Raw genomic sequence first — 124,765 nt, 5'->3', positions numbered from 1 at the left:
GGATGAGCAATGGCAGACATTTAAGCAGATATTTCATAATACTCAGCAAAACTTTATCCTGGTCAAAAAGAAGGACTCGATGAGAAGGATGAACCACCCTTGGCTAACAAGATGGTCAAGGAGAGTATCCATTCAAAAACTAAGGCATATAAAGCAGCGAAAACTAGTGGTAGGCCAGAAGATTGGGATTTTTTTAGGAACCAGCGGTGGATGACTAAAAAGCTAATAAAGAGGGAGAAAATTGATTATGAAAGTAAATTGGCAAGAAATATAAAAACAATCAGAAAGAGCTTCTAGGGGTATATTTATATTTTTAAATTCATTCTCGGGATGTGGGGTTTACTGGCTGGGCCAGCATTTATTGCCTATCCCTAGTTGCCCTCGAGAAGGTGGTGGTGAGCTGCCTTCTTGAACCGCTGCAGTCCATGTGGCGTAGTTACAGCCACAGTGCTGTTAGGGAGGGAGCTCCAGGATTTTGACCCAGCAACAGTGAAGGAACGGCGATATATTTCCAAGTCAGGTGAATGACTTGGAGGGGAACTACCAGCTGGTAATGTTCCTGTCTATCTGTTGCCCTTGTCTTTCTAGATGGTAGTGGTTGTGGGTTTGGAAGGTTCTGTCGAAGGAGCCTTGGTGAATTCCAGCAGTGCACCTTGTAGATGGTACACACATCTGCTACTGCGCATCGGTGGTGGAGGGAGTGAATGTTTGTGGATGTGGTGCCAATCAAGTGGGCTGCTTTGTCCTGGATGGTGTCAAGCTTCTTGACTGTTGTTGGAGCTGCATTCGTTCAGTCAAGTGGAGAGTATTCCATCACACTCCTGACTTGTGCCTTGTAGATGGTGGACAGGCTCTGGGGAGTCAGAGGTGAGTTACTCGTTGCACGATTCCTAGCCTCTGACCTGCTTTTGTAGCCACAGTTTCTGGTCAATGGAAACACCCAGGATGTTGATAGTGGGGGATTCAGTGATGGTAATGCCATTGAACATCAAGGGGCGATGTTTGGATTCTCTCTTGTTGGAGACGGTCATTGCCTGACACTTGTGTGGCGCGAATGTTACTTGCCACTTGTCAGCCCAAGCCTGGATATTGTCCAGGTCTTGCTGCATTTGTACATGGACTGCTTCAGTATCTGAGGAGTTGCAAATGGTGCTGAACATTGTGCAAACGTCAGCGAACATCCCCACTTCTGACCTTATGATGGAAGGAAGGTCATTGATGAAGCAGCTGAAGATGGTTGGGCTTAGGACACTACCCTGAGGAACTCTTGCAGTGATGTCCTGGAGCTGAAATGACTGACCTCCAAAAACCACAACCATTTTCTTTTATGCTAGGTATGACTCCAACCCACGGAGAGTTTTCCCCTTGATTCTCATTGACTCCAGTTTTGCTAGGGCTCCTTGATGCCACTCTCTGTCAAATGCTGTCTTGACGTCGAGGGAAGTCACTCTTGCCTCATCTCGGGAGTTCAGCTCTTTTGTCCATGTTTGAACCAAGGCTGTAACGAGGTCAGGAGCTGAGTGGCCCTGGAGGAACCCAAACTGGGCGTCACTGAGCAGGTTAATGCTAAGCAAGTGCCACTTGATAGCACTGTTGATGACCCCTTCCATTGCTTTACTGATAATCGTGAGTAGACTGATGGGGCGGTAATTGGTAGGGTTGGATTTGTCCTGCATTTTGTGTACAGGACATGTTGGGAAATGTTCCATGTAGCCGGGTAGATGTCAGTGTTGTAGCTGTACTGGAACAGCTTGGCTAGGGGCTCGGCAAGTTCTGGAGCACATGTCTTCAGTACTATTGCCGAAATATTGTCAGGGCCCATAGCCTTTGCAGTATCCAGTGTCTTCAGCCGTTTCTTGGTATCATGTGGAGTGAATCGAATTGGCTGAAGACAGGCATCTGTGATGCTGGGAACCTCTGGAAGAGGCCAAGATGGATCATCCACTCGGCACTTCTGGCTGAAGATTGTTGCAAATGCTTCAGCCTTATCTTTTGCACTGCTGTGCTGGGCTCCTCCATCATTGAGGATGGAAATATTTGTGGAGCCTCCTCCTTCAGTGAGTTGTTCAATTGTCCACCATCAGTCACGACTGGATGTGGCAGGACTGCAAAGGTTAGATATGTACCGTTTGTTTGGGATCGCTTAGCTCTGTCTATCACTTGCTGCTTATGCTGTTTGGCACGCACGTAGTCCTGTGTTATAGCTTCACCAGGTTGAACCTCATTTTTAGGTATGCCTGGTGCTGCTCCTGGCATGCCCTCCTGCTCTCTTTATTGAACCAGGGTTGATCCCCTGGCTTGATGGTAATGGTAGAGTGGGGGATATGCTGGGCCATGAGGTTACAGATTGTGTTCGAGTACAATTCTGCTGCTGCTGATGGCCCACAGCGCCTCATGGATGCCGTCTTGAGTTGCTAGATCTGTTCGAAATCTATCCCATTTAGCACGGTGATAGTGCCACACAACACGATGGAGGGCATTCTCAATGTGAAGACAGGACTTTGCCTCACAACGATTGTGCGAATGTCACTCCTATCCATATTGTCATGGACAGATGCATCTGTGGCAGGCAGGTTGGTGAGGATGAGGTCAAGTATGTTTTTCCCTCTTGTTGGTTCCCGCACCACCTGCCACAGACCCAGTCTAGCAGCTGCGTCCTTTAGGACTCGGCCAGCTCGGTCAATAGTGGTGCTACCGAGCCACTCTTGGTGATGGACATTGAAGTCCCCCACCCAGAATACATTCTGCACCCTTGCCACCTTCGGTACTTCCCCCAAGTGATGTTCAACATGGAGCAGCACTGATTCATCAGCTGAGGGAGGGCGATATGTGGTAATCAGCAGGAGGTTTCCTTGACCATGTTTGACCTGATGCCATGAGACTTCATGGGGTCCGGAGTCGATGTTGAGGACTCCCAGGACAACTCCCTCCTGACTGTATACCACTGTGCCGCCAGCTCTGCTGGGCCTGAACTGCTGGTGGGACAGGACAGGGATGGTGATGGTGGTGTCTGGGACATTATCTGTAAGGTATGTTTCTGTGAGGATGACTGTGTCAGGCTGACTAGCCTATGAGACAGCTCTCCCAATTTTGGCACCAGCCCCCAGATGTTAGTAAGGAGGCCTTTGCCAACAAGGCTGTGATTGCCGTTGTCGTTTCCGGTGCCCAGGTCGATGCCGGGTGGCCCGTCCGGCTTCATTCATTTTTTATGATTTTGTAGCAGTTTGACACAACTGAGTGGCTTGCTTGGCCATTTCAGAGGTCACTTAAGAGTCAACCACATTGCTGTGGGTCTGGAGTCACTTGTAGGCCAGGCCAGGTAAGGATGACAGATGACAGATTTCTTTGTGTCCTTAAGGAAACCAGATGGGTTTTTACAACAATTGACAATGATTCCATGGTCATCATTAGACTTTTAATTCCAAACTTTTATTGAATTCAAATTCCACCATTTGCCGTGGTGGGATTCATTACCCTAGGTCTCTGTATTACTAGTCCAGCGACAATACCACTACACCATCGCATCCCCATGAGAAAGAGAGTAGCTAAAGTGAACGTGGGACCCCCTTGGAGGATGCGACTGGAGAATTGATAACGAGGAGCAGGGAAATGGCAGATAATTTAAACCAATATTTTGCATTGGTCTTCACGGTGGAGGACACTATAAACATTCCAAAGATATCAGATAAGTAAGGAGCTAATGGGAGGAAATCTCTTCTAACAGTCTCTATCACGAGGGACAAAGTATTTGAGAAACTAATGGGACTGAAGGCAGACAAGTCGGCAGGACCTGATGGCCTGTATCCAAGGGTTTTAAAGGAAGTGGCTGCAGAGATAGTGGAGGCATTGTCAAAATATTCTAGAACTCACTGGATTCCAGGAGGGTCCCAGTGGATTTGAAAACCGTTAATGTGACACCCCTGTTCAAGAAGGGAGGGAGACAAAAAGCAGTAAACTATAGGCTAGTCAGCTTAACATCCCTCATTGGGAAAATGCTAGAATCCATTATTAAGGAAGAAATAGCAGGACATTTAGAAAAGCTTAAAGCAATCAAACAGAATCAACATGGTTTTGTGAAAGGGAAATCATGTTTGACAAATTTGCTGGAGTTCTTTAAGGATATAACAAGCAGAGTTGATAAAGGAGAACTGGTAGATGTTGTGTATTTGGATTTCCAGAAGGCATTCGATAAGGTGCCACATAAAAAGTTATTGTACTATATAAGAGCTCACGGAATTGGGGTAATGTATTAGCATGGATTGAGGATTGGTTAACACACAGAAGACAGAGTCCGGATTAATGGGTCTTTCTCAGGTTGGAAAGATGTAACTAGTGAAGTGCCACAAGGATCAGTCTTCGGGCCTCAATTATTTACTACCTATATTAATGACTTGGAGGAGGGGGCAGAGTGTAATGTATCCAAATTTGCTGACGATACAAAAATAGGTGGGAGGGCATGTTGTGATGAGGACATAAGGAATCTGCAAAGGGATATAGACAGGTTGAGTGAGTGGGCAAAAAACTTGGCAGATGGAGTTTAATGTAGGAAAGTGTGAGGTCATGCACTTTGGTAGGAAAAATAAAAAGTCAAACTGTTATTTAAATGAAGAGAGACTCCAAAAAAGTGCAGCGCAGAGGTGATCTGGGTGTTCTTGTGCATGAAACACGAAAAGTTAGCATGCAGGTGCAGCAAGTAATTAAGACAACAAATGGGATTTTGGCCTGTATTACTAGGAGGTTGGGAATAGGGAAGTCTTGTTACAACTGTACAGGGTGTTGGTGAGGTCACACCTGGAGTACTGTGTACAGTTTTGGTCCCCATATTTAAGAAAGGATATACTGGCATTGGAGGCAGTTCAAAAGAGATTCACTAGGCTGATTCCTCGGATGAAGGGGTTGACTTATCAAGAAGGACTAAACAGGTTAGGCCTTTATTCATTAGAGTTTAGAAGAATGAGGGGTGATCTTATTGAAATGTACAAGATTCTGAGGGGGCTTGACAGGGTAGATGTTGAGAAGATGTTTCCACTAGTGGGGGATTCTCGAACTAGGGGACATAGTTACAGAATAAGGGGACACTTATTTAAAACTGAGATGCAAAGGAATTTCTTCTCAGAGGGTAGAGAATGTTTGGAATTCTCTACCTCAGAGTGGAGGCTAGATCACTGAACGTATTCAAAGAGGAGGTAGATAGATTTTTAAAATATCGGGTAGTTGAGGGCTATGAGGAGCTGGCATGAAAGAAGAGTTGAGGCCTGGGGCAGATCAGCCATGATCTTATTGAATGGCAGGTCAGGCTTGAGGGGCTGAATGGCCTGCTCCTACTTCTTATGCTTCCTGTCCCAGGATTACTTAAGCACTAGTTAGACCACACCTAGAATACTGTGAACAATTTTGGTCCCCTTATTTAAGGAAAGATATACTGGCATTGGAGGCAGTCCAGAGAAGGTTCACTAGGTTGATCCTGGGTACGGAGGGATTTTCCTATGAGGAGAGGCTGAAAAGGTTTACTCATTGGAGTTTAGAAGAATGAGAGGCGACCTTATTGAAACATATAGGATTCTTAGGGGGCTTGACAGGGTCAATGCTGAGAGGTTGTTTCCTTTTGTGGGAGAGTCTTGGAACAGAGGACATAATCTCAGAGTAAGGGGGCTCCCATTTATAACCGAGATGATGAGGAATTTCTTCTCAGAGGGTAGTCAATCTGTGGAATTCATTATCGCAGAGGGCTGTGGAAGCTGGGTTGTTAAGTATGTTCATGACTGAGATAAACAGATTTTTAATCAGTAAGGAAATCAAGGGTTATGGGGAAAAGGCTGGAAAGTAGAGTTGAGGTTTAACAGATCAGCCATGATCTCACCGAGTGGCAGAGCAGACCCGATGGGCTGAATGGCCTATTTCTGCTCCTACTTCTTATGGTGTTTCTCCTGCTGTTTCAGCCCCACTGCATGAGGCTGAACCTGGATCTCTCTTTCCCACTCCCCTCTTCATTAGAAAAGTCAAACTCAGAGCATGCCACCATTGAGAATTGGAGCCATCAAGGCTCAAAGCCTCGCAACCCCCTAGTGCTGCCTGCACTAGATGAAGTGGATCTATGCTATAGCCTTCCAATAAATGCTCTCTGAAATGGGCTCACCCTGTGAAACCCCTCCAACTTTTCAATCCTTTGCTTATCTGAACCGTAGCCTGCCTGTTTCACAGTGCAGCTGTACTCAATGGCTGCCACTTCCAGTCAACACTTACCTGCTGCTGAGCCCTCATCTTTTAGCAGGCTAGCTGCTGACACACTGTGAAACCTGTGTGCTCCAGGGAAAATTTAAAGTCCACTTCAACATCACCATCAATTGGTTGCTTAAGATCCCCAGTTGCCTGCCCACTGCCATCCTGAATGTTCCTGAGCCTGCTACCTAACTGCCCTTGAGAATTTTGCCCACCAGTGGGAAAATGTCAGGGTTCTGCTCTGACATGCTCCCCTGCCATTTTATGGTGGCAGCCCCACCCAATCCATAGGGCCAGTAAAATTCCACCCATAGAGTACAAAAGCAAGAAAGTTATACTGAATCTATATAAAACACTAATATTAACATGGTGTTCAATTCTGGACAACCCACTTTAGGAGGGACACGAGGCTTTGGAAAAGGTACATAAGAGATTTATTAAAATAGTCCAGGGATGAGAGGTTCCGGTTATATGAATAAGCTGGTGAAACTGGGCTTGTTCTCCTTAGCGCAGAGAAGGCTAAAATGAGATTTGATGGATCGAGGTGTTTAAAATCATGAACAGCTTCGGTGGAGTCAATACTGTAGAAATAAATTATTTCCACTTAGTGAAGGGTCCTTAACAAAAGGGCACAGATTTAAAGTGATTGACAAAAGAGCCAGAGGTGACATGAGGAAGAACTTCTTTATGCACTGAGTGGTTAGAATTTTAAGTACACTGCTGATAGATTGGAAAATAGTGAATGTAACTTCTTTATTCAAAAAGTGAGGGAGACAGAAAACAGGAAACTATGGGGAAAATGTTAGAAGCCATTTTTAAAGATGTTACAGCAGGGCATTTCGATAAATTCAAGGTAATCAAGCAGAGTCCAACATGCTTTTGTGGGAGGGAAATCACATTTAGCCAATTCATTGGAGTTCTATGAAGAAGCAATATGTGTTGTGGATAAAGGGGAACTAGTGGATGTACTGTACTTAGATTTCTAAAAGGCATTTGATAAGGTACCACATCAAAGGTTATTGCGGAAAATAAAAGCTCATGGTGTAGCAGGTAACATATTGGTACGGATAGAAGATTGGCTGGCTAACAGGAAATTGAAGGTAGGCATAAATGGGTTGTTTTCTGGTTAGCAAGATGGAACGAGTGGTGTGCCACTGGGATTAATGCTGGGGCCTTAACTTTTTACAATTTGTATAAATGACTTGGATGAAGAAACTAAAGGCACGGTTGCTAAAATTCGCTGATGATACAAAGATAGGTAAGATAATATGATGTGAATAGGACAAAAGGAGGCTACAAAGGGATAAAGAAAGGTTAAGTGAGTAGGCAAAGATCTGGCAAATGGAGTATAATGTGGGAAAATGTGAAATTGTCCATTTTTGCAGGAAGAATAAAAAAGCATATATCCTAAATAATGAGAGATTGCAAAGCTCTGAGATGCAGAGGGATCTGGGTGTCCTAGTGCTTGAATCACAAAAGATTAGAATGCAGGTACAGCAAGTAGTTAGGAAAACTAATAGAATCTTATCCTTTATTACAAGAGGAATTGAATACAAAAGTAGAGAGGATATGCTTCAGTTATACAGGGCATTGGTGAGACTACATCTGAAATACTGTGTACAGTATTGGTCTCTTTATTTAAGGAAGGATATAAATGCGTTGAAAGCAGTTCAGAGAATGTTTACTAGACTAATACCTGGAATGGAACTATTGTCTTATGAGGAAAGGTTGGACTGGCTAGGCTTGTATCTGCTGGAGTTTAGAAGAGTAAGAGGTGACTTGATTGAAACATATCCTGAGGAGTCTTGACAAGGAGGATGTGAAAGGATGTTTCCTCTTCTGGGAGAATCAAGAACTAGGAGTCACTGTTTCAAAATAAGGGGTCGTCCATTTAAGACAGGGATGAGGAGAAATTTTTTCTCTGAGGCTCATGAGTCTTTGGCACTCTCTTCCCAAAAGGCGTTGAAAGCAGAGTCTTTGAATATTTTTAAGGCAGAGCTAGATAGATTCTTGATAAGCAAGGGGGTGAAAGGTTACCGGGGTAGGTGGGAATGTGGAGTTGAGGTTACAATCAGATCAGCCATGATCTTATTGAATGGCAAAGCAGGCTTGAGGGGCTGAGTGGCCTACTCCTGCTCCTAATTTGTGTATAAATTCAACAGGAGCATTTGAAAGGGAATTGGACATATGCATGAAAAAAACATTTCTGGGGCATGGGGAGAGAGTAGGGGAGTGGGACTAACTAGATTGCTCTTCGAAAGAGCCAGCATGAACTCAAAGAGCCAAATGACCTCCTTTTGTGCTGTACCCTTCAATGATTCTATGTATCAGTGATAGCTAGGATGTTAAGTAGGATTCAAAAGGCAAGTATAACTATGGTTGACTAGTCTAGTCTTGTGAGATAGCTCTCCCAGCTTTGGTATCATCACCAGATGTTAGTGATGAAGCCTTTGCAAGTTTGACTGAATTGGGTACGTGTTTGTCCTTATGATTGTGATTCTTAAGTCATAGGAGAAGTCCATCCAGTTGTATTCATGGGCTGAACTTTCCCCCATCGGAGGCGCGGTGCCATTTTACGTGGGCAGGCCAATTAAAGCCCACCCAGCGTGATGTCCGCAGTCCCTGTGCGGGCCGGGGGTGGGGGGGGATGCCTAAAATCGAGAGTGCACTCTTTCGCGCATGCGCACGAAAGAGAGCACTCATCTCCCTGAGGCTAAGTGCAGCCTCAGGGAGATCGGCTCTACGTGCAAAAGTATTAAAAATAGAAAAAATAATTTCCCTTACATGACCCCTCATGTGACAATGTCACATGAGTTGGGACATGTTCATTATTTTCAAAAAAACTTTATTAAAATTTTAAAAACCCTACATGAAACCTCTTCCTGCTTGTGGATGAGGTTTCATGTTTTTTCTACTTCCTGCTGGGGCTCCTGGCCTGCCCGCCAACCTTAAGGTTGGACCGGCAGGTCCACTAATTACTTTAATTGATCTGTTAATGGCCTCAATTGGCCATTGACAGGTTGGCAGGCATGCAGCTGATTTTGCTGAGCCCCCGCCTTCCTGAAAATTTAAATGGAGTGGGGTGCCATCGGGAGTTCTGCCCGACATCATCATGCGTCATTTTACGTGTCGGCGAGCGGGCCCCACCCCCGCTCGCTGACGGTAACATCCTGCCCCATGTTTTTCTTACTAGCAATTTAAAACAACTTAGAGGCTTAGGTAGGCTGCTTTAAAAGGACTGTTAAGAGTGATGCACGTTTGTGTGGAACTTGAATCATAGGCCCAGCTGGGTAAAGAATGTTTCCTTCCCTAAAGAACATTAATGTCCAACAGTTCTTGGTCACTTTTGCCAGCTTTTTATTTCCAGATTTTTAAACTGAATTCAAATTCTCAAACTGTTATGATGGCATTTGAACTCATGTTCCCAGAGTTATTCGTCCAGACCTTTGGATCACTATTCCAGTAACATAACCATTACACACCTTTGTGTAATACTGTACCGGGTCTTTGCTCTTTGCGTGCATGTATTAAAAGTGGTAGGTGGTTCATTTCAAGATTTATTGAAAGCACCTGTCTCAAATTCTTAACAGTAATTATTCATGGGGTCATAACTTCCGACTAGTGTTGGAGGTCGGGGGGGCGCAGGGGATGGGAGGATTGGTTGGGGGTGTCAGAGGTTGCTGGAGGGGGGGGGAGAAAGAGTCCCATGGGGGGGGAGCCCCCTGGGGTCAGTCTGGATCTTTACAATAGTACTCAGAAGTTAGAAGAGGTGTTAATTCTTCTAACTTTTTCTGGGTAACTATTGGTGTAACCCTTTTGGAACCACCTGAAGTTTGTGATTTAAACCACATTTTTGGATAGTTCCTAGCACAGCACAATTGTCCAGAGAAAGTGTGCATTTCTGGGCAATTGCTATGCAAACCCTTACCTGGGAACTTCCCAGAGGGATTCCCCAGTGCATCTTTGGGGTACCCCCCAAATCTGGGCCATTATATTTAACTGCAGTTACAACTACAAGTGTGTTTTGAATATTAAAGTAATTAAATGCAGGAAACGGTCTCCTGGAATTTGTGGCTCAATTGTTGTGTGTCAGTCTCCAAATCAGAAGGTTGTGGGTTTAAATCATGTTGGGGTTGTGGTTTCTCTGCAAATGTAAACCCATAGTCATTTGGTAGTACAGAACATGAGTACTACTGAAAAAAAGAGACATGAAAAGATTTGATAGCGTCTTGCAATCATCAGGATAGCTTGCAAGAAATCACCAATAGTAATGGGGGAATAACAATTTATACTGCATGAGAAGAGAACTGTAATTGGTGGAGGCATTGCCATGGAGAATGCAGCATGGAACAGTTAACTGTCCAGCTTTGTTCAAATTCAAACCGGGCAGGTTGACTCTGGTTGGTCAAGGCCTTGCCCTGGGGAATGAACCAGGGAATGACTGTACCCTAAGCTTTTATTTAGTTGGAGAATACTATTGCTTCAATACTATTAATTATCATAAGCTGGAACAGGTACGTAATTGTCCGGAAGTGTCAACACTTAACTCTGCACAATGAATATCAAAACACCAGCGAGCATTAGTAAGCAGAAGAAATATTTATGTCCAAACTCAAAGCAATTAACTGCAAATTGGAAACAAGGAGACAATTCTGGAAAAGCTCAAGATCAGTCAGCATCTGATGAGAGACTGGATAATTGGATATTTCAGTTCTGACAAGGTGCTATATCTGAACAGTTAACTTATCTGTGTTCTTTCCACAGATGCTGGTGTCCTGCTGAATATTTCCAGAATTTTCTATTTCAATTATGTGTCTCTTATGCACTGGTGCATTCAAAACTATGGAGCAAAGCACAGGTTAAAGATTACATGAGTAGGAAGTTTACTTTCTTTTATTGATAGTGTTTTTAATGCAACGATACATTGTTATGAGATCAACACTTCATCAGTTGCTTCACAGAATATTACTGTTTACAAAGCAAATTGACATGTTCCTGTTGTAGACATTGACAACGTGATCCAACTCAGAAAGTAAAATATCAATAGCAATCTCTAGAGCTCAAACAAGGATTCTGCACCAACAGTAATTTTCCAGAGTAATACTGAATACAAAATTTAAAATATGTTTTATGCCTTTAAGCATACTCAACATTATCAGTAGGTACGTGAAGTAACAGATCCAAACACCCTTAGTGAATGTAAATATGCTGATATTCCTTTTAATGTTAATAAGCTTAAATACTTCTATAGTCATAATGCAAATGAACATGGAAATTTTCAGAAAGGTATATGGTGTCAATACATTCTCGAACAGATAGGAGCTAATTTAAATATATAAATCTTCCTTTACTAACACTTAATAACCATGCAGTTTCATTCAAATGCTTGTGAAACAAAAGTGCTACCTGCATACAAAATGCATGTCAAGTTATTTAAGTTAATGCGATAAAAAATCACTTCAGACTTCATCAGCATGTCCTGTACTGAAATATCTCCCTGTCATCTGTTAGACCCTCCAAAGACACATTATGATACTGAAATAAAATTCCATCATTTAGGAATTGAGTTTAAGATTTAGGAGACAAGTTTGTTATAATTTCTGCATTAAAAAGGCAGTTGCTCAATTATAATAAATGTACTGAAATACTGAATATTGCCTGCTACATGAATTATCATTTCAGTCAGTTTGTTATGATTAAGGAACTACCTTTTTTAGTGCAATTTTAACATTGAATTATGCACTACTGTAGTTAATATATGTAGGTATTTTAAAGCCTAATTCCCCCTTTCACAATAATGCATAAGAACATTTTCAGTAAATTTTATACAGTCATGATTAGTGTTTAATAAAGAATTAATGTACATATTACCACATTCATCACAAAATAACCTAACAGTTAGATTTATGCTAGTCAAAATGAGTATCTTCATTTTATTTCTATTTTGGGAATATCAAGATCAAAGTTAAGGAACTTGCAGACTATCATGTGTGAGTACATCAGTGCTATCTGCATTTCTAGTGTTAAATAATTTTGATTTTCTACAGTACCTTGCACTGTTTTGTAAAATAAATGTCCTGCTCTACTCAAATTAGTGGGATTCAGGTGTATAAAATTAAAAGCACATTTTCGGAAGAGTGCTATGCCTTAATTCTCTGCCTTTCTAGATTGCATTCCGTATCCTAAATTTGTTTTATGTGGATCGTATTTACTGAAGAATTTCCATAAGTATTCCAAAATCTGTATTTGTGTTTCTAATTAAACAATTCAACAAGGATGTTTCTTGAGAAAGGTAGAGTATTTCATAAAATCTTGTTTTCATTTGCCTTTGGTGTTCTATATGCTCAATTTTCCCTCTCCGAACTGGTGCATGTTAATATCCCTTTTTCCTCATACACTTGAGTAAAAAGTAAATTAGCATGTGTTTTTTACATTTTTATTTTATGCTGAATAAAACAACATGCTAGACATTAAGTGAAATGATGTTGTAATGCAGGCTAAAGTTTTCGACATGACTGACCCAAAGAAATTAAAAAATATAGGAGCAACTCTTTTACTATAAAGTTACAGCTCAGTTTAGCTCACAGAATAGACATGTTGTGAAAATGCCTGACCAGTGTAATTAATGGCATTATCTTGCAGTCTAATTAATTGGTTTCGTTGAAAAATCAAAGTCTCCATTGGCAGTCAAGAACAGGATGAATTATTCCATCTGTTTAGTATTTTGTAATCCCATATAACCTTCCAAATCAGGACAATGAACAGCAAAGAAAAACACTACCTAATATTAAAGTTGATTCAGGAAAGGAAATAATGCAGTTCATATCATTTCAACAAGTGACATTCATTATCTGAAGCAATGAGATTTTTCATGAAGAGACTGCTAATGAATGAGAGGAAAGTTCACAATTTCCCATCTTCAACTTGTCTCTTGATGCCCATGATCTGGATTTAGTAATGACTGCAACCTTTCAAACTATTATTAAATCAAAAAGATGATGATTAATTTTTAGTCCATGGAAGTACAAGGGGTTGCAGTTCTTGACTGACTCAATAACCAAGATGGATATAAGAGTAACTTTAACAATCTTGGTCTAGTATACACTTTACTGATAATTCAAAATAGTTTCAATACACAAAAAATGAATCATCCAAAATTTGAATTAATCAATGGAAATTGCACAACAAAGTGCAAACAATATAAGTTAATGTTGTGATAATTTGAATTAAGCAATTTTGAATTCATCGTAGACTTTATATTCTGAATGGTAAATATAAGTAGATCAGCAGAGATTTTATATTATTCTGGAATATGGTAACCATTTTCATTACAAGAGATGGTTAAGTTATGAATTGTAGTAGTTTACTTTGGAAAAAAGAAAGCTTCCTTTGGAAACACCATAAAGCTCAATAATTTTTCAACATCTATGAACCCGTCCACAAAACTTTACCACAAAACAAACATCAACATAGATCTCCCATACCTCAGAAATTGTGATTAAATATTTCACACCAAGATGCTGCTAGATGTTAAGATAGAGCCAAAAAGCTGTATTTTTTAAAAGAATACTACCAATCTATATAGCTACAAGTACAAAATTGCAAGTATGTTGCATCAAAATTTTTCTAACCTGAAATTCTTCCATCATATGAAGTAACAAGTCACAGTATCATGCATTTGCATCCTTAATTGAACGCACTGTTAGGTGTACATGTAAGTTAGTTAAAAGGCAGTGTCAGAAGAACTAACTGCTTTTTAGCTTTGGCCTGCTTAGGTGAGTATCTATTTTTCTATATACAAATAATATGAAGCCAGCATTAAATGTCAAGTTCTTCCACAAGGAGCTTTTACAGGATTTAACAACGGACATTTTGTGAAAATTGCACCAGACACACGTAAAACGGTGCCTGATCCCTTGTTACTGTTCAGACTACATTATTTTTTAGTGAGATTGAGCAATACTAGAGAAATACTCTAATATGTCCTGAATGGTGAACTCCATAGTAATTCCAGAGCCAGGATAACAGCGAGCTATCAGACCCTCAAAGTGCTTATACTGACGTATGAACTCATCCTGCATGGAATGCCACATAACCTGAGAAAAGAAATGTCAGAATTAACAATCAGAAAAAAAATTGCACAAGCTGAAATCCAATGTATCACCAATATATTACTGGCAAAACTATTCTCCATATTCTAAAATACAATTTTTATAAATATTGTATTTGGTTTATAGTTTTATAATATAAAGAAAGCTCCTTTGGTTATTTTCTCTTCATCCACTCACCCCCATCTCCCCATATACACTAGACTGAGGGAAGAATAAAACACAAAAATAATCTCTCCAAGATGCCAATACCCCATGAATCAAAAATCCACACCACTCTTTCATTTATGCATTCAACTCTGTGAACTGTTTGACCCAATTCCAATTTTCGTGTGGCCCAGGTAGCAATCCAGACATCATCTTTGAGAATCTGCTTATTAATAGTCGCTTGGTAGTACAGAACTTGAATATTGCTGAAAAAAGAGACAAGCTGCCAAAGCTTTTTGTATTGCACTCATCAGGACAGACATAAGAATGCCAAATTTCAAAGGAAATAACAACTGAGGAAAGGTATGCTGATTGGTTGGCAGATTGACTCTGATGGGTCAAGATGTTGCGATAGCAAATGCATGAAAGAACTATTCTCCCCCATGCTTTTGTTTATTCAAAAAAGGTGCAATGTCCGGACATATTTCTTTTTCCTGCACAGGACAGTTCCCTGCATATGTAACTTCTGGCAAGCGTAAGTGAGCCACATTGCGAGCTCGACTGATAATCTTAAATTGGGTGTTAGTGTAATTCTTAGCACACTGGGGATTGTTCAGCATGTGCTATCCAATCGTGGAATCACATCTAATGTTAGACATTATTGTTAGACTTCACCTCGTTGGCTTGACACCAAAATAGGGTGCAAAAAGCTATCCTGCGGGCTAATGGCTACCTCAATCAGCTCATTGCTCACTGATGTGGTGTAGGAAGTAAAGGGTTACTAGAACTCATATGTTGTAAAGGGTTACTCGAGAAGGGTTACGCAAGTTCATTATGCTAAAATTGTTTTTCCCTTCTGGATGTGATCAAGTAAAGAGACAAGAGTGTGGTTAGATAAAGAGGCACACATTTGTTAATTGGGAGTGTTGAGACGAACGTGATTATTCAAAGAGACATCAAATATGGGTATTCAAAGGGGCACAAATGTGTTGGCTGGGAGAAATGAGATAAATGTGATAACACAAAAGACGCAAATGTGACTTTACAAAGACACAAAGGGGGCACTGTCTCCTAAAACTGTTATATTCTGGATACTTCTGTAACTAGAATTTCTAAGAGTCTTCTGTTCATTGAGGGCTTTGCCCTGCATTAGGCTTGTAATACTTGTAATAAAGACTTTCTGACTTCAGTTCACTCTGGACTCCTAGTAGCTCCTGACCCACAACACATGTATACTCCCAAATTGGCCGAAAGCTGCCACCTTCAGACCTGAAAAGTGCCAAGTCTACCTCAAATTACCCTGGAGGGGTAAAGTATCTCAAAAATTTGAGCAACAGGTGAAGCAAGCCATTACATGCTGCTATAAAGTAGTGGCAACACGAGTGACGTTTTCAACGAACAGGATGCTGCCATCAAGCCAAAAAGATGTTCTGTCTACCCGACAAATAAGTAATGCGGTATATGAATTTCAATGGCAGTGCGATGCCTGGTACGTAGGCTGTACATCCCAATGACTGGCAGATCACATCAAACAACACGTTCCTTCGGCTGTTCACAATAGGCAGAGTACCGACCGTAATCAACCAACCCATGCTTGCAAAACTCAGAACATAATGTCTCACATGAGATGTAGTTCTGCGATTGGCAGCACTGGGGGACTATAGCTCCCTGGAGCATTTGCCATTGTTTGGACCAATCAAAGCTGATCTGCCAGCCAAACAGCACCCTTTTTCTCATGCAATAAAAATTGTTGTTCCCTTCAAAATTTGGCATTCTTGCATTCCTGATAAGTGCAGGATGAATATCTTCAATACCATGTATCTTTTTTCAGTAATAATCTGCTTATTAATTTGGACCCTAGTTCCACAGACTCCATCAGAAGATCCTCATTCTACTTATGCCATTGGTTCCTATGTGGACTACAACAACTGGATCATCCTCATCCAAGTTCTTCTCCAGCTGTGAGGAACTGGGCAGGCAACACAACCTTTGTAACTCCTGGTCTTGGTTGCAGATAATAGTATTTATCCCCGACTATACTGTCCTCCATCATTAACGCATTCTTTTTCACTCCCCCCACTTGAATAGCCATGATCAGTTTGCTCATCCATCCAGCACACAATCCAAATTGCAGCAAGAACCTTGTTAACTCTTGGATAAAGATGAAGACTGAGGATCCTACAGCAATGCCCTTATATGTCTAACTTACACTATCTTGTCCATGATCGTAACAGTAGTGCGGATGTATCTACACCAGATGGACTGCAATGGTTCAAGGCGGCAGCTCATCAACACCTTCTCAAGGGTAATTAGGGGTGGGCAACAAATTCTGGCCTTGCCAGCGATGCTCACATTCCATAATAGAATTTTTAAAAATTAACTGGACCTGTACCAATTTCTAACTTAAGGCGTCAAATGTCCAGGTAACTCTTCCCCTCCCTGATGCCCTACAATGTTTTCACCTCTGATTGCAGCTCAACAACTCTGAGCTAAAGTTCCTCGAGATGCAGACACTGCAGATGTGTTTCTCTGGGATCACAATGCACTCCACAAACACCCACATGGTGTAGCTGCAGCACACCACCTATCCTAGCTGTGACACAGACATCCCTTATCTAACCTTGTTTATTTAATTAAAGTTTACTTAAGTAATCAAATTAGCTCATGTTTTAAAATAATTAATTGATCTAAGTTATAGGTAAATGGCATGAAATATTTACCTGTAATACGAACCCCAAGTACTGAAGATAAAAAGCAAAATCTCCTTCCCCTGCTTTGAAATCCCATTTTCACCAAATTCCCAGCTTTTACACCGTTTCTTACCACTCTGTGCCTCAGCAAATACTACGCCTTTTCAAGCCATGTTTAAACTACAAGTACTCACTCAATTCCCTGCTCACAGTAATTAACCCCTATTAAAGCTATCACTTGCAGCTGATTGACTGTTAACAGTTAAGTGACAACTAACTTGCAGTTACTTTTACAGGTTTTTAAAGTTCTAAGTTAAATTCAAAAAGTTTAACGAAATTTCAGTTTGAGACTACTCACCCACGACTTACTAGAGAGTTTCATTCTCACCATATTTCCAACTTTTACATAGTTTATGACCACTTTGTGCATCAACAAATACTTTTACTTTTCTGTTGGTAAGTGGTAAATAACTTTCATGCCACAAGTGCCAGGCAATCACCAGCTCCAAAAAGAGAAAGTCTAACCTCTTCTCTTTGACAGCCAACTGCATTACCATCATGGAATCCCCCATGACCAACATATCACCATTGAGTAGGAACTTAACTGGGCCAGACACATAAATATTGTGGAGACAAAAGCGGGGTATTCTGTGATGAGTGACTCAACACCTTACTCTCCAAAGCCTTTCCACCATCTGTAAACCACAAACCTGGAGTCCAATGGATACTCTCCACTTGCCTCAGTCAGTGCAGCTCTGATAACACAAGAAGGTTAACACCATTCAGGACAAAAAAGCCCATTTGATAGGCACCCCGTCCTTAAACTCTCTCCACTACTGTAGCTGCAGTGTATACCATCTACAAGATGCACAACAGCAACTTGAAAAGGCTTCTTTGACAGCACTTCCTAAATCCATGACCTTCACTATCTAGAAGGCCAAGGACAGCAGCCACATGAGAACACCACCATCTTAAATAACCCCTCCAAGTCCTTGGAAGCATATAGTCACTTGTTGCTAGGTCAAGTCTTGGAACTCCCTAACTAAAATTACTATGAAAGTACCTTCATCACATGGATGGCAGAGTTTCAAGGGGGCGGCTGACTGTCACCTTCAAAGGCGTTTAGAAATTACCAGTAAATGCCAGCCTAGTCAGCAACGCCTACATCCGTGAATTAATTTTAAAAATGTTAAGTTGAACCAGAATTTAATTTTAGACATTCCATTGACACCCACCTGCAGCAAGTTTTCCTCCTCACAGAGATGTTTGTCGACTTTTTTGTACAGGTTGTCCAGTCCTTTTTTCACTTCCTTTCCAGGATATTCTTTAATTACCTTTCGCAGTTCTTGCTTGTTAAAGGCTAGTTGATAGCTCACTTCCTCTTCCCTGATACCCTGAGCCACACGAGCTTCAATTCCTTCAAAGAAATGCTGCATTCACAATAAACTAATTAACAATAACACCACCACAGATTAAAAAGCTTTAGTTTACTCAATGTTCCAAAGGACTTTTCATGACAAATTTAATCCACAGTAAATGCGATTTCAGTAAGCACATCTCAGCAAACTAGCATTATCATCAGACTAGTAGCTCACTCTAGTTTTTCTGGGCTAGCATTTTTGTTGTGATTTGCTCTCCTAGAACATGTTCACAAAAATATGACTGATTGCCCACAATTTCTTTTAATTCCAGTCAGATTTCAAACATGTCTATGTAAAATACTATTTATATTTTAGACTTTACCTACACTAAATTTTCCACTGAATGCAAATTTCATTAATATTCCAACATATTGTCATATTAGGAGTTCCAACTATATAAATATGAAAAATTTAGAAGAACTCAACTTTAGTTTTGTTCATCATTTCCAATGATATAACTTTTTTCAATCTCTTCAAAAAATATATATTCCCAGTGGTGTTATTTGTATTCTTACCTGGTCTGAACAGTTATGCCATGGCAAACAATAACAATGGAAATTGAAATTACTTTGCATAATGAAGTCACTTACGCAATGTTTTACTTTAAAAATCAGCTGGAGGTTATAAAGCTTTGCACTGTTTCTTTAGAGAGAAATATTTCAAAGAGTCATTTTGCCTTTATATATTTTTTGAAAAAGCATGGTGCTCCATGTTTGTAGTTATCACTAATAGTTTTCTAACGTTCCGGTTTAACATTAATTTACTTTTAACTGAATAGCAAGCTTCTTCATGAGCCAAAGAATCATGTGGTTCCTTATAACTGTGAAAGTCCCATATTATCGACATTTCCAGCAATCCTTTAAGTAATGCCAGGAACAGGAAAAAAAAACATCAACATAGATGATTTAACATTATTGTATCCAGCCCAAGGTTAATGTTTGAGCAAAACATTACTCATCTTTTGTTCTACCGAAAACTACACTATCTGAAGAACTCTTGGAAACCTCAGATTAAGGGCAATCTTGAAATTTTCTATTTAAGTGGAATAAAGAAAACTCACATTAAGTTTCTCAAGAGGTTGTCCCAGAGAGTATATTACATACGATTGCAGGTGCTCTGTATATTTATGCTTGGCTTCTCTTCTTTCTGTTTCAAGGCATGCAATTTTAAGACGAGAGAGTGTTGAAAAAATGTGGTGAAAATTTTCCATCATCACAACATCTCGTGGAGTCTTCTGACTTTCATTAGCCACTTTTTCCACTGAGGATGGAATATATGATAAATTATCATATAAGGAGCACTGTCACAAATACAGATATTAGATTGTGTAATCACTTCACATTTGAACAGCCTCTCACCATTGTTGTAAACAGCCCGAATTAGTTTAGTGTAGGCTTTGTCCAAGTCCCCCCTGCGCTCAGCATTTCTGAAGATGGACTCTGCCAGTTCTGCAAATTCTTCAAACCCACTAACAAATGGTAGAATTCCAACTTTACTCTTCTTTGATATCTTCACTTCTTCCATCTGCTTAACTTGATTCAACTGAAAGAACATACAATTGGCAAACTATTTCAGCTTTGTGTCTTTATATATCTGAAATTTGGGCATCAGACTGAAGTCTACAACCTTTAACCATTGCTAATGTATATTATAAATACTGTACAATCATCTAAGTCCCCTTATCCATCGCAATGACCAGACCAGATCAGACATTTTGAGGTAAAACAAAATTTCATAAGAAACTCACAGAAACTTGAGTAATGTATATTATGTGCAATTTAATAAGCTCTGTAACTTGCCCCTAATTCATCAGCCACAAAATCAATTTTAAATAATCATTTGGTAGTACAGAACTCAAGTATTGCTAAAAAAAGGGACATACTATTGAAGCTTTTCATCTTGTACTCATCAGGACAGCTCACAAGATAAACCAACAATAAAGGGAACAACGATTTATACTGCACATCTCTTTTTTCAACGATACTCAAAATCAACTTTGTTAGTCGGGGAGTGGAAGGGGGGGGGGGGGGGGGGGGGTGGTGGTGGTGGTGGTGGTAGTTTTTCCTCCAAAATCCATAGGATGAGTGCATGGCATTATGATGTGAGCAAAAGCCCACCAGCTTGTCAAAAACAACACCAGCAACTCTTCATTGCATTCATCGACCTGACCATAGAATTTGACTCAGGAAATTGCGAGGCTTTGTGGATTGTGCTCCAAAGATTTTGATGTCCAACAGACTTCATCACAATACTGCAAACTGCTTCATGATGATATGACTGCAACTGTCTTGAGTGGGAGATCTGAAACACGCACCTTCAAAATCCAGATCAATGTGAGATAACCCCCATGCTATTAACGAGTTACCTGACAGTGTTTATTCACCTCACCAAAGATTAACAGCCCTCTGGTTTGTGTATTAAATACCACCTAGATGGAAAACTCTTTAAGCTCAGTCATCTTCATACCAAAACTAAACTGACCACCATAGACGTACATGATCTACAGCTTGCGGATGACTGCAGTATCAATGCCTACTCTGCACCAGATTTGCAAGCCACTCTCAATCTCTTCAATTCTGCACACAAGAGACTCAGCTTGTCCTTGAACATTGCTGAAACAAAGCTCATATCAACCCACACCTTGTCAGCCAAATATTCCACCTCCCAAATAGGTTGTAGGAGAGACTGGAATATGTTGAGCACCTTCCATACCTTGGCAGCCACCTCTCTCAAAAGGCCACCGTTGATGAGGACATCCAACACTGAATCAACTACATTAACTTAGCCTTCTACAGTCTACGGCGGTGAGTGTTTGACAACAAAGACTCCCGCAAGTCAACAAAGTACAGTGCAGGGGTTGTTACTACACTCCTGTACTGCAGTGAGATCTGGGCTGTTTGTCAGTGACATATAACAGCTCTAGAGAAATTCCATCAGCTATGCCTCTGCCGCATCCTCCGATTTCAATGGGAGGACCATCGAACTAATGCTGGTCAAAAGTCTCCTCCCCATCAGGTCTGGTTTTCTCAACTCTCAAATAGCCAGCATTCCAGGGAAGGACAAAGAAATGCTTCAAAGTCACTTGGAAGCTCACCTTGAAACATGGTACATGAAATATTGACATTAATGGCCAGGAGGAGCTACCAATTGTTAAAAAGGGCGACAGCTTGTCCATCAAGTTGAATCATGCTTTGAGTCCGAAAGCCTTAGTGATGAGGCAGAGCGGCGACAGAGAAGGAAAGAAAAGGAAGCAAACCCTCACTCTGGATCCTATTATCTCATGGGACGTCCTGCCCCATGTGCCCAAAGATCAGAGAATCAGCCTGTTCAGTCACATGAAGACCCATGGCAGAAACTCAGGACCCTGAGTATACGTTATCCTCCTATCAAGGGATAACTGCTGCCAACAACGGCGACTATTTAAAATGTAACAGTTGCTTTCCTTCACCCAGGGCTATGGAAATTTGATTTAAAGAAAAGATTTTTAAATAGCCACATGACCAAAAAGTAAACAATCTAAACCAATTAAACTGGACTGAGGCTCCCCAATTGCTCAGCTACTTGTTACATTCACCAGCTGAATCCCACAGTCAAGTAAGGCTCAGGTTAATTCCCAGTATATGCTCAGTTAACTAAGATCAGTTGACATGTCGGTGCCAAAATTAACCTCAATATCCCTGGATTAAGGGTGGAAAATTGCACAGAGCTCCCACTCTTAATCGCTATCCAGTGGCTCTAAATGGAAGTGCATATAGGTGGAGGGTTGGTGAGGACAGGATCAGCTTGGCTGTGATGCCCCATGCATCGAAATAGCCTTCCAAAACTCATACATGAAAGATGGGTCAGATGCTAAAGGATGCCTTGCACCCTGGAAATGTACCCAATAAGAAGCTAACATTTTCAGTAGAGAAAACTGGCAGTAAAAAAAGTAAAAAACTGAAAATTATATATGAAATAGCAACAGTCCATGACAATGACAGAATAACCAGCATTTTTTTTCTCATTACCTTGAGAAGATTCTGCCTATCATACAACTTTAAAAAAAAAAAATCTTTCATGGGATGTTGGTGTTGCTGGCAAGGCCAGCATTCATTGCCCATCCCTATTGTCCTTGGGACGAGTGACTTGCCGCACCATTTCAGGGCCGTTAGGAGTCAACCACATTTCTGTGGGTCTGGAGTCACATGTAGGCCAGACCAGGTAAGGATGGCAGATTTCTTTCCCACAGGACATTAGTGAACCAGATGGGTTTTTACAACAATTGACAATGGTTTCACGGTCAACATTACTGAAACATGCTTTCAATTCCAGATTTATTAATTTATTAATTGAATTTAAGTTCCACCAGCTGCCGTGGTGGGATTTGAACCCTTGTTCATAGAGGATTAGCCTGGGCTTCTGGATTACTCGTCCTGTGACATTACCATTACACCACCGTCTCCCCCTAACCTGCTTCATATTATCCATTTCAAGGCTCTCAGTTTTGCTCCTATTCTTCTATAAGTTCCAAACTGGGAAATAATTTCTGTGCACACCTCTGGTTATGGATGGAACCTGCTGGATACAATACTTATGAAATAAGTACAATCAACACCATGAGGCATAACTTGAATTAATAAATTATTTGTTTCAGGTAAAATTGTCTTTAAAAAAATACTTACAATGCATTTATCAAAATTCCTCTTGACTGTTACAAGGACATTCCCTAATGTGGTACTGAGAAAAGAAGCAGGATCCACATTCTCTGCTGTCCAAACGTGATGGCTCATCTTCACCAACATATACAATGAGTTAAAGCTGTCAATCTTGTCTCCAAGTGAAATGAGGTTGTTTAGCTCCGGCTCAATACAGCGGAAAACTTTTATCATCATTGATCGAATAACGCCTGTCTCCTCTTTTCTGAAATTATATACAACATGGCTTTTGAACATACAAACATTGAAAAATTCCTACACACTGAACTCAGTTTTCAGCCCTTTTGACATAGAAAACCATTAATATTAGTCTACGGTCCAAAAGGACACAAATAAAAAGGATAGTGCAGCCATTAGACAATTCATTGATCTTTTGAAAACCTATTACAATGAGTGTACTTGGAATATAAACTGTAAAAAAAATGACTGAATAACTTTCTTCAAGGTAAAGTATGAATCAAATCCAAAGGATGTCATCTTTCAGAACAAAGCTAATTTACCTTTATAGCTCACACACATTATGCTTTCGAATGAAAAAGTACAATGACAAACAGGGAGTTTCAGTTTCAATTCTAATCAGAAAGTCAAACATTTGATTATGTCAATCACTGACAATCGCTTTATATTTTGCTGATTGACAATCAATGTTCAGTTTGATATAGAAAAGTCACTGCAGATGATTTTCCAAGGCTTTGTATTTAATTAAATAGGCTGTCTCTTGGAAGGCTTACTCTTGACATGTTTTGTAAACTAATGTCTTTCAGCTAAGTTTTTTTGGCACGCTGACTTGCTTTGTTGTGCAAGTGATCAACTAATCCAGATATGGTTTTAGAACCAAGTGACATAAGATTTGTGTCATCCATTATATGGATCCAGGGAATGGTACCTAGAACTACTGAGATCTGCCATGTGTGTAAGTATTTGTTTTATTGGAAGCGTTATTTAATCTTGAGATTTTTAATTTCCTTTAGTCCCAGTCAAATCTCAAAAGGGTATCAACAAGGTGTTATAAGTCAAGAGGCCCAGATGGAGGCTGGATTTTGCTTGGGTCCAACAAAACTCCACTTATAAGTTAGGTGCACATAAGTTAGCCAAGTGTTGCATTCTTTTGTCATTGTGTATCTGAGGAGCAAATGTGAATTAAAAGTTCTACAAAGATGATGCAAACTGCTGTGTTGTCTTTGTTTCCGCTTATCTGATACTCTTCATAATATTGGTTCATAATTCAAAGCCAAAGTGATCTCAATGATTATACTACCACTGTCTAAGATCAAAAGAAAGATCTTGATGTATTCAGAAAGTGAGATACGATGACAAGGGCTTCCATCAACCACTGGTTCACAATATCACAGAATTGTTATGGTGCAGGAGGACGCCATTTGGCACGTCATGTCTGCCCCAGCTCTCTCTGAGGATTTTAACTTAGTGTCAATCTCCTGCCTTTTCCCTGTAACCCTGCACATTATTTCTATTTAAATAATCATCCAATGGCCTCTTGAACCTGCCTCCACCACACTTCCAGGCAGTGCATCCCAAACCGTGTGAAAAAGTTTTTTCTCACCTCACATTTGCTTCTTTTGCAAAACACTTTAAAACTGTGCCCTCTGGTTCTCGATCCATTTACAAACGGGAAGTTTTTCCCTATCTATTCTGTCCAGACCCCTCATGATTTTGAAAATTTCTACCAAATCTCCTCTTAGCCTCCCCCTCTCCAAGGAAACCAGTCCCAACTTCTCCAATCTTTCCTCATAACTGAAGTGTCTCATCCCTGGAACCATTCTCGTAAACCTCTTCTGCACTCTCTCCAATGTGTTCACATCCTTCCTATAGTGTGGCGCCCAGAGCTGTACACAATACTCCAGCTGAGGTCCAACCAGTGTCTTATATAAGTTCCTCAAAACCTCCCTGCTCTTACACTTTATACCCCTATTAATGAAGCCTTGACTACTGTATGCTTTAGAAACAGCTCTGTACTGTCCTGCCACCTTTAATGGCTTATATACATATACAACCAGATCTCTCTGCCCCTGCACACCCTTTAGAATGGTATCCTTTATTTTATACTGTCTCTCCATGTTCTTTGTACCAAAGTGCATCACCTCACACTTCTCCGCAATGAACTTCAGCTGCCACCTACCGCCCACTCCACCAATGTGTCAATGTCCTTTTGAAGTTCTACATTGTCCTCCTCAGAGTTTACAATTCTCCCGAGTTTTGTGTCGTCCGCAAACTTTGAAATTGTCCCCTGCACACCAAGATCTAGATCATTTATATATATCAGGAAAAGCAAGAGTTCCAATGCCAACCCCTGGGGAAATCCACTACAAACCTTCTTCCAGTCCGAAAAACACCCATTAACCATTACTCTCTGTTTCTTATCCCTCAGCCAATTTTGTATCCACGTTGCTACTGTCCCTTTTATTCCATGGCCTATAACTTTCCTCACAAGTCTGTTGTGTGGCGCTGTATCGAATGCCTTTTGGAAGTCCAGATACACATCTACGGCCTTTCCCTCATCAAACATCTCTGTTACCTCTTCAAAAAAACTCTAGCAAGTTACTTAGACACGATTTTCCTTTAACAAATCCACGCTGACTCTTCCGAATTAATCCACATTTTTCCATGTGACTAGAAATTCTATCCTGAATAATTGTTTCTAGAAGTTTCCCCACCACCGAAGTTAAATGGATTAGTCTGTAATTGCAGGGCAGATCTTTATAACCTTTTTTGAACAAGGGCGTAATGTTTTCAATTCTCCTGTCCTCCGGCACCTCCCCCAAATCCAGGGAACATTGAAAGATTATTGCCAGTGCCATTGCAATTTCCACTGGCACTTCCTTCAACATTCTTGGATGCATCTCATCCGGTCCCGGTGCCTCTTCAACTTTAAGTACTGACAGCTTATCCAATACCTCCTCCTTATAAGTTTTAAACAATTTTAGTGACTGAGGTTCCTCACCTGTCACCATGGCCTGGGCAGCATCTACCTCGTAGGTAAAGACAGATGCAAAGTATTAATTTAACACCTCAGCCATGTCTCTTGCCTCTATGTGTAAATCCCCTTTTTGGTCCCTAATCGACTCTACTCTTCCTTCTACCACCCTTTTACTTTTGATGTGCTTATAGAATACTTTGGGACTTCCTTTTATGTTAGCTGCCAGTCTTGTTTCATAATCCCTCTTTGCTTCTCATATTTGCTTTTTCAGCTTGATTCTCAATTGCATTTGCTACCTGACACCTGTCGTAAGCACAATTTTCTTCTTTAATTTAATTTCTATCTCCTTTGTCATCCAGGGAGCTCTGGATTTGTTTGTCTTACCCTTCCCTTTTGAAGGAGCATACCTTGACTGTGCCTAAACCATCTCCTCTTTGAAGGGAGCCCATTGTTCAGCTACTGTTTTTCCCGCCAACCTTTGGTTCCAGTCTATTCCGCCCAGTTCTGTTTTTGCACATTGAAGTCCACTCTGTGCCAGTTGATTATTCTTACTCTATATTGACCAATATCCTTTTCCACCGTCATCCTAAACCTAATGATACAATTATCACTGTCCCCTAAATGTTCCCTCACTGTCACTTGACCCACTTGGCCCACCTCATTCCCAAGAACCAGGTCTAGTAGTGCCTCCTTTCTTGTTGGACTGGATACATACTGCTGTTGGAAATTCTCCTGAACACAATCTAGGAACGCTTGTCCCTCACTGTCCCTTACACTATCACTGTCCCAGTCTATATACAGGTAATTAAAATCCCCCTCTGTAACTACTCTACGGTGTTTACACCTCTCTATAATTTCCTTGCAGATTTGTTCTTCTATATCCTTCCCAGTAGCAGGTGGTCTATATATTACACAGATCAATGTAATTTCACCCTTCTTATTCCTTAGCTCTAGCCAAATCGATTCTGTCCTTGAATCCTCTGACACATCCTCCTTCTCCAGTACTGCAATATTCTCCTTGACCAAAAATGCCACCACTCCTTTTTTCCCTTTCCTATCTTTTCTGAACACTGTCACCAGGAATATTTAGCACCCAGAACTGCCCTTCCTTAAGCCAGGTCTCTGTTATCGCCACAACATCATAACCCCACAAGGCAATCTGTGCCTGTAACTCCCCAATTTTATTAACTATACTCCATGCATTATATACATGCAGTGTAATCCTGATTTAGACTTCATACTTGCTCCTTTACTCCGACTCCATCTATTAACTTACTATTCTATATTTTAGTGCTATCTACCTCTCCCAACATTCTGTGCCCTCTGGTATTACTTTCCAATATACTCTCCTGGTTCCCACACCCTTGCTGAGTTAGTTTAAACACTCTCCAACATCACTAGCAAAGCGACTTGCAAGGAACTCAGTCCCAGCTCTGTTCAGGTGAAATCCGTTCGGCTTGTACAGGTGCCATCTCCCCCAGAGCCAGTCCCAGTGTCCCAGGAATCTAAAGCCCTCCCTCCTGCACTATCTTTCCAGCCACGCATTCATCTGTCTTATCTTCCTATTTCTGCACTCACTTGCACATGGCACTGGGAGTAATCTGGAGATTACTACTTTAGAGGTCCTGCTTGCTAATTTTCTACCTAGCTCCCTAAACTCCGATTGCAGGACCACATCCCCCTTCCTACCTATGTCGTAAGTACCAATGTGGACTATGACCTTTGGCTGTTCGCCCTCCCCCACAAGAATGGCCTGCAGCCGTTCTGTGACATCCTTGACCCTAGCATCAGGGAGGCAACAAGCCATCCTGGAGTCACATTGACGGCCGCAGAAACGCCTGTCTGCTCTCCTAACTAAAGAATCCCCTATCAGTACTGCCATTCTGCTCTTCTTCCTCCCCTCCTGTACAGTTGGGCCACCTGTGGTGACATGGCTTGGTTCTTGCTGCATTCCTCCAAGAGTCCATCGCCCTCACCGATATCCAGAATGGAAAACTGGTTAGTGAGCGGGACCTCTGGGGACTCCTGCACTACCTCACCAGATATCAGGCTGGGGGGGGGAAATGAGGGCTTGCATATGGGAAAGAATCTTTGGTGCTGAGAAGGGGAAAATAGTATTAAAAATGAAAGGCAAAAGCACTTTCTACATCCACATGCTTGGATGAGATAAATTGCAGACTACTTAAGTTAGTTGCTAGGGAGATTTTGTTAAGCTTTGTGCAATGTATGATTTACTCTAAGCAGTGAATCTCTAGAAATGACAAAGATCGCAAAGTTAAAATAAAATGGTTTTTTAATTCTTGATTTGTCTGTGTTCGACTACATTTCAATAATTATTTGCACTGTAATAGCAGATTTGCAGTACAGTGTTCTGTTGATTCCTAGTTGCACAAATGGATTTTACACAAGGTTTTTAGCTTCAGTAACTGTCAGGTGAAGCCTTAAACTGGAGTTTAAAAACCTGATCTTATCAATTCATGCTGACTGAAAAAATAACTAGCGCTGCATCATTTTGCTAGTTATTCTATTATACAAGTACATTAACGGCTGCTAAAATTTGAGCGCTTTGTGTAAGCTTCCTGTTAGGATGTGACAGGTAAATAAAGCAAAAATTGTTATGGCGCAGTGGTGCAATGTGCTCTGCCACAGAGTGTTTGATACAGGATTATAAAAGCTGGTTCTTTACATAGTAGATTTCCAAATTATAAAATCAGCCATTAACACTCTTACACACTCCCTTTTCAAAGGTTTGGGAAACCGTTAAAATTGCGAGCATATGAATAGTGAAATGGGTAAATAACTACAAGATGATCAAATCTTACAAAAACTAAAATATTCTAGTACGTCCCATTTCTTCATGCTCATTCTTCATGGCCATTTAGTAAGGTTCTCACATCATCATTATCATGCAATCTTAAATTTGATCAGAGCCCACAAAATTAAGTCCTAGAGGCTGGCTGAAAGTTTCCCTCAATAATTCACAAGCCACAGAAAATTTTCATTAATGTTGTTGCCAAGCACATTGATAATTCTAACTGCATTACTTACTCAGATGGCACTGAATGCCTGTCTCCCAAAAGGTTATGTTGTCGAGACAGAGGTCCCCCATCTATATCAGTGGAGTCGGCCTGTTATTATGAATAAAAAACAAAGTAGCTTTAATATACTACATGGCATTCTATTTAAGATAACTGTAACATGCTACATTTAATTCTTTTTAATAAACATGTCAGGAAAGAAGAATAAAACACAGATTTTAAAAGAAACCCAACTGTGTTTGTAGTTTCTCGATTTAATGAATTATTTACCCATATTTAGTCCACTGCAACTAAGGGCAAACTAAAGGGGGGGTTGCGGATGGCCCTCCGATCAGCCCCCAATTGGTGGGGGCGCTGCCACTTTTAGTGGGCGGGCCAATTAAGGCCCGCCCAGCATGACGTCCGCAGAGAAGCCCTATGCGCTTCCTGTGCTTGGGGCGGAAGGGGGGGGGGGGGCGGGGGGGAAATTCCTAAATTTGGAAGTGCACTCCTTCATGCATGCGCGCAAAGGAGCGCTCCGATCTCCCTGAGACTAAGTGCTGCCTCAGGGAGATCGGTTCCCAAAGTAAGAAAGTTACTGCAGAAAATTTCATTCACCATCCATGTTCCCTCACGTGACACTGTCACGTGAGTTGGGACATCGACATAACGTTAATTAAAAGTGTCTTTAATTTTTTGATTCAGCAATGAAACCACATCCCGCCCGTGGATGAGGTTTCATGCTTTTTCATGTGGCTGCCAGCGCTCCTGACCTGCCCACCAACCTTAAGGTTGGACGGGCAGGTCCACTAATGAGCTTAATTGTTTTTTGAATGGCCTAAATAGGCCGTTGACAGGTCAGCGGGCGCACAGCTGACTCAGCTCGCCTACCTGAAAATTCAAGTAACACGGGATAACATCAGGAGTTCCGCCCGATGTCATTCCTCGTCATTTTACGCGTCGAATTTCTTGCCTAAGTCTAGTTTATATTGCTGCATCTTCAATTTCAATTCTACAAACAATTTAACCTGAAAAGGAAGTGGGCCAAAATTTCAATGAACTAAGAAAATGTTGCAACGGTCCATATTAACTAAAAATCTCAGATTTGAGGGTTGATAGTGTTTTAAATCTTGTTTTCATTGCAATTGGCAACATTTTCCCTGCAGGCTTCAGAACCCTGCCATTAGACTGAAATGTGGGTCAGAAACTTGCACTAGGTGGGAAAGAGTCATTCATTGTGATTCTCCTCAGGGTGACCAATTAATGGCAGAGGGTGGGCTTGTCATCCTGAATGGGCTCTTGAGGCTCGAGGGCCAATTTGAGGCCTTCCATATTTAAAGGAGCAGCAGGCTGCAATAAAAGGTAAGTAGGGGAGAGGGCGCATCAAAATGGAAACATCCTCACTCCAACTGTTTTACACTATAATTTAAAAATGAGTTTTGCAGCCAGGTCATCACTGTGGGGTGGGGGTTAGAACAATCCCTCTAATGCTGCAGCACCCAGACAGAAAGGATGTGCCTCTAGGCCTGTCAGGAATGCTGGCTCCCCCGGTTTTAAGCACCTAAACTGGCCTCCGCTACCTGCAGAAACCAGGTGGCCAACTGGAAAGCTGGGTCGGCCACTCGCCATCTATGAGTAGCTGGCTGTGCCTCCTTCCTCACGTTGCTGCCGTGAAAATAACCTGGGGGTGGAATCGTGCCAGGGAACCTGCATGCAGGCCACCAGGAAAATCCCAGTGGAACGCTCCTAGTCCCCCTAATTTTCCTCAATGGCTTATTATTGCCCACCTACCGCTGTTGGAGATGGGTAGCCACTTCCATTGCTCATGCACCTCTGGTGGGATTGCCTGCAGGCAGGAATGTGTTGGGCCACTGACCCAACGTTGACCTTTCCTATTTCCTTCTTAGGCATGCCTCAAAACCTTACCTCCCCACGTCTAAAATTCTGCCTACAATGACAATGCTTATTGGGTAAGCGCTGAGAAGGTATAACTTCTTAATTATATTTGTCTACTTTCTTTTGGCCCTTGCAGTGTTGCACACTGAAGAGAGAAATGGAAAACCTGTCTTCAAGCAACTGACAATGCTGCTATCAAGTAAGGAGATTCATACCCTCAGAGTTTGTCACATTCTGAATGAAGTGCTTTCTTCCTAATTTGTTCCACCCTTTATGAGCTAGATTCCCATTGACTCAGTTTAGAAAGGAACACCTTCAGCAGATGTAGCTGAAAGGACTGGGCCAAGTGGCAGAGAGGGGAGTTTAAAGAGCAAATTGAAACAAAAAATTGCAGATGTTGGTTTTAAAGCTAAAGTTGGTAGTAGACGAAAGGAGCCTGGGGCTTTGCCATCCAGGAATATCCCACAGTATATTGGCAGAGGACAGCAAGGATAGCAGAGATTAATGTGTTTAAGCCAGGCCCCACAATGGATGGTTAAGCGAGTCGTGTACCACGTACATTAAAGTTTTCCTGCTTGGATATGTGGAAGTGAAGACTGAGGCCCTACCAGGTGAAAATGACCAGGATTGCGGAGAGAGAAGGTTCTGTTGAGCATTGAAGGTTGGGAAGGTTGCTAGCATGGACCTTGATAGTGATCGACAATAACGGGAGCTGGTGCGGATGAAGAGCATACTGTAAACATGGCTAGTAGAATTTATATGAAGGAGAATGGGGAGCAGAAATAAGATTGAAATGACAAAGGATGAGTAGTTATTCAGTGCAGTGCCAGGCATTTTGCATTTAATACCCTGATAAAATTAAGATGCACAGTCACAAAATATTTGACAATTTGTATGACTTGTACCACCAGTTAATCAAAGAACAGATCAAGTCTATATTTAATAACATGGTTTAAGTGTTTTGGGCATAAATTTTACGACACTACATGTTGAAACTGACATGAGTATAAAGTTGCTAACACATTGTATTCCTCCCTTGCCAATTCTTTGTAACTAGTAATGTATAATCAGTTTTCATGTCTTTGCTGAACTTCCAGTAAAGCTTTGTTATTCAGGAGAATGATTGCATGGCGCTATCTTTATTGATGAGCAATACAATTTTAATGGTTTCAGACAACTTGCATAATACAAAGGAAATGCATTAAGTTCATAAACGACTAAACCACTAAATTCTATTTTAATCTCAAATAGAAAGTATTAAAATGTTAGTACATTCTTTGTGGCATTAATAATTTTAAATGCCTTTTCTGAAAATCTCAGATGTAACGAAAGAGAAAACTGTTTACAGCAGTTATCTACTGCAGCTATACTGGTAGTTGCAATTTTTAAAAAGCCACAGTCTTCAAAGGGATTAAGCAATTTTAGTTTTTAGCCGATTATTCAATGGATAACAGTCTCACAAACCATCATGATAAAAATAACGCATGACTATTTGGCTTCTTCAGACATAAAGATAGCGTCTCTTTCCACAGATATAGATTTACTTATGTAATATGAAAAAGCCATACCGTTACAGATCCTGGTAAAGCTGGGTTCTGTTGTAACTTGAAGAATTTGCTAATGAAGTCTTGTTCAGCCAAACACAGGGGCTCTAGTTCACTTAGGACCTGCTCAAAAATCTGCAAAGAAGAAACAATGTTTAGTATCAGACCATCAAGTTTTATCTTACCTATAATGGGATCCAATGCTAAACCAATAAAAAGATTAAAAAACACATATATTGTTAAGTTATTGCATGAAGATGCTCAAGACTTGCCTGTGTTTAGTGAGCTTTTGTGTATTGTTAAGCCAGAATCTAAAGGAAATTTATAACTACCGGTAGCAAAATTCCCAAATAGGAAGTGGTTTCATTATCCAAACACTTCAAACATCTCACTGATATAATTATAGCTGTTACCCTTGCATATTACATGCATTTTGTTTATTCTTTCATGGGATGTTGGCATCGATGGCAAAGCCAACATTTGTTGCCCATCCCCAATTGCCCTTGAGATGGTGGCAAGCTGCTTTCTTGAACCATTGCAGTCACAGAATCACAGTGCAGAAGAGGTCCTTCGGCCCATCGAGTCTGCACCGACATTTGCACCGTCCGTCTGCTTTAGGTACACCCACACTGCTGTTAGGGAGGGAACTCCAGGACTTTGATCTAGCAAAAATAGAATGTTAGTGTGTTTCCAAATCAGGGTGGTGTGTGACCTGAAGGGGAACTTGTAGGTGGTGGTCCCATGCAGCCACTACCCTTGTCTTTCTAGGTGGTAGAGGACGAAGTTTGGCAGGTGCTGCCGAAGGAGCCTTGGCAAGTTGCTGCAACGCATCTTGTAGATGGTACACACTGCTGCCACTGTGCGTTGATGGTGGAGGGAGTAAACGTTTAAGTTGGTGGATGAGGTGCTGGTCAAGTGAACTGCTTCATCCTGGATGGTGTTGAGCTTCTTGAGTGTTGTTGGAGCCACATTCATCCAGGCAAGTGGAGAGTATTCCATCACACTCCTGACTTGTGCTTTGTAGATAGTGGACAGGCTTTAGGCAGTCAGGAGGTGAGTTACTCGCCGCAGAATCCCCAGTCTTTAACCTGCTCTTGTAGTCACAGTATTTATATGGCTCACAGCCTTCGTGTCATTTTAAAGTTCCAACGTGCCCTCCTTGGAACAGATTGGTCACGCACTCACTTTCTGACCTCAGTCAAAGCTGGAAATGAGTGGTTTGTAAGTGTGTTTGGGTCAAAAAAAAGACTTCAGCCTCCATGCGACCCAAATCTGCCTTTTTTAAGGTTAAAATACCCCCCAATGTTTTAAATCATTGATCTTTCAACATGTTAACTCTATTTCTCTCCCTACAGATGCTGCATTTCCACCATTTCCTGTCTTCAAATCAGATTTCCAGTATTCACAGTATTTTGCTTTTCATAAAATCAAGGATTTTATGTAACAGGTTTTGTTATAAATAATCTAAGTTGTTTACTTTATTTCACTTATTCATAGAAACCTTGTGCACTTTATATCAGATATTAACTCGAGAATCTTTTCTCCGTTGTTAATCAGGTTCACACTATGAAGTTGGAAGAAAATCTGAAATGAGGACCAAATGTAAAAACTAGAAAGAAATATGGAATGCTTTTTATCAACATTATAGTGCACACACAGCTCCCCCTGCCACACCCCCAAACAAACCTCAACAACATTGTAATGACTCATCGATTTTCATTTTCCAATAATAAAAACACATTGATGCTTGTGTCTTAGTGGAAGCATTTCACAATGTGAAAAGGAATTGCCCAAAAGCTGCATGTGAACATGTGAATTAGAAGCAGGGGTGGACCTCTTGGCCCCTTGAGCCTGCTGTGCCATTCAATAAGATCATGGCTGTTCTGATTGTAATCTCCCGCCTACCCCGATAACCTTTCACCCCTTGTTTATCAAGAATCTATCTACCTCTGCCTTAAAAACATTCAATGACCCTGCTTCCACTGCCTTTTGAGGAAGCGAGTTCCAAAGATTCACTACCCTCAGAAAAAATTTCTCCTCGTCTGTGTCTTAAATGGGTGACTCCTAGTTCTAGATTCTCCCACAAGAGGAAACATCCTCTGCACGTGCACCGTCAAGAACTCGCAGGGTCTTATATATTTCAATCAAGTCACCTCATGCTCTTCTAAAATCCAGCAGATGTACTCATGCACATTTGCACCCTTTTATTACTTAATTAAGGTATTTACCTTATCAAACTTAGTTCTATCAGCCACATCAAGGTCTGATGCAGACATGTTTCCCATGTCCAGCAGTGAAGATGACTGAGATCGACGATTCCCTGATCCCTGAACAGACAGTTTGTTTAGGCTGGAGGTGGAACCAGTAAGTTTTCCAGAACTTCCATGGAGACCTGCAGTTCGATAAATCTAAATCAATGACAGCAGCTTCCAATCACATTATTGAGATTCCAAAGTGTACAGCTTTAAACGTCAGTGATATGGTTAGGGAATAATATCTTCAATAAAAATCAAAACATTTTAACGAGTCTTTAAGGAGAATTCTATTTATTAACTGGTAGTGCATGACTGTTCATCATGAATATCTGTTCATTACCATCTAATTAAAACTAGCACAACTACATGCTTGAATGTATGCTTCTGAGGGATAATCTTAAATATAATAATTTCCCCATTGAATTGTAAGAAATTGAATAGTTCAAAACAATATTACTTTCAGTAAGGGAAAGTTTACTTACACAGGTTTATGTGTTTTAATAGTGTCACTGAACCCAAATTAATGGCATAAGATAGATCAGGGTTGAGAGAAGGCCATTCAGCGTACTGAAACTTACCTTTACAGTATAACATCTGTCCTATTGTAACATCTAATTATATTTTAAATGGTTAAACGCTTTTAATTTATTTACCTGGTTGATAAGAATATTCTTAATAATTATCACTGAGTTCAGGATATTTTCTTGATTTCTATTCTAAATTTACTTTGCAATAATTTATACTTATGCCCTCTGGTTCTACTTTCTTTTGCCTACTCTGAAGTAATAATTTTGATTTATTTTATGACATGGATTACTTTGCCATTAGATTTGACCTTAAATAATAATTTTTGTCCATGACTTCTTTCTACACCCATTGTATAAAAAAAGCAGTTAAAACATTGAATTCATTTAAAACAAAATTACACACACTCATCTACAATCTACTCATGACACAAATATGCTTAATTCAAATGAAAGATCATTGGAGTTTTTAATTCCTCCTTGCTGTTACTTCCTTTGTTAATACAAATAATTGCAGAAATCAATTTTTGAGTGCAAAACAGATTTTGAATAAATTGTACATGGCCATCAGGGATTATGTCCAGGGGCCATTTGGTTTCAACCTAAGCTTTTGTTACCATTGATGCCCAGCTTTCCTTCATAGACATAAGGGCAACTCAATTCCCTGAAATTGTACTTGACAACTTGTTTAAATAAAATTAAGTTAGTGAGAGACATCACCTTGAAAACTTTCCAGTCACACAGTTTTCATTTGATAAGTATTTGCTTTGAATAGAAAGTTTCACTGCCTCATTCCACTGAACTCTTTTAAAAATAAAATTTGTATCATGTGAAACTGCACATTAACTAAAGGATGCTAAAATCTATTTATAATGTTGCCTTATTTGTATAAGCAAAGAAAGTAAAGGAATGCATGGCTTACTATCATTCTGGATAGAGTTCCAGATGCTGTAAATAACCTGAGAACATTTGTAACATTATAAATCTATATAAAGTTTTGTTGAATGACAATAGCATAACAAAGCAAAGGTCTCCTGGACTTTTAGACCTCAGTAAAGACGGTTCCAATGAAAACCACTCAAAGATTCACACACGTTATTCTTTGTGTAAAAGAGCCATTCCTTTACTTAAGTATGAAATCAGTATCTAGATCACATGCTTTTCTCCTAATGTAGTTTAAATTTTACATCCAAACAAGACAAACATCACAGTATAGTGTTCTTTTTCAAGTCTAACACCACACATTGGAGCCATAGCAAAGTGGATGATTCAAGTCTCTGCTGTATACAAGACCCTATCCCAGGAAACGCCCTCAGTGTTTTGAAAAGAAGAACAATAAAGCCAAACTAATATATACAAATATGAATCACAAAATGAAGGGGGAATTGAAAGGCTGGTAGGAAGCAGCTATACACATCGAGGTTGAGGCATTATCGAAGGAAGAATACAATATCAAAGACAAAGAGGAACGGCACAATGGATTAACACTGATCATTCTTCTTAGTTTGAGAATGCAACCCACATTAATGGGGTAACTATCACTTCCCACTGACATTAACAGTTCTATATGCTTGGGTAGTCTCAACCCAGTTCTTCATGGATGCATGGGCAAAACACTAAAAGATTCTGTAAAATCTAAGAATTGTTATTATGCTTCAAAGTTATCTATAGCTAATTTTAAAAATAGTTCTTTAAATGGTATAATGCAACTTTAATAGTATTGTGGTACATGATCAAAAATGCAAACAATTTGCAAATTGATTTGTCGCAAGTGTCCGCAGGATTGAAATACATTAGACACATGGTTCCTAAACAATGCTTACTTTATAATGGGTGAGTTCTACATTAGTGCATACTTTTGTGACCACAGTATGATCTATCTGACCTCAACTCATTAACTGCAAGACAATTTACGATTTTTTTGTTAGATTATGACTTCAGTGTTACATAACATTAGTTATCAGAAGAACTAATGTAGAAGCCCACTCTAATACTTCACTTTTATCCAGACCAAATATTGATTGTTATACCAAAAGCAAAATAGAAACATCTACTGTATTTATATTTGATTTAAAAGAAATAACTTGCATTTATATAGCATCTTTCATGATTTCAGGATGTCCCAAAGTGCCTCAAATCCAATAAAGTTCATTTAAAGTGAAAGCAGTGTAGCAATATAGAAAACGGGACAGCCAATTGCACAGAAAGATGCCACAAATAATAATGAGGCAAATGGGAAGATAATTGTTTTAGTTCGATATCTAATATCTACTTATGTGGCTCGGTATCATACCTAGTTTTATAATGCTCCTGTGAAGTGTCTTGGGATGTCTTTGCATGCTCTTCTTTGAATAAAGCCATCAGATCTTTTATATCCATCCAAAAAGATAGATGGGACCTTGGCTTAATGTCTCATCTGAAAGACAGCATCTCCAACAGCGCAGCATTCCTTCAGCACTGCCCTGGAGTGTCAGCATAGATTGCGTGGCTCAAGTCTCTAGAGTGGGATTTGAACCACTAACCTTCTGACTCAGGGATCAGAGTATAACCACTAAGCCAAGACTGACACTTCTAGAAGAGTGAAACTTGAACTTAAGGAACTTGGTTCTCATGGCAGGCGTTATGCCACAGGATTGGCAGCTCCTTGTGGAGGAAGAGATATATATTCTGTAGCCATTGTCAGTTCACGTCCTTCTGGCTCTACCCCTGTGAAACCCTCTGCCGGGTGGACACAACCTCAAGTATATGTTTTAAATTACGGACACTGGTTCCATTTGCTGCAAAGAGGAGATTTTTATCCTAGGAGTTTGGGTAGGATTAAAACCAAGTTCAAAGGCGTAAAAGCAGTGTTTTAATCACTGCAGTTTAAGTATGTTTTTGAAATGTTTTCTTTTTCTGGCATTTAAAGTTTGGATCATTATAGTTCAACAATTCACAGTTATCCCAAACAATTTTACAACTCTTTAACTCTTACAATTTTTAGAAGAAAAACTGTGTTTGAAAGATCCAGAAAAACTTGACTTTCATAATGAAGCAACTCATGAGATATTCAAAATACATACAAAAGTTAATAAAAAGTTTATTAATAAAGTAATCAAGCAAAACTGTTAAATTTTGTGTATAATTGAGGACATTGTGATCCAAACTGCACTTATATCTCTAAATGTAAACCCGCACAAAGCTTAAAATTCAATATTTATCAGTGAACTGTACCATAACCAATATTATTTTATTTTGAAAATAGAAAGATTTAAACTATTATTGGTCTTTTTTTCTCTCATTAATGTGATATATTTAGTGTTGGGAAATATAATTCTTTCCTATTTTGGACACTGAACGTCACCACAAAATTAACCAACTAATGTATAGCACAGAATAAACAGAAAGAAAAGCATCATTGCCTCTGCCCCAGGAACATACCTAAACTATAAGAGGAGGAGAAAGGCCACTGGACCAGAAACTGCAGCGATTGCACCTGCTTCCAGGCAGTCCTGATGAGTACAGAGCAGAGATCTGGCTCTGAATTCCAGGTTGGCATCCAGTGTGATACTCACATTCAGTGGGGGTGGGTGCTCCCCCGTATCACATGGGTTGTGTGAGCCCATAAAATCCTTCAGCTTGCAGGGCTATTGGCTGGGATAAAGATGGCTATGGTCTGTCAGTGTTAATCAGACTGAAAATCTTTCCATTATTCGACACTATTCCAAGGGAAGAGTGTGAAGATATGGAAACAACAATCTTCAAAAGAAAATCCATGTATGCAACATTGTAACATTATTCTTTCCCATAGCATCTTGCACCATTTAGGGCCCATGTTTACTGGGATCTGCAGTGAAACTGCTCATTTCAGATAGGAATGCTGTAAGAAAGAAAGGAAGGAAACATTCATCATCAACCTGTTCCAGATTGAAATGGAGATCCCTATAATGAAAGGAAAACGTGATATTTTCATATTTCCTTAAGATCTTAATAATGTGGAACTTATTTCTCAGTGTTCCATTTCCTACAAGCCACAAGCTTTTAAATCAAATTTTGCATCATGTATTCTTAATGATCTGATTTAACTAGCACACCTCACAATGGACCTCGAAAAGCCTGTCGCCAATCTGCCGCTGTTGGAATTTTACCAGTGGTGGGGAAGCTAGCATACTCACCTCCTGCCCTTAGGCTATTTGAGGCCTTTAAGGACCACTTGAGGGCCTCTTCTTGCTGCTGCTGGTATTTAACCTGCAGCAGGTGGGACTTCGCTATGTGGGGAGATAGTCAGGTTTACCCTGGTGGCCTTGCTGCAAGCTTGGGAAGGGGTGGGGAGTTCCTCTTGATCGGCATCCTGTGGGAAGCGCCACCCTCCACCCCACTCCCCCAACCTCACCCCGGCAGCAAGGGCCATATCAGTTGAAAGAATCTTCATTCCAGGGCCTACTCCATCTTCGCTGCTCTTGGCCAGCAGCTCCCGGTGGCGCAGGTAGGACTGAAGAGTTGCTGGCCATTCGACTGGACGGCAGCTCTTGGAGGTCGGGCTTTGTCCCTTAAAGGATCAGGTGCCCTGACTGCAGGCAATTAATTATCTGAGGGAGTTAAAAATTCAATCAGGGCCACAGCCAGCCTGTAAAATTCTGGCCATTATTTTTAAACAAAGCATTATTTTACCCTTTCAATAACTGAATACATCTTACTGTCAGTAAGTAAACTCCAATTTGAGTATCATACTTCATATATTTCTATGCTATCAGTTTGAGAAAAATGATATTGCAGAAATATATTAATTTACTATCAATACAACATTAACAACATCTCACTGCCCTTCTAACTCCTCTCTCCTCATCGTCCAAGGCCCAAAACACTCTCCAGACGAAGTAGTGATTTACTTGCACTTTACATTTAGTAAACTGAATTCGTTGCTCAGTCTCCTCTACACTGGGGAGATCAAACGCAGTGGGTGACCACTTTCCAGAACATCTCTGTTCAGTCTGCAAGCATGACCTTGAGATTTCGGTTGCTTGTCACTTTAATTCACCACCTTACTCTCATGCTCACATTTCTGTCCTCGGCCTGCTGCAGTGTTCCAGTAAAGCTCTACGCAAGTCATAGAGTTTTACAGCACGGCAAGAGGCCCTTCGGCCCATCGTGTCTGCGCCAGTCATCAAGCCCCTATTTATTCCAATCCCATTTTCCAACACTTAGCCCATAGTCTTGTATGCTTTGGCATTTTAACTGTTCATCTAAATACTTCTTAAATGTTGCGAAGGTTTCCGCCTCAACCACCCTTTCAGGCAGAAAGTTCCAGATACCCCCTGCCCTCTGGGTGAAAACGTTTTTCCTCAAATCCTCTCCAAACCTCCTGCCCCTCACCTTAAATCTGCGTCCCTTGGTTATTGACCCCTCCACTAAGGGGAAAAGTGTCTTCCTATCTACCCTATCTATGCCCCTCAACTTCGTACACCTCAATCAGGTCCCTCCTCAGCCTTCTCTGCTCTAAGGAAAACAACCCCAGCCTATCTAGTCTCTCTTCATAGCTGAAATGTTCCAGCCCAGGCAACATCCTGGTGAATCCCCTCTGCACCCTTTCCAGTGCAATCACATCCTTCCTTTTGTGCGATGAACAGAGTTTCACACAGTACTCCAGATGTGGCCTGACTAACACTTTATACAGCTCCATCATAACCTCCCTGCTCTTGTATTCAATGCCTCGACTTATAAAGGCAAGTATCCCATATGCCTTCTTAACCACCTCATCTACCTGTCCTGCTGCCTTCCAAGGATCTATGGACATGCACATCAAGGTCCCTCTGTACTTCCTAGGGTCCTACCATTCATTGTGTACTCCTTTTCCTTGTTAATCCTGCCAAAACGCATCACCTCACACTTTTCAGGATTAAATTCCAGATGGTTCTGCCCATCTGACCAGCCAGTCTGTATCGTCCCGTAGTCTAAGGTTTTCCTCCTCACTATTTATCACACCACCAATTTTCGTGTCATCTGCAAACTTACTGATCGTAACTCCTACATGCATGTCCAGATCATCAATGTACACTACAAACAGCAAGTGACCCAGCACCGAACCATGCAGTACGCCACTGGACACAGGCTTCCAGTCACAAAAACAACCTTTGACCATCACCCTCTGCCTCTTGCCACTAAACCAATTTTGGATCCAATTTGCCAAAATTCCCTGGATCCCATGGGCTCTTAACTTCTTGACCAGTCTCCCATGCAAGACCTTGTCAAAAGCCTCACTTAAGTCCATGTAGACTACATCAACTGCACTACTCTCATCTACACACCTAGTGTCCTCCTCAAAAAATTCAATCAAATTTCAATCAATCAATCAATGATCTCCCCCTGACAAAGTCATGCTGACTATCCTTGATTAATCCTTGCCTCTCCAAATGGAATTTAATTCTGTCCCTCAATTTTTTCCAAAATTTTCCCTACCATTGATGTTAGACTCACTGGCCTATAGTTCCCTGGTTTATCCCTACCACTCTTCTTGAATAATGGTACCATTAGCTGTCCTCCAGTCCTCTGGCACCTCTCCTGTGGCCAGAGAGGATTTGAAAATTAATGTCAGGGCCCCTGCAATCTCCTCCCTGGCCTCCCATAGCGTGGGATACATCTCATCTGGGCCTGGGGATTTATCCACTTTTAAGCCTGCTAAAACTGCTAATACCTCCTCCCTCTCAATGCTAATTTGTTCAAGTATATCACAGTTCCCCTTCCTGAGTTCTATACCTACATTGTCCTTCTATACAGTGAATACAGACGCAAAGTACTCGAGGAATAGCACTTCATCTTCCGATTAGGCGCTTTACAGCCTTCTGGACTCAACATTGAGCTCAACAATTTCAGACCATGAATTCTGCCCCCCATTTTGATTCTGTGCACTTCACAGCAGGTGAACCTCAGAAGCTAATTTACTAACTCAGGAGAGAAAAGGAAAGGTTAGATTTAAAATATATATCATTTGTGTTTAAATGCTAATGTCTTCATCCATGCAAATAAGTAAGTCACATTACTTAATGTACCTTCTTCGAAGGAAGGAACTTTCATCCCTAATTAAAAAATCATCAATTTTCACTAACCTGCTCGAAATGATATAATTAAACATTCAGGTCAGTAAGCCATTATCCAACATATTACAGATAATTGAAAACATTGTTAACATTTTAATTTTTTTGGAAGGCTTTAATATTAGATAGCAGCTTGACAAAGGAGACAATACTCACTCTCTAGATCTTGTTTGACAGCACTCTCTTTTCGAGGAAGTGTAGCTGTGTGAGATTAGGTTGCAGGCATCGAAACACAAATATAGGTTAGATTATAGGCCTGTAGCACAAACCGTGTAGATGAATGACATTTGTTAGATACTAAGCAGACAGTTAAGCACATGCATGCAAGGCACAGCTATGGTGATGTTATTATGTATATCAGCCAAGCTTGTTATTATGTAAATATATATTTTTCTTTCCTGGTTCCCTTCGGCAGGCATTATCCTGACAGTATCAGGGATGGCACAAGTTACTATTGCTATAATTAAAGCTATCAGAGATTATCTGGAACACTAAGCATGAAGGTTAAGAAAGAGGTTTAACTGAGGCTTTTTAAAAAAAAAAATGGTTTTGATGGAGTGAATTGAGTGGGTTTGGAAAGGTAGTCTGCCTCAGGAGGCAGTGGAAGCAGGGTCATTGAATGTTTTTAGGTTTTTTTAGGCAAGGAAATTAAAGGTTATCTAGGGTAGATGGGAATGTGGAACTCAAAACACAAACAGATCAGCCATGATCCTATTGAATAGTGGAGCAGGCTCGAGGGGCCGAATGCCCTACTTCTGCTCCTGTTTCGTATGCATGTAGTGGCCGTAATAATCTTGTACAATAATATACACTGTATCCCCTGTCCCATGAGGAAATTATTTAATTTTAAAAAATATCATGGTTATCTAAGCCACCGTTCCTTTTGGTATTCTGTTCACATTCTATCACTCCTCACTTATGTTTAAAAAAAAGTTGCCTAGATTTCCTTCAACAGCCCTACCTTTCTTCTAGTCCTTTGCCTGACAGAAGAACTTTCTTTCTCCAACCCTGAAAATCTTAAACACCTCCACCAATTTCCCTTATTATCAAACAGCAAAATCCCAGTAGACATTTCCTCCTTCAGCTCTCTTAGTTTAGTAACCAGCCCCAATACTCTTCCCCTTGGACTTTCTCCAATAAGTCTACTTCAATCCTGTAATGGAGATAAAAATTAACAAAGCAGTCCAGAAGCAGCATCATACAAAGTCAGGTACAACATTAACATCACCTCCCAAGACTTGCAACTCAACACTTTGATTTTTTTTGACCAGTTGTAAATACTGATGTGATAGTTTTATAACCTATCGATCAAAACCCTTAAACTTCCTTCCTGCTGTTACTTCAGGCAGGTTGCCATATATGTACTTTACAGCCTCACTTGTTCCCGTTAGTTTCATAGGAAATTCTAGGTTGTTGGTTCACCAGGATGATGCCAGGAATAAAAAAATTGTTATGAGAGTACACTTGAGACACTGAGACTAGTGCCCCTGGAACAGACAGGATTTTAGGGAGGTTTTTAACACTATGCAGGGGTTTGACAAAATGAATTGGGATAGAATATTTATTCTGGGAGTCTACGATGAGTGGAGGTGGGGTTATCAATTTAAGGTTAAGAGAATGATGAGAGGGGTTAAGAGAATGCTTATGCTGTTCTAAGAGCATGGAATGCTTTGTTACAGCTTAAGGGATGAACAGATAATCATTTAAAGCAGAGGAAGGCACATAGCTATGGGAAGCAAGTTGGGAAGAAGGATTAGTTTTAAATCGGTCCAGCATAGGCAGAAAGGGCCAACTAGTCCCATTCTGTGCTGTAAAAATCAATGTATGGTTCATGACTTACATTCCATTCAGTATCTCTCTGCCCATTTACCTAATCTATTCAGATCCCTTTGGATTATTCACATTGTTTTGCGTCTACATCCATTCTATCTAACTTGATATCATCTTAGACAAAATTTTGCTCTCCAACTCGTTTATAAAATTATAATGAACATCATTTCAATCCTGATATCTGTGCAACTTCACTACCAACAGCTTTCACTGACAACTTCCCATTGGCAACTTCCTCCACTCCGAAACCTCCCCACACACCACTACCCTTGCTGACTATCCTGCTGCCGATTCCCAGTTTCTCTCTTTTAGCAGGAAATAAACCTTCCCTGAGGAACAGTGCTACTCCACCTTTATCTTTCCTGAAACACACGACTCAGTCATCTTTTTTTAGTCAAGTTTCAGTAAGTCCTAGGATGTTTATTAGTCTTATTTATACTCACTTTTAACTTACATATTCTGCTTCTTGCATTTACGCATGTACATATTTAATCATTTCCATCTTGCTTTCTGCAATTACTTGAATCCTTCCTACTGGTCCATACAGTTATCTTCTTTTTGTTTTCAGATATTTTTCTTCCTTATATATGATGTACAGTTACTACAGGTCCAGCTATTGATTTTGGTGGAACTCAATTACAAATTTCATGCAAATGTATTCCTCCTAGATAGTTCGAGCATCCAGGATAGGTCATATCTTGTATGTCACACAGGCCAATTTTTTAGCATTCCCAATTGCCACCTCAATTTGTATGTGGGTAATTTTCAAATTTTAATAGATTTATGTCCCCCCGCCATAACCACTCCCTCACTTCCAACTCCCTTAAAAATACATCTTGTTCTGCCAAAATGTCTCTCTACTCAACTACACTTTTTTTCAAAACTCCTTTTCCTATATGGATCTGAAACGTACAAATTACTACTTCTGATTAGCAGCCAATTAACTTGTGGAGTTCTCCCACTGAAATACCAACCAACTGTAACACTCTTTAAACCACTTAATTATACAAATATCAATTTCATGCAACAACTTAAGCTAGAAAACCAGTTGGTCCTAACCCTTTTGCAAATAATAACAATGCGTCTTGTTCTTCCAAAAAGCTGCTCTATTATTTAGAACCATCTAAATAGAATTTATATACCATGAGAACAGAGTTTCCAGCAAATTCAGTGTGGCTTAATTTCAGATTGCTGAATTCGGCTAAATGAAATGAAAAAATTGACTCAGGAAGCCATTTTAAACATGACCAAGGATAGCAACCCCCAAACACTATATCTTATTGCTTGAGTTTAGTGAAAAGACAAAAATGTAATTGTGCCAATAATGCAACATAAATCATTTAAGCAGCGCCAGAGTTACAATGCAATTACAAGGTGATTCATAATCTATTTAGAATACATAATCAGAGAAAGTTTGTAATTGCTTAAAACTAATGAAACTATTTCACAAATGGAGTTTCAAAAGTCGGAAATGATTAAAAAGAACATTCAAATTCAAATATGCATTAACTCAATTGCCATGAAAGTCTAGTGCGTCAAATTTTCAAGTTATGTATTTATTCAATTGCTCATAAGAGTTACTTCTATCTTTTCTTAATATACTGGCATATTTTCCATCAATCCAATCAGATTAGGAAATAAGCAAAAGATGGACTGATTTTCATGCAACATCTAGTTATATAAAACACTTAAAATTTAGTCTGATGATATATTTAATCATGATCAATTTATTGAATGCAAAGATGAAAAACTATTCTAAAATTAATAGACTATATCTGCATTTGGTAAACTTCACAACATGGCTCATTAATTGACCATCCAGCTGAATTAATTTCTATGTTTACCTTTGATCATAATTAAGATGCCACTTCTCAGCCAATCTATTGCAAATATGCTAAGTGCAAATCAAAAGGTGAAGCAAGTTTCCCTAAATTTGAGTAAAAGTAAAATCATATTATGCAACTTCTGGAGGAAGAAAATACCAATTATTAGGATAATACCCAAGACACACTAGCCTTCCTGCAAATTTCTTTGCATTTCTAAAGACTGGGAGCTAGGCACTGTTTATAAAGAGCCTTATTGAGTAGGATGGACTCCTGCTAATGTAAGGATAGACTTACCAAACTTTTTTCCTTCTTTTGATGTGCCAGTCATCTTGATCTTTGCAACCTCAAAGAATTCCTTAATTTCCCTTTCATATAACCTGGAAATATAGTCTACATAGTTCTGCAAAGAAAAAAGGCTACATATTCATATATTTAATATACTCTATTCTACTGAGCAATTCAACTGTGTGTGTGTGTGTGTGTGTGTGTGTGTGTATATATATATATATATATACATATATATAAAAATAAATGTATGAAGGCACACAATCTTTAACAGATAAAAAATGAGTCAGCAATATTCAGCTGCTAGAGTTTGAGTCAAAAATCTAACTTCTCAGTAATCCAGTTTCTGTTTAGTTGTCATAGAGTGCATGCTGTCTTTCTGTAAAAATACATCCCACTGAACTATGTACAGAGAAATAAAAGGCAGTTTGTCAAGTTTAGAAACTCCAAGTAGAATAAGAGTATATGGAGTTAATCAACCAGGACCAGGCAGACCCACAGCACTGAACACTGATATCTCACTGCTGCTTGTCCAGCCAGAACTATTTTACCTGTTAGGGCATTGGTTTGCCTGGAGCTGTGTGGGAAGAATTCCAACCATCAGTTTCAAGGCTAACAACAAACAGCCAAAAAAAAGCCAGATGGTTAGTCAATCAATGGCCTGGATTTTTGCAGACCTATTTGGTTGAATTAGCAGATTCCGAAACCTGCCACGGATGGTTTACTCACTACAAATTACATCATCAAATATATTACCTTGGAGTTATCTCAACTCCAGAAATACTTGCTTACTTCCCCTACCTGCCCCTTCTTCTCCCGCCATCTCTCCAGTCTCAAAAAGAAGTCAAGATGTTCCATATATACATAACAGCCACTTAGTATGTTGAACTAGTAATGTAGACTGTATCACAAAGTAGTAGGACACAAGCTGAAACTCATCACTATTCACGCATCAACCCTGTGTTTGTTAACCTATATTGGTTCCTGGTCTGGTAACACCTCAATTTTAAAATTTTCATCTTTGATTTCAAATTCATCCATGGCCTCACCCCTCCCTATCTCTGTACCCTTCTCCAGCCCTACAGCCCTCTTGAGAATTCTGCGCTCCTCCAATTTTAGCTTCTTGCACATCCCCATTTCAATCACGTCACCGCTACCATCTGTGCTTTCAATTGCCTAAATCTTAAAGTCTGGAATTCCCTCCCTAAATCCCCCTGCCTCTCTCTCCTCTTTAAGGTGTCCCTTAAAACCTATCTCTTTGAGTAAACTTTTGGTCATCTGTCTGTATATCTCCTTATATCGCTCGGTGTCAAATTTTATTTGGCACTGCTCCTGTGAAGCACCTTGGGATGTTTAACAATGTTAAAAGTACTATATAAATGCAAATTGTTATTGCTTAGTTCAAAGGACGATTGCAACGTTCCCAATACACCACCCAACCCATAAAAGGGAAAAACCAATACTACTTTCTCTTATGAACTGTTTTTACCCACAATAATCATTCTAATAGATTTCACAAATAATATAAACATACTGAGAAATATCCTTGGTAACTTAGTAGAGGTACATGTTGTCTCCTTTCTAATACAGATATTAATTCCATTCCAATCCTGCATGGCTGTTCTGTCCATAGATGTAAATTATTCACCATTACACTAGTATAGCTGTTGATATTTAATCAAAGTGCTAAAAGAATGTCCTCAGCCCTCTGAAATTATGAGTTTACATTTTACAGTGCATTATCTTAATCCTCAGTTAACTACAGCTCGGTTATTCAATACCATCCATTAACCTAAACTGTTTCTTCCGATCAAGGCTATTACAAACTTTAGGACAAAAGGTTTAAGAGAAGAAGAAAAACAGAAGTTTAGAATTGCATATTTATTTTAAAGAAAAAACATTATTGCCCTTGCAGAAGTGGAAATATCGTCAGCAAGACACAGCAGTTGATGCACTCATGATTTAAGGGCTACACAAAATTTCTATTAAAAAACACCTGACGTAATTATGTGGACAGTTGTACTTCTAATCGAGTTGAATGCCAAAGGCCTATTTAGAAATGTTTTATTTGTCATAATATTGCAACAACAATTTTAGTAAGGCAATAAGTATATCATACAAATTCAGTTCATGCTAATGAGGACAATAAAGTGGGCTCCAGGGGTGCAGTGAAATGTTTTTCAGATTTGGAATTCAATCCCATATACTAGCATAGTTTCAGGACTCCATTTACAATAGTGAATGCTAATGAAATCAATAGTGTAGATTGGTGGGACAGAAGCTAGAAATCACAGGGAAACTGGAATGGCTTTGAACCTCACAGAAAAGTTTCATAAGATCGAAACCTTTATTAAGGGCACTTAACTTTACTCTAAATAAAAGTGGAATTTCTTCAAAGCCAGAAAGGAACTGATTCATTAATGTCAAAACCTTTATGTTAAGTAAAGAAAAAGGGCATGGCATGTCAAATGCTACATGTGAGGACCCCAAAAAGGGAAAGGAGGAATTTATGGCTTCAAAGAAATAACTGATTTGCAATTAAGCAATTGGAGGAGTATTTAGGTGCACAAATTTAACATTTTCAAACTTTCTGCAAACATCTAGCATTCTAAGCCTGGAAAATCAGAGGCCCTACAACTTCAACATGTTTAGATAACCACATTAAAGGTTAGAATCATAGGTTTACAGAACAGATGGAAGCCACTTCGCCCATCGTGTCTGCAATGGCCGATAAAAATGAGCCACCTAGCTTAATCCCACTTTCCGGCATTTGGTCTGTAGCTCTGCAGGTTACAGCACTTCAGGTGCACATCCAGGCACCTTCTAAATGAGGTGAGGCTTTCTGCCTTCTAGGCAGTGTGTTCGAGACCTCTACCACCCTCTGGGTGAGAAAAAATTTGCCTCATCTCCCCTCTAATCCTTCTACCAGCCACAAAATCTATGCCCTCCAGTCACTGACCTCTCTGCTAAGGTAAACAAGATCTTCCCATCCACCATATCCAGGCCCCTCACAATTTTGTACGTCTCAATCAAATTTCCCCTCACCTTTCTCTGTTCTAATGAGAACAACGCCAGTCTATACAATCTTTCCTGATAGCTGTTATTTTTCAGTCCTGGCAACATCCTCACAAATCTCCTCTGTACCCTCTGCAGTGCAATTACATTCTTTCTGTAATGAGCTGACCAGAACAGCACACAGTACTCAAGTTGTGGTCTAACTGATGCTTTAAATAGTTCCAGCATAACCTCCCTGCTCTTATATTCTATGCCTTGGCTAATAAAGAAAAGGATTCCATATGCCTTCGGATGACTTATCAACCTGCCCTGCTGTCTTCAGGGATTTGTGGGCATTCACTCCAAGGTCCCTTCCTCTACATCACTCAGTATCCTCCCATTTATTGTCTATTCCTTTGCTTTGTTTGTCCCCAAGCTTCTCCGGGTTGAATGCCATTTGCCACTTCTTTGCCCATCTGACTAATCTATTAACATCTTCCTGCAGTCTACAGCTATCCACTACACTATCAACCACGAGGTCAATTTTTGTGTCGTTTGCAAACTTCTTGATCATTCCCCCTTACATTTAATCTAAATCGTTAATATATACTACAAAAAGCAGGAAACATAGTACTGGGCCCTGCAGAACCCCACTGGAAACAGCCTTCCGGTCGCAAAAACACCCGTCAACGATTATCCATTGTTTCCTGTCATTGAACCAATTTTGTATCCAGCTTTCTTTCTTTTTTATTCATTCATAGGATGTGGGCATCGCTGGCTAGGCCAGCATTTATTGCCCATCCCAAATTGCCCTCAAGAAGGTGGTGGTGAGCTGCCTTCTTGAGCTGCTGCAGTCCAGTTCACCTGGATCCCATGGGCATTTATTTTTTTTAAACCAGTCTGCCATGTGGGACCTTGCCAAAAGCCTTGCAAAAATCCATGTAGACCACATCAACTGCACTACCTGCTGTGATTGTATATGCATGCCAATGCAGACAATGACATGTACCTTTAAAAAGCTGCGTAGTGACAACACTATGACATCACCGTGTGTAAGGCTGGAGGATAACAGGTACAGCCTCCATGTTAGATGTTCACTATTGCCTATGATCTATACTGCAGGTGTTCACTACTGTCTATGACTCTGCATCATTAAGACCTTACGTATACTTATGAGTCAGGCATATAATCAAGTAATTAGCCTATGTAACTGTTAGGACCCAGGCTAGATCAAGACCTGTGCAGAGCTGTATATAGTTGCTGCTAGTAATAAACTTCATGTAATTGTGTTTGACTGGAACCTTCGTCAGTGTCAATATCTTGCTTAGCATAGAGACAGATCGAGACCCTCAACATGTATGGTGGCAGCAGATTGTAAGAGACCACGGCACTACCCTCATCAATTAATTGTTACTTCCTCAAAAAATTCAATCAAGTTAATCAGACACAATCTTCCCTTAACAAATCCATGCTGACTATCCTTGATTAATCTGTGCCTAAGTGACAGTTTATCCTGTCTCTCAGAATTGATTCCAATAATTTGCCCACTACCAAGATTAGACTGACTGGCCTGGAATTATTCAGTCTACCCCTCGCTCCCTTTTTAAACAAAGGTATAATGTTAGCAGACCTCCAATCCTCTGGCACCACACCTGTATCCAGTTAGGATTGAAAAATAATGGTCAGATATTGTTATTTCCTGCCTGACTTCTTTTAACAGCCTTAGGTACATTTCATCTGGCCATGGTGATTTATCCACTATCAAGGGTGTCAATTCCCTGAATACTTCCTCTCTCCCCATGTTTATCACATCCAATACTTCACACTCCTCCTTCTTAACTACAATGACTGCATCATCCCCTACTTTTGTGAAGACATATGCTAAGTATTCATGAAAAACCATACCCACATTTTCCAACCTCCACATATGAGTTACCTTTTTGGTCTTTTATGGGCCCTACTCTTTCCTTGGTTATCCCCTTACTCTTAATGTATTGATAAAACATCTTTGAGTTCACCTTGATTTTGCTTGCCAATGTTCTTTCATGACCTCTCTTTGCTTTCCTAATTTCCTTTTAGATTTCACCCCTCCAGTTTCTATGGTCTTCTTGGCTTTCTGTAGTATTGTGTTCTTGGTGTCTAAGGTAAGATTTCCTTTTCTGTTTCATCTTACCCTGTACGATCCTTGACATCCAGGGGGCTCTATATTTGGCTGTGCCACCCTTTCTCTTTGTGGGAGCATGTTTACTCTGAACCCCTTGAAACTTCCCTTTGAATGCCTCCCACTGCTTGATACTGATTCACCTTCAAGTAGCTGTTTCCTGATCTCTTTTGCTAAATCACTTCTCAGCTTAGTAAAATTGGCCTTACCCCAACTTAGAACATTGACTCCCGTTCAATCTTTGTCCTTTTCCATAATTATGTTAAAACTAACTAAATTATGATCACCATCACCAAAATGCTCCCCAACCACCACTCCTTCCGTCTGTCCAGCTTCGCTACCTAAAACTAAGGGCGGAATCATCCAAGATTTGTACTAAATGTGGTAGCGAGTGAGAAAAAGGATGTTTTACCCACTGGCCGCAATGGCGGCTTTCCATGCTGTATCGTCCTAATCCCACCTTATTAATCATGCGTTGCTGGGAAACACGCCGGGATGCTGGCGAGGCGTCCTCTGATTTGCCCGCTCCGCTGTCACCTCAGGCCTTCAGTAAACCGGACGCCATATTTAAAGGCAGCCCCTGCAAAGAGCTAGCACAATTCAAGGGATAGGAGACTGTTGTGAACTGATGGCTGCCAAAGGCAGGAAACATGCTGCCCCCAGATTTAGCGACACCTCCCTTGAGCACCTACTGGATGCAGTGGAGGCTCACCGCAAAGTCCTCTACCCCTGCTCTGGACGAAGGCCAGTAAGCAAGATGACCAATCCAGCATGGGAGGCTGTGACAGCCGTTGTCAGCACTAACGCCCTGCAAAAAAAGGACAACCACCCAGTGCCGAAAGAGGATGAATGATCTCCCCCGTTCTGCCAGGGTAAGTCACTCTTCTCATCACTCTCAATTCACACACTCACAAACTCATCACACATCCACAGGGATCTCACACCTCGAGGACAACACCACTAGCTCTCCACCCTCACATCTCCATCAGGCTCACATCCTCTGGAGCTCGTGTCCTCATCCTGTCCATGGCTCTGCTCACCACACAAACATTCTACACAATGCCATGTGTCCTGCTCACATCAGCAGGAAGAGGTTCCAGACCGGGGGTGAGGTGGCCCACATTAGGCCCCTCACTCACTTTGAGGAGCGTGTCATCGTGCTAACTGGTGTAGACATGGACTGTGCCTGCGACGACGGCAAGGTCGGTGGCGAACAACCATGTGAGGGTCCTGCACCACATCATCCCTCTCTCAATGCAACTGTGAGTACTCTCTCTTCTACTTTTGACTTTGCTGCCATGCACTGATCATCTCTACTTTGGTTCACAGGGAGCTCTGCCAAGTGACCAATACCCTCAGCCAGCTCCATCTAGGTCCTTACCTCCAGTGAAGAAGGATACCTCCTCCATTGAAGAGCTAGAAATAATCAGCCTGGAAGATCCAACACAGTGCTTACCCACACCCTCCACCAGCACAGAGACACACCTCAGTGTGATCTAGATCTAGAGCAGGCTTGGGTTCGCAATCTGGTGGTCACCGCATAGACACATGTCCGCAGCAGGAGGAGGCAGGTTCAGCCGAGCTCCCCGGCACTTGGAGGACTGTTGGGGAAGAGGCATCTGTGAGGCCTAAGTCAGATAATGAGTCTCTGGATTTCGGCCTTCCAACTCATTGTGGGGTCAGCAGAAGGCGGGGGAACATCACGCAGCGCTTTGGAAGCCCTCAACAGTGGCACGTGAGTCAGCAGAGTGCATCCGCCTGCTCTCTGATGAAGTGCAGCCCACACGTGCATGTATGGAGGTCTCCATGGGAAGGATGGTGTACACCATGGAGACCCTGGTCAGCAGGATGCAGAGACGTGCACAGACCTGAACTCCATTGCGGTAGCCATGGGTGAGTTCCTGCAGTGGCAATGCGAGAGGGAAATGGGGCAACTCAACATCCCTCCAGGTACTCCTTCCCCTCAAGAAGTCAGGCCAGGGCCCTCAGGCACCCAAAGGGAGGAGCAGCAGCTGGACACCACTGGGTCATCCATTCAGTAATCTCAGAGGCTGTCCTCGTTCCACATCCCACTGCAAAAGGAGCAGCTGGCCCACAGGAGGACAGCTAAAGCAAGCTGGGGCCCTCAAAGCCTCGGCTCTCCAGAGGACTCATGCTGAAATCATCAGAGGCAACACGGCCAGCCATTACACAGGCTGTCTCCATTCTTGCTGTGGATGTCAGGGCAGCACCTAAGTGTTAGGCCTAGAAAAGTTAAAAATTTCTGATCACAAGTGGTTGTCACTTTATAACCTGAAAATACATGTAATGGTGTCTTTCAGTTTCATTGTCAGGCTTCGCGAGTCCTCCCCCTGCATCTTCCAACACTAGCAGTTCAGCTGCATGTAGCTAGCCCACACATGATTCTGGAGGGAGAATTGTGTATGTGGCAGGGCTTTTTGGAGCCTCATACAATCACTCTCCATCACACTCATCTCAAAGTCCTGAGCATTTTCAATGTTGCCTGCTGAGGCTCTTTTTCAGTTATCCATCTGCATCTCCGCCCACCCACTGATCACACCCCCATATCACACCTGTTCCCTTTCACTTTCGACTACAGAAGCATGTTACTGATAAAGTTTGTCTTCAGCTCGCCTATCCTTTCCCCTCCTTCAGTCACCCCATGTCCTTTCCCCCATCACTGTTAACCCCCCTGGCATCACCTTCCACGTCCCCACCTACCAGCCAGAACCCTTTTCTTCCGGGATGTCCAGGTGAATGTGCATGTTCTCTACTGCTAACTATCATTTTAAACTGCCCTCCCTTGTCCCCTCCGTCCTCAGCTCCAATAATATGTGTGAAGAGCTCATGGACTTTGTCACTAAGATTGAGACCATCCAATCATCTGCCTCTGCCAAGTTCCACCCTCTCACTAAGTCAAAATTCCTCTAAAACTCCTCCCTGCCCCAGCTTTCAACTTGCATCTTTCTGTAGTTTCTCTCCTATCATACCCATTTCTAATTCAACTTGTCCAAGAGATTCAGCTCCTGCTCGCTTGATCCTATTTTCACAAAACTGCTGACCACCCAACTTCCCCTCTTGGTCCCCATATTAGCTGGCATTGTTAACGTTTCTCTCTCTTCATGTGTTATCTCACTTTCCTTTAAATCTGCCATCACCATAATTCTCTTCAAAGAAATCTGTTACCCCATTGCCCTTACAAACTAATGCCCCATCTCAAATTTCTTTCCTCTCCAAAGTCCTTGAACATTTTGTCGCCTTCCAAATTTGTGCCCACCTTTCCTGGAATTCCATGTTTGAATCCCTCCAAACAGCCTCCGCTGTACCACAATAGCGAAACTTGAGGTCATCCAAAATGCTACTGCTCATGTCCTTACTTGCACCAAGCTTTGTCCTCCCATCATCCCTGTGCTCGCTGACCTAAACTAATCTACAATCGGCTCCTGGTTAAGCAATGTCATGATTTTAAAACTCTCAACCTTGCTATCAAATCCTTTTATGGCCTCACACCTCTCTATCTTTATAATTTTCTCCAGCCAAAACCTCCGACATATCTACGCTCATCTAATTCTTGCTTATTAAGCATCCTGCTTTTTATTGTTCCACTCATCATGGCCGTGTCCTCACCTAACTCTTTGATCAAGCTTTTAGTCATCTGATCTAATAGGTCCATATGTGGTTTGGTGTCATAAAAAATAATAATGCAAGGATTCCTCAAGTAAAAAGCTTAGTAATTTATATGAAAGAAGTTTCTACATGTATTAGTTCAAGATTTAACTACTTCCAAAAGGCAATATTGCCTGATTGCTGACAAACAAAAACAATGATCAAAATGCAATAAATTGGCTCATATTTTGCACTGTACTGGTGCATTATCCAGTTCAAAAATGATTGAAACAACAAATTGCACCATTCTGAGTGGTCCAGCCCATTTCATCAGATATCTGAAAAAGGGTGAAGATGGCCAAATGAACATTTTAATTATTAAAAAAAACAAAATAGATGGTAATATCTATGATTCGGTGCTAGTCATCTACTTACCTTATTCAAGCCTTCATATTTCTCACGGTCAGTATTCTTTAACCATTCCATTAACTTGGCATATCTAAGTAGATCTCGATGGAAAGGAAGGTGTTTAGGAAGAGTCAGCTCAGCTGAGTGCTGAGCCAAGGTGGAGCTTTGATCATGACCCTAAAAACAAAAACACCGCAAATAATCCACTGCTGCACTGAAGACTGGAAAAATCTTAATCAAGTTATAACTCTGCAGAGGCCAGAATTGAACCTGGTGTCACAATACATGGCAACTTTCTGAGCCATTGGGAGAATTATGATTCATAAATGAAATTAAAATAAATCTAATCAATATAAAATCCAGTGTACTGTACTGATAGCACCATTCTAAAAACAGAAGCAGCTAGTTACATTTCAAAAGTCACATTGTGGTTTTTCAAGTTGTAGAGGACAACATGCGTGCACAAATTATATTGTCAATTTTACCGATGGAAAGGAGTGAAAAAAATTCAGACTTCATTATCAGCAGATGGTTGCATGAGGTTAAACTGTTCAAGTTCATGTAACTCAGCCATTAAGTAACTTTGATGTAGGTGGGAAAAATTAGTTAAAAATATCCTGTTGCATGAAATTGAATTTAAAATTTACTTTTGGATGGCCAATTCTCTTATCTTTGAGCAAACTGCATATCACTTGTAGATTACTCTCTGATAAGACCTCCCAATAACCACTAAAACGCACAGCCCTGTAAGTGCTTGCTTATTACTCACCACACACAAAATATTTTGTACTTTGAATTGCAAATAGCAAATTAGATATGTTATTTAACAATTCATTTGGGTTCCATAATATCTATTTGAGAGAAGAGCGATAACTGCTACAGTTTAAACCTTTGAACATTTCAGTAGTAAGAATTCGTATTTGATTTTCTCTTATTTTCTTCAGAGTAAATGGCAACTAGATTGATTTACTGTTTTCATTGAAATCTATATTTTATATTTCAGAGTGAGCATCAGTGTAAAGCTCTTTTAATTTACTGGGATTGGTTGGTTTACCCACATTAATTAAAAATCAATATAAAGAATAAAATCATAGAATCACAATCATATATTGTTACAACAAAAAAAAATCCACGGTTAATTAATTTTATAGATAATTGCTGGAAATTGTACTACGCTGAAAGTAAAGTTTTAACATTATCAAACATTTTAATGATAGTAAATACAACAGTCAATACAAATAAAAACTTTCATTCACGAAATGGGAGCCAGTTCTAGGTAGTGTGTTTCAGTATTTTGAATGGGGAGAAGGCTGCTGCCCCACTTGGGAAATCAGTTATGCTTCCAAAGGTGTCAGTGCTCCAAAACACTTTATTTTTACACTGGGTCAACTGTGTAACATTGAAGTGCCCCAATAACTACTCTCACATTTGTGAACATGAAGTCACCATCAGAGCAATCATCTGTGTATCCCACGAGCAACTCCCACATTCTTAAAAAAGGTGAGTGACAATAATACTATTCTTTATTTTGTGACAACTTGCATTCTATCAGATTGTGCAGATTTTTCTTCCCAAAACAATATTTTTAATGTTGAAATTGCACTTAGTTAATTAAAAAAATGTATTCCCTCACTAATTGAAAATGGTGATAGTCCCCAACTGCATCCGCATATTGGACAGTACAGTTCATATCACACAACTCTGAAGCCAACTAATGCTCATGTCTTTGACACGGCATGAGACACCGAAGAAGGTACTCTTCTTAAAAGACTCCGGTTTCTGCGATCCAGGCCTGCAAAGTGTTACAGTTAAACCTGGGTGCAAAAATTAACCAAAACCAGGATTCCAAAACAGGCTATCTAGCCCAAGACTAACAATGTAACAATCAGTTTACTAGTTACAATCATTCTTGTAAAAGTTATTTTATAAGCAAACGTTTTAAAATTTTAGACAAATGGCTTTACTAAGTAACTTGTGCAAGCCAGCCAAAGCAACAGCCACCTTCCTGCAATTTTAGAATTGCACAAATTAAAATAAAACTAAAGTTTAAAAAAAAAAGCAATTTAGCTGGCAGGACAATGCAAATGAGACATTAGAATTCAGCGCATACTCCATGCATCATTTTTGAAGAACAAATTTAAACTGCTATCAAAACTTGGTGGGGATAGTTGTTTTTCAATGATTCTCTGATTAAATTCAAATTATCCAATAACATATTCTCGGTAAACTATATAGCCAAATCATCACAGACTTAAAGGTCTAAAGTGTTGTACTTAACAGTAACATAATGGTATTACAATTAAGAAAAGGGATCTGTACACAAGTTGCTTTGAAACTGCTGGGCAGAAGCAGACTAAGAGACATCATTTTGTGCAGAATTCGCTTGATAATATCAGGAAGCCCCAATCCAGTGAGATGATGAATAGGACAATGAGCTTTGTACAGCAGTCTTCATTAATTATAAGTAAGGTGAATTCTACACAAAACTTCTGCTTGTTTGGGACAGCAATTCGATAGTATAAAACAATATTACAGAGAAAACGAGGGAGACAATGATAAATTATTTTAATGTATCTAAACCCAAATGATGACCATCTTTTCTCTTTGATAGCAGGGTTTTGATAGAGTAAACAAAGAGAAATTGTTTGCATTGGCAGGGGAGGTCAGTAACCAGAGGACCCAGAAATAAGGTAATTGGCCAAAGAATCAGAGGGAGATGAGGAGAAATTCATTTACTCAGCAAGTTGTTAATATCTGGAACAAATAGCCTGAAAGGACGATGGAAACAGATTCAATAGTAACTTTCAAAAGGGAATTTGATATATACTTGAAAAAGAAAAAAGTGCAAGGCTATGGGTAAGGAGCAAGGGTTTAATTGGATACCTCTTCCAAAAATCCAGCAAAGGTATGATGGGTCAAATAGCCTCCTTCTTTGCAATTTGATTCTATGATTCGCAGATAATATTATGTGGACTGGACTGCATCAGTTCAAGAAGGCAGCTGACCTACACCTTCTCAAGTGCAATTAGGGATGGGGCAATACTTGCTGGCTTAGCCACATCTTGTTAACAAATAAATAAATTTCCAGCATTTTCTATTTTTACCGTTGGCAAGTGTACAGATCCCCAGTATAATATAGAAGAATTATACAACAGTTTAATTAAATCAAAGTTGCGCGAGTCAAAAATGATATCAACATGGTCCTGCTGTGATTTTGTTTCAATTCAAAACAGTTAAAACAAACAAAAGAACAACATACTTGGTTTCAAACTTTACAAAGAAAAGGTAAAGTAAATTCTGGGTCTATGATGACTTAGATCATAAACCCCAAGATAAGATTAAAAAAACAGTGCCTCAAGGTGCTAGGCAGGGCATCAGCCATTACTAAGCTTTACAAATAATAGACATAAAATTTTGAGGAATGCAGTGGTATTACAAGTTTTACTGTGTTTAATGAGAGGGCAATGCCTGCAATTCAAAACCTTGAAAATTTCACAATACTGTTGAAGGGAAAAAAAACAGTTCAAAACACTGCATTTAGTACTCAAAGGTTTAGTACTCAAAGACAAGCAGCGAGGGCTGAAATTGTATTCCATGCTCAGCGTACTCACAGAAACTGAGTGGTAGGAGGCTCTACGATAGTGCAGGGTGAGAGTCTGAGTAAACTGATTGAAAACAAAAACATGAAATGAAAGTATGACGCAGGAAAAGGAGAATCAATATAGAAATTTACCAGCACTGGGATACTGACAATGGCAAATCTATGGGAGCCTGTAGGAAAAACAATCTGTCTTCAAACAAGTTATCAAATTGCAACAAAATCAAAGGGTTAAAAGGTCCTTGTAACTCCTACAGTTCAGAGAACAAACTGCCAGAGATTGCCTTGTCTGATTGATAAGGTACCATGAGCCTAGAGACTCTATTTGTAGCATCATTCAAACTGGTTGAATATTACATATTTATGTGTATATCCCAATACACATAGATATACACAGAAACAGAATTTTGTTTTGCACTAGGGTTGGTTCATTTTGCTAACGCTCCTTTCACCATTTAATTTCATATTGTCTATTGCTATCATGTTTGCTGTTCGCAGTGGGACAGTACTGCATGAAAGACAAGTGATGCATAATACTGCAACCCTCACTTATCAGGAAGAAAAGGCAGGCAGCAGCTTTTTTTTCTCTTGTAGTCTTTTACTAGGATATTCATTCTTCTTGTACTCAAATACCATATTAGCATTCTACCTCAAAGCAAGTATTGAAGTTAATACAATACATATTGCTAAATGCTTGAAGAAAATATAACTCAGCATTGAGTTTGGGCAAAACATATTTAAGAAAGTAATGCCAGCATGCTGGATCACTCAATTATAATCCACAGTGCATCTTTCAATAACTGACACTTCATTTTGTCATAAATGTTTCGTTACAGAATGACTTAGCTTTCCCACTTTGTCTTTGAACAAATCTTGTTTTATATGTAGTTACTAACCAAGTTTGACTTTCATCCAAGCAGCAGAAAACAGATAGAATATGCCAGGACATTGATGCTTATGACGTCAATTGAAAACTACATAGATACTAGTAACACAACCATTGAAGCAAGCCTGGAACTTCTGCATTTGTCCAATTATAAAAACCATTTAAGTGTCATGCCGAGCAGACATGAGAATATTACAAATTGTTAAAAACTGTACTTTCTTTTACAATGACCACAGCCTTGTGGAATGTCGCACCTGCCATTGTCAGGACTCACGCCAAAACAGCAAGGACAATAATATATCTTAGACTTCCTGTCTCCAGAACTGCCAGGTAACAAAGGGGAGCTACCAAAACTAATTATGCACAAGGAAGTGCAAAGAAGACTTATCTGCCTGCATTGTATGTCGATGATTTTGACCATGGGAGATAGAAGCTAAAACAGAAAATGCTGTAAAAACTCAGCAGGTCTAACAGCATCTGTGGAGAGAAAAACAGAGTTAATGTTTCGAGTCCATATGACTCTTCTTCGGAGCTAAAGAAAAGTTAAAATATGATGACACTTATACTGTTTAAGGGGGCGGGGGAGAGAACGGTGAAGCAGGTGAAGCTGGATAGAAGGCCAGCGATAGGTGGGGGCAAAGGAGAGATTGACAAAGATGTCATGGACAAAAGGACAAAGGGGTGTTAATGTTAGAGGTACTGGCTAAAGGAGGTGCTGATGGTGGCATTAAGATAAAAAAGTAGAATGTGATAATAGCAGGACAAGGGTAAGCACTCTGGAAAGAACATGAACAAGTGACAGATGGCCCTTGTGGGGGTGGGGTGGGGGGAGGGGACAGTGGTGGGAAAAAAGATAGAAAATAGGAAATAAGGTGGGGATAAAACAATGAATAAAAATGAAAATGAATAAAAATAAAAATAAGTGCATAAAAAATAAAAATAAAAAAATAAAAATTAATATTGAAAAAAGTGGATAAAAAAGGGGTGAGGACGGAGGAGAGAGTTCATGGTCTGAAGTTGTTGAACTCAATGTTAAGTCCGGAAGGCTGTAAAGTGCCTAATCGGAAGATGAGATGCTGTTCCACCAGTTTGCGTTGGGCTTCACTGGAACACTGCAGCAGGCCAAGGACGGACATGTGGGCATGAGAGCAGGATGGTTGAAATGGCAAGCGACAGGAAGGTCTGGGTCATGCTTGCGAACAGCCCGAAGGTGCTCCGCAAAGCGGTCACCCAGTCTGCGTTTGGTCTCTCCAATGTAGGGGAGGCCGCATTGGGAGCAGCGAATGCAGTAGACCAAACTGAAGGAAGTGCAAGTGAAGCGCTGCTTCACCTGAAAGGAGTATTTGGGCCCTTTGGCTGTGAGGAGGTAAAGGGGCAGGTGTTGCAACTTCTGCGATTGCATGGGAAGGTGCCGTGGGAGGCGGTTGAGGTGTTGGGGGTGATGGAGGAGTGGACCAGGGTGACCCGGAGGGAACGGTCCCTATGGAATGCCGGGGGGTGGGGTGGGCGGTGAAGAGATGTGTTGGTGGTGGCATCATGCTGGAGTTGGCGGAGATGGTGGAGGATGATCCGGCCGATGTCACGCCGACAGTTCTCAATGAAAAGATCAAGAGCAGGTAAGAGGCCAGAGGGAGAGGTCCAGGTGGACGGAGAATACTGGAGGCGGGTGGAAAGATCCATTGATCAGGGAGAGGACTCCTGCCCAAAGAAGCGAGCACGGAGATGAAGGCAGCGGAAGAAGAGTTCAGCATCGTGCCGAGCCTGGAATTCACTGAGGTGAGGGTATAAGGGTATGAAACTGAGTCCCTTGCTGAGTACTGAACATTCAGCATCAGACAGGGAAAGGTCAGAGGATATGGTGAATATACGGCAAGGGCTGGGATTAGGGGATGGGATGGGATCAGAGGGACAGGAAGGGGTGGAGGGTCCTATATGGGCGTTGGTATCAATGAATTGTTGGAGCTTGCGTTCCTTAGCACCTGAAAGGGAGGGACAAAGTTTCTTGTTAAGGCGTCGGGTGAGACAAAGAATAAAATGAAACTGGGGACAAGGGCAGCTTTGAGATCGGGTGAGTCGGTGCTGCTGGAGGGAAAGGTCGAGTGTGTTCATATGGTGGTGCATAGCACTGAGTGTGGACCTCAGGATATGGCTGCAAGCCACTTTGTTAATATGAACAGGCTATTGATTGCTTCCCGTCATCACTTTCATTTCTGAAAGCCTTTTTATGAAGAGTCCTGTTTGCTTGCAGAAAGCACAACACTGCAGAATCCAGAAGTAACAGCACAGCAGAAACCTGGCTATAACATCTAGCTTTTTTACCAAGAATTAAAGTTTAAGGCTTCCACGAAACCTGTTTCTGAAAGATCCTAAGTTTGCCTGGAAAACCAAACTGGTCCTCTAGCTATAAGTATTATCTAGGTTTCTTCTCTCAACTTGTTGCACATCTCTTATTCAGTAGCAAACTCCACAAAATCCTGACATCAGCTACCTGGACTCGCCTAAATTTTAACTCCTGAGTGAAAGAACCCATCTCACTGGACTCTGATATTCAAGTGAACTGTTATATTTTAATATTCATAGAAGTGAATCACCTTTCTCCAACTGTATTTTTGTGTGTGTGTGCCTGTGCATGCATATGTGTGTGTGTGTGGTCATGATAAAACTTTCCAGGAGGGTCTATGTGAATAAACAATCCTGCTGGTTTAAAAATCCAAGAACGTGTGCTGCTAGTGACTTTGTAAATAAAATGATTACATATAAACAGGTTTTGGAAAAAACACAGCCTAGCCTTATCAAAATTAAACCACACTGATTACGGTCAGAAGGATAGAAGAATTAGGGAGTTCAGTCTGTCTCTCTCCCCTGCCCGTAACATAAATGAAAAAGGATGAGAAAAATGAGGGAGTAATTCAATGGAAAACCTGGGAGATACAAAATAGTTAAATATAACAAAAGGGCATCTTAGGTAAGCATCAGCTTTTCCAAATAGTTGAAGACTGGTTTAACCAGTCATACCAGAATGATGCATTCTGTCTAATATGATTTATTGCTCTTTTTTCTGTGATTTGGAGCAGCTTGGCTTCCATTTTCAAAATCAGCCTTGAACCATATTGGCCACAAGGTCTCTTCTTCAAGATGGATGCTGAAAGGTCTTGTTTGAAGACATGCTTGGTGCCCTCTTTACAGACTCTTCACTTGGTTATCCTAACTTCCTTCAACTCAGCAAAATTACTTTTAAGATGAACTTGCATCATACAACCAAGCTTGGATGTATAACAGGTTACTTTTATACATAAAATGTTTTCATTGATTTCAATGTGTCATTGAAAAGAAACAAAGTTAGATATCCTATGTGGCAACAAGTTCAAGTAGAAGATATTTTTCCCCCACAGGTATATTAAAGATACACAATCAGAATGAAAGACAGAAAATGATGCATGCTGTAATCCTAAAGTAAGATGAAGATTCATTATTTGACATACCTGCTGGACAAAGACATTATTAAGGTGGTTAGCAAGTCTCCTGGCAAATTGTTCCCGAAGATCTTTGAACTGCTGTTGCTGCTGCTGCACTGCTTGAAGCTCATCATGTCCTACAATAAATGGCCAGCAAATGAAGGTAAATATTTGAAGAAAAAAAGAACAATGATCACCACCTGCAAATGGATTTTTGTTTAAAGAATGCTTAATTTTACACACATTTTGTAGGAACACAAAACTGGCAACACTGATAATTTACTATTCTTTTTAATGTTCTCCTCCTGCAAAACCACAGGATTAGCCTTTTAAGGTGTCATATACTGAACCACATCTTGCTTTCTCCCTTTAATTAAGTCACAATAAGTTTAAAACAAGCTGCATTCAGAATCATGTCCCCAACCTAACTCAATACAAATGTTGCTTGTACTTGTATTTGATTGTCAGAAAGTCTATTGATTAGGCACATATTACAAAGAAAAATGACTAGTAGCTCCTTTTGAAGTTAACCAACAATTATTAAAAACCAAGGAGCCCCAAATATTTTTCAGATGTATTTAATTAGCTCAGACTGTACAAATGTTCAAATCAATATGGAACTTCTGAAGGGATAAGCTGACCCAGCTAGCTCTCAGAGTTGGTAACGTTATCAGGAAAGAACTACATACATATTGAAGTATAAAATTATAGTTTAGCAATCAGGGCCAGAATCTTCTGTTCGGCGTACGGGGACGGGCCCCGCTCCCCGACGCATAAAATGACGCGCAGTGACATTGGGCATGTGTCCCGACGTCACCGCGCATCAATTCTGATCTTCAGTTTGGTGGGCGTGCACCAGAGTCAGCTGCGCGCCCACCGAACTGTCAAAGGCCTGTTAAGGCCGTTAATAATCTAATTGAAGTAATTGTCAGCACTGCCCTTCCAACCTTAAGGTTGGCGAGCAGGCGAAGAGCCCAGGCGGCCTTCGCACTTTTCATAGAGCCTCATCCATGGGCAGGATGAGGTTTCATGAAGGGTTTATTAATTCAATAAAATGTTTCGAGAAAATTCATAAATGTGCCTCAGGGAGATTACTGCGCAAAACAGCGCAGGCCCTGACTCTCCCTTCATCCCCCCTCCCGCACAGGTAGCGCTGAGCGCTTCCGGGTGCACGTCAAGCTGGGCAGGCCTTAATTGGCCCACCCACGTAAAATGGCGGTGCACAGCCAATCGCGGGTGGCGATTGGCTCCGCGCCCGCCCGTGCCCGCTCCCAACCAGCCCGCCTGACGGGGAAAAAATTCTCCCCCAGGTTTCAAGGTATTTATTAGATTTCTTATTGAAGAAACTAGGTTGATGAAACCTGTGCTAGGTCTCTGCAAGAACTATCCACTTTGTCACATTCCTCTGTACTTTCTCTATATTCTAAGTTTTCCTTTTTGAAATGCGTATCCAGCCATTAGGGAGTTTTATTTCTACTATTCTTTATAGTAGAGCATTCCATATTCTAAATTCCTTTTGTGCTCTTGTCTGGCCCTATGTCTGTAACCTGCATCAGTGTAAGTTACTGTTGAGTAGCAATTCTGAGAACCATAGAGCTTGCACCTTTCTGCCATTTATCCTCAGTTGAAAGTCACCGTGGTACAAAATGCACTTGTATATGAAATCCAACATTTATACTCATTTCAGGCTGATCACAGCATGAACTGATTTCCTGAATATGTGCTTTAACATTGTTAAAGCATCTGTGAAACAGGTAACTGCTGTAATAATGTATTACTGGCATTATTTTTTCAAAATCCACAAATCACAATCATAATTGTAGTTCTTAATAAATCAGTTCTTTGCAAATAAAAGAATGAAGCAAGAAGTTAATTAAGTACTGGGATCGATTTCAAGGACACGTAATTAGAAGTTGAAATAGTTGCCAAGGCCAGTCACATTTTTTTTTGATTATTTGAATATGTTCTCCACAGAAAAAACTTGGAATTGTTATACTAAATCATTGTATCTGAATTTAAATAAATGCCCAAAGGGTTAAAGTTCAGTTTGCAGCAAAGGCTAGAAAAAAGTTCTGCAGCCAACATAGATGACAATCAAGAAGCTACATTCCTTGCGACTTGGGAGAATTGGGGACATGGAGAGGCGTTATCTTACTTCAGAGTTCCCAGCAAATATCCACACTTGTTATGGATGGCATGACCCTGTTTACCTGAGCACATCAGAGGTCAGTTGCCAAAAAAGTCTGTTAAGAATCCACTGTTTTGAAGAGTGTTGCAACATTGACTGACAGTTTTACTGACCAACTTAACACAGGTGGAAAAATCAAGAACCAAGCCAGGCTTTGTAGACTGGAGAGTAACAGACAGACAAAGGCAACCAGAGCGTTGTTAGGTAGCTACACTAAAGGATGGTAGAGACTGGTCTGTTTTTATAGCTATAGTCTGACAAAAAAGGAAAATCCAAACTTGAGCATTTTTAATTGCTTTACATGGGAAGCCTTAAAGAATGGACGTACTGTTCAGTCATAAGCATTCGGTAAAATAAATAAGTTTCTTGATTTTGCATCAACCTTGTCTCACTAGAGTGTGCATCAGTACATAGGAAATAGGAGGAGTAGGCTGTTCAGCTCCTCGAGCCTGCTCCAGTATTTAATTAGATAATGGCTGATCTTCTACCTCAACGCCATTTACTTGCACTATCTCCATATCCCTTGATGTCTTTACTATACCCATATCCCTTAATGTTTTTACTATACAGAAATCTATTATCTCTGTCTTGAATATACTCAAAGAGTGAGCCTCCACAGCCCTCTGGGGTAGAGAATTCCAAAGAATTCTCTGACTAAAGAAATTCCTCCTCAACTCAGGCCTAAATGCCCTACCTCTTATTCTGAGATAAGAGATAAGAGTCCCCTGCTTCTAGAACCCCCAGCCAGGAGAAGCATCCTTCTTGCATTTACTTTGTCGAGCCCTGTAGGAAAGATTGCCTTCATTCTTCAAATGCTGGAAAATACTGTTACGAACCAATAATATTTTTCATAATATTATTGTAGGCTTATGGGTATGAATGTGAATGGTTCTGTCTGTGTGACTGATTTAATTGAATTAGAGTCAGATAGACTGCAAGATTGAAATTATCAAAAAAAGTTAGGTGGAAATGAGACTTTTGAAATGGAGATGAACAAGCGAGGATGAGGGTTCCACAGCTAAGGTGTGAATGAAATTGGCATTTTTGGATAAGGGGAAGAGTTGCTGGATTTTTACAGGACACAGCAGAGGGATCTGGGTGTCCTCGTGCATGAATTGCTGAAAGCTAGTATGTAGGTACAGCAGGTAATAAAGGAAGGCAAATGGAATTTTGGCATTTATTGCTAAAGGAATAGAGTATAAAAATAGTGAAGTGTTGTTGCAACTGTACAAGGCATTGGTGAGACTGCACCCGGAGTACTGTGCACAGTTTTGGTCCCCTTACTTGAGGAAGGATGTAGTTGCATTGGAGGCGGTTCAGAGGTTGACTAGATTGATTCCAGAATTGCGGGGCTTGTCTTATGAGGAGAGATTGAGCAGTTTAGGCCTATACTTGCGAGAGTTTAGAAGGATGAGAGGAGATCTAATTGAGATATATAAGATGCTAAAGGGGGTAGACAAAGTAGACATGGAGCAGATGTTTCCCCTTGTGGGGCATTCTAGAACGAGGCCATAGTTTTAGGCTAAGGGGTGGTAGATTTAAATCAGAGATGAGGGGGAATTACTTTTCTCAAAGGGTCATGAACCTGTGGAATTCATTACCTCAGAGTGCAGTGGATGCCGGGACGCTGAATAAATTTGAGGAGATAGACAGATTTTTAATTAGTAACGGGTTGAAAGGTCATGGAGAGAGGGCGGGAAATTGGAGTTGAGGCCGAAATGAGATCAGCCATGATCAAATTGAATGGCGAGACAGGCTTGCCTACTACTCCTGTTCTTAGTTCTTATGTTCTTATAAGGTTTTACGACTGGCAAGATGAATAGAGCAACGTTATTACTTTGATTTTTCCCAAAAGTACTGGCTATATTGACAACATGAAAGATTTTCATATTATGGGAAGGTAAATTTCCAAAGGCTTGGAGAGCAATGGAATTTATAGATTAAAGAGGAAGAAATGTATTTAAAGAAGGATGGAAGGTTAAAGGGGGTGTGGGTGGTGGCCATGTGAGATCGAAAGGTACACCATGTGAAGCAGTCCTTGAGGAAAAGCCTCGAGACACTTTTGAAGAAGTCTGCTGTGTCCAGTAACCAAAGTTGGAAAAAGCCTTTGGAATTCCACTGTTGATTGGGTGCTGTGCTAACCTTGCTGGATTGATGTTATAATTTCACATCTATTTTTGGACTGTTGCCTTAAAGTTGTGTAGTTGGGAGCCTGTTTAATTAAGAATTTTGGGAACTGTTAAGACTAAATAACTGTGTAACTGTAATCTTGTGTGTGTTTAATTTTTTTTCTTTTGTTAATAAATATTTTAACTTAATTTTAAAATCTCTGAAGGTGTTAGTGGACTCAATTCTTCTGAATTCAGTGCATAAGCCTTCTCGTAATAAATATAAATTGCAAAACTGCTACAATAATGTGGCCAAGTTTCCCTTGTGGATTTGGTCCTCCTGGCACATATCACCTTCATATCATAACAATACTGACCCAATTTCTCCAATCTCTCCTCATTGGACAACCCTGCCTTCCCAGAAATCAGTCTGGTGAATCTTCATTGTTCTCGCTCTCTGACATATATCCTTCCTTACAGAAGGAGACCATAACTATATTCTCGGTGTGGTCTCACTGCCTGCCAGAACATTGGAAGGGTACACGTGATGGCACATGGAAAAGATATTAGATATTTAGAAATGCCATTTGTTTCAAGCAATTTGTTTGGGCTGAAATATATGGATTTTAATACAGTTGCAGATTAAACTTCGTTGGGTCCATGATTGGGCATCCTGTGCTGTGGAAAGAATGGAATGCATATGCCAAAAAGACTTTTCTTGTTCTATGTTTTCCAAAGTAACGCAACAAAATGTGAAAATTAAAATATTGATGGATGATTATTTATATACAAAAAAAGATTAAGAAGATATGTTTAATAAAACATTCGTCATAATACCTGGTCGAAGGGCTACGTTCATACATTGCAGAAGGGCCTCTGCGGCATTGGTGCATGCTTCAATACCTTTTGAAGAAGAAAGATCCCCATCTGTAAGGGCTTTAATATGGCCTTTGGATAAGTCCAAATAGTTCTGCAAAATAAGCATGTGTTCACTGTACATTCCATTGCACATTAAATCTCACAAAGACATACAATGCATGAATTAGATATAGGGTTAGATTTTAATGGGCACCAAGGGTCCCTCCCTCCACCCACCCGCATAAGGCAGGGGCATCGCAACTGTGGGTGGAATAGCAACGGGGGTGGGATGAAGATGAGGCCCTTACATGGCCATTAATTGGCAACTTAAGTGCCTCAATAGGCCCAAGGGCAGGCAGGCCACACAATGCCTCAACCAACCCCTGTAAAATTTGAGACCGATCGGGGTGGGCAGGTAGGCAGCAGGAAGGCCACGTCCTGGATTTCACAAGCACATCCCTGCCTTCAAGCATGCCAGCGGGTATGTGCCAAAATGCAGCTTTGAGAATGCAATTGAGCATTGTGTTTTAGTTTGCAAAACAGTTTAACTTCTCATACTACTTCTCATGCTATAATTAAAGCAAAATATTGCAGATGCTGGAGATCTGGAATAAAAACAAAGTACTGGAAAAACTCAGCAAGTCTGGTAGCATCTGTGGCGGTAGGAAAAGTATTAACACTTCAAGTCCAGTATAGTTCTTCTTTGGAACTGAAGAGAGGTAGAAATGTGATGGCTTTTATGCCACTGAAAAAGAGGGTAGGGGGTCAGATGAAACAAAAGGGAAGGTCAGGGTTAGGTTAGAGGTTGTGGGGATTAAATATCAAAGAAGTCATTCTTCTAACACCATTTGTTATTTCAACAATTTCCAGTTTCTTGGCCCTATCTGCCTCTCTTCACTATGGACGCCTAATCCCTCTAACACCTAGCAAAATGGCCTGAGGGCTCCACTCTACTTCACGAATGTAGGCAAGAACAATCCCCATCCACCACTATCCTCCTCCGCCTGGCTGAACTTGTTCTCCCATTGACTAATTTCTCCTTTAACTTGTCTCATTTCCTCCAAATAAAAGGTATGGCTATGGTTAACCGCAAGGGCCCTAGGTTATGCCTGTCTTTTTGTGGAACATTCCTTGTTCCAGTTTGACTCAGGCCCTCTCCCACCACTCTTTCTCCAATACATCAATGAATATATTGGTGCCGCTTCCTGGAACTGGAAAGATTCATTACTTGCTTCCAATTTCCATCCTCTCACCTCCACATGGTCCATCTCTGACACTTCCCTTCCTTTACTTCTGTGTCTCCATTTCTGGGAATAGACTTTCATACTAATATTCCTTACAAGCCCACCGACTCACATAGATTCCTCAGACCCTGCTTCCTGTAAGGACTTCATTCTATCCTCCCAGTTTCTTCATTTCTGTTGCATCTGTTCTGATGATGCTTCCTTCTACCATGATGTTTCCTTTTTCCTGAACCGAAGATTTCCTCCCCTGCACTGTGGTCGACAAGGCCCTCAACTGTGTCTAACACATTTTGTGCACTTCTGTTCTCGTCCCTTCCCCTCCCTCCCAGAACCACAATATGGTTCCCATTGTCCTCACTTTCCACCCCAATGCCTCCGTATTCAAAGGATCATCCTCCAACATTTCCATCACCTCAACATGTCACCACCAAACAAATATTCTTATGTCAGCATTCCATGACACCCTGATCCACTCCCCTGTCACCCCCAACACCTCATCCCCTTCCCACTGCACATTCCCATGCAATCACAGGAGGTGTAATGCCTGTCCCTTTACTGCTTTTTTCCTCACTGTCCAAGGCCCAGCACTCCTTCCAGGAGAAGGAGTGATTTACTCCTATTTCTTTCAATTTAGTCTTCTGTATTTGCCACTCACAATCCAATCTCCTCTATATTGGGGAGGCCAAACATGTACTGGGTGACTGCTTTGTGGAACACCTCCACTTGGTCTGGAAGCATGACCTTCTGTTTGCTGGCCATTTCAATTCACCATCTTGATCTCATGCTCACGTTTCTGTTCTTGGCCTGCTGCAATGCTCTAGTGAAGCCCAATGCAAGCTGGAGGAAGAGCACCTCACCTTCTGATTAGGAACTTTACATCCTTCTGGAATTAACATTGAGTTCAACAACTTCAGGCCACAAACTCCAGTTTGATTTCCCCCCACCCCCCACCAAGTGCCAGTTTGCATATTGTTTACATGATTTTTCTTTCAGACAAAGCTGGTCTTTATTCTGCTATTAACACCTACTCTGAACCAATGTTTTGTTTCTTTGCTACTTCCATTATCACTCCCTTTGCATTTTGTTCCATGATATCTTTGGTATTTAATTTCCCCCACCCTCTAACCTATCCCTGACCTCCCCTTTTGTTACACTTGACCCTTCCCCACCACTTTTTCAACAGCATAAAACCCATCACAATCTTACCTCTCTTCAGTTGTGATGAAGAGTTATATTGGACTTGAAATATTAACTCTGTCTTTCTCTCCACAGATGCTGCCAGACCTGCTGAGTTTTTTCAGCACTTTGTTTTTATTAACTTCTCCCACTATTTGAAAAGTGAAATGCATCAACCCTCTGATTTCAATATAAAAAACAATCCCACAATTGTGTATTCAGGTATCATTTCCAGCAGCTTACAATGGCAACATAGGAACTTATTTTGATTCACCCATTACTCAACGCTACTAAATTCAGGCAAGAGACCTTACATGTGTCTAAAGCATGTAAAAACACATTGCCATGTTTAAGAAACTTCAAGTGAGGCAACTTGGAAATTTGCACCTGTCTTTAGAGATTCTATTTAGCTAATGTGGAGTGCACCCATTGATTCCCTGTAGGGGCACATTACACTTAGTAAGTCCAGAGAGCTTAGGCACAGACTGGCATAGTCACAATTTCAGAACTCTCAAATGTGCAGTTCATTTTAACCAGCTAGAACATTCAGCTCATCGGTACACAACATTAATAGGTTTTCTAATTATCTCTACTGGTCTGGGAATTGGTTTGCAGGGTCTGTTATGGAGGATTAACTCGGTTCCAAGTTTCCACAAAAACAGGAGTAGGTCATTCAGCCCTGAATCTGTTCTACCATTCAATTAGATCACGGATGATCTGTATCTTAACTCCAACTACCTGCCTTGGTTCCATAATCCTTAATATCCTTAACTAATGAAAAACTATCAACCTCGGTTTTGAGATTTCCAATTGACCTAGCTTCAAGATTTTTTCTTTTTTTGTGGGAGTGGATGGGGTAAATGTTCCAGATTTGCACTCCATTTTGTATGAATAAGTACTTCCTGACATCACCTCTGAATGTGTTATGCCCTTGTTCTGGATTTCCCACACCAGAGGAAACAATTTCTTTCTAGAGTATTGCTGAGAAAAGCGACACACTGTCAAAGCTTTTCATCTTGCACTCATCAGAACAGAATCGCAAGCATATCAAATCTTAAAAGGAATTTATACTGCATGAAAAGAGGGTGCTGATTGGTTGGCAAGTGCACTCTGATTGGTAGAGGTGTTGCCATGGAGAATGCATCAGGGAACAGTTAACTGGCAAGCTTCTGTTTAACTTCAAACCAAACAAGTCAATTCTGATTGGTCAAGACATTGCCATGGGGAATGATTTCTTTCTATCTACCTTATCAATTCCTTTAATCATATCAAACACAATGATTCTTCCATAAACAAGGGAATACATGCCTAGTCTGCTCAATTTGTCCTCATAATTAACCCTTTTAGTCCTGATATCATTCTAGTGAAGTTATCATGCATGCCTTTGCGAAGCTATCCTGACCCATTAAAAAAAAACCACTGTTTCACTTTCCTATGACTGGAAGGGTAGTCCAGTTGGCAAGCTGCAGTTTGAATTTAGATAGACAACAGGAACAACATGCTCCTCACAAGCAGAATAGTAAGCAGCAAAACCCATCATAAAGTTTGAGAGTGCATCGCCCAAGCTGCAGCATGGGCATATGCCATATCCCATTATGCAATAGTTCTACTAGCTGGAGATGTACAGGTTAAGCCACTATACCTCTATACAACCCAATCATGCTCAACGCTGAGCTCTGGATACAGAAGCATGTCTTTGCCTTTGGTTAATGCCTTTTAGCAGCTGATTAGCCTATATGTAGGAGCCATGGCTCAGTGGATAGCACTTTTGCCCAAGTCAGAAGATTGTGGGTTTGAGGTCCATTCCAGAGATTTGAGCTCAAAAATCTAGGCCGACACACCAGTGCAATACTGCGGAGATACCATCTTTTGGATGAGATGTTAAGAGGTGTATTTAAGACCGAGATAGATAGGTTCTTGATTGGTAAGGGGATCAAAGGTTATGGGGAGAAGGCGGGAGAATGGGGTTGAGAAACTTATCAGCCATGATTGAATGGCGGATGGGTCGAATGGCCTAATTTCTGCTCCTATGTCTTATGGTCTTATGACACCCCGTCTGCCCTCTCAGGAGGATCTAAAAGATCCCATGGCACTATTTCTAAAAGCAGGGAAGGTATCGCAGTGTCTTCACCAATATTTATCTTTCTTCGATGAACATCATTAAAAACCAAATTATCAGGCCATTATTACATTGCGGTAGTTTGCTGTGCATTTCCTACATTACAACAGTGATTACAATTCATAAGTACTTCATGGCCCTATAAAATGCTCTGGGGTGTCCTGAGGTCATGAAAAACACTACATAAAATGCAGGTCTGTTTTAATTCAATGTTTCTTCATTGGCTATACAACTTCCCTGCTCTTCTTTGATATAATGTTATGGGATCTTTTACATCTACCCAAGAGAGCAGATCGGGCCTCAGTTTATTGTCAAATTTAAATGGGGGCACCTCTTACAATTCAGCACTGCTTCAGTACTGCACTGGAGTGTCAACCGAGGTTTTTGAGCTCTTATCTCTAGTGTGGGACTTGAACACAAACCTTCTGACTCAAGCAGACCTACCAACTGAGCCACAGTTAGTAATAGTAATATGAAAATAAGGACAGAATGTATGAATTTAAACTGAGAATTAAATTCTGCCTGGCTTGATATCCCTCTATAACCTTGCTTCACTTGCTCTTGGTTTATATGTAATACCATAGGAGATTGAGTAAAAATCCACTAAAAATTTACATCTATGCAGATCTCCTGCCAACTTTTACCGTTAAAAATTCTAATACCCATCATTATAATTGAAACTGCCTATGTAAACGTCACATTGTAATTAAACATTCTCTCCAATTTAGTTGTTGCAGCACCACCACTGGAAGGAAGATATTCTCACTATTTGACAAGTTTACATAGGCAGCTTTCATTATGTATGTGGTTATAGGAAATTTATGATGGAATTACATGAAAATGAGGGCAAAATGGAAAATGAATGACTTTACAAAAAGGTGCAAATATCACCTGGCCTCTGATCCTGTAAGGAATTTACTTAGTCTTGATTTCTGAACTAAAATACCAAAGGTGACTGACTAGTATGTATATCTTAGGTACAGTGTTTCAAATTCTATTGCAAAATTGCAGAGGTAGGCACATTCAACATTAACTCAGCAACCAATAATAATTCATTATTAGAATGGGAGGATGGGGAGAAAGAATATCTCACATACCACGAGAAATTCTATTTCCTCCAGAAGCTTCATATTGTTAGTGTTACTGAGTTGTATGAGGTCATTGCTTTGAGAGATGTGATCCATCTGCTCCTTTACACTTTGCAGCATTTCTTCATAGCTACTCAGTTTATGCTCAATCTCATCTACTTCTTTAAGTGCCTCATCCAGCAGCTGCATTAGAATGTTCACCTGCTTTTCCGAAGCCATAATCGATTGGATGTTGGCCTGAAGACAAGACAATTTCCATGTTAGGCAAAGTATATGTCAATGTTACATTTTTTGATTTTTTTTAAACCACTTAGCGTAGGTTATTTTAGCTCGTTTCTGAAATCACTCTCACCGACGAGTCCCAGCTCCCCAAATCTTTGATCCATCTTCCTCTTAAAATCTAGGTATGCTTTCAGAAACCCGGGGAAACAAAAAGCAAGTACTGTTCAGTAAATGCTTTTAGGTATTACACTATTTTATACGTCTGTAAGATCCCATTTCAACCTTTGAAAATGGTAGAAAATCACATTGATCTGATCTAATATTTAAAATATGAAGCAAATACACAAATAATAAAAATGTGAATACAATAAGTGACATAATAGTTCCAACTAAAATTAAAAGTCTTTTATTTATCGCCAAGAGTTCAAACATAAAATACTTTGCAACTTTCGGAACTAATTCATATCTTATAAATGACTTCTAATACACACAGCTGGAAATTCCTGAAAGAAAGGAGAAACTGTCAGAATGTTTTCAAACTGTCACTGCCACTGGCTGCTTTGCTGAAATTTCAAGCACTGCCTTTCGCATGACTTTTCAACTGCCTCAATTCAAACAAAACAGTCTCATATATCCTTGAAAGTTACCAAGAGATCCTGGATTTTATTAAATTTAAATTTTTTCTTTGTTTTTTTCATAGGGCGTCGGTGTCACTGGCAAGGCCTGCATTTGTTGCCCATCCCTAATTGCCTTTGAACTGAGTGGCTTGCTAGGCTATTTCAGAGGACGCTTAAGAGTCAACCACATTGCTGTGGGCCTGGAGTCACACGTAGCCCAACCAGGTAAGGGTGGCAGATTTCCTTCCCTAAAGGACATTAGTGAACCAGATGGGTCTTTACAATAATCGATGATAGTTTCATGGTCATCATTACAAAGATTAGCTTTAGTTGAATACAAATTCCACCAACTGCCGTGGTGGGATTTGAACCCACAGCCCCAGAGAACAAGCCTGGGCCTCAGGATTACTAGTCCAGTGACATTATCACTATGTCACCGTCTCCCTGGTGGGCCCAATGGTAGGTCCCTGCCACAAAAACATGCAGGAAAGTTCTTCTGCTGGCTCCATTGGAAGCAGCAGCACCTAGCATATATAAATAATGGCAGGTGAGCAGCTTGCTGTCAGTTTGCTATCAGGACACATCTACATCTTGGTTGCTGGTAGAAGGCAACACCTCAGGGAGAGCTCTGCTGCAGGACTACTTGTGGTGAGTTTCATTGTTGAAGGCCAGAAGACATCCACGGTAGCCTGAAGGGAAGTGTTTAAACCTGATAACTTAAAATACTTAACTGTCAGCTAATAAGGTCTCTGTACAATGACTGAGCTTTAAAGGGGCAGCCAAACAAACCTTTATCACAGTCAGTAATCAACATCATCCTTTAGCCAGCCCAAATGATTGAACTGTCCAAAAAATGAAGCAAATGTGTCTTGCAATGTATCAATCATCAAATATACGGGCAAAGCTTGACACATGTTTCACTAAATTTCAGACAAACCATCTTTTCTAAATAGGAAATGGTCCCATAGAGCAAACAATTAAAGCAATGTTTTTCGTATTTTAATACTCACCCCATCCAGCACCTGCAATTCACTAGATAGCTTTTCTGCAAATGCTTCAGCATTTGAGATGGCATATTCACAACCATCCATCATTATTTCAATATCCTGTTCTTCTCTTGCATTCAGCTCCTGGTATTCATCCAAGGATTCCTCATCTCCACCAGTCACACTCTGATTTTCACCACTCGGAACAGACTCTGGAGAAATTGATAAAATACCGTTCGATTAAATTTCATAATGTCACAATATGATTTAAAATTACGTAATTTGGCAGCAAGGTACAAATCATTTCCGGGTGAACACATTTGGTACCTTTAAAGTCACATTTAAAAAGATAGTTCAGAACCAGTATTAAATAAGTGAAGGGGTAAAACAGTGGAATGACTGCACTAAAAGGAAATCTCTCAATTTTAAAAAGACTTACTAGTTACTGGCTGCACAGAAAATATCAAACGTTGTCTGATGACTCTCCTTGTGTGTGATTATTAAGCAAGCTGGTAGATTTATGTTTAATACATGTGATGGAACATAATTAAGTTTGCAAACATCCATTATGCTTGATGATTTTCGTGAATATTACAGATTTTAATAACACACTTATGTTAAAAGATGCTACGTAGATCATTGCACTGCCTATACATTTGATGATTTAATTTATCAAGTGCGCAACTGAATTTATTCAGTGTGTTGAGTCATACAAGCCAATGAAGTCCTTCATGTCGTCTTGGTCAGTACTGGGTTAGACAATCTCAGCTGTGGCAGTGGTGAGGGAGAGGGATCACATAGGCTTCAGTGTCTCTAGTTTCATTAACAGGAATGTAAACCAGAGTTCTCAAACGTGGCTGCTTTGTAACAACACGTTTAGTAACTCCGTTCTGCCGAAGGGTCATGAGGACTCGAAACGTCAACTGATTTCTTCTCCACCGATGCTGCCAGACCTGCTGAGTTTTTCCAGGTAATTCTGTTTTTGGTTTTACGTTTAGTAACTATGTGGGTTCAGGCTCAACTGCAATATTTCCTATTATGGAAATACTTTGCTGACAATCATCATCAAGGCTCACAGATGCAGAATGGTGACTTCAACAAAGTACTTGAGGGTTAACAGGACATATGAACCATGCATCAAGTTTCAGAGTTACATACTGATTAAGACTAGGACCAAGAAGCAGCTCCTGAAACAGAATGCAATACTCTTCAGCTACTATTGCTAACACTACACAACTTTCAAATAAGTAAATGTAAATTTCCTAACAAGTCCACTGAGGGGCAAAAATCGTACTACCATCAATTATGGCATATCCACCTTTTATATCAATAGGTATATCAAGCAATAGGACAAAAAATTGAAAGCAGCTATATGCGATTTCCTTCAATTCAATAAACCAATGGCTATTTTACATTCAAACTTATTATATTATCATTTTCTCTGGACAAATTTAGATCCAAAATTCCACTGTGATTATCCAGTTAACTGATCATTCCAACACTTCATCACTCATTTACTGGACAATGCTATTGGTAACATGCTGAAAAGGACTAGAAACCTAGCATAACTGAAAATGGTGACATTTTCTGAAGTTACCTCTCATTAAATAGTTTTGAGTTTAAAAGTATGGCAATACATACTTGAAGAAATATTTTCCAGTTAAACAGAAGCCTAGTGGTATGCTTTATTAGTCATCTTTTATAAGGTTTAGTGATACATCCTTAATGGATATGTGAAAAATATTTGAGCATAATGCAGAGTATATTCAGCAGGTTGGTAAACATGAATGAAATGCACAAATGCTGTTTATTCCAGGAACTGTGTTAATTACTAAGTGTTCTAAGCTTCTATATATTTCTATACTGTAATATTAATCACACATGCACATTATATGACAGGAAAACTGTTTGTATTTTAAAGAATGCTGGGTTAAATATTCCATTTTTCATTAGTATCTTATTTTTGCACATTTCATTAAGGCCTACAAAAAAAAACTAAAAGCAGTTCACAACATAATGTGATCATATTGTACTCAGGGGTTCAAATAAGTAATCAAATTCCAATGAGGATTGGATAACAAGCTGTGGATTTCTGTGCATTATGAATAATAAGATTTTTGGATAAGTCCAAATACCTTTTGCTTCAAAATCAAAAGATCACATTTTAAATCCCTATTTTTGAAATAGCATTATTAATTCACAATTCCTGATTAAACTATTTTTAAAACTAGTCAATGAAAAGGGCCAGAGTAGATGAACTATCTTCTTTGAATATTTTTTGAGAAAAAACCCACAAAGTGTTCAGCTAGAATATTTAAGCTAGTCTAGGCTTTTTAAAACAATAGGATCATCAATGATTCTTTTAGAATAACTGATCATTTGGTATATACATTTGTCAAAAATAACCCTCTTTACATTTTCATAAATCATAAAATTATAACACTAAATTGTCAAGTTCACACTGTGAAAAGATAATGTTGAAACTAATACTGATTATATAACTAATATTTTCCAGTCCAAAATCCCTAATTTAATTCTCTATTAAAAATAAAAGTTTTGTGTCATCTTGCAGGAAAGCTTTTCTTCATTTCTACAAGGCAAAAGGTAAAGTACAAGAATATAATTAACATATCTTCTGACAGCAAACTAACAATATTTTCTGTGATATTCACTTGCAGTTTTAGCACAATTTCTGATCTTAAATTTTAAAGCACCAATTTTACAGAGGTGGAAACAGGCAGTCTTAGTGATGGCATGAAAAGAGGCTGGAAGCTCATCTCAGGATCAAATGTGACAGCAAGGCTGTGAACAGATTGGCTCAATATCAGACTGTTGCCAGGGAGAGAAATGGAGTCAGTAGCTAGGGATTGGAATTCAGTCTTTCCATTATGGCCCCTCATCACTGACGAGCAAAACAGAGAAAATTGACTTTCTTTATTTGTTCTACCAATAGCCTTATATGTTTAGAGACCTCTATTAAATCTCCTTTTAGTCTTCTCCACTCAAGTAGAAATAATTATAGTTTCTCACCTCTCCTCAAAATAAAATTTGTCATCTAAGCTCATACTTGGTGAGTCTATGCCATCTCTATAGCTTTAGTGATCGTTCCAATAATAGAATGCCCAAAACTACACAGTAGCATTAAAGGTGGGCTTACTCAAATTTATTATTACCTCCATCATTATCCCAAGAGTGGATTCTACCAACACCTTTTTTGACCTCCATAAATTCAAAATCATTTCTCCTCTTCGTGCTTTGAGGTGGAAATGGCCATGTTCATGGGGCATTTGGTAGGGTTCCTCTGTGTACATAAGTGACTGCTAAGGTTGATCTGCACCCAGTTGGCTCTGCTGCAAATAGGACACAATACCAGAGACGACCGAGTTTTGGATGAGTTGCTCGCTCAGGATTTCCTCTCCTTGTGTTTTCTCTCTGCCTTTGATATGCGCTTGCTTTAGAAGGAGGCTGCACCATTTTATATTTGGTTGCGGCAGGTGCAGTGATCCTAGGCAAGCTTCTCCCAGGACTCGAAGTTGATATCATAACTCCTAAATGATGCCTTCAGGCCGTTCTTGTAGCACTTCTTTTGACTGCAATGACAGCGCATCCCAGACTTAAGCCCTCCACAGAAGATTTGCTTTGTCAAGTGCCAGACATTCTAGCTACATGACCAGCCCAACTCAGTTGTGACTGCCTCAATGTGGTGTGGATGCTTAGCATGCCAACTCAGGTGAACAGCTCAGAAATTGGTATTTTGTCCTGCCATCTATCTTCAGGAGCATGCAAAGGCATCTCAAGTTAAAGTGACTGAGCTTCATGGCATGACGCTGGTGCACAGTCCAAGTCTCCCATACGTAGAGCAGAGTGGGTAGGGCTATTACTCTACAGACTTTCAGTTTGGTAGGCAGGCTTACTCCTCTTCACTCCCAGACTGATGTCTGAAGGCTGCTGAAAGCTACACTTGCTTTGGCAATTCTTGAATTGTGTTTCTCCGTGTATTTCTGACTCACCTTTGCATGTCTCATCACGTCCATCCCCATCTTCAGTGGCACAGCCTGTAGCTGGAATAGCATTACTGCCTGTAACATGCTCTCCAAACCTTCTATTTCAAAATGCATCTCTTGAACTATGGTTTCAGTCACCTCCCCTGACACTTTGAAATATTCAACCTTCTGACTTTAAGGGTTATTGTTCTCTCCAAGCCATGAAAATCTCCATGTCACAGGTGTCAGCAGACATACTTGGCCTGCCATCCAATGAATGAACACGGAGCAGTCTAGTGAAAACCGCAGTCAGCTTTTGACTGGCAACTAATCAAAAACTATAATTTTAAGATATGAAACAGAAAGTCTTCAAAAGAAAAGTTGTAGCCTTCAGTCACACTTTTAAAACAGAATAGATGCACTCTTATGATGCTATACAAAATGATCTGCAGCAGGCACCCACTCGCTAACACTGCTGTCATCTGTTTTCAGAATCAGAACAACAAAAACTCGGGAAGCAGGCAAATATTAGAAATTAAAAGAGAAAATGCTGGAAATACACAAGTTTATCAGTATCTGAAAAGATAGGTTAATGTTTCAGGTGGAGATAATACCTCAAGTAAAAGAAGGGGTACAAGAGAGCTTCGTTATAGACTCGAGCTTGAGGAGAAAGGAAGCAACAGGTCAACGATCCTTTTTATCTTTTGTGATTTTTATTTTAAATTATGTTTTTGGATATAAAGTCAGATTCAGGATTCTAAGGATTAATTCCCAAAGATCGAGTATTTTTAAAAACTTGGCAGAGAGAAAAAAGGCACCCTTGGAAGAAAGGGGTCTAGGTATTTTAATAAGCTCTCTGAAAGGTGATGGTCCATCCGTAACACAGTTAACCATATTATCAGACAATGCAGAGGTCATTAGTACATTACAATAATTCCTATTGATAGTCAAACACATTATATCAGAAAGTCTCTTTTTACTGAGAAAAGCAGAGGTTTAGCCAAACAAGCCACTGTAAGCAAAGTGCTTTAGGATGTTTTGAAGGCGTGAAATGTACTATATAAAGGCAAGTTCTTTCTTTTCTTTATTTGAACCCCTGTACTGTACTAGATAAGGCGGCACATAAATTACAGAATTACATCAAAAAGACAAAAGTAAGAAAAATGTTACCAACCTTCTGTAACTTTAGGAAGTTCTTTGCAGAGAAAGAATAGAGAAAGAGGATTAAAGGAAGGTAAGCAAAGAAATATTACAGCAACAGACAGCAATACAGATTACAAAAGGTACCATATTACAGTAAGCTCTCTAACGCAGCTGGGCTTGCTACATCCACCATCGCAATAGGTTTTCAAGTAATGGCATTGCAAGTGAAGTTTTCGTTTTCAATAATTTAAAATTTAGAGATAAAAATAAGTATTTGCAGAAGTGAACGTGCTGATGACTAGCCATTAAAATACTCATTCACAAAGCACTATACCAATCCAAATTTTATGTACAGCAGGGCATCCTACAGTCATTGGCCACACTGCATTCTAGAAAGGACAAGAGATAAAACATACAGTGAAATAGCCTACAATAGTGTTACTTTCAACTGGACTTGATCTAAAGCAATCACCATCATAAACAAAGCCGAAATTCCAAAATTGTAATGGATCTAATATTCAGGCCTGCAGAAAAAGACCAATATTAAATTACGAACATCATTATCCATCACATGAATATTTAGTAATAACTTTCTCATCTGCCACATATTTGCATTTAAATACTATGAACTGCAAAGGTAACAGGGCATGGAAAGAGAGGCAATGAACAGAATAAGCTGTGTAAGAAAGAGACTGGAAGGAAACTTTGTTGTCCATAATGATCGACAAATCGTCACAATAATGTAACACAGGTAGGAAATTTATTTTTAAACTTTCTTTACACTAAGAAAGACCAGCAATTTTATTAAAAAAGGTCATCATCATCATACCAGGTCTTACCTTCCAATAACTGTGAGCTAACATTGACAAACTCAATCTTCTTTCTAAGATACCGCTGATTAAGTTTCCAAATACAGGAAATAAAAGTATTTTTCTCTGCTGTGCTGCTGGCAACCCACTTGTAAACTTTTTCAAAGTGCAAATCGAACTCTGGATTCTCCTGTAAACATGAATAATACAAACCCATTTAGTTACAGCACTGAATTTTAGAAAAACATTTGAGGTGAAGAAGTAGTTGAGATATTATAGATACATTTCAGGCTCCTCTGCACAGCTTAACTGTGTACTCATATTAATAATCCCTGCACATTCAAAGAATTGAGCTCTGAAGCTGCATTTGAATTTTGGTTCAAGACTGATAGGCTCTTTTCTGTCAATATTGGAAAGGTGAACCAAGCTGTTAACAACCTTGCCGTCCTGTTAGACCCCAAGCTGAACTTCCAACCCAATATTCTTTGCATTGCCAAAAGAAACTACTTCCACTACCATACCATTTCCTGTGTCCTACACGATGCTGTAACTCTACCTATGCCTTTAGCTTCTCCAGACTTTTCCATTGCTTTCTTGTCCATCCTTCAACCACTGTAAATTTCAGCTCATCCAAAATTCTTATACTCGTATCCTATCCTGCATCAAATCCTGCTCTTGTCTTCACAGACCCTGAGGTGTTGGAGGACTGGTAGACAAATTTAAATTTCTCACTCTCATATTTAAATCCAATCATGGTCTTTCCCCTGCTCTTCTCTGTCCCCTCCTCTGAGCTTTTAACCATTTCCTCAACATCCCTCTCCTAACTCACTCACTATTCCTGATGCCAGCTTGTTGTACACTTTTGTCCCACCAGTAGGGATTGTTTCCTTCACATGCCTTGGTCCTACACCCTGGAATTCTCTCACTAAATTTTTCTGCCTCGCCAACTCCATCTCCTCCTTTAAGACCCGACTAAAGTACCTGTCTTTTGAGGGTATTTTTGGTTACCCTAATCTTTTCCTTTCTTGTTTCGGTGCTGATTTTTTGATTACACCTGTGAAGCACCGTGGGATGTTTTTCTACATTAAAGTTTCTATATAAATGTAAGTTGCTAGTGATAGCTATAGAGCTGTCAATATCATGAAATGTTAGAAGTGATATTCTTCATTGCCAAGTGTGTCCCATAATGTGACCTTCTTAAAACACATTAAATTGTACCAATTTTTAAGAGCAAAGTTCACCAGTTATATTTTACTGTCTAACTAAAATGAAGATTCTCACTGGCAATGAGAGGCACATGGCAAGACTGTATTCACAAGAACTAAATGAGCAACTTTCTGTCCGATCATCTTCATGAGCTGTGGTAGTGGCTGCACTGCAGGAAGGAGAAAGCCAGCCCAGTGATAATCATTATTGTGCTAAATTAAAGGAATAAAATCTTTTGGTTACACAAACTGATGTCAACACAAATACTGAACAAAAAAAGCCAAAGGCAGTTCTAGACTCTCCTTCTCTGCAGCTGCTCACCTAACATCAGCTCCAAACTGTCAGCAAAACATTCCACAGGAAATCCTATAGATCAGTATCCTTTCCAGTTCTGGATGCTATTTGCGAGGTTTGAAGTGGGAAATTTCAGTACCAATTGAGCATTGCTGTATTTGCCCAGGATTTCTGTTTTCCCAGCAAAGGCATTTCCCAACTAGCATCCAAAATCAGAAAGCTTTTAAGATTTCCTATGGAGCTGTTTAGCTTACTCACCCTCCCATTTTTGGGTACTGGTACATCTTGCTGAATGTGTAGATTGGTGGAGCTCTGTGGAACAGAGTAAATAAAGATTAATATCTCCTACAAGGGAAGGGTTTTTAAATATTAATTAAACTTACCTGTTTTTGGCGCAGGGGGATTAGAGGGGTGGAGAAATGCTTCACTTGAAAATATAGCTGCACACTTTCTTTCTGTTTCAAATCAATTTTTCCCCATTAGACCTCTATTTTGTATTCTCTTTGTCACCGCTTCTGCTGGTAGCATATTGCATTGGGCTATGGACTTCCGTGCTTAACAAAGCCAATGCTTCACAATTAATTGACAGAGTGTGCACTTCCAGGATGCAATTTGGAGATTTGCCAATTTCTCTTTCCCTATTAAACCATATTCTAACAGATGCAACTGCGCAGGGGAATGAAAGCAAATTACTCTCGAGTTCATTGCACACCTGCTAATTTACCTAGCCTCAGAGTATTCAATTCAACTTCTAATTTAAACTGTCATGAATTAAAGAAGTGTTATGAAACCCAAAATGACTTTCCAACATTTGGGTAATATGGCAGAACAGGAGATGGGGAAGGGAAAAACTAGCTCAGAGTGATAAGTTATGTGCATTTTAAAGCATCTAAAATGACTGACCGGTTAAACAAAAAAGTGGCAAATTTGGATATCCTAGCAAAGCTGGAGTCAATGGGAATCAGGGGGGAAACTCTCCACTGGTTAGAGTCATACCTAGCACAAAGAAAGATGGTTGCGGTTGTTGGAGGTCAGTCATCTCAGCTCCAGAACATCACTGCAGGAGTTCCTCAGGGTAGTGTCCTATGCCCAACCGTCTTCATGACCTTCCTTCCATCATGAGGTCAGAAGTGGGGATGTTCGCTGATGATTGCACAATGTTCAGCACCATTCACAACTCCTCAGATACTGAAGCAGTCCATGTCCAAATGCAGCAGGAGCTGAACAATATCCAGGCTTGGGCTGACAACTGGCAAGTAATATTTGCACCACACAAGTGCCAGGCAATGACCATCTCCAACAAGAAAGAATCTAACCATCACCCCGTGATGTTCAATGGCATTACCATCACTGAACCCCATACTATCAACATCCTGGGGATTACTATTGACCAGAAACTGAACTGGATTAGCCATATAAATACTGTGGCTACAAGAGCAGGTCAGAGGCTAGGAATCATGTGGCGAGCAAATCACCTCTGACTCCCCAAAGCCTGTCCACCATCTACAAGGCACAAGTCAGGAGTGTGGTGGAATACTCCCCACTTGCCTGGATGAGTGCAGCTCCCACTACACTCAAGAGGCTTGACACCATCCAGGACAAAGCAGCCCCTTGATTGGCACCACATCCACAAATGTTCACTCCCTCCACCACCGACGCACAGTAGCAGCAGTGTATACCATCTTCAAGATGCACTGCGGGAATTCACCAAGGCTCCTTAGGCAGCACCTTCCAAACCCACGACCACTGCCATCTAGAAGGATAGATAGATAGATAGATAGATAGATAGATAGATGGGAACATCACCACTAGGAGTTCCCCTCTAAGTCACTCTCCATCCTGACTTGGAAATATATCGCCGTTCCTTCACTGTTGCTGGGTCAAAATCCTTGAACTCCCTCCCTAACAGCACTGTGGGTGTCCTTACACCACAGAGACTGCAGCGGTTCAAGAAGGCAGCTCACCATCACCTTCTCAAGAGCAGCTAAGGATGGGCAATAAATGCTGGCCCAGCCAGCGAAGCCACATCCTGTGAATGAATTAAAAAAACTCTTAATTGTTCACAGTTAACACCTTTATAAGGGTTATCAGAGGACTCTGAGGCCTTTAATTGCTTCACATCATACCTTGTTGGCATCTTTGGCATCAACGACAGCCAAATCTCGCAGTGCCCATGCAGTCTGCCTTTTGTAGAAATCCCCCTTATCTGATTTCTTCACCTTTACAACATTTACTTGGACTGGTCGCTCTGTTGTTACTGTAAATATTGAACATTGAGAAGTTGATAAATCAGATGTGCTGTAAACACTAAAATACTATTTCATGTTACTAAAGGGGACTAAGTAACAATCTAAAATGCTACTACAGAGCTAATGTTTATTGCTGAAAAAAAGAGACATGTCAAAGCTTTTTGTCTTTTACTCATCAGGACACTTCATAAGACTACCAATATAAGGGAAAAACAACAATTTATACTGTAAGATAAAAGCAAAAAAACTGTGGATGCTGGAAATCCAAAACAAAAATAAAAATACCTGGAAAAACTCAGCAGGTCTGGCAGCATCTGCGGAGAGGAACACAGTTAACGTTTCGAGTCCGCATGACTCTTGAACAGAACTAAGTAAAATTAGAAAAGAGGTGAAATATAAGCTGGTTTAAGGGAGGGGGGGTGGGACAGTTAGAGCTGGATAGAGGGCCAGTGATAGGTGGAGATAGCCAAAAGATGTCATAGACAAAAGGACAAAGAGGTGTTGAAGGTGGCGATATTATCTAAGGAATGTGCTAATTAAGGGTAGAAAGCAGGACGAGCAAGGTACAGATAGCCCTAGTCGGGGTGGGGTGAAGGGAAGGGATCGAAATAGGCTAAAAGGTAGAGATACCCACGGTGGTTGACAGGGCCCTCAACAGTGTCCGACCCATCTCCCGCGCATCTGCCCTCACACCTTCCTCTCCCTCCCAGAACCATGATAGGGTCCCCCTTGTCCTCACTTATCACCCCACCAGCCTCCGCATTCAAAGGATCATCCTCCGCCAACTCCAGGATGATGCCACCACCAAACGCATCTTCCCTTCACTCCCCCTGGCGTCATTCTGCAGGGATCGTTCCCTCCGGGACACCCTGGTCCACTCCTCCATCACCCCCTACACCTCAACCCCCTCCCACGACACCTTCCCATGCAACCGCAGAAGGTGCAACACCTGCCCCTTTACTTCCCCTCTCCTCACCGTCCAAGGGCCCAAATACTCATTTCAAGTGAAGCAGCATTTCACTTGCACTTCCCTCAATTTAGTCTACTGCATTCGTTGCTCCCAATGCGGTACACTGGAGACACCAAACGCAGGCTGGGTGACCGCTTTGCAGAACACCTTCGGTTTGTCCGCAAGCATGACCCAGACCTCCCTGTCGCTTGCCATTTCAACACTCCACCCTGCTCTCATGCCCACATGTCCGTCCTTGGCCTGCTGCATTGTTCCAGTGAAGCTCAACGCAAACTGGAGGAACAGCACCTCATCTTCTGACTAGGCACTTTACAGCCTTCCGGACTGAATATTCAGTTCATCAATTTTAGATCATGAACTCTCTTCTCCATCCCCACCCCCTTTCCGATCCCCCCTTTTTTTCACCAATAATTTATATAGATTTTTCTTTTCCCACCTATATCCATTATTTTTAAATGTATTTCCATCCATTGTTTTATCTCTACCTTTTAGCCTATTTCGATCCCTTCCCTTCACCCCACCCCCACTAGGGCTATCTGTACCATGCTTGTCCTGCTTTCTACCCTTAATTAGTACATTCCTTAGATAATATCACCACCTTCAACACCTCTTTGCCCTTTTGTCTATGACATCTTTTAGCTATCTCCACCTATCACTGGTCCTCTATCCAGCTCTACCTGTCCCACCCACCCCCCCCCCTTCAAACCAGCTTATATTTCACCTCTTTTCTATTTTTACTTAGTTCTGTTGAAGAGTCATACGGACTTGAAATGTTAACTGTGTTCCTCTCCGCAGATGCTGCAGATGCTGCCAGACCTGCTGAGGTTTTCCAGGTATTTTTATTTTTGTTAACAATTTATACTGTATGTGAAGAGAGTGCTAATTGGTTGGCAAGTGGACACTGATTGGTAGAAGCTTTGCCATGGAGAATACACCAGTGACAGTGGCTGACAATTAACTGCCAAAGCATTATTTGAAATTTAAACCAGGCAGCTTGACCCTGATTGGTCAAGGGATTGCCCTGAGGAACGAGTCAGCGAATGGCTGTCACTTATTTTGTTTAGACACAATGCGTGTACATGTTCTTTCTGTCTGCAAAAAACAGGGCCCTGTGCATTAATATATGTAGCATCTACATATATTTATACATATATACATGTACATGTATGGCTACATATATAAATGCTCAGGGATCTGTTCTTTGCAGACAGAAAGAACATGTACACACATTGTGCCTGTTTCAGCTAAACAAAATAAGTGACGGCCATTTGCTCATGGCCTCATTCCTCAGGGCAATGCCTTGACCAATCAGGGTCAAGCTGCCTCGTTTAAATTTCAAACAATTCTTGGCAGTTGACTGTCAGTCACCAGCACTGGTGCATTTACCATGGCAAAGTCTCTACCAGTCAGAGTCCACTTGTCAACCAATCAGCATTCTCTTCACATACAGTAGTATTCTTGCGGAGGAGTCCTGATGAGTGCAAGACAAAAAGCTGAGATATGTCCCTTTTTTTAGCAATACTCAAGTTCTATACTGTCAAACAACTAATGTTTATTTCATTCTCTGGGAAGGTTGCACATGAAAAGTGAACAACGCCCTGCTGAACATTAAGCCATCCCAGTTTCTTTATTCTTCTTGTGCCATCCATTTTTCATTATACCTCTGCGTGGCTCAAAGATTGGTGTGGGAGAAATGGGTTCCAATTCATGGGGCACTGGCACCAGTGTTGGGGAAGGAGAGAGCTGTTCCATTGGGACGGGCTTCATTTGAACCATGCTGGGACAAGTGTCCTTGCGAATCGTATAACTAGGGTTGTAGGTAGGGCTTTAAACTAATTAGTGGGGTGGAGGGGGGTGGTGGGGGCAGGATTCAATTGAAGGAAAGTTTAAATAATCAAAAAGAAACGAGAGAGCAGAGGTGCAGGGTAGTGAAGAAGCGAATGATAATCAAGCAGAAGAGTGCAGAAATTAGAACCAGAATGAGTAATAATAGTAAAAAGTCAAAGCTTAAGGCCCTTTATCTGAATGCATGCAGCATTTTAAGAAGATAGATGAGTTGACGGCACAAGTAGAAATAAATGAATAGGACTTTGATAGCTATTACAGAGACGTGGTTGCAGGGTGACCAAGACTGGGAACTCAACATTTAAGGGTATTCAACGTTCCGGGAAAATAGGCAAAAAGGAAAAGGAGGTGGGGTGGCTTTGTTAATAAAGGAAGGTACCAGTGGGGTGGTGAGTCGTAATATAGGTGCAATAGATTGTGATGTGGAATCAGTTTGGGAGCAAGTAAGGAATAGCAAGGGGAAGAGGTCATGGGTGGAAGTCATCTATAGGCCCCCAAAGAATTGCCTCAGTGGAGGGCAAAGTATAAGTTGTGAAATAATGGAGGTATGTAAGAAGGACGCTACAGCTTTCATGGGTTATTTCAATCTGCACATTGACTGGACAACCAGACTGACAGGGGTAACATGGAAGATGAATTTGTAGAGTGCATCAGGGATTGTTTCTCAGAGCAATATGTTGCAGAGCCTACCTGGCAACAGACTATTTTAGATCTAATAATGTGTAATGAGGAGGGATTAATAACAGATCTCGTAGTTAAGGATCGTCTAGAGGGCAGCGATCATAACATGGTCGAATTTCAAATTCACTTTGAGGGCGAGCAACTTTGGTCTCAAACCAGTGTCCTCAACTTAAATAAGTGCAATTACAGAGGTGTGAAGAAAGAGTTGTCTAAAGTGGGCTGGGAAAATAGACTAAGGAGAAGGTCAGTATATGAGCAGTGGCAGACATTTAAGCAGATAATTCATAACGCTCAACTAAAATGTATCCCAGTCAAAAAGAACGACTCGATGGGAAGGGTGAACTACCCGTGGTTAACAAAGGTGGTTAAGGAGAGTATCCAATCAAAAATAAAGGGATACAAAGCGGTGAAAACTAGTGATAGGCCAGAGGATTGGGATTTTTTTTAGGAACCAGTAGCGGATGATTAAAAAGCTAACAAAGAGTGAAGAAAATTGATTATGAAAGTAAATTGGCAAGAAACATAAAAACAAACAGCAAGAAGTTCTACGGGTATATAAAAAGGAAGAGAGTGGCTAAAGTGAGCGTGGGACCCTTGGAGGGTGTGACTGGGGAATTGATAACGGGAAACAGGGAAATAGCAGATAATTTAAATCAATATTTTGCATCAGTCTTTATGGTGGAGGACAATATAAACATCCCAAAGATATCAGTTAAGCAAGGAGCTAATTGGAGAAAAGATCTTGTAACAGTCTCTATCGCGAGGGACAAAGTATTTGATAAACTAATGGGACTAAAGGCAGACAAGTCGCCAGGACCTGATGGCCTGCCTTCAAGGGTTTTAATGGAAGTGGCTGCAGAGATAGCGGAGGCATTGGTTGAAATATTCCAGAACTCACTAGATTCTGGGAGGGTCCCAGCGGATTAGAAAACCGCTAATGTGATGCCCCTGTTCAAGGAGGGAGGGAGACAAAAAGCAGGAAACTACAAACCAGTCAGCCTAACATCTGTTGTTGAGAAAATGCTAAGAGTCCATTATTAAGGAAGAAATAGCAGGACATTTAGAAAAGCTTAAAGCAATCAAACAGAGTCAACATGGTTTTGTGAAAGGGAAATCATGTTTAGCAAATTTGCTAGAGTTCTTTGAGGATACAACAAGCAGAGTTGATAAAGGGGAACTGGTAGATGTAGTGTATTTGGATTTCCAGAAGGCATTCGATAAGGTGTCACAAAGGGTTATTGCACAAGATAGGAGCTCATGGTATTGGGGGTGATGTATTAGTGTAATGAGGATTGGTTAACACACAGAAGACAAGAGTTGTGATTAAGTGGTCTTTTTCAGGTTGGAAGGGCGTAACTAGTTGAGTGACACAAGGATCAGTCCTAGGGCCTCAATTATTTACTATCCATATCAACGACTTGGAGGAGGTGGCAGAGTGTAATGTATCCAAATTTGCTGATGATACAAAAATGGGTGAAAAGGAATGTTGTGATGACGACATAGGAAGTCTGCGAGAGGGTATAGATAAGTTGAGTGAGTGGGCAAAAACCTGGCAGATGGAGCTTAATGTAGGAAAGTGTGAGGTAATGCACTTTGGTAAGGCAGGCTATTATTTAAATGGAGAGAGACTCCAAAGAAGTGCAGCACAGAGGGATTGGGTGTTCTTGTACATGAAACACAAAAGGTTAGCATGCAGGTGCAGCAAGTAATTAAGGCGGCAAATGGGATTTTGGGCCTGTTTGCTCGGGGGCTGGAGTTTAAAAATAGGGAAGTCTTGTTACAACTGTACAGGGTGTTGGTGAGGCCGCACCTTAAGTACTGTGTACAGTTTTGGTCCCCATATTTAAGAAAGGATATACTGGCATTGGAGGCAGTTCAAAAGAGATTCACTAGGCTGATTCCTGGGACGAAGGAGTTGACTTATCAAGAACGGCTAAACAGGTTAGGCCTTTATTCATTAGAGTTTAGAAGAATGAGGGGTGATCTTATTGAAACGTACAAGATTCTGAAGGAGCTTGACAGGGTAGATGTTGAGATGATGTTTCCATTAGTGGGGGAATCTCAAACTAGGGGACATAGTTACAAAATAAGGGGATACCCAGTTAGAACTGAGATGCGAAGAAATTTCTTCTCTCAGAAGGCTGTGAATGTCTGGAATTCTATACCCTAGAGGGTTGTGGAGGCTAGATAACTGAAAGTATTTAAAGAGGCGGTAGATAGATTTTTGAAATATCGGGGAGTTGAGGGCTATGAGGTGCTGGCACGAAAGAGGGCTTGAGGCCTGGGGCAGATCAGCCATGATCTTACTGAATGGCGGGGCAGGATTGAGGGTCCAAATGGCCTACTCCTGGCTCCTCTTTTTTATGTTCTTATTGAAAGCAGCAGGTACCTTTTGTTAGTGGGCCAGAATTAGAAGATTGCAGAGTACCCGGAGGACCGTAGGGCAGGAGGGGGCTCAGAGATAATCACTAACTCCATCCCCCTCCCTGATAAGTGTCTAAGGTTGAATAAAACTGTTCAAACCTTGGTGTCATACTTGACTGAGAGATGATCTTCCAACCACATATCCACCCCATCACGAAGAACGCTTATTTTTGCCACCTTAAGATTGCCCAACTCCGCCCCTGCCTTAGAGCATCTACAGGTGAGCCCCTCAATCGTACCTTTATTATCTCAAGGCTTGACTATTCCAACTCATTCTTGGCCAGCCTCCCACCTTCCACCTTCCATAAGCTTAAGTGCATTCAAAGCTCTGCTGCCCACATCTTAACTTGCACCTAGTCACCCGAGCTCACTGAACTACATTGGCTCTCTGTTAATCAATGCATCGATATTCATCCTTATTTTCAAATCCCTCCATGTCCTCTCCCCTCCCTATCTCTCTGACCCAGGGCTTTCCAAACTGGGGGTCATGAGATGAGATTCTGGGGTCACAAGCTCTGCAGTAGCAATATCTGCCGTGGAGCTCTGACTGAATCTTAACAACTGCAAAGGTCCCTTTAAAACCTTGCTTTCTTAAAAAATGGTGGGCGTGGCCTAAATGGCCAACGCTTGAGGCCTTATTCCTGATTCAAAAAGAAACAAATGAAAAGGTAAGTTTTTAAAATATGTTAAGATTAAAATCTCTGTTCCCCTCAAACACAGGTCTCCCCACCCACCCCTCCATGCTCTCAGCTCTCACTCAGGGGGTCAAGGCAATTTTGAAGCTTTGAAATAGGGTCCCAGTAGGAAAAAGTTTTGGAAGCATTGCTCTAACCTCTTACAGCCCTACAGCCCCCTAAGATATCTGTGTTCCTCAAATTCTGGCCTCTTGCACAAAATTGAATTTAACTGTTCCACCATTGACAGCCATGCCTTTAGCTGCTGAGGCCCTAGACTCTGAAATTCCCTCCTTCAACATCTCTGCCTTTCTATGCTAAGATGTAAGATGCTCCTTAAAACCCAGCTTTTGGCCAAGCTCTCGGTCACCTGTCCTATTGTCCCCTTAAAAGACTTGATGTCAAATTTTGCTTGATAACACTCCTGTGAAGCCTCTTGGGATGTTTTACGATGCAAGAGGTGCTATATGAATGTAAGTTGTTGTTGCTGGGATGGGGGTGCATTTCATGCCAGGAAGCAAACAGTAAAAGGGACACTTTAGTAGTCCCAGGACACACGAATAGTCATTTTTATGGTATTCTGTACTCTATCATATGTGAAGGTGAAATATATACACATTTTTAGAAATATAGATGTTAATCAAAACTGCAGCAGGATCACAACGCAGAAATCAAATTGAATTCCATACATAAGTTATCTGGCTAAACTACTGAAGACGTAACAAAAGCTGAAAGCAAAATAAATCCTAATTTGTATTGTACTGCTTAATATTTTAATAGACCAAAGTACTTACAGTCAGCCCAATCATCTTTTACATAACGTTTACACTGCCTTTAATTCAGGGAAACTCCCAAATTGCTTTATGAAGGGGCAGGGAGGGAAGAAAAGCATTGACAAAAAGATTTGAAAACATACGAGATTTGCAGCAGGGTAATAGTGGAACAGAAGGTAATACACAGCAAAGAGTCAAAGGAGTGAAGGGTGCAGTCTAGAATAGAAGAATGAAGAATGGATTGGAGAAGTGGTGGAGCTGCAGATGAATGAGTTTTGGAAGAGCAGTGACAAAAGTGTGGACATTGAACAGGAAGATGATGAATACATGGTTGTAAATTTCAGCAGTAGTGGGGTGAAATTGAAACAGAGTTGGGAAACATTGCAGAGGTGGAATCAGGCAGTTTTCAATTATATACGTCAATAAAACAATCATTGAAATTTCATTACTAAAATACACTTTTGTTTAACCAGGAATCATAGCTTCTGGAAGTGATAGTGCAAGGAGTGCCATCTGCAACATTTAAATTAATTTACATTTTTTGAATATTTCATTGGGAACTATCACAATAGAACTATAACCTACAGTACCAACTTATGCTGAGAGTAGTTGTCTCTTGATCAGTGATAGGATGCAGTTAGCTAAGTATTAACAGTAAAATAGTTTTAAAAGGCCGTCCTTCATCAGTCAGCTTAACATACAAAAGGTTAACAAAACCTGTCCTTCATCAATCAGCTTAACTTACAAAAGGTCAACTAGCTTCTCATGTTAAAAAGACAAAAATTATGGAAATCTGATGTTTGCCACATTCAGTCAATTTGAAGTCAAAATTAAAGGTGTATGGATTAACTGTATTAAAAACAATGGTTTAGATTGTGAATGGAAAAATGTTATACATCCCTAGGCATATATACTCATAAAGCATTAATTAAAACTGACTGTATACAGTGTTAAACTGTACCTGTAGCACAAAGAAAGCAGTTTTTCTTCTTTTTGCCTGCCTTGCAAACATTGACAATGCTGAGCAATCGTTCGTCATTTGGAGTGAAAATATCCCTCTGTAAAGCATGTTTGATTGCCGTCATTCTGAACACTAAGATGAACAAAAAAAATTTCATTTGGTTTGTCAGTGAAAGGTTATCAGGAAATAAACTTCCATTATCTTAAAAACTGCACAAGGGAATGGCTAGCTTAGTGGATTTGAATAATGAACATACACACCTTTGGAACTTGGCTTCAAATATAGCCTGGACTCAGAATAAGTCCCATTAGGCTTGTAAATCAATAGTTTCAGGTACAGTTCATCCAAGGTATAAGTAGACAGTACAAATGTAAGTTTACAATTCTGGAGTACAAACTAATTTGTTTGAGGCACACTGTTGAGGCAGAGTAGAGGGAACTTTAAACGTACATAACACATACATCGCCTGGTATGATGCTAATTCTAAGTGTTAAAAATGAAGAATTGCCATTTTCAAATACTCAGAACTCTCTTCACAATAAACATACAAATTCAACAGGACAGACACGTAAAGGGAGGGAACACGCATAAAAAATACACCTGAACATTTTAAGGCAATGCCATAGAACAGATTCCTCGCATGATGAGTTTCCAATTTCAGTGATGATACTGAATTGACGCAAAGTACAGTACTTATTCTGAGAGGTGATCAAGAAAACTCTAGGGGCTATTACACCAGTTAAAAATGCTCCACCAGTCAGCTCAAAGCACAGATACCTAGGAACAAACCTCAAGGGAATAATGCATGGAGATCAAAACAGACGAAGTGTAGGAAGGAAGGAACACAGATTTAGCATGTTGTATTTCCATTGTGATGACAGTTCCTGACTTGTTCTATTTGCATTCATGGAAGTAAAGCAGTATAAGCAGCAACATCAACATCTTGCTGAATGAGTAGACTTAGTAAAGAATGGCAAAAAAATTGAAACCAATCGACAATCAGCAAAGTAACATTTTTTGCACCCTGGATGTAAGAACAAGACAAACCAATAATGCTTTGTAGGAACACAGGTCAGGAGTAGACTATTCAGCCCCTCAAGCCTGTTCCACCTTTCAATTATATCATGGTTGATCTGCACCACAATTCCATTTACCCACCTTTGCTCCATATCCCTTAATACCCTTACCTAACAAAAATCCATCTAACTCAGTTTCCAATTTTCCTATGACCTAGTTTCAACAGTTTATTGAAAGTGAGTTCCAGGTTTCCATTACCCACATCACCACTGAATGGCCTAACGCTAATCTTAAAGTTATGTCCTCTTGTTCTGGGTTGCCCCACCAGAGGAAATAGTTTCGATCTACCCTTTCAAATCCTTTAATAATCTCAAACAACTCAATTAGATCATCTCTTAATCTTCTACACTCAAGGAAATAAAAGCCCATTTCCCATATTTTAATCCTTCTAATCACATTTCATTCTAGTGAATTCAAGCCACACCAAACCTAGTACACTATAATCTCTCCAGCCCGGAAATCCAAAATCTGAAAACACCATTTGTCCAGAACCTTTTTTTGAGTAGGCCCAAACAACTCTCAGATTCGCCATTTGCTGCACAGAATAAATCCCACAATAGTGAATGCGATGGCCTTTATAATTATTCTAATGGTCTTGCTTCTACTGAAGATAAGAGTAACAGCCTTTGGGAAGACTGCAGGAGAGAAGAGATAGATTACACAGAAAGAAAAGTCAGCTAATCAGGTTGGAGTTAAAATTAAAAATCGTAGTCCTTCATACTGCCAATTTCCAATGTTTCTGGGAAAGGAATTTTTCTTTATATATCGAATGCTTAGTAAATAATTATTACCCTACTTTCCCCAGCCTGGCCTGTCGGTAGTGATAATTCCAGGTCACCTTGAATCACCTAATCCCGTGAAGTCATCAGCATCATTTTAGTATAGTAGAGTACTTTGAAAACATGAAGATACAGTATTTGGATAAATAAAACAACTTTTATTAGCACTTTATAATATTTTGTCACCATTTTACGTCTCAGATACACATTTATATCAGATTCACACACTTGCAGCAAGACATTCATTTGTTAATCTATAATCCAGAAAATTCCAAAATCCAGAAATGCCTTGGTCCCAAGCATTCTGGACTGTACAGGTTACAACAGCAGTTCCAAACTGTGGGTCACGACCCCCAATGGTGGTCACAAGCTCCCCTTCCTCTGAGGAAGCAATGGTGACTGTGGAGAAGAGACTCTCACCTGAACCCAATGGATCAATGCTGTCAAACTGCAAAGGGAAGACAGTGAGTACAAAGCGCTCTTTAACCTCAAGAAGCACTTTTAAACTTGAGTGTTGTCTTTGTGTGCTGTCTTGGCGCAGGCAGAGACTGACAAGTGTAACTCAGTCAATGACTGAGTGTGGGGAAAAACAGGATGTCATGCAGCTGATCTGGGCAAGTGAGTGGCAGCTTCAAGTTCAACCGTATTTCTACTCCTGTTGTACAGGCTCCTTACCCTCGGCTGGGACCTCTGCTTTACAGGCATCAGACAAAAAGGGGTGGGGCAGCAGCAGGGCTGGGTGGTGATGGTAAAGGTGTTGATTATTGCGTATGTGGGGCGGGTGAGGAGAGGTACTGAGATATGTGTGTGTGCGCATGTGTGTGGTGCGGTGGAGCAACGGGGCTTCACTAAGTCTTCTGTTACCAGAGAATATGGAGAGCTTGGATGTAACTTTCATGAGTACATAGAATAACCGTTTTACAAAGTATTTTAAACACATAGATTTTCATGTTTACATGATGTATTTATTATATGTTGATCTATAATACATAAACTTTAATGATTATATATTGAATGTTACTATGCTGCTTTATTGCTGTTCTGTTTTTGCTTGTGTCTAGGGTCACATTAATTTTCAAGTGTTAAATGGGATCATGCTAGAAAATTACTTGGGAAGCACTGGGTTACAGTGTATATCCTTCCTGAGATGCAGTGCCAACAAGTGAATGCATACACCACAGGCAGTCTAACCAGAGCTTAATATAAATCGCATAATTTACACCACTTTGTATTCCATTAGATTAGATGAGACAGAATCAGCAACATAAATACAACATCTTTTTGCTCAATATCAGCAGCAAACCCTTTCGTTCATCAGTAGACCCAAAGCTAGGTTTGCACAACGTTACAAAGTGCTGGTTCATTCACTTGTAATGAGGCATTCTAATGTTAATCTATAATCTAGAAAATTCCAAAATCCAGAAATGCCTTGGTCCCAAGCATTCTGGACTGGAGGGGTTACAGCAGCAGTTCCAAACTGTGGATCACGATCCCTAATGAGGATAACAAGCTCTCCCTTCTGAGGCAGCAATGGTGACTGTCATTTGCCTTCCTAATTGCTTGCTGTGCCTGTATGCTAATGTTGTGTTCCTTTGAGTACACCCAAGTCCCTCTGAACATCAACATTTACAAGTTTCACACCTTTCAAAAATATTCTGCTTTTCTATCATCACTATCAAAGTGAATAACCTCACACTTCCCCACATTATATTCCATCTGTTATCTCTTGCCTACTCACTTAATCTGTCTTTATTTCTTTGCAGCCTCTTTGTGTCCTCCTCAGTTTACATTCCCACTTAGCTTTGCATTGTCAGCAAATTTGGATACATTACTCTTAGTCTCTTCGATTAAATCATTAACATAGATTGTAAATATGAGGTCCTAGCACTGATTCTTGTGGCATTCCACTAATTACAGGCTGCCAACTTGAAAATGCCCCATTTATCCCTACTCTGCTTCCCGTCTTTAACCAATCCATGCTAATATATTACCCCAACCCCATCAGCCCTTATAAATGTACAAGATCTACTAGTTCCCTTTGATCTACTCTACTAGTTACATCCTTAAAAAAACCCTACGAAATTTGTCAAATATGATTCTCCTTTCGTGAAACCATATTGACTCTGCCTGCTTATACTATGATTTTTGTCAGTGCATTGTTAAGACTTCCACTATTTTTCCATCAATTGTTGTCAGGATAACTGCTCTGTAATTCCGTTTTCTCTCCTCCACATTCTTGAATTGTGGTGTTACATTTGTTAACTTCCAGTCCACTGGGACCATTTCAGAATCTAGTGAATTTTGGAGAATCATAACCAGGGCATTGACTATTTCTGCAGCAACCTCTTTTAGAACCCTAGGATGTAGGCCATCAGGTCCTGGATATTTGTCAGCTTTTAGTCCCTTAAGTTGCTTGAATACTTTTTCTAATGTTAATTAGTTAATAAGTTCCTAACTCTAATTAGCCCTTTGGGTTTCTCTCTCTCTCTCTCTCTCGATCGAGGTAAATGACTTTGTTTAAGTTTAAGATTTTTGTTTTGGATTGAGTATGTCGCTCACAAACATAACATGGAACTCAGTTCTATTATGATCACTATTTAGAACATAAGAAATAGGAGTAGACTATTCGGCCCCTCAAGCCTGCCCCACAATTCAATAAGATCATGGCTGATCTGCCCCAGGCCACAACTCCTCTTTCGTGCCAGCTCCTCATAGCCCTCAACTCCCCGAGATTTCAAAAATCTATCTACCTTCTCTTTAAATACTTTCAATGATCCAGCATCCACAACTCACTGGGGTAGAGAGTTCCAGACATTCACTACCCTCAGAGAAGAAATCCCTTCGCATCTCAGTTTTAAATAGTGTCCCCTTATTCTGTAACTATGTCCCTAGTCCCACTAGTGGAAACATCTTCTCAAATCTACCCTGTCAAGCCCCCTCAGAATCTTATACGTTTCAATAAGATCACCCCTCAATCCGTGAAGACTGATGCAAAATATTGGCTTAAATTATCTGCCATTTCCCTGTTCCACATCATCAATTCTCCAGTCTCATCCTCCAAGGGTCCCACGCTCACTTTAGCTACTCTCTTTTTATATAGCTGTGGAAGCTCTTGCTGTTTGTTTTTATATTTCTTGCCAATTTACTTTCATAATCAATTTTCTCCCTCTTTATTAGCTTTTTAGTCATCTGCTGTTGGTTCCTAAAAAATTCCCAATCCTCCGGCCTATCACTAGTTTTCGCCACTTTGTATGCCTTAGTTTTTGATTGAATACTTTCCTTGACCGCCTTTGTTAACCGCGGGTGGTTCATCCTTCTCATCGAGTCCTTCTTTTTGACCGGGACATATATTTGCTGAGCATTATGAAATATCTGCTTAAATGTCCGTCACTGCTCATCCACTAACCTTCCCTTTAGTCTATTTTCCCAGGCCACTTTAGACAACTCCTTCTTCATACCTCTGTAATTGCCCACATTTAAGTTGAGGACACTGGTTTGAGATCCAAGTTGCTCGCCCTCAAGCTGAATTTGAAATTCTACCATGTTGTGATCGCTACCCCCTAGAGGACCCTTAGCTATGAGATCTCTTATTAATCCAACCTCATTACACATTACTAGATCTAAAATAGCCTGTTCCTGGGTAGGCTCTGCAACATATTGCTCCAAGAAACAATCCCTGATGCACTCTACAAATTAGTCTTCCATGTTACCCCTGTCAATCTGATTTGTCCAGTCAATATGCAGATTAAAATCACCCATGACAATTGTAGTGCCCTTCTTAGACACCTCCATTATTTCCCAATTTATACTTTGCCCTACAGTGAGGCAACTCTTCGGAGCCCTATAGACAACTCCCACCCATGACTTCTTCCCCTTGCTATTCCTTATTTCCACCCAAACTGATTCCACATCACGATCTATGGCACCTGTACCACTGCTCACCACCACACTGATACCTTCCTTTATTAACAAAGCTACCCCACCTCCTTTTTGCCTATTTTTCCGGAATGTCGAATACCTTTGAATATTGAGCTCTCGGTCTTGGTCACCCTGCAACCACGTCTCTGTAATAGCTATCAAGTCAGATCCATTTATTTCTATTTGTGCCATCAACTCATCTATTTTGTTACAAATGCTGTGTGCATTCAGATAAAGAGCCTTAAGCTTTGACTTTTTACCATTATTATTCTTTCTTGTTCTAATTTCTGCTGCACTCTTCTGCTTATATTTTCTGCCCCTTCCTGTCACACTTGGATTATTGTTCGTCTCTTCACTTCCCTGCACCTCTGCTCTCGCTTATTTTTGATTTTCTAAACTTCCTTTCAATCAAGCCCTCTCCCAACTAATTAGTTTAAAGTCCTATCTACAACCCTAGTTACACAATTCGCCAGGACACTGCTCCCAGCATGGTTCAAATGAAGCTCGTCCTAACGGAACAGCTCTCTCCTTCCCCAGTACTGGTGCCAGTGCCCCCCATGAATCGGAACCCATTTCCTCCACACCAATATTTGAGCCATGCATTTACCTCTCTAATTTTATTTACCCTACGCCAATTTGCATGTGACTCAGGTAGTAATCCGGAGACTATTACCTTTGTGGTTCTGCTTTTTAATTTAGCCCCGAGCTGCTTGTAGTCCCTCAGCAGAGCCTCTTTCCTAGTGCTACCCTATGTTGTTGGTACTTATGTGGACCACAGCAACTGGAACCTTCCCCTCCCACTACAAGTTCCTCCAGCCCAGAAGAGATGTCCTTAACTTTGGCACCAGGTAGACAAGACAGCCTTTGGGACTCTCTGTCTTTGCTGCAGAGAACAGTATCCAATCCTATAACTATGCTATCCCCTATTACTACTACATTTCTCTTTTCTCCCCTCCACTTGAATGGCGCTCTGTACCATGGTGCTGTGGTCAGTTTGCTCGTCCTCCCTGCAGTCTACCAAGAGGGTCTTTTAGAATGAGATTACCAACTAACCCTATCTCATTGCACAATAGTTGATCTAGCTTTATCCCTAGTCAGTTCCATAATGTATTGTTTTAGGAAGCTGTCGCAAAAACATTCTACAAATTCATCTTCCAGACTACCTTTGCCTATTTGCTTTGTCCAGTCTATGTAAAGATTAGAGTCCTCCATAGTTATTAGATTGTCTTTCATATAAGCTCCAATTATTTCTTGCTTAATGCTCTATCCAATGGTATAACTGCTGTTAAGGGGCATATACACCACTCCTCCCAGTATTTTTTGACCCTTCTTATTCCTAATCTCTACCCATACTGATTTTACTTTCTGATCCTCTGAGTCAAGATCTTTTCTTACTACTGACCTTATGTCATCCTTTAACATAAGGCAAATCCTCCTTTTCTATTTTGCCTGTCATTCCGAACATTTATTTATTTATGGAATATTTATTTCCCAGCCTTGATCACCTTGCAACCATGCCTCTGTAATGGTGACAGACTGACTTATTCTGCTTCTGCCACTAGTTCATCTACCTTGTTACAAATGCTTTGTGCAGTTAGTTAAAGAGTGCTTAATTTTATTATCACAATTTTTTGCATGGACCTTACTTGCTGATGCAGCATGACCATTAAACTCTCTATCACTTCCTGTCCACTTGCTTGTCTTTATCTAAATTGTTACACCATTCTATTCCCTAAACTTTTTTCTTTAGATTTCTAAATATCCCTTCACCTCTCCCCTCCCTCCAACTTTCATTTAAAAGCCTATCCATAAGTTTAGCAGGCACACTTGGAGAGTCATGGATTAATCAGGGATAGTCAGCATGGATTTGTTAAGGGAAGGTCGTGTTTGACAAATTTGATCAAACTTTTTGAGGAGGTAACCAGGAGTATTGATGAGGGTACTGCATTTGATGTGGTCTGCATGGACTTTAGCAAGGCTTTTGATAAGGTCCCTCATGGCTGACTGGTCAAGAAAGTAAGAGCCCATGGGACGCAAGGCAAAGTATCATGTTGGATCCAAAATTGCCTGAGAGGCAGGAAGCAAAGGGTGGTGGTACAGGGATGTTTCTGTGACTGGAAGTCTGTTTCCAGTGGGGTTCCACAGGGCTTGGTGCTGGGGCCTTTGCTGTTTGTGGTGTACATAAATGATTTGGACTTAAATGTAGGGGGTATGATCAAGAAGTTCGTGGATGACACAAAAATGAGTAGGGTGGTAAATAGTGAGGAGGATAGCTGTAAACTCCAGGAGGCTATCAATGGACTGGTCAGGTGGGCAGAGCAGTGGCAAATGGAATTCAACCTGGAAAAGTATGAGGTAATGGGGAGGGCTAACAAGGCAAGGGATTACACTATGAATGGTCGGACCCTGGAAAGTACTGAAGATCAGAGAGACCTTGGTGTGCATATCCACAGATCCCTGAAGGTAGCAAGGCAGGTAGATAAGGTGGTTAAGAAAGCATATCAGATACTTGCCTTTATTAGCCAAGGCATAGAATACAAGAACAGGGAGGTTATGCTAGAACCGTATAAAATGCTGGTGAGGCCACAACTGGAGTACTGCATGCAGTTCTGGTCACTACATTATAGGAAGGATGTGATTGCACTTGAGAGGGTGCAGAGGAGTTTTACCAGGATGCTGCCTGGGGTGGAGGGTCTGAGCTATGAGGAAAGATTGGATAGGCTGGGGTTGTTTTCCTTGGAGCAGCGAAAGTTGAGAGGGGACCTGATAGAGGTGTATAAGATTATGAGGTACAGAGATTGGGTGGATAGGAAGGTACTTTTTCCATTTGTAGAGGGGTCAATAACCAGGAGGCATAGATTTAAGGTAAGTGGTAGAAGGCTAAGAGGGGAGTTGAGGAGAAATTTTTCACCCAGAGGGTGGTGGGAGTCTGTAACTCACTACTTGAAACTTGAGTCAGAAACTCTTGTAGTATTTAGATATTCACTTGCATTGCCATAGTCTTCAGGGCTATGGACCAAGTGTTGGAAAATGGGATTAGTGTAGTCAGATCTTTGTTGACCGGCGCAGACACAATGGGCCAAATGGCCTCCTCCTGTGCTGTAATTGTCTATGAGTATGAGTAATTTTGAATTGTAGAGAGCTGGCCCTGTCCAGCATACACAGCTTTAAACTCAAAGGTCAGGTTTGACTTTCCAATGGGTGGGCATGTATTAAGGAAAATCTTTCTAGACTTGATTAGTTCCTAAGAACTGGTTATATAACAAAATAGGGAGAATCATAAACATGCATTCATATGATGGGAGTAAAACCTGTCCAATTTTTATATTTTTATGCTTTTACAAATAAATTTGTAGCTAGAATTATTGCAAATATTCTGTTTACTTTGCATGTGTGTGTGCATGGACCGTTTAGACAACTATACACATACATTTTGATAATACATGGAGAATCAACCTAAAGTGTGAATTCAATTATGCCAAGTCATGTTTGACTAAATATTCAAGAACCAAATTTGCTCTAGGGTAGTGTTGCAACAGGAAGATAGGAAAGCCTTCTATATTGGGATACACATCACTAAGCAACTCCATTTATTTTTGGGCTGCCAGTGTAGAAAGTAGTTCAAAGTGGCCTGTTTTCAAGTGGTTGGAAAGAATCTCATTTTTATTCATCCTCCTTTAGGATAACAAAAACAGAATTACCTGGAAAAACTCAGCAGGTCTGGCAGCATCGGCGGAGAAGAAGAGTCGACGTTTCGAGTCCTCATGACCCTTCAACAGAACTGAGTAATATTAGGAGAGGGGTGAAATATAAGCTGGTTTAAGGTTGGGGGGGGGGGGGTGTGGTTGTAGGGACAAGCAATCAGTGATAGGAGCAGATAATCAAAAGATGTCACAGAGAAAGGAACAAAGAGGTGTTGAAGGTGGTGATATTATCTAAACGAATGTGCTAAGTAAGAATGGATGGCAGGACACTCAAGGTACAGCTCTAGTGGGGGTGGGGTGGAAAGACTATTTTTTCAATAATTTATATAGATTTTTCTTTTCCCACCTATTTCCATTATTTTTAAATCTATACCTTTAATGCCCTGTTAGTCTTTCCACCCCACCCCCACTAGAGCTGTACCTTGAGTGTCTTGCCATCCATTCTTAATTAGCACATTCGTTTAGATAATATCACCACCTTCAACACCTCTTTGTTCCTTTGTCCGTGGCATCTTTTGATTATCTGCTCCTATCACTGCTTGCTTGTCCCTACAACTCCCCCCCCATCGCCCCAACTTCTCTCCCCCCACCCCCCACCTTAAACCGGCTTATATTTCACCCCTCTCCTAATATTACTCAGTTCTGTTGAAGGGTCATGAGGACTCAAAACGTCAACTCTTTTCTTCTCCGCCATTGCTGCCAGACCTGCTGAGTTTTTCCAGGTAATTCTGTTTTTGTAGTGCAATGGATGTTGTGTACATGGATTTTAGCAAGGCATTTGACAAGGTCCCACATGGCAGATTGGTCAGGAAAGTAAAAGCCCATGGGATTCAGGGTAATGTGGCAAACTGGATAAAAGGTTGGCTTTGTAACAGGAAACAAAGGGTAATGGTCGATGGATGCCCTTGCGAATGGAAAGTTGTCTCAAGTGGTGTTCCACAGGGCTCGGTGTTGGGACCCTTGCTGTTTGTGTTATATATTAACGATTTGAACGTGAACGTGGGGGGCACGATTGGGAAATTTGCAGATGACACAAAGATTGGCCAAGTAGCGGATAGTGTAGGGGTTAGCCATAATCTTCAACGATATAGATGGGTTGGTGGAGTGGGCGGTAAAATGGCAGATGGATTTTAACATAGAGAAGTGTGAGGTCATACATTTAGAGAGGTCAAACAGTTACAGGGATTATACAATAAATGGGAATATACTCAGAGGGGTAGATGAAGTGAGAGATCTTGGCGTACAAGTACACAGGTCCCTAAAGGCAGCAGTTCAAGTAGACAAGGTTGTAAAGGCGGCATATGGATTGCTCTCCTTCATTGGCAGAGGTATAGAATATAAAAGTAAGGATATAATGTTGGAATTGTATAAAACACTGGTGAGGCCACAAATGGAGTATTGTGTGCAGTTCTGGTCACCGCATTACAGGAAGGACGTAATAGCTCTGGAAAGAGGGCAGAGGAGGTTTACAAGAATGTTGCCAGGATTAGAAAAGTGTAGCTACGAGGAGAGATTGGTTAGGTTGGGGTTATTTTCCTTAGAACAAAGAAGGCTGAGAGGTGACTTGATTGAGGTATACAAAATTATGAGGGGAATAGATAGAGTGGACAGGATAAAATTGTTTCCCTTGGTGGAGAATTCTAGAACCAGGGGACATAGATTGAAGATAAGTGGCAGAAGGTGTAGGGGGAACATGAGGAAGAACGTTTTTACGCAGAGGGTAGTGGGTGTCTGGAATTCGCTGCCCAAGTTGGTGGTAGAGGCAGAAACTCTAAACTCTTTTAAAAAGTACCTGGATCTATACCTTAAGTGCTGTAAGTTGCACGGCTATGGGCGTCCTCGGGCTGGCATGGACAAGATGGGCCGAATGACCTTCTCCTGTGCTGTAACTTTTCTGTGGTTCCATGATTCTAAATAGTGTATTTGGCCCTGACCATTGTACGGTTGCAGTATAGCATTCATTTATGTTTCCATGTTCAGATTTCCAATAATTATGGAACCAGTCATTTCAAAATATGTTTTTGATGCCAAACCTGGTCACAGTTTCTAATTTTTATCTTTACTGGTAGGATTGTCAAGATCTTGACAAAATTCCTGCAGAAAAAGATGGAAGTCACTTCAGAAAAGGCATAGAAAATATTAAAGTGTCCACTGTATTGGTCTCAAGTAAAGCTAAATAAACATTTATATAATATTCTATTTTACAGCAAGTCACTAATCATGGGATTTAATTCACTTTTGGCTGGGACCTACTGAACCAATGTATGACTTTAAAATAATATTCAACAGTTTACTAATGCACGTGGCCCAGAATAGCAATAATAGATTTTTTTAAAAAACAGAAAATGCTGGAATTACTCAGCAGGTCCGGCAGCATTTATGGAGAGGAAAACTGACAATGTTTCAGGTCGATAATTCTTTGTCAGCAATAATAGATGGTCAGCATGTACATGATATACATCACTTATTCTATGTATGAGATAAGCAGCAAAATTAACTATTTTCTCCAAATGCCTCTGCCAGTTGCTATAGAATAGCACAGAATGAAAGGAGGTCATTGAGCCCATCGAGTAATCCTCTTCAAAGATTATTCCACTCCCTGGTTCTTTCCCCATATCCCTGCAATTGTTTTCTTCTTCCAAGTATTTATCCATTTCCCTCCCGAAGGCTGTTTTTGAATCTGTATTCCTCATCCTATCAGGTTGTCTATTCCAATTTATAACCACCCACTGTGCAAAAAAGCTTTTCCCCATGTTGGCTCTGCTTATTTTGTCAATTGCCTTAAGTCGATGCCAGTTCTGATTCAAGCTGTTGGTACAATATTTTAATGCATTTTTCAGGGTCTGGGTCATTAAAATGACATCAAATTTGAGCCCTGGCTTCAGCGGCCAGAGGTAGTGGTAGCTTAAACAATTGCTGCTCCCTGGGTTCCCCTTCTCCCCAAAATGATACAGCCTCAGTTGTTTTCTCGAATGTTTCCTGAATTATCACCAATACAAGGGGAGGGGGAAATCCTCTAATTGTGCGAATTATTCCCAAACGAACACTGACACAACAGCCTAAAAAAAATCCAAGCCAAGTACTAAGAAAAACCACACACAGGCACACCATTCTTTTTGAAAACAAAATGCAACCTGATGTCATTCTGCAGTTTTACTTGCCATACCGCCGTCTATCACCACTGACAATGTGGCCCTGGAGGTTGTTGATAGCTTCACGTATCTCGGCTTCACAAACACATACATCGCAAAAGCTGCAGGTGTTATGTCCAAGCTGAGTGTGTGGAACAACAGCAACGTGACTGAGAACACCAACAGTAAGTCTACCAAGCCTGTATCGTCAGCACATTCCTCTACAGTGGTGAGGCCTAGACAATATATGCTCGGCAGGAGAAAAGGTTGAATAATTTCCAACTTTGCAGTCTCAGATGTACCCTCAGCATCTCTTGAAGGATAAGGTCACAAACTCAGAAGACCTGGGGCATGTTAATTCCAGCAGCATACACTCATTGCTAAGCCAACGATGCCTACACTGGCTCGGTCATGCTCATCGAATGAATAAGACCATAAGACATAGGAGCAGGAGCAGAAGTAGGCCATTCGGACCATCGAGTCTGCTCCGCCATTCAATGAGATCATGGCTGATCTGATAATCCTCAAACTTCATTTTTCTGCGTTTTCCCCAGAACCCTTGGTTCCCTTACTGATAAAAAATCTGTCTATCTTTGCTTGAATATACTTAATGACCCTGGTTCTACAGCTCTCTGCAGTAAAGAACTCCACAGATTAACTATCCTCTGAGATAAGAAATTCCTCCTCATCTTGGTTTTAAATCAGGAACCCCTTGGAGATTATGCCCTCTGGCCTAGACTCTCCCACAAGGGGAAACAGCCTCTCAGCCCCCTAAGAATCTTATATGTTTCAATAAGGTTGCCTCTCATTCTTCTAAACTCCAATGAGTATAGACCCAACCTACTCAACCTCTCATAAAAATATCCCTCCATACCCAGAATCAATCTAGTGAACCTTCTCTGGACTGCCTCATATACCAGTATATCTTTCCTTAGATAAGGGGACCGAAACTGTTTAAAGTATTCTAGGTGTGGTCTAATTAGTGCTTGTGTAGTTTTAGCAAGGCTTCCCTATTTTTATACCCCATTCCCTTTGAAATAAAAGCCAATATTCCATTTGTCTTCCCCATTACCTGCTGAACTTGTATATTAGCTTTTTGGGATTCATGCACAAGGACTCCCAAATCCCTCTGTGCTGCAGGCTTCTGCAGTCTTTCTCCATTCAAATAATATTCGGCTCTTCTATTCTTCCTGCCAAAGTGCATAACCTCTCATTTTCCCACATTATGTTCCATCTGCCACTTTTTTGCCCACTCACTTAACCTGTCTATATCCCTCTGTAGACTCCTTGTGTCATCCTCATCACTTGCCTTCCCACCTATTTTTGTATCATCTGCAAATCTGGCGATTGTACATTCACTTCCCTCATCTAAGTCAATAATATATATTGTAAATAACTGAAGCCCCAGCACTGATCCCTGTGGCACGCTTCTAGTTACAGGTTACCATCCTGAAAATGCCCCCCTCATCCCAACTCTGTCTTCTATTAGTTAGCCAATCCTCTATCCATGCTAACATACTACCTCCAACACCATGGGCTCTTAATTTATTAAGTATCCTTATGTGCGGTACCTTATCAAACGCCTTTTGGAAATCCAAATATATTACATCTACTGGTTCCCCTTTATCAATCCTGCTAGTTAACTCCTCAAAGAATTCTAATTTTGTCAGATATGATTTCCCCTTCATGAAGCCATGCTGACTCTGCTTGATTAGATTATGTAATTCTAAATGCTCTGCTATTACATACTTTATAATATACTCTAACATTTTCCCAATGACAGACGTTAAGCTAACTGACAGCCGTATACCCAAAGACCTTCTGTACAGTGAACTGGCTATTGGGTCATGACCTCCTGAGCATCCATAACTCCGTTACAAGGGCACCTGCAAGTGAGATATGAAGATGCCATGCATTGACACTGACAACTGGGAGACAGTCACTAATGGCCGTGATCTCTAGAGGCTGACTGTTTGGAAGGGAATTAGGAGTAGCAAGCAGAAATGAAAAGCTCAGCTGGTTGATTAGAGGGCCCAGAGAAAAGAGGCCAGAGAATCTTGCACTTTCTCAGCCCACTGTCTTCCTCTGTAGGAAATGCAGCAGACACTCCCATGCCAGAGTGGGGCTCCTGAAGCGCACCAGGCAATGCTTAACACAGAATTGACCACTATGGTGCAAACAATCATCTTATGAGACGGACGGCTGCCACTTTCTACTATGCTACAGCATGTAACAAAGCGCTCAACTAAAACAGTTAGGTTCCTTTGATCATACATTTACTGGCCCAGGAGTTTACGATATGACTAATGGTGCACCGCTTACTGCTATTAAGGAGTAAATCAGACAGTAACCTCTGGCCTCTGTACATGTGCTGTTAACATAGAAATCAGGAAATTGCTGTCTGATTTGCTTTGCTTGTCCACAAACTTCGCTACACCGGTACCTTGCCAAAAGACTCGTGTCACGACTTACAGGGAATAGTGCGCTGTAATATCAAGCCCCACTGTTCCCCGAGCCACGACAAATGTGAAAAGTTTGACCAAACCACCAGATTTCCTCAATTCTACTTAACTGTTTAATTTAGGTTAATAGAACACAAGCACCAGGTTTGTAAACTTAATAAGTAAATAACTGTTTATTGAACAAACTGTCGTTAAGCAGTGGCAAAAGAAAGAAATGTGGACTGCGAATTTCTAACTCTATAACCTAAATGCCACTCCTTCTTAAATCCCTATACACACACATACAAGACACATAAGACACACAAAAAAAACATAGATTCTAAGGGTGGGATAAAACAGTTCAACAGCACCAATTCCAGAGTACAGGATTCAATAGGTTGATTTTTATCGAAGTCTTCCAAATTCTTTTCAGTTCTTGTTGATGACACGAGGTGGTCTTCCAGCACTTTCAGTATTTAGTTCACTGGTTAAGCACTTGCCTTTCAATGTCTCTAGCAGTGATTTTCCCCTTTGCCTCTTGACAGGGGTTTTCAGAGAGAGAGCAGGTTATAGAGATATGAGGAGAAAAAGCCAGCTGGCTATTGTTGCGGAATTACTGGAATCTTCCACACCACAGGAGAAAGAGGTTTTAGGTCTTGTTCCTTTCAGGCTAGGAGCTATTCAGCTGTACTGCTCTCACAGAATGCTGGTCACCTGGTCAGGAGCGAATTAAAATGCTGTTATCAGGCAGCTCCCTTGGTCCAGGACTCCTTTCCGGCAACATCCTGTCTTTCATGGCACACACTGTTCCAGAACTGCAACATCGTATATATCTCTCATCCTGTCCCAGCAGACATGTCTTTCAAACTGCAGCCATTGTAATTTTAACCCACAGACCAACAGAAAATAAAAAGATATGTTCTTTACAACAGTCCAACAGAAATAAAAAGATATGTTCCTTACACTCGGTACTGAAAGGTATTAGGACTTGACGATGTCATACTTACCCATTAGCTGCCCACGAAACATGCCACAAAATTGTTAAGGCTTGTCCATTCATGTGTAAATGAATTTTTAACAGCATCTCAATTACAACCAAGCAACCTTTCTCACACTGAAAATTTACTTTTACAACATGGAATCTCATTCTTACAATTTTTAATTATTGTTGGAGATTTTAAAAATTAATGATATGTATTTAACTTGTCTCTTATCTCTCAATTACATCTTTCTTTCCCTCTTTATTTCTCTTTCTGTAGATGATTTTAAATTAAATTTGTTAGTTACTATAGTTTAACTAAGTTATATTTGTTTTTGTGGGTGTTAGGAATGAGTTTTAGCTTTAAACTTAATTTGTATTTCTGTAATTTGTGTGTTAAGAAAGGGGGAACTTGAGTTTTGATTTCATTTTAAAAGTTGCTTGCAAATCTGTGGGTTTGTTGGTATACCTGCATTTTAAATGAGGTTTTATGACCCAAAGTAGAAAACTGGGCTGTTGTCTAGCAACAGGGGGCCCACAGACACAGGGAGAAACAGAACAGCAGTTTTTTGGTTCAGTTGGAAGCAGATGCCAGGAGAAGCTGGAAATAGGAGAGGGAACTGCAGGAAGCAAGTTCCAAAGAATGGAAAATCCCAAAACCAGGAAGTGGAATAGCAGAAAGGTCCCAGGAAGACAGTGAAATCAAGAGAGAAATAAGATCCTGTTCAGAAGAATTGAAAGTAAGAAGCAAAGAGGAAGACTACAAGCTTAAAGGGAGAAAGCTCCAGGGCACAGACTTAAAACAAAGTTGCTTTGCGAGAAGCCATAAGATTTGAGGAGACAGCCAAAGGTTGGTGACTCCTTACTATGGGCATGTGAAGCAATGTTGTTCTGTTGGCATGTCTGAGCATCTGAGAGGGCGTGGAAGGCAAAACCTGAATGCATGTGGCGATCCAGGGAGAGGAACATCGGAAGGAGAGCTCAAAACCATGGAGGTGGACCCTTGTGGTAGGCATTTGAGAGAAAGCATCGTTTGGGAGAAGATTGCAAAGTGGGCTCTTGGGGAGTGGAGATTGGAAACTCTCGTGTGAAGGCGAAGTTCAGTGAGACTGGTTGGCTCACGGTGCGTCAAGCGTCTTGAGCTGGTGGGGAGAGATCCATAGCATCTGTTTGGGGTGGCAACTGTCACTTGGTTTCAGAGTGTTGTGCTTGACCACAGGTCGTCTATTGGTTTACATGGACTGTGTACTTACTGTGAACATGAGTGTATAACATAGCTTTTGTAACTTGTATTATCCTTGCGAATCTGTATATATCTGTAAAAGTATAGTTGTGGATGAAGGAATATTATAATATAGTTCTTTTCTTGTTTAGTACATGTTTTATTCTTTCGTTAAAAATTCATCAGCCACCTTCCACATTTCTAAACAAAAAATTAAAGTTAGGATCCATCAAGCCTGGTCCACCCTGAAATCTGGCTTGTCCGGTAGTAACATCAGCTAGAATCACAACAAATTAAGTATTCTCATTTACAAGACTCTTGTATGCCTCAGTAAGGACCTTTAATCTGAATGGTTGAAGAGATACGTTGACGCTTGCCCTGTTCACACAGGTCCCAAATTCCCCAAAATAAGCACTGTGGTAGACCAGATACTCGATAGCAGTAAGCTGCCAGGTAATAACCACAAAAGGTCTATCGGTAGCTGGAAGCGTAATGAACGGCAAGCATTCTATCACCTGATCAAAATCCAGGCTAATGTGTAGGTGGCTCCACGTGAAGTTCCAAACAAAGCATTTCACTCATGAAAGAAGCACAGAATTACACGTCACACAAGCAGGCCATTTGGCCCAACAAGTCTGTCCCAATAAGTAAGTGCTATCCCTCCTAATTTGATGCCATCTACAAATTCAGAAATTGTTTTTGATTCTAAAATCCAAACCATTGATGTAAATTGTGAACAGCATTGGTCCAAGAACGGATCCTTGTGGAACACCACTTCCCACCTTCTGCCACTCTAAATGACTACCCTTTACTCTCGTTCTCTGCTTTTTGTCTTGAAGCCAGCTAGCAATCAATTCTGCCACTTGTCCACATTCTCTGACCTTATTCATTAGTCTATTATGGGGCATCTTGGATAAAGGTCTTTCAAATATCTAGATAAATTACATCAACTACATTACCATTGTCTACTCTCTCTGTTACCTCCTCAAAAAATCAATAAGGCTGGTAAAGCAAGATTTTCCCTTTTGAATCCATGCTGACAATTCATGAATCAAGTCTGAATTAAGACCGGTAGGTGAAGATTGGGAGGGAAAGTAAGTTAATTTTACATCATGTCTGTACCTTGTAATGACAAAATTCACAGTTTAAATGACTTTATAAAACACAAGGAAGTGGCTGCCATCAGAAGTTTTTTTTAAATCAAAATGACATCAACTGAGGGTTCAGCTCACTTTATTCTGTCCAAGCTTGTAATTTTAGCATTTTTTTCTCTAGCTCAAACCTATATCGTTATATTTCAGAGTGCAATTCAAACCTCATAACACTGTAGTTGACATTTTGGGTGTTAATCCTTTTTAAAAACATGCCTAAATAACCACAACTGGAACATAAACTCAGTTGTCTCCACAGATGCTGCCTGACCCACTGAACATTCCAGCATTTGTTCAGATTTCTGACTCTCGCAGTGTTTTGACTTTTGACCATAACTCTGTACTTAAAAGTGCAGCGTAAGCTACCTTTGTGGAATAAATTGACTAAAAACTACAAAATGGCAGATGTTTCTAGAAATACAAACAAAGCCTAAAAGGACAATAACAACATATTTATACAGCACCTTTAAGGTAAATACATTTCAAGGTATTTCACAAAAGTAAAATTGGATGCTGAACAATTGGTGAAGACTTAGGGGAAATAACCAAAAATATGGACATAAAAGGAGATTTTGAGGACGCTGAGAAGAGAGATGGTAAGACAGAAGGGTTTAGGCAGATAAAAGTTCAGATACAGAACAGAGACCAGAGTTAGAAGTGTGTGGAATGGCACATATAGCTGTAGAACACTGTACAGGTAGGGTGGGATGAGACTGTGGAGGCATTTGTAATTTAGAACAAGGAATCAGAACTCAATGTATTAGGGGACTGGAAGCCAATGGAGACCTATAGGGACAGGTATGATGAACAAAGTAGGACTCACTATGTGTGGCAGGCCATTAAAATGAGTTAAGGCTTGCACAGAGAACTGGGTGCACCAACTAAGGCAGTATTGATAGGGCAACAAAGTCTTGGGTGAGTGTTTCAGCAGTAGGGCAAGTAAGGCAAGTCAAAGGACAGAAAATCTTGTGACTGAGCAAATAAACAATCTGGATGATTGGTACCATATGGATTTTGAAGCTAAGGTCAAACAGAACTGAGGAGACAGAGTCTGGTTCAGCCAGACTGAGTAACTGAAGAGCGGGATGGAATTAGGGCAAAAGCCAAATGTTCTCAATGACTCGGCCACCAGATAGGTCTAACAACCCGAGCTGTAGGCAAGGAAGGGGAACTAGCCATCAATGGCATGCAGATAGAAACCAGTCCCATGTTGTCAGTTCATATTGCCATGGAACAGCATGTAGATGAGAAATAAGAAGGAATCAGGAATGGAATGTGGAGGAAATTCCATGTAGCAGTAACAGCAAAAGATTTTTCAGGCTGCGTTGTAACAGGCTTCAGTGAAATGAAATGAGCAGTGTCACAGAGTTTTATTTATTTATTCATTTACGGGATGTGGGCGTTGCTGGATAGGCTAGCAGTGGAGGAAATTGAAATGGTCCATTGAATTAAATGCCATGGTGGGGATGGTAAGGGCAAAGATAGTGCAGCTGTAATCAGAAAGGCTGGTGTTGGTGGCTTGGTCCAAGGCAGGCTCAGATCAAAGGAATTTTGCAGGGGTGTGATGGCGTAAGTAAATAATAATTCCAAAATTTACTAATGCAGTTGTAACACGTTAAATACTACATAGCAACCTCAATTACATAGAACAGACAACACATAACAAACCCTTTGGACTAACCAGTTGGTATTGCCAAATTACAGATCTAGGATGAGTCTGGCCAGTGAGAGTGGTCACCCTGGCTGCCTGCCTCTCCGGTGTCTGGATGGACTTGGAGATAGAACATGGAGTGTCTGGGGATCTTTCACAACCTGTGGGCACTGGAGAGTATAAAGATTCTTGGACACATAATAGCATTATGATTTAATTGGGACTTTCCTTGAGACTTTTTAAAAAATTTATGCTGAGCTTCTTTTAGTTTGATTGGACCATATGCTTCATTTTTATATTTCGCATCCATCTGTCTCGGGAGACGACGGACCACACACAAGGTGTTATGTCACTTCTGGATTGAACATGTTCCGTTGTAGTTGTAGAGGATGATTCATGAGCGGCAGTCCGTTCTGCAGCTGGTACAGATGAATACAGATGGTTGGTCTAAGGTTGATTGATGCATTTTTCATTCCGGCGGTCATCTCTTTCGTCCTCCGCTTTTTCCACACCCTTCCTGGCTGCTTGACTTCATGCACTCGATCAGCAGTGAGGAGTTCCCATGCATCAACTCCAATCCAGGTCAACTTGAGGTCTCGCTTGCAGGCGATAGCAAGCTCTCCATAGAGAATGTCTTTGGGAATGTGGCTGTCAGCCACTCAGCTCACAAGTCCAAGTCAACAGAGTCACTGCTGTCACAAGAGTACAAACATGTTGGGGATCCCTGCAAGCTGGTTTATTTCCATATTCAGCACTCTGTCCTGCCAGGAGATGCCCAACATTCATCTGAGGCAGCAGCGATGAAAGATGTTCAGCTGCTTTTCTGGGCTTGCATAAATTGTCCATACTTTGCTACTGTAAAGGAGGGTGCTGAAAACAGAAGTCTGGGACACATGGAGCTTTGTATTTTCAGTTAGTTTGCTGTTGGTCCACACTCAACCTTTCAACTTTGACATGAGAGCTGTGGCCTTTGCAATCTTGGTGCTGATTTCAGCATGAACGGACAGGTTGCTGGTAATTGTTGATCCAAGGTATGTGAAGCTGTCGACAACCACTAGAGTGAAGTCATCCATGTTGATGGAAGGTGGAGTCTCTATGTCCTGGCCATTAACTTTGGACTTCCTGGTGCTGATTGTCAGCTCAAACTCCTTGCAGGACTGGAAGAACTGATGTACAAGCTACTGCAAGTGAACTTCAGTATGGGATACCAACACGGCACCATCAGCGCACAACAACATACAGACCAGGACATTACACACTTTGGTCTTGGCATGCAATCTTGCCAATTTGAACAGCTCTGGCATGTAGCACCTCAGTAGCACCTTAAGAGCACCTTGTGCTGATTCTTTTTCAGTGACACTGGGCAATCCGCAATCATCCTTAATGGCTCATCAAAATAGGTCCAACCAGTGGAGAAACTGGAAGTGGCCTCACTGTCACTTCTGTATTTAACATACAGGAACATATAACAGATGGCATTTCCTACTTTTTAATGTATCAGTTTATTATCACAATAAAATACTGACGTTCAAGTTTAAAGCCTAATACAAAAGCATAATGTTGCGGATGCTGGAAATCGGAAATAAAAACAAAAGAAATGCTGGAAATACCCAGCAAGTCTGGCAGTATCTTCTCCACAGACGCTGAGCTTTTCCAGCATATTTTGTTTTCATTCCAAATTTAAAGAGACATGTTCATCAAATTCCTCGCAGCAAACCGCCCCTCTGCTACCAAACGCCGTGACTCCAGTTCTCTTCCCGCTTATCGCTACTCCCGTCCCCCGTGTTTACCTTCAACAAGAGCCCGAGGCCCCGCCGACACGAGCCGATCCTCAAATACCACCAACAGCCACCATTCCAGAGCCGAAACTAGACCGCTCCGTCACTTCCGGCCATACCCACCACGCCCCGCTCCGCCAGGCACATGTGACAACAGGAAAACAACCATGATTGAGACTGGCAAATTAATTCTTCTGCAGCTCTCAACAGAGAGGCTGCATCATAATCCCAAACTGCTTTAAATTCACACCTCGAGTCTTTTTCCTCGGAACATCAGAGATTTTAACGGATTTAGTTTTCACTTTGTTTTGTTTAATTGCACAGGATGAACTTCGTGCAGAAGGAAAAAAGCAGTAAAATTTGGAAGTAACTGGTCCAAGCTGAACTGGTCTTGTGTAACTGAAAATGGAACTCCCATATTACTGGTCCCAGTGGTACTGGTTTTTGACAATTTTGAACTGTTTTTTCCTTATTCTAACTGCATTCCTTCTCCCTCAAACTTGCAGCACTCCATTCCCTGAAGTCCAACATGAACATTTTAATTATATCTGCTCACAATGGTGGAGCTTTGTTTGACAAGCTGAGCAGAGACTTAACATAAACACTCTACACCTCCTCATGACCTCAGCACTGAATATCAAACCACTGTTTCCAACACTGTTATTGACCTCTTCTGGAGATCCTTCCTCTACACCTTCCAACTTCATAGCCCCCAATTCTATAAAGCCTTCCCAAGATCCACAAACAGGACTGCTCTGGTTAACCCATTCAACCTGCTATTGCTCCACGGAACTAATTTCTTTCTATTTCAACTCTATTTTTTCCCCTTGTCCAATTCTTTTTCCATCTAGCCCTGTGACTCTTCCAACCCGGCCCACCACTTTAACAGTTTTCAGTTTCCTGCCCCTAAGGGTCTCCTTTTCACAATGTACGTCCAATCTCTCTCCAAATGCATATCCAATGTGGAGTTGAAGACCATATAAAACTGTAATGCAGGAGACAATTTCTTTTTAAAATATAATCCTTATTTTCTAGGAGCTGATGATTTTTGCACTTTAGGTTCCATTTGATGGCAATTCACTTTCTCTATGCTGGATTTTTAACTGGAATAGAGATAGGGTGTTAACTTGGGAGAGAAGAGAAAGAAGTTCATTATTGCTTCATTGGCAGCTTTTCCAGACTACTGTTTTAGCAGCCTACATTCTATTAAAAGAGATTTTAAAAATGGTTACTCCAGTCATATGACCTCTCTCCCCATAATGATTTCAGAAGGTATCTGCTTAGCTGATTTCTGGACAGACTGTGGCTTTTGCTACCTGGCCAAGGTGATTAGATTCCATAACATCCCATCCATTAACTCCTGAATATCCATTATCCATCTTGATGAGATAGGAAGAGCTCCTTTCCCTGTAGCGATTGTCCTAGTAGACATTCTGTCTCCTCTTGAGAGGTTGCCTTATTGAAATGCAAATGTGAGGTCCAATGCAGTTTCAGTAAATCTTTTGAAGTAGTTCTTGACATCAAGCATGTGTGAAATTTCATAGAAGGATGTTGTGGCATGTTTGAATTGTAATTCACATTGGAACTTTCCAGAAACCGGTTTATTTGCAATATCGATGTCAGGTGACTTGTGGCAGCCATCTTAAGTCAGTGTATTTTCTTGCTTTTAAAAAGTCCTTTTTAAACTGTTCAATATATGTTTGATCAGCCGGTGAAATTTCAGATTGATATCGCTTATGCAAAAGTCACATCATTGTAACAACCTGAACATGCAACTCTAATAGTATTGGTACCAATAGTACTGACATTTTTGAACTGGTGTTTCATTCTGTAGTCTATATGGATTTTAGCAATACTTATGATAAAGTTCCACATAGCAGATTGGTCACAAAATTAAAAGCCTTCAGGATCCATGGCAAAGAGTCAAGTTGGCTCCAAAATTGCCTCTTGAGGTAGAAAGTAAAGGGTGATGATTAATTGGGAGTGGTTAACTCAGTTGGCTAAATGGCTAGCCTTTGGTTCAGAATAATGCCAACAGCATGGGGTCCAATCTCCATTCCACCTGAGGTAAACATTGAAGCTGTCTTCTTGCTCTGCACTATAGAAAGATCATGGCATAAGCCATGGTTCTGCAGCTCTCACATTATCGAGGATGCTACCTGAAGAAGAAGAATGGTTGATGTGTGTTTTTGTGACCAGGAGTCGGTTTCCAGTGGCGCCCCACAGAGTTCAGTTCTAGGCCCCTTGCTCTTTGTGGTTTTTGGACTTGATTCTAGAGCACAAGATTAAGAAGTGTGCAAACAATACAAAAATAGCCATTTGGTTGATAATTAAAATAGAGTGCTAATCAAAAGGGCTGCTTTGTCTTGGATGCTGTCGAGATTCTTGAGTGTTGGAGCTTCACTCATCCAGGCAAGGGGAGAGCATGCCATCGCACATATTAGCCAAAGCATACAATTTAAGAGCAGGGAGGTTATGCTGGATTAAAGCAAAAAACCGCGGATACTGGAAATCCAAAACAAAAATAAAAATACCTGGAAAAACTCAGCAGGTCTGGCAGCATCTGCGGAGAGGAACACAGTTAACATTTCAAGTCCGTATGACTCTTCAACAGAAGGTTATGCTGGAACTGTATAAAACACTAGTTAGGCCACAGCTGGAGTACTGCATGTGGGTCTGGTCACCGGATGATAGGTTAGATGCGATTGCAGTAGAAAGGGTACTGTAAGTTATAACCTTTTACCCTTCATAGATTATAGTTTGAACACAAGAATTGCAAGAAATAAGGAGACACCACTCAAAGCTCAAATAGCTCTTATGTCTTTATTAGGTTTGGTGGTAATACCAGTGAACAATACCATATTTCCATTAGCAATACAATACACCCTTAACAATATGAAACACCTCTTAGTCACAAATATGTAACAAAAAGTTATACATACCCAAGAATGTAAGAAAATAAGCCATAGGAGTGATGGTCGGACATGTGGCCCCTTGAGCCTGCTCCACCATTCAATAGGATCATTGTTAGTCAGATTTGTGGCTTTAACTCCACTTTCCTGCCTGCCCCATAACCTTGACTCCATATAGATCAAAAATCTACAGCCTTGAATATATTCAATGACCCCCAGCCTCCACTGCTCACTGGGGCAGTGAATTCCAAAGATTAACAGCCTTTGCGAGAAGACATTCCCCCTCATCTCCATCTTAAATGGGGGACCCCTTACTTTGAAACTGTGCCCCTAGTTCTAGATTCCACCACGAGGAGAAATTATCTTCTCATCATCTACCTTATCAAGCCCCCTCATTATCTTGTATTGTTCAATGAGTGGTCACCTCCTGTTGATTGTACTCTTCAGCACTGATCAATTTGCTTGGCTGCAGCATCAAATTATTCCATGCAATAATCTTTATGCTCTTCTTTCCATGGCATAGATGTTTACAGGGATGCTCAAATTCCACCGTAAGCTACAATTGGTAATGATTTTTAAAATTCTTTGTTCAAACAATAGGGTAAAATCTCACCTAGATACATTCCATGTTTCTTAAACATGTTTCTGGTAAAACTTGCTTGTGGAAAGAGCAGCTCTGTATTTCAAAAGAAAACAAACCCTGACATCATCAATGAATATCAGCTTTTGTGCCATTTTCGTGCAGCTTTCAATACACTCTGTGCAACAATTAAGTCAGGTGAATTAGCTTTTTTAAACATGTTCAGCCATGCTTATCTTTTATCTCTGTGGTTGGATTTCACAACCCCCTGAAACAGGGGCTGAGTTTTCCCAGCCCAATGGAGACAGCCACCTCCCGCTTTCGGCCTCTGTGGTGGGATTTCAAGGTCCTCTGGAAAATTCAGCCCAGATATTTTGGCTACATCCAGTTTAATTTCATATCAGGTTTATTGAAAAATGAAATTTCTATAAGGTTCTAAATTTGCATCAATGTAAAACAAAGGTTTGAAGTATTGGTTTCAGTCCCATTTATGACCTTTGGGCCTCTTGTTAAACATTTCACGGGTTTAAATTTGTTGTTGCCCATTAAAGTCCGATGATCTTGTTCACCTGTAAAAAAAAGAAAGGCGCACCTTTTAATAGATTACTTTAGTTTGAAAAGACTTTTAGCCTAGTTGGTAAGGTTTGGTTAATTGCTTTACACCTGCCTACAGCAAACAGCATTCCATATTTCATTTAAACTATCAAAGTTCTTGGGTTGGATAGCCTTGCAAGTCTCAACCACAAGTTTAGATTAAAAATAATATTACCATTTCTCACAGTCCAGAGGAGATTTATGAGGATGTTGCCTGGACTGGAGAATTTTAATTATGAGGAAAAATTGGATAGGTTAGGGTTGTGTTTTTTTGGAACGGAAGAGGATGAGGGGATATTTAATTGAAGTGTATAAAATTATAAAGGGTCTAGGTAGAGTGGGTAGAAATTCTTTATTCCACTTGGTTAAGGGGTCCCTAGTCAGGGGGCATAGATTTAGGGTAAGAGGTAGGAGGTTTATATTATATTCTTTTTGATGTAAACGGTACCAGTGATACACAAGGATTGGTGACACAATAATGTGCATTCTTTATTTGAAGATAAGACTATTTACAGATAGCATTCACTGGGAAACTAAGTATAATACATCTGATGCTTGCCAACTGACTACAAGTCATGGGATTAATGCATCGCATCTTGTCAATGTGGTATTGATTGACAGTTGCTTAAGGTGTACACAGATCATATCACAACATTTCTTTGAACTAAAAGTTTACCCTTAAAGAATCAAACATATCAGTGATTTGCTTATCCTTTCAGCTTTAGTTATGGTGATCTTTAATGGAGGCTGCTGTAAGTTTTCAGAATGCTGGTTAGGGATGCTTTGTTTCTCTTGCATCTTAGACCATGTTCTAGATGCAATGGAATTATTTGGTGTGTCTGGTTGTGGTATTGTTCTGATTTGGCATCTGTTTTGTCACACTGTCATGCCATTTGGTGTTCATACTTGATATGATCTTGGTTTGGGGCATATGCTGACAATATCTGCTGGATTCCAGGTACCATTAGTTGGGTGTTGTACTTGAACTTTGTCCCATGTTCAGGTTGATTAATTCGTTACCCACATGCTGGTTGTGGGAATCATGCATTATGTACTCCTAGGAGTATCAATGAATGATGACTTGGGAGATTTGTCCACACTTGTCTGCCAAATAGTAATTCTGTGTTGGCTCTGCAGTATGAAATTTGCAAATTCGGAACTCGTATACATATTCAGTTCAAATAGTGTTATGTAGCCTGTTGGCTGATGATGTGCATTGCAGAGTTGGGTGGTCTTCTCTCAGTCTAAGCATTGGGTTTCCAATAGTGCTCCTTCTGGTCTATGGTCCTTGTCATTGCTTTGACAATACCAAGGATGATGGCCAAGGACAGGTCCTTGCATGCCAGTAGGCCTGCAATCCTATCTTGACTCCGTTCTCTCTCCTCTTGTCCAGCCTCTTCCCACCTACATTCACGATTCCTCTGATGTCCTATGTCATATCAACAACTTCCAGTTCCCTGGCCCTAACCGCTTCCTCTTCACTATGGATGTCTAAACCCTCTGCACCTCCATCCCCCACCAGGATGGTCTGAGGGCTCTCTACTTCTTCCTTAAACAGAGGCCTGAACAATCTCCATCTACCACCACTCTCCTCCGCCTGGCTGAACTTGCTCTCTCGCTGAACAACTTCTCCTTAAACTTGTCTCACTTCCTCCAAATAAAAGGTGTGGCTATGGGTACTCGCATGGCCCGCAGTTATACCTGTCTCTTTATGGGGTGTGTGGAACATTCCTTCTTCCAGTCCTACTCAGGCCTCACCCCAACAACTCTTTTTGCGGTACATCAATGACTGTTTTGGTGCTACTTCATGTTCTTCTAGACCTGGAAAAATTTATCAATTTTGTTTCCAATTTTCATCACCTTCACATGGTCCATCTCCGACACTTCCCTTTCCTTCCTTGACCTCTCTGTCTCCATTTCTGATGATAGACTGTCTACCAATATTCATACAAGCCCCCCGACTCCCACAGCTACCTTGATTACAGCTCCTCACACCCTGCTTCCTGTAAGGACTCCATGCCATTCTCTCAGTTCCTTCACCTCCATCACATCTGTTCCAATGATGCCACTTTCCAAAACAACGCTTCTGACATGTCTTCCTTCTTCCTTAACTGAGGTTTCCCATCCACTGTGGTTCACAGGGCCCTTAACCGTGTCTGACCCATCCCCTGCGCCCCTGCTCTCACCCCTTCCCCTCCCTCCCAGAACCATGATAAGGTCACCCTTGTCCTCACTTTTCACCCCACCAGCCTCCACGTTCAAAGGATCACCCTCCGTCATTTCCGCCAACTCCAGGGTGATGCCCCCACCAAACACATCTTCCTCTCACCAGCACCCCCCACCCCCCTCGACCCCCGGTCAGCAGTCCGTAGGGACCATTCCCTCTGTGACATTCTGGCCCACTCCTCCATCACCCCCAACTCCTCATCCCCTTCCCATGGCACCTTCCCCTGCAATCGCAGAAGGTGCAACACTTGCCCCTTTACCTCCTCCCTCCTCACAGTCCAAGGCCCCCAAACACTCCTTTCAGGTGAAGTAGTGCTTCACTTGCACCTCCTTCAACTTGGTCTGCTGTATTTGTTGCTCCCAATGCGACCTCCTTTACATTGGGAAGACTAAATGCAGACTGGATGACCACTTTGTGGAACACCTTCGCTCGGTCGGCAAGCATGACCCAGACCTTCCTGTCGCTTGCTATTACAACACACCATCCTGCTCTCATGCCCACATGTCTACCCTGCTGCAATGTTCCAGTGAAGCCCAACGCAAACTGGAGGAACAGCACCTCATCTTCCGATTAGGTACTTTACAGCCTTCTGGACTTAAAATTGAGTTCAACAACTTCAGACCATGAACGCGCTCCTCCATCTTCACACACTTTTTAAAATCCCTTCTTAAATTAAAGAAAAATTATTTTTATATTCTATTTTTTATTTACTTATTTTAATATTTTTTATCCCTTTTTGATCCAATTTTTATCCCTTTTTTATCCTTTATCCCCAACCACCACCCCTTTCTCCCACCCCCCCCACCCCACCCCCCACTAACAGGGCCAGCTGTCCCTTGTTCAATCTGTTCTTTCACAGAGTACTGACCTTGTTCTGCCATTACCACATCCTGCTTTTTCACTTTTATGCCACTATCAGCACCATCAGCACCTTCTTTAATCTTCACCACTACCATTAACACTCCCTTTGTCTTGTGTCCATTACATCTTTGTCAATCTCTCCTTAGCCCCCATCAATCGTTGACCTTCTATTCTGCTTTACCTGCTCCACCCCCCTTAAACAATATAAATTTCATCACATTTCTACTTCTTTTTAGCCCTGAAAAAGAATCATATGGACTTTGAACAGTAACTCTGTTTCTCTCTCCACAGATGCTGTCAGACCTGCTGAGTTTTTCCAGGATTTTGTGCAATATTTTGCTTTTTCTGCGATCACTGGAGCTGTGGCCTCCACAATATAAAACATCTGGGGTGACTAGGATGAGTTTTTGTAGCACACTTGAGTGTAATGGATCCCCGGGATGAAATCTTTGAGCCATTGTACGCGGAGAGTTTGGTGTTGTTTGGCTGGATTGTTGCTGCCACTTCTGTGGGTACATACATTTCAGTGTGCAAAGTGGAAGGATGTTTGCACCTGCACCAGTATCCAGTTTTGCATATAGATAATTCTGATCTTTTATCTGTGGGCATGTAATCTGTACAGTGGCAAAAGCTTCTGTTTGTACAACTGTGCCAATACATTAAGATGAAAGAAAAATACTGCAGATGCTGGAAATCTGAAATAAAAACATAAAATGCTGGAAAAGCTTAGCAGGTCTGGCAGCATCTGTGGAGAGAGAGAGTTAAGGTTTCGAGTCCGTATGAAGAAGAATCATACAGACTCGAAACGTAAACTCTGTTTCTCTCTCCACAGATGCTGCCAGACCTGCTGAGTTTTTCCAGCATTTTATGTTTTTATTTGTGCCAATACATTCTTTGATGTTAACCATGCTGAATGTCTGCTCACTTTGAGTGTCAATGGTCTGGCCATCCTTACCATCTGAATGTATAGCTTGGCGAGACATTTTATGGATCTTCTCCAGATGATGTTTGGTACATGCTCTTTGTTGTTTGGAATTCTGTACCTGTCTGGCCTCTTATGGTTTCTCGTGATGTCGAACCACTCATTTTGGCCTTTGCTTTTGCAATTTCCAGTGTCGTCCAGTGCCACATGCCTTGCATACAGAGTTAAAAGCTGGGCATTTTATTGGTACATGTATGAGACTGCACCACCTGCATTGCTTACTAGGCTTGCCTGCCTTGGCTCTTGTGCCAATGGTGGATGAATAATGCACAGCCTGTAGTCTTTGTCTACCCTTTAGCATGGCTTCGTATTGGTGCCTGCTCTGTTGTAGTGCTTCTATGATATAACTTCTGGGTTGGTCCAGGAGATCTTTTTGGAACACTTCCATTATAGTAGATGCTATCACAAGCTCAATCATTCTGTCAGCTAGCTTTGCTGCTGTGAAGTCACAAACACGCCCCTTATCTCTGCATCTACTTAAGAATTAGTCAATGGTCTCTGTCAGTTGCTACCTAAAGGATATGAATTCAAGACAGTGTATTCTGAAGTTGAACTTCACTCATAATTGATCTTTAAGTGTTGACCATATTT

General features: G+C 40.7%; 1 protein-coding gene across 7 annotated transcripts; it reads right to left on the bottom strand.

The window, feature by feature from the left end:
* Nucleotides 1-11,097: 11,097 nt before the first annotated feature.
* exoc1 (exocyst complex component 1) lies at nucleotides 11,098-116,100 on the bottom strand. Of its 7 annotated transcripts, XM_078548018.1 has the most exons (21): nucleotides 116,031-116,100; nucleotides 94,188-94,319; nucleotides 85,737-85,867; nucleotides 82,141-82,300; nucleotides 81,333-81,353; nucleotides 76,200-76,387; nucleotides 74,360-74,587; nucleotides 68,703-68,835; nucleotides 63,597-63,706; nucleotides 59,242-59,295; nucleotides 55,658-55,807; nucleotides 46,471-46,576; nucleotides 42,677-42,721; nucleotides 34,900-35,063; nucleotides 32,696-32,806; nucleotides 29,263-29,342; nucleotides 23,247-23,484; nucleotides 19,944-20,127; nucleotides 19,646-19,845; nucleotides 18,400-18,594; nucleotides 11,098-14,315 (listed from the first exon to the last, which is right to left on the bottom strand). In XM_078548018.1, the coding sequence occupies exons 2-21, from the start codon at nucleotides 94,309-94,311 to the stop codon at nucleotides 14,163-14,165; spliced, it is 2,775 nt and encodes a 924-aa protein (XP_078404144.1). In that variant the 5' UTR covers nucleotides 94,312-94,319; nucleotides 116,031-116,100; the 3' UTR covers nucleotides 11,098-14,162. The 7 variants fall into 7 exon arrangements, with proteins under 7 accessions (XP_078404144.1, XP_078404161.1, XP_078404171.1 ...); XM_078548035.1 differs by lacking the exon at nucleotides 42,677-42,721; XM_078548045.1 differs by lacking the exon at nucleotides 59,242-59,295.
* Nucleotides 116,101-124,765: the final 8,665 nt, after the last annotated feature.

Source organism: Cetorhinus maximus, chromosome 1 (assembly GCF_964194155.1).
Source record: "Cetorhinus maximus chromosome 1, sCetMax3.hap1.1, whole genome shotgun sequence".
NCBI lineage: Eukaryota > Metazoa > Chordata > Chondrichthyes > Lamniformes > Cetorhinidae > Cetorhinus > Cetorhinus maximus.
This window is presented reverse-complemented; position numbering and strand designations above follow the sequence as displayed.

What these genes read in the sequence shown, in the direction of transcription:
- exoc1 (XM_078548018.1), bottom strand. Translation starts at nt 94,311, where the DNA reads ATGACGGCAATCAAACATGCTTTACAGAGGGATATTTTCACTCCAAAT. An exon ending in ACTTCCTAAAGTTACAGAAG is followed by an intron (nt 76,388 to 81,332) that starts GTTGGTAACATT and finishes CAATTTCTCCAG; the next exon opens with AGTCTGTTCCGAGTGGTGAA. An exon ending in GGAATTTTGATAAATGCATT is followed by an intron (nt 20,128 to 23,246) that starts GTAAGTATTTTT and finishes ATGTTCTTTCAG; the next exon opens with TTGAATCAAGTTAAGCAGAT.